This window comes from Amphibalanus amphitrite, unplaced genomic scaffold (assembly GCF_019059575.1).
Source record: "Amphibalanus amphitrite isolate SeventyFive unplaced genomic scaffold, NRLGWU_Aamphi_draft 000110F_arrow, whole genome shotgun sequence".
Classification (NCBI taxonomy): Eukaryota; Metazoa; Arthropoda; class Thecostraca; order Balanomorpha; family Balanidae; genus Amphibalanus; species Amphibalanus amphitrite.
Window position 1 is genome coordinate 355,705 of NW_024881605.1, and position 144,179 is coordinate 499,883.

Genomic DNA, 144,179 nt, shown 5'->3' on the forward strand with positions numbered 1-144,179 from the left:
CGGATGAACTTATAAGATTCCGAGACATACAAGTTGTAGCTACCAATGGCCTTATTACATCGTGCACTGCAACTTTCAAAGGACTCGGGCATCTACTGTAGCTCTGAAGCGGTGACAAAATTGCAAAAAATGTTTTATAAAGCATATTCTTCTGTGCCTTCTGATGCGATAGTTCGGCACTATACAGTGTAGCTCATGCTTATAGCTCATGCAATAACCCGAGTTTCGAGCATCTAGGATAGGTACCTACCTGAACTGGGTGACCTAAACTTCTGAGACCGGGGTTCCACAATTTCACACGCGATTAGAAATTGATGTATGATAAGCTATGCCAAGTTTCGCGGCGCTTTTACGGGCAAAAATTGCAAGTTTGGCCAAAAAACGTCCCACTTCCTTAAGCGAGGATTAATGAAGCTAACACTATGAATGTGACTGAAGCTGCTTTCTTGTACCTCATTCTGTTAGCCTTTACATTTTTTCCGGTCTTTTCCTATCCGTGTGTGTCGGCGCGGGTTCGGCCCAATGTGGTTCGACTGAAAGCATGACATCTGGTCCTTTCCGCCCGGCCTGACCGGCGCGGCGGACCCGTGCCAATCCTCCCGAACTCGCGGGGCGCGGATGGGGAGGGGCGGCCCGGCAGTCGAACCCCTCTGCGCTAACAGATGGATGGACAGGGGAAATGTGATACTTGTCCTATGACAACAAATCGGCGTTCAGCGCCAGGGCCATCTACTGGTCTAGAAACGTATCTCTATGTCGGCAAGATCCTCGCCAGGTGGTGTAAAGGTCGCGTGAAACGCACCCATAAGCATTGGTAAACCATCAGTTCAATCGTTTTGAGTTGACCTCGCGATTTAAGCATAAAGGCTAGCCATTAGTCTATCCCAGAAACAAATATACCCTTCGCATTAGTTCGCGGCATTCGTGATAACTGCGGTTCAAAAGCATGGGAACACAGCATAAACACAACCAGTCTTCCAATGGGTATTGTTGGGTCCAGATGGCAGAAAGATGGCAGAAAGTTTTTGAAGGTATAAAAGGAACACTCCCCCAAAAGCAACACCAAAATCCAAAATATTCTGTTTCCACTTTTTATCCTTTTTCAGCTCTTGAAAATACTTCACCTTTTATCTAACAGAAATTGATTGAGTGTCTTTCAAAGCCAGAAAATTGTAAAGGTTGTATAAATAAGGGCTTCGTGTGCTGCTTAGCCAAAAAAGTTTACAATTTGCCTGGAGACAGAGCCAGTATGCCAGCTTATACAGTTGGAGACAGCGTAGACATTTTTTTCACCTCTGCAGTGAGCGACAGTCAGAGAGTGGAAGTGAGGGAGGGAGGGAAAAAGGATGGAGGCAGGGAGGATCTCTCGACAAAACTGCTGGGTCACATCTATGATCTGAATGGATCTCTCGACAAAATTGAGGGTTTTGATCTATGATCCGAGTGGATATCAGATCTAGATCCATTGGATCAGATCTCAGATCCATTTTCCCGAATCCATGCACATATCTGACGAAGACAGAGGCAGAGCAAGCATTACAGGGTGTCCCAAAAATAATGCCACACCTTTCCAGCGTCAAATGCATGAAAATAATAAACATGAGAGTTGCACTTTTCTTACATTTGTATCTCACCTTCTCCCTGATACGGGTAAGCATACGGTCCGGGAAATCAGACATCAACATGTCCAGCTTCTGTAGACTGATCTTGGACCAGACAGATCCAACGTTCCTGGTCAGCGTGCTTTCAGATTATCATTGTGCCATTTTGTTTACCTCTTACCGGACGTTCGCCCTAAGATTTTCTATCGGCGATAGGTCGTGGCAACTCCCCGGCAATTTGTCCTTCTCTCAGAATGCCGGAAAGTTCGATCTGCACCAGTCCCAGGTCGTTTTAGCTCGATGAGCCGGGGCGCCGAGCTGTTGAAAGATGATCCTGGACATGTTCAGAAGAAGTTTTCAGCTGGAGACGTGGCTTGGTGGGCTTCAACTAGAAGACAACTTCGGTTACCGATGGATTGTCGACTTAAAGACTGGATGTTCGTTGGCAGTCAGCCTGCTTGCCAGTTCCCTTTTGGATTTGCCCGTCTTAAGCTCCACACTTCGCAATGACGATCTGCGCCACCCGACTAGCGGAAGTCTTCATACCGCGACCTAGCTTGTTCTGAAGCGTCTATCCGCTTCAGTAGCGTGACAACCAGCGCCAAATCGTGCGGGAAGTCATGCCCAGTGCCTCGGCGACCTGGCTGTTGGTCATGCCGCCGGCAACTATGCCGACTGCCCCGTTGCGGGACGATTTGCTGTGCAGTTTTGCCATCCCGGACACCTGGTCCGCTGGCGCTGGGTACTGCCCCGAAAATAACCCCTGTACTCCTCTTGACCGGTCGGTTCCATGACAACTGAACCAGTGACAACTGAACCAGTGACAACTGAACCAGGGACAACTGAACCAGTGACAGCTGAACCAGGGACAACTGAACCAGTGACAACTGAACCAGTGACAGCTGAACCAGGGACAACTGAACCAATGACAACTGAACCAGTGACAACTGAACCAGGGACAACTGAACCAGTGACAACTGAACCAGTGGACAACTGAACCAGTGGACAACTGAACCAGTAGACAACTGAACCAGTGACAACTGAACCAGTGACAACTGAACCAGTGACAACTGAACCAGTGACAACTGAACCAGTGACAACTGAACCAGTGACAACTGAACCAGTGACAACTGAACCAGTATGACAACTGAACCAGTGACAACTGAACCAGTATGACAACTGAACCAGTGTGACAACTGAACCAGTGACAACTGAACCAGTGGACAACTGAACCAGTGGACAACTGAACCAGTGACAACTGAACCAGCGACAACTGAACCAGTGACAACTGAACCAGTGACAACTGAACCAGTGACAACTGAACCAGTGACAACTGAACCAGTGACAACTGAACCACTAACCAGTAGCCCAGCAAACAATTTTACTCCGGGCCTAAGCAGGCTGAAGTGCGGCTTGCCCGATATTTTTAGTCGGGCTAAATCGTCGGCTAGCGCTTGGACTAAAGTCGGCAAGCGCTTGGGCTAAAGACTAAAGTCGGCGTATGACACAAAAACGCCGACTAAAGCCAATGCTCTGCCGGAGGTATATACACTCTCGGCGAGCTCAGGACAGCCGATGTTTAGCCCTAGTTGTGCGACGTTTGGCGTAAGCCCGATGTAAGCCCGAGCAGTGAATCCATTTATATACCGGAGATTCCTCTGGGCCCAGGCGGGCTGAACTCTGCCAAGCCCACGTTGCGTGCCCTGTCTGTCCCGAGTTAGGCCATCAAAGTGAATATTATTTATACGTTGCTAACTATTCGGGCGTCCCAAGTGGGCGTAACGGTTACCATACCAGTTCGCGACCACCAGGCTCTGTCAGCCCTGTCAGCCGTCGTACGGCTTTCGGACGGACACTCTAATAGATCGGACACAGATCAATTGGCAGACCGGCAGATTGGCACAGACCGTCCGTCCAGCCACGCGCTACCTTATACCTATACACTAGCGCAGGCCGCAGTAAGACATTAGTTGTTTCTGGTTCAGTTGTCCACTGGTTCAGTCGTCCACTAGTTCAGTTGCCATACTGGTTCAGTTGTCCACTGGTTCAGTTGTCCACTGGTTCAGTTGTCACTGGTTCAGTTGTCATACTGGTTCAGTTGTCATACTGGTTCAGTTGTCATACTGGTTCAGTTGTCATACTGGTTCAGTTGTCATACTGGTTCAGTTGTCACTGGTTCAGTTGTCACTGGTTCAGTTGTCACTGGTTCAGTTGTCACTGGTTCAGTTGTCTACTGGTTCAGTTGTCCACTGGTTCAGTTGTCCACTGGTTCAGTTGTCCCTGGTTCAGTTGTCCCTGGTTCAGTTGTCACTGGTTCAGTTGTCACTGGTTCAGTTGTCGCTGGTTCAGTTGTCACTGGTTCAGTTGTCGTTGGTTCAGTTGTCATTGGATCAGTTGTCACTGGTTCAGTTGTCCCTGGTTCAGTTTTACTGGTTCAGTTGTCCCTGGTTCAGTTGTCACTGGTTCAGTTGTCTGCCTACCGACCGGTCAGGGTCACAAAAATTCGAAGGTCACGTGACTAGAATTTAGCCAATATGGTCTCAAGGAGCAAGTAACGCCGAAATTATATTGATATTACACCGTAGATGGCAAAATGAGGGTTGTAGGAGGGTGTGATATTGATTTTGGGTCACCCAGTGTGACAGATGATTTGGGTCATCTTTAGCACTGAAAAATTACCGATCATAAGTGGCAGGGCGGAGAAGGAGGGTGTGTGTCAGGGGCGGATCTAGGATTTCGATAGGGTGGGGGCAGTCAAGCACAGGGGCGGCACATTTTCCGCCATACGGGGGCGGCATTCATAAGGTGTGTTCCAGTCCAGCGGAAAAAAACGAGCTTGACGGCCGTCACGAGACTGGTGACCTCTGGTCAGGTAACTTACCCTTAAGTCGGGTTTTTGTTTTGGCAAATAATTTTGCAAACAATTGGACACAGAGCAAAATTTAGGCATAATCGTATTCCTCTCAAGCTGCGTCGAATGTTGTGGGTACTTTTTGTTCGGTATAGGTCACAATCAAGATTGACACAAAGGTCGTCAGGTCAAGCCCCCTCAGGACACTGTTCGGACTAGGTCAGGTTGCATATCAATCGATTTGGAAGGTCATTGCAATCACAATGGTGCCTTTCCCGACTCTAGCTTAATTTGGTCGAAAGTTATTAACGAAAAACGATTATGACCCAAAAGGACGTCCTCTGTGACGTTCTCTGTGACGTCATAAAAGTAAAAAATGCCAAAGTAAGGCACGGAATCCTTTGACGAGCGTATGAAAACACATTTCTATGCGTCTTCGGGTGGATTATATAATACCTATATGTTGCAAAAAGAGCAAGTTCAGTATTACCGCCATAGGTTTATAATGGGGAGGTCACGTGACTGACCTGACCAGACATATGCATGGATCCGAGAAAATGGATCTGGGATCTGCTCCCACGGATCCTGATCTCGGATCCGACGGGATCATAGATCCAGCTCTTTAATTTATCGAGAGATCCGCAGGGATCACAGATCCGAGTCTCATTTTTTGCTTGAGATCCAGTGAGATCATAGATCCTCACTTATTTTTTTGTCAGCACATATATCCCAAAAAAGCACTTGTTTCAACTCACAAACGTTCTGTTTTAGTGATTTTATGTGATCGCAAGTCATAATCCATAGCTCTATGTCACTTATTGGCATAGAAACCCTTTAAAACATAGTTTCAAATGTGGTGCATGGTGGGATCCACTCAGATCATAGATACATGTTCTTAATTTATCGTCAGATCATATGAGATCATAGATCCAAGATGTATTTTTCACGCCGGATCCGGTGGGATCATAGATCCCAACCTGTACTTTGCTTCGAGATCCACTGAGATCATAGATCCATCACTCGGGCCCATGCAGATGTCTGGACCTGACCCAAGATGAATTGTACGAAAAACCCAAGATATACGAAGCATGAGTACCCGAGAGCTTGTTACTTTCTGAAAGTGTCATCATCCTCGCCGACACTTTGCCTGGCGTTGGCGGCGTTGCGAATTTGCGACATTTTTTGACAGTGCAGACTGCAGAGGTTTACTTATAACCTTTAGAGGTTTATGCATCGGTCAGTGACCTGACCATAGGTGGAGAATTGTGCTGAACTGTGGGTGCACGAGCTCTCCCAATTCCACGCCGGCTTGGCTTTGAAGCCGCAACAGACTGTGGAGGTCAAGGTCACCGCTAGGGCGGCGGCGGATTTGCTGCGCCCGAGCACCCACCGTCCAGCACAATTATCCACCTATGGACCTGAACTAACCTGAAAATGAATCAGGTGTCATAAGGTCTGGTTTGGATGGGGGCTCACGTAGGCCAAGTTTCAGCTCTCTATCAAAAACGGCGATCCGGAGCAGTCACGAAAAAAGTCGTAAGGGGTGTCCCCCCCTCCCTCGGCCCGCGAGGATTAAGAAGGGGTTAATCTGGCTTCAGGGACGTCGCTACGAGTTCAGAGGGAGCTACTTTCATTTCAGAGGGCGGCACTGTATTTCAGGGTCCTGGCTAATGAATTTCGACTGGGGGGCAAACCAGGCATCAGAAGCCAGAATGACACCACGTAACATACATATACCGTATACACTGCATGTAACATGCACAGGCTAGGATACAAAATTTCTGCCCAAACATAAGTATTCGTACACCTACTTCTACCGAGGGGTTAAGAGGCCAGCGTAAGGCGCTCGAAGGCCCAGGACGAGCCCTCGGGGCTCGGAGGCTAGCATGGGGCACTCAGAGGCCGCTTTGGGGACCCTAAAAGGCCAAATGTGGGGGGGGGGTGTGGGGTTAAAAAGCCCGCACGAAGACCTTGTACGACCAACGGGGTAGGGCCTTCTGAGGCCATATAGGGCCCTATGATGACAATTTGGGCCCTCTAAGGCCAGTGTGGGCCTGGTACCCTCTTTGGTCGGTGTGGGGGCCCTCTGCGGACAGCGTTGGACACTCTGAGGCCAGCGTGGGGCCCTTTGTCTTCTGAAAACTGATATTGGTGCTGACTGCTGAGTCCTCAGAAGCCAGCGCGGGGTCTTCATAGACTGGCGCTGGGCCATCAGAGGCCACATTGAAGGCCTCGACAGCCATAATTCAGCACTTATGCATGATTGGGCTTTAGAGGTCGGACTGAGGCCCCAGAGGGCGACATGGAGCCATCAGAGGAATTCATAGCCCGAGTTGGACCCTCCTAAAGCTTAGGGTATCAGCCCTCAACCAGCGCAAAACTCTAGGCAAATCGATATCTGTTCTTTGAAGCTGACGTGGGGCTCTCGGGGACCATCTTGAGCCCTCAAGGATCTAAGACCGGAGATAAGATCTACAGGGGCCGATGTGGAGCCTCCGAAGCCTGTGCAGGGTCCTCAGAGGTCGACGACATGGAGCTCTTAGAGACCGACCTATGACCAGCGTGACCTCTCAGTGACCAGCATGGCATCTACCGGTCTGTGCAGGAGCCTGTAGAAGTCACTAGAAAGGTCACCAAAGGCACCAAAAAATTCAACAATGGCTTTAAAAGAAGACATAGTAAAGTGATGAAAGAGTGTATTATGTAATGCCCTCAGCCCAACAACACAGATCAGTTTACGTACAGCATGACCTTTTTCGGTTAGAGCATGCGTCTGACTATAGGTCATAGGACTATAGGTCCTACTATAGATAATTTAACGCCTCTCGATACGAGAGACATAATTACGGTAAAAACTGTGCCTACCATACGTGGAGTGAGTAGATATGCGTAAAGAAATGGAACAAATGCTTCTGCAAGATCCGTCTATTTTGGCAGTTTTTGCTCTCAGTGTGGGCCAAATTGTTGAACTGAGCTCGAATCTAAGGACAAGGCAGAGGGAGCTTCCAAGGATCTATCAAATGCATTGTTCCGTGACGCTGTAACACTTACGGTTCACGAGCTATGCGCCCGGATGCGAGGGGAAAATTGGCAAAGTTGGCTAGTAACCGCACCCGGGCTCCGGTAAAGTAGGTTACCACTGGGGCCCCTAAAGTTAAGATAGGACCCCTTCTTAATTCCCATGTTTGGCCTCCTCCCCTTTCCAACATATTAATACGCCACTTGATGACCTGCCCTACTATATTGGACGAATGGCTATTGGCCGTGTAAACACTGGCGCCAAAATGAGAAAGTGAAACAGCAAATTCGTCTGACACCGGGTTCAACAACTAATTTTATGCTGGATAATATTTGAAGCGCCTTTTTTACTCCGACTGGGTGGGAAAAATCTCGTCACTTCGGGACAACCGGAGGGCGGCACTATGACTTCAGAGGCGGCACTATGACTTCAGAGGCGGCACTATGACTTCAGAGGGCGGCACTATGACTTCAGAGGGCGGCACTATGACTTCAGAGGGCGGCGTTATGACTTCAGAGGGTGGCGCAATGACTTCAAGGACCTTCACGAAGACTGGAGGGCGGCGCTATGACTTCAGAGGGCGGCACTATGACTTCCGAGAGCGGCGCTATGACTTTAGAGGGCGTCGCAATGACTTCAAGGAGCTTTACGAAGACTGCGGAGGGCGGCACTATGACTTCAGAGGGCGGCACTACGAGTACAGAGGGCGGCACTACGACTTCCGAGGGCAAAATTTCGACTTCCGAGACACTACTACTTCAAAGGGTAGCAATATGACTTTAGGTAGCGGTACTTCGAATTAAGGGGCGGCACTCTGACTTCAGGAAGAGAAGCGACATACTCTGAGGGTTAAATATAAATTCAGATAGTTACTATCAGAGATTATTATGAAATGAACTTCAAAGAAATGGTAATTTCCGTAAAATGCACTTCATCACGTATCGAAAAAAGCCGCCCTCCGCCGCCTTCGAAGGCGGGGGCGGCATTTTTCGATAGGCTAGGGGCATCGGCCCCAGCGGCCCCCCTGGATCCGCCCCTGGTGTGTGTGTGTATAGGGGGAGGGGGTTCGGGGCCGGGATAGGGGGTTGCGGGTAGAAAGGGGAGACTGAGGGAGGAGCGGAGCTTGACGAGGTAAGGCACTCAGATTTGAGATAGGTTGGTTAGAGAATTCCACAAAATATTGAAAAGTTATCGATCATGTCTGAGTATTAGTGTCGGAGGTGGGAGGGAAGCACCCAGTACTTACTGTTTAAGCTACCTACCGAGAGCGTGCCTATATAGCTTCAGTAAATGGGACTTAAAAACTGCGGATACATAATTTAAAATGTATCTGCGGCGCGGGCTAAGAAAAAGCCAGTACTTTTTCAAATACCAATATGAGATTGGAGGGGAGGGAAAGGAAGGGAGTATGTGGCAGGGGAGGGAGGGAGAGAGCGAAGACGTGGGATAAAGGAGACGGGGAGGGGAAGGAGAGAGACAGATGGGCAGAGGTAAGTGAGTATATGATTGGGTTAGTGCGCGAAAGTCAGAAGGTGGAAGTGACGGAAGGGGAGGGAAGATGGATGAAATCAGGGAGGGAGGGTTAGGGAGAAAGGGGAAGGGTAGGTTCGGAGCGGGGTGGGGCGGGTTGGGGAAGCATCTCTTATCTACTCACTTTTTAAACTACCTACCGAGAGCGTATCAGATACGTATCTGCGAGGCAGATATGCATCTACAGCGCGGGCAGAGAAGACTGCACTTTTTCAAGTACCAAGAGGGGATGTGAGGGGAGGGGAAGGGAGGAGAGGAGGGGATGAGGGGAGGGAGGGGATAGGAAGGGAGGGGAGGGGAGGGGAGGGGAGAAGAGGGAAGGAGAGGGAAGGAGAGGGGAGGGGGAGGGGAGGGGAGGGGAGGAAGGGAGCGAGCGATTAAGTGTGATAAAGAAGACGGGGAGGGGAGGAAGAGAGACAGATGGGGAGGGATAAATGAGTTTATCATTGAGTCGATGAGCGACAGTTAGAGAGTGGAAGTGAGGGAAGGGGAGGGAAGAGGCATGGAAGCAGGAGGAAGGGTTAGGGAGAAACGGGAAGGGTAGGGGCGGAGGAGGACGAAACGGGGCGGGGAAGCACCCATTACCTACTTACTTTTTAAACTACTTACCGAGAGCAAATCAGATATTTATCTGCACCGCAGATATGTATCTACGACGCGGGCGGAATAGCCCGTACATTTTCAATTACCAAGAGGGGATTGGAGGGGTGGAAAAGAGAGGGGGAGGGGATGTTAAGGGAGGGAAGGGGAGGGGAAGGAGGGAGCGAGTGAAGAAGTGTGATAAAAGAAACGGGGAGGGGAGGGAGAGGGACAGATGGGAGGGGTAAGTGAGTATATGATTGGGTCAGTGAGCGACAGTCAGAGAATGGAAGTGAGGGAGGGTGGGAAGAGGGATGGAGGCAGGGAGGATCTCTCGACAAAACTGATGGGTCAGATCTTTGATTTGAGTGGATCTCTCGACAAAATTGAGGGTTTGGATCTAAGATCCGAGTAGATCCCAAGATAGATGATCCCAGATCTAGATCTATGGTATCGGATCTCAGATCCATTTTCCCGGATCCATGCACATATCTGACGGATACAGAGGCAGAACGAGCCTTAGAGGGTGTCCTAAAAATAATTTCACACCTTCCAGCGTCAAATGCATGAAAATAATAATCATGAGAGTTGCACTTTTCTTACATTTCTATCCCACCTTCTCCCTGATACGGGTAAGTATACGGTCCGGGACATCAGAAATCAATATGTCCAGCTTCTGTAGACTGATTTTCGACCAGACAGATCCAACGGTCCTGGTCAGCGTGGTTTCAGGTTATCATTGACCCATTCTGTTAACCTCTTACCGGACGCTCGCCGCAAGATTTTCTATCGAGCTATTCCCTGGCAATTTGTCCTTCTCCCAGAATGCTGGGAAGTTCGATCAGCACCAGTCCTGCGTCGTTTTTGCACGATAAGCCGAGGCGCCGACCTGTTGAAAGATGGCCCTGGACATGTTCAGCAGAAGTTTTCAGCTGGAGACGTGGCTTGGTGGGCTTCAGCTTAAAGGGACCCTCCCTCCTTCAAAAAAGTTTATGAATTGGCATGAAAGTGATGTCGCTCGGTTCAGAAGGAGCGAAAACGAATATCTACCAAATTTCACCGAAAAGTATTCACCGGTTTTCAAGATATTAGACTTTTACTTTTGTTTACTTTTTGGGATCTCCGCTGTTCCTAGCGACTTTATTTGGAAGCAATAGTTTGGCAGCTGAAAGTGCGGCACTTGTTGCGCGCAAAGCAGCTTATACCACCGCGTGCTACAAAACGTTTTAGTCAAACATTTAAGAATCGTTAGATATCTGCGCTGACGTCACACATTCAGAGGGGTATTCCTATGCATTAGCCCCTCTGAATCAAAATGCTGCAATTTTGAAATTCAATATTTCCGATTTAAGGCATTTCTCGATGTTGTGAGTGCCGAAACTGGTAATTGTGAGCCAGGGACCCCATTTCGGCTATCTCAACTCAAATCTAATGTTAAGGTGGGAGGGTCCCTTTAAGAGACAACCTCGGGTATGGATGGCTTGTCGACTTGGAAACTGGTTGACCGTTAGCAATCAGCCTGCTTGCCAGTTTCCTTTGGGATTTGCCAGTATTAAGCTCCACACTTCGCGATAATGATCTGCGCTACCCGACTGGCGGAAGTCTTCCTGTCGCGACCTAGCTTGTTCTCAGGCGTCTATCCGCTTCTGTCACGTGACAACCAGCGCCAAATCGTGCGGTAACTCATGCCCAGTGCCTCGGCGACCTGGCTGTGGGCCATACCGCCGTCAGCTATGTTGACTGCCCCGTTGCAAGACGATTTGCTGTGCAATTTTGCCATCGCGGACACCTGGTCCGCTCGCCCCGGCTACTGTCCCGAAAATAGCCTCCGTTAACCACTTGACCAGTCAGGGCCACAAAAATTCGAAGGTCACGTGACTAGAATGCAGCCAATATGGTCTCTAGGAGCAAGTAACGCCGAAATTGTATTGAAATTACGCCGTATTAGGCAAAATAAAGGTTGTGGGAGGATGTGACATTGATTTTGGGTCACCGTGTATTATATCTTTAGCACTGAAAACATTACCGATCATGAGTGGCGGAGCGTAGGGGGATGGGGAGGAAGAGGCGAGGGGGAGGGGGTTCGGGGCCGGGATAGGGGGTTGCGGGGAGAAAGGGGAGTTGGAGAGGGGGCGGAGCTTGACGAGGTATGGCGCTCAGATTTGAGATAGGTTGGTTTCAGAATTCCACAAAATGCTGAAATATTATCGATCATGCCTAAGTCTAGTGTCGGAGGTGGATGGCAAGCACCCAGTACTTACTGTTTAACCCTATTCCTGGCGGGGGGGGGGGCCTCAGGAGCCCCTTCCTGAGAGTTTTTGGTTATTTCTCCCAAACGCTTTGAGCTAGGAAGCTCAAATTTTCTGACTTTTCCTAAAAGGCTTTTACGCAACATTTCTGAAAATTTTGAGTTGATCTGAACTCAGGTCAGGTCAGCGGTGTAACTTTCTATATGTATGGGGGTGCAGGTGCACCCCCATCCCCTGAAAGTGCACCCCCATCACGTCAAAGTGCACCCCCATAGGCTAAGCGGCGCCCCACACGCCGCCCGACACCGATAAGCTCTTCAGCAGATGGCGAGGGTAATTTCTCGGCTACATTCCGTCTCGTGACCGGCGTCGTGCTGCTTGCGGGCTTGGTAAGCGTCCAGTCGTATCGTCCCAAAAAAAATGGGTGAAAGGGGCACCCCGGCAAGAACGGGACTTTCTCAGCAAAAGTGGAGCGCCCGAGGCAAAAGTGGGGCACCTCCAACGTAGGTTGGGATCGTCAAGCAGAAGACTGGCGCCCCAGCGGAGGATAGGCGCCCCCAATAGGAATGAGGCACCTCAAGCAGAACTTGGGTTCGCCCAGTAGAAGAGCGCCCTCAGTAGAACACGGGCGACCCCAGCAGAAAGGGGCGCCTCACCAGAAGAAGGGCGCCCCAGCAGAAGAAGGGCACCCCAGCAGAAAGGGGGCGCCCCACCAGAAGAGAGATGCCTCCAGCAGAAAAGGAGCGCCCTCAGTACAAGAATGGCTCCCCAGCAGAAAGGGGGCGCCCCACCAGAAGAGGGATGTTTCCAGAAGAAGAGAGGCACTCCAATATAAATGGAGCACCTCAAGCAAAAGTTGGGCTCGTCCAGCAGTAGTGGGGCGCCCCCAGCATAAGAGGAGTACCCCGAGCATAAGGGAGCCCCAGTAGAAAGGGGCGCCACACCAGAAAGGGGCGCCACACCAGAAAGGGGCGCCACACCAGAAAGGGGCGCCCTACCAGGAGAGGGATGCCTAAAGAAGAGATGCGCCCCAATACAAAAGGGGCACCTGGAGCAAAAGTTGGGTTCGTCCAGCAGCAGTGGGGCCGGGGGCGCCCCCAGCAGAGGTGGGCGTCCCCAGCAGCTCCGGCGGAAGTGGGGCATCCCCAGCAGAACAGGGGCGCTCGCTCTCCAGCAAAAGCGCAAAGTCCCCAACAGGCATAACCGAGCACCTTCAGCAGAAGTTGAGCTGACTGAGCAGAAGAGGGCGCTCTAGCAGAAGAGTACGCACCCGCAGAAGAGGGGCGGTTCCACCAGAAGAGGGGCGCCGCCACCAGAAGACGGCGCCTCCAGCAGAAGTGGGACAGCCACGCAAAAGAGGGGCGCCGCCCGCAGAAGGGGGCGCATCCAATAACAATGGGACACGTCAAGCGGCAGTTGGGCTCGCCGAGCACAAGAAGGGCGCCGTCAGCAGAAAAGGTCGAGCGACTTAAGCAGAAGTTGGGCTCGCCCGGCAGAAGAGGGACGCCTCTAGCAAAAATAGGGCATAACCGGGAAGGAAATTGTCAGACTCCAGCACTTCCAGCAGAAAAGTGAGACCCTAGCAGAGGAGGAGCGCCCATCAGAAGTAAGTCCCGCCGAGCAGAAGAGGGGTGACCTCAGCAATAGGGTGTGTCGATAGTCGCAGATTCGCGTTAGACAAAGATATAAAGTGGCGCGAGCATGCCAAAACACTAGCCCTGCAGTTGGTTTTGCGTAAAAATGCGATTTGACGAGGCTCGGGCAGGTCGAAGTTACAGCGAAAAAGTCGCAGTCGACGGTGCTGCCACCTACATTGCCAATAACGGGCACTATCATATCGTTATAATTGGGGTAGTTTCAAATGAGAAATGACTTCTATTTTTGTTCAAACTGCTTAAGAAGAAATAAAACAATTCAGAAACATACATTTTTCCCAAATATCGCGTTCCATTTTTTCCTGTTGAGTTGTTAGGAAAGTGGTAAATTTCAAGGTTGACGGCTAAAAAACGAAACAGGAGGAACAGAGCAGGAATCACCAAGACGTGTGCCGCGCCGATACTGTAGCCTGCAGACAAGGGGTGAGCAACAGAACCAGCATACCTAACGATTTTGATTAGTGATAGATATTTTTCTCTAAATGAAAGACTATTAGTAACTCAGGCAAGCCTTCTAATATAGGTATCGACAGGGTTGCGGTAAAAGGTACAATCGATGGCACATTACAATTATTCGGAGTTAAAAAAAAAGAGGCCCATATCTCAGCAGCGGCTTGAGCGATTGTCTTGCGGTAATTTTTATAGGGTAGCTGCATCCCTTCTACCAAAGGTCGGATACCCTTGATCTATGTGAGTGACCCCCACTGCACAAGCAAAATACAAAAAGAAGAGGTGCCAAATTTGTTCCCATTTCAGTAACTCGGTAATTACAGGGGCGACTTCGCTGAAACTTGGCATACAGGTAGGCACCCACCAGGCAATGCATTCCCATGTGTTGCGGTTAGGGTGCTACTGCACGTGCGCACGTGCAGGGGGCGTTTCCAGATCCCGAGAACGGCTGGGCCGATTACGCTCAAATTTGGTACACGGTTGACGACCGGTTAGTAGGGTGCCGTGCAAAAGTCATTTTGGACCCCGTTTGCACGTGCGCACGTGCAGAATGCCGCTTCCAGATCTCAGGAACGGCTGGGCCGATTGCGTTCAAATTTGGCACACCGCTAGCGACCGGTTAGAAGGGTGCTTTGAACAAGCCCGTTGGAAGTTCCCTCTCGCCCTTCCGCACGTGCAGGGCTCACTATCTCGTTAATCGAATATTTTACGTGATTGTTTAGATGGTGATTACGAGCGAGCGAGCGCAGCGAGCGAAGCGAAGTCTTTTCAATATAACGGAAAAATCTCAGTATGAGCGGCCCGGCCTGTAACGCTTTTCAGAGGCTTATATCTCAGCAACCGCTGGACCGATTGGCCTGCGGTCTTTTTTGCTGGGTAGCCCCATCCCTTCTTCCCCGTAATTGACTACTTTTGATACATCTCAGTGACCGTCGTGGCACGTGCCACGTGAAAAGTCAAGGGTGTTCAAGCAGTTTTGCAAAAGTAATGATTTTGAGAGGCCCATATCTCAGCAGCGGCCTGAGGGATTGTCTTGCAGTACTTTTTATAGGGTAGCTGCATCCCTTCTTCCAAAGGTCGGATACTCTTGATCTATGTGAGTGACCCCCACTGCACGTGCAAAATACAAAAAGAAGAGGTGCCAAATTTGTTCCCATTTCAGTAACTCGGTAATTACTGGGGCGATTTCGCTGAAACTTGGCATACAGTTAGGCACCCACCAGGCAATGCATTCCCATGTGTTGCGGTTAGGGTGCTACTGCACGTGCGCACGTGCAGGGGGCGTTTCCAGGTCTCGAGAACGGCTGGGCCGATTGCGCTCAAATTTGGTACACGGTTGGGGACCGTTTAGTAGGGTGCCGTGCAAAAGTTATTTTGGACCCCGTTTGCACGTGCGCACGTGCAGAATGCCGCTTCCAGATCTCAGGAACGGCTGGGCCGATTGCGTTCAAATTTGGCACAGCGCTAGCGACCGGTTAGAAGGGTGCTTTGCACAAGCCCGTTGGAAGTACCCTCTCGCCCTTCCGCACGTGCAGGGCTCACTATCTCGCTCGCTCGTTCTTCGCCCAAAAGGCGTTTTACTGGCAATTACTCACTGAATCGTATGTGAATGAAACATGCTGCGTAAACAAAAATGGAACATTAAATGCTTTGAAAATTGAACGGGTACTGAAGTAATTGTTTTATCATGTATCGACAGAAGCTTAGTTTCAAGTCAACCGAAATATAATCGCGTTGGGGAACTTTTTCGGCTGGAGCCTGGGGCCGTTCGGCATTGAGGGCCCCAAGGGCATCTATAGAAGGTACAGTCACTCCCCCGCCGACCAATCAGAGACAGATCCTGAGTGACGTCACCCCTGATGCTCGCAAGGGGTACTCCATTCCTTTACAACGTAAAAATGACTAACTTCATTTGAAGATTGTTGGCGACACTCTACACATATCGTTCAACCGTTGATGTCAGTGGAAAGTCCAGCTAATTTTCTAGCGATAAAAAGAGCAACAATATGCTAAGAAATGGCCAGTTTTGAAGATATAGAGGATTTAAAAATCCTCTGCAGTTGCAGGAAAGCAACGTAAAAACGCATCGAGCTTATATTTTTACTATGAATAAATCATTTTTCAGTAAGTTTCTACACCTTTTTAGGCGCGATTTCAAAAAGTTGAAGACCAAATTCAAAAAGTTTACATTCAAAATGCACGTGAATGTTTTGAATTTGGTCTTTAACTTTTTGAAATTGCGCCTAAAATGCTGTAGATATGGTATCGATTTATACAACAACTTTATTACAATATTTTTATTGCTTGGAACTTTATTTCAAAATAATATTTTCAAAAAATGGCAACTGTTTGCAAGTAGCTTTGAAGCGATTATGGCGCACCGCGCCATTATTGTCCTGAGGCCCCCTTATGATGTCATCAAAAGTGGAGTGACATGGGCCTGGAGGGCCCCAGTTTGCAGGTCGTGCCCCCCCCCCCGTTCAAAAATCCTGTGTGCGCTCCTGTTGAGAGATATGCACCATCTATGCTCTTTGGAAGCGCCCCTACCCTCATTGAAGGTCGCCCCCATCACCAAGTGCACCCCCATCTCAATAGCAAAAGTTACACCCCTGGGTCAGGTCACCAGGTCAACCTAAATTTAGGTCATGAAAAAAGTTTGTTCCCTCACCACAGCAAGGGTTTTCGAGCAAATATGTTCAAACTTCAAGGTTCAAATAAGCTTACCGATATGTGCAACATATGTTTCGGTTTTTGTTATATCCTTGACAGATCATGACCTGAGGTCACCAATGCTAACCATTACGGTCAATGGGGAAACGATTCAAACTAACATGTTTGGGGTAAAATGAGAACTTATATGCATTGAACATTCATATCGTCTTCATATAATAAAGAGTACGTTATTGGAGGTGTCATGTCATATCAAGTCACACGAGGTCACTGAGGTCAAATACTATTTTTGCATATACCTTGTACAGAAAAGTATGTTCAAAGTGTTGTTTACCTTAGTTGTAAGTGCTATACTGCTTAGTGAAGCATCCAATATCAAGAAAGTCACCTACTATCCCTTTCTTGACCTAGCCTGACCTTGACCTGAGGTCATGCCAATTTCTCTAGCAAAGTATGTCTTGTTGCATATCAATCGAATCACGTAAGTGAGTACAATACTTTGGTATGACTATTTTGTCGTTCAATATTGGAAATGCGATATATACATACACACACAATATATATATATATATATATATATATATATATATATATATATATATATATATATATATATATATATATATATATATATATATATTATATATATATATATATATATATATATATATATATATATATATATATATATATATATATATATATATATATATATATATATATATGTGTATAAGCAGGCAATATATCTTCTTTGAGACAAGTTTGGTTGAATACGATCGCGTATTTGTTTTTTATCACTTTCTTTTGAAGCTTTTCTTTCTTTCTTATCACTTTCCGGTCAGTTTCTGGCAGCTGGTGTAAAGTATCTCCAATGTTCATACATGCATTATATTGATTTACGTTTTGCGACGCGTTCGTATACGCGATCGCGTTCGTATACGCGATCGTATTCAACCAAACTTGTCTCAAAGAAGAATATATATATATATATATATATATATATATATATATATATATATATATATATATATATATATATGTGTGTGTGTGTGTGTGTATGTATATATCGCATTTCCAATATTAAACGACAAAATAGTCATACCAAAGTATTGTACTCACTTACGTGATTCGATTGATATGCAACAAGACATACTTTGCTAGAGAAATTGGCATGACCTCAGGTCAAGGTCAGGCTAGGTCAAGAAAGGGATAGTAGGTGACTTTCTTGATATTGGATGCTTCACTAAGCAGTATAGCACTTACAACTAGGGTAAACAACACTTTGAACATACTTTTCTGTACAAGGTATATGCAAAAATAGTATTTGACCTCAGTGACCTCGTGTGACCTGATATGACATGACACCTCCAATAACGTACTCTTTATTATATGAAGACGATATGAATGTTCAATGCATATAAGTTCTCATTTTACCCCAAACATGTTAGTTTGAATCGTTTCCCCATTGACCGTAATGGTTAGCATTGGTGACCTCAGGTCATGATCTGTCAAGGATATAACAAAAACCGAAACATATGTTGCACATATCGGTAAGCTTATTTGAACAAACTTTTTTCAATATATATATATATATATATATATATATATATATATATATATATATATATATATATATATATATATATATATATATATATATATATATATATATATATATACAGGGTTACTTTTACAGGAAAAGTCGAGAGGGGGAATAAAGTTCGGGGCAAGGGCGGATCCAGGGGCATCTGAAAGGGGGGCCCAATGCCATTAGGTTTTTGTTAGGATGGCACCTGCAGAACCTTACCTACCCCCAAATCCTACTCTCTCCCCGGATTCTGGCCACTTTATATTGTTAGGCTGCAAAAAAAGCTAAAAAATATACGTAGGTACCTACCTTGGCGGTAAGGGGCGGGGGTGGTCCCAACTTGACTGCGCCCTTGCAAATGTCAATCAGTAGTATCAACCTATTACCCTGGCCAAACATCAAGTAGCGCCTTTCTAAATAGAGAGAGGTTAACACGTGACTATTTTTGCTAGGCCAACACCGATTGAAGGACCCTGGTTCGAAGGAAACCCCTTGGTTCGGAGAGGTCATGACCCCCGTCCCCCGCCGGTTTCTACGCCGACGCATGTAGCGGTGGGCGGAGTCTCGAGGGGCGGAGCTGGGGCCGTGCTGGTCTGGCCGGATGAAGAGGCCGAGGAGCTGCGGGCCCCGGCCGGACAGCTATGCTCCAGTTACCGCGCAGAGATGGTAGCGCTGGTGACCGGCATGGAAACCCTAACCCAAAAAGACAGAGACCAGGACCTGCCCATCGTGGTCTGCACGGATAGCCTCTCAGCGGTGGCGACCCTGCGCAACGGCCCGGCCGCCCAGACCTCCCCGCTGGAAGTAGCGGCTTGGAGAGCCATGTCCGCCCTCTCGAATGATGGCCGGACGATCCACGTCCAGTGGGTCCCCTCGCACTGTGGTGTGGAGGGTAATGAGCGAGCCGACAGGGTGGCCCGAGAGGCCGCGGATCTACCACAAGACAGCGTGCCTGCAGACATCAGGACAATCACCCGAGCGGTGGCTAGGGCCGCCCGCGACGACACGGTCCGGGCCTGGCCCCCCGGCTGGTTCCGGTCGCTGGTGGGGGGCCGATTCCCCCCACCGGTGGCGGGGCTGGACCGGGAGAGAGCGGTGGACGTCCACCAGCTGCGAGCCGGGCACTGGTCGGGCTCTAGGGCCTATCTACGCAGGATCGGTGCCGTTCACTCTGTGGGATGTGAGGGCTGCCGAGACGAGGGCTGTGTGGCGGCCCGCTGCCCCCTGTGTAATAAGGAGCCTGACACGCCGGCACACGTGCTGCTGAGATGTCCGGCGCTGATGCGACTGAGACATGCAACCCTGGGTCACATCCATCCCAGGCTGGAGGAGGTCCGGGAGACCTCAGTGGTGGCGGCCCTGGCGGCCGCCGCCAGACGCTTCCAGAGCCGCCTGGCTATGCCCCCATGAGGAGCAGAGGGAGAAACAACAACAACAACAACAACAACGCCTGTAGAGATATGTCAGTGATTGCGAAGAGACGGAAGAGACAAGACAAGAGACGGTCCCACCGACCATCCGATCGGTATCGGGTCAAATCTGGAGTTCCCGCTGCACTGAACGTAAAATGGTTGGATGGAACCTCAAATTGAAAATTATCTAAGCGCCAGCAACGTTGATTGATGACTACACGGAGAAAATTTAAAACACTGCTAACGGTGTAAGTGGTTAAACTGCATACCCACGGGTGTTTTTGAAAGGTGTCAGATAACACTTATATGAGCGTCAAGATACACCATTGTACTATCCCTAAGGGTGTCCAGTTTCTGTACTGTGGTGTCATACACCCCAGACAAGGGTGCGTTTCGACTCCCCTCAGACACCCTATTTACACTTATAATGGTGTCACCAAGATAACACCTGTAGGGATACTGGGGGGAATAATCGCTTGGGTGTGTGTTAAACTGCATACCCACGGGTGTAATTTAAAGGTGTCACAACGCTTATAACGGTGTCACCAAGTTGACACCCATAGGGATACTGGGGGGAATAATCGCCTGGGTGTGTGTTAAACTGCATACCCACGGGTGTAATTTAAAGGTGTCACAGCGCTGCTTACACTTATAACGGTGTCACCAAGTTGACACCCACAGGGAGCCCACAGGCTCCATATACTCCATGACACCCTGTGGGTGTCATGGAGTATATGGGCGGCTCCAGTGGCGCAGTTTGTACACGGAGAAAATTTAAAACAACGCAAATTCAAATTCAAAATTCAAAACAAGTCGCATGGAAACATGGTTTCATTAGGTTGCATGTGGTGGGATTCAATCGGATCTCAGATCCTGATTTTGGTTTGTTATAAGATGCAATGAGATCATAGATTCAGAGATTCAGGATACATTTTCTACGTGGGATGGATACAATGGGATTATAGATCCAAGCTTGTCGTTTGCTTTAAGATCCACTGAGATCATGGATCAATCACTCGGATCCATGCACATGTCTACTACATATCAGCCCCCCTCCTCCCTCTTAAGTCCGTATCAGTTCAGTGTTCACCGAGGTCGCCGTAGGACGCTAGCTCTCTCTAGCCCTATTCACACACTTATTTATTTATTTATTTATTTATTTATTTAGCAGATCTTTGTGGATTCCAATATACAATTGGCTGGTTATTATACAGCGTCATACAATGCAGGGCTGCCGTCAAATTACATGAAAACACAGTGCATATTATACAGTACAATACAGTCACTACTAACTTCGTCATACAACACTGGATCAAAGACATTCTAAAAAGACATTCTACTGTTTGCTGAGATAAAAACTCTTGACTCGTTTCTTAAAAGTACAGACGCTGCCGCAGTTGCGCATCCCTTTGTCAAGATCGTTCCATGCAGTCAGTGAGCGGACGGGCGTCGCCATACGCGTTCTTTCCAGTCGGGCGCGCGGCACATGGAGAAGATCGGCGGCGGTCGCCCTAGTGCTACGCTCTGACACGTCGGCTCGCATCGAGACTAGGCTTTTTAGGTGGACTGGCGCGTTTGCTTCATGTAGCATGGCGTGCACCAGAATACAGTCCCTGTAGTCAATCGTGCGCTCGAATGACAGCCAGCCGAGCTCACGTTTCGCCTGTGAGATATGGTCAAATTTACGCTTTCGGGTTACAACTCGAGCGGCGTGGTTGATCACTTTTTCCATGCGCAGACGTTTGCGTTTGGTAGGCGGTGCCCAGGCCGGTAAACAATATGTCACATGCGGGAAGACCAGTGAGCGCACGAGATGAAGTACAGTTGTTTTGGGAAGTGTGTCTCTGATCTTACTAATGGTGATCAAGCCACCGTAGCATCGCTGCACTACTCTGCTCGTCTGCTGATGCATGTTGAGCTCTCTGTCAAATATTACACCGAGGATTTTGACGCTTTGAGCAGGTGTGAGCTGTACGCCTTCAAAGTCGATAGAGAAGTCAGCGGTCTTTTTTAGAGCCGCTGTTGTTCCGAATAGAATGAGTTCCGTTTTGTTGGGGTTGATTTTGAGCCCGTTGGAGCAGAACCAAGCAGAGAGTGCAGCCAGGTCGGTTTCCGTTCTGAGACACAGCTCAGTGAGACCTGACAGAGTCGGCGGAGCGCTATGTACTATCTGCGAGTCGTCGGCGTAAGAAATGAATGCTGCGTGCTGGGACAGGTGACACGGTAGATCGTTTGTATAGAGATTGAACATGATTGCTCCGATCGTGCTACCCTGGACCACACCGAACGGTACTGGGAGGCTGAGGCCGCCGTCTATAGCCTGCGTGCGGTTGCTGAAGTAGTCAGCGAACCAGTGCGTCGAAATGCCATACCACTGGAGCTTTGTGAGCAGTGCCTCGCGGTTAACACAGTCAAAGGCCTTGGAGAGGTCGCATGATGACAGGCACGTCACCATGCCCTCGTCACTGTTCGCTGTGATTCGGCTGACGAGCTCGACAGTGGCGCTCTCGGTAGAATGGCGAGGCCTATACGCGTGTTGGGATGGTGACAAAACATGGTTCTCAGTCAGATAGGTCAGACTTCGCAGTTCATAATCGCCTGTCGTGCCTACCCCCCCCCCCCCCTCCCTCGCCACACACACCTTTTACAGCTCTGTTCACTTCAGCGCGGCCCGAAGCTTGATCTCTGAGCCCTTCTATCTCTTTGCCCTTTGCTTCAGCTCTTTGAAAACGGAGCGCACTTGAGTGGGTACATGACAACTGAGCTCCACTTCGAAGACCGTTTGCTCCATGAAAATGTTTATGTTCTTGGCTTTTGGAGGCATATTCTGGAGAAACACGAAAGGACGACACTTAGAAATAGAAACACGTACAGACTACAGAAACAAGTACAGGATGACTCCGCGGCGGGCTTGAGGTGTTTGAACATGAACACCACTCCCCCTCCTGCGGTATTTCGCAGATCTTAAAAAAACGGCGGCGCCCTGCCCACTTTTGTCCAAGATTTTTGCACATGTTAAAATTCATACCCAGGTCGCTCAAGGTCAGGTCACCAGGCCACATCAAGTGACCTCATCCCAGAAAATTAAGAGTTTGTTCGCCAATGCTACACTATCTGAGTGATCACTTTCAAATTTTAGGCGATTGATAAGATTAACAGCATGAATAAATACGTATCTCTGAAGCTTGATATCTGTAACCTGTAAGGTCAAGAATGCAAACATTATGCATAAGTCAACGGGAACAAATTGAAATGTGTTCTTTTGGACGAAATTCATACTTAACGCCCCCAAACATTGAATAACAGAGAAACATTACACACTGAATGGGAAAATTGCACCCGTGACTCTATTTATACCCAAGACGTGCTATCAGGTCATGACATGTATCCACTATCCACTATTCAGTTTTTTTTTACAGTAACTTTTTATAGAGCTAGAGCGATGAAAACACATAAGATGTGTTCAGCTCGACAATACTAATCGACTAATTTGTAACATGACCTTTCTGGTCGGGTCATCACCATAACCCTTGGTCAGATTTTCAAAATCACATTTGACGGTCATATTATTTTTTAATTAGACGCGTCTCAAATCGAGGAACACGATGCCGGAACATTAAATGTCGTGTCGGTTTTGAATCAAATGAATTGCTGCAGAAAACAATTTCTGTAAAACCGTTTATTTCATGGGTTTACTCCTCTGTAGGGCAATTAGTTAATCTTAGATCAAATCTGAGGACGCATTTCACACCCACAAAAAAAAAAACGTTGAAAGAGCTACTGGGTGTACTTTTCGGCGGCGCTGTAGCTCTATTGGTTCACAAGTTATTCGCCGATTCGTCAACAAGTGGCGTAAGAGGCAAAATTTGTCCTTCGATGAACTTTGGTGACCTGACCTTTGACCTAATCTAAGGCTCCCTTAATATCAGCTTCGGGTTACGTTGTTTTTAACGCCCTTTGGAATTTAAGCTCATCCTTCAGGCGTCCATTAAGGGTGTACTTCAACACTGTTAAGACACCCTAGTAACACTCGTAACGGTGTAAAATTGATAACAAACACTGACATTGCAGGGAATGACGCTCACATGTGTGATAAACTGAACACCCACTTTCATCATTGGTGTTATTCAACCTTGTTATTACCAACAATTCATTTAAACTACCAGTGATACATTTGTACCTGTCACCTGACACCCTGTACCCAATGGGGGAATCAATAAGTTGTATGCATACCTATATGATACAGCGTTATTAAATTACACACAGAATGTAGGTTGCAGGGAACAAATGCCACCACATTGCATCGCAAATCAGTCTAGCAGCACGGATACGCGGAGCATAATAGAAATAAGCAGAATCCAACCCCCTCCCCCTCTCCAGTGGGGTTACGAATTCGGATAAATACCCAAGCAGGGTGCGTGTTAAATTGCACACCAACACAAGAGAAAAAAATCTGAGGATATATTTTTTCGGATATTAAAGAACCCCTATCGGGAGTATGCCGCCATCCCCCCCCCCCCCCAGCGGCCAGTATAACCATGTCTTTCGGAATCCGCAGCAGTGCCATTGCTAGCCAAGAATAGCTCACCTTTGCTAAAACTGGAGCTCTTCGAGTACCAAGACACCACTCACGATCACTTCTAACTCACTTGCACACACTTATACTCCAAACACACCGTAATCCCACCAGCGCCTCCGCCCGCAGTCGCGCACGTTTCAAACTAGTATGGCGGCCGGCCGCATGGAAGCCAACGGTTGAACATGGGCTACTAGGGCTGCATTATGTTCCCAATATTTTCCCGACGCGTTTTCTTTGAAGTATTGTATATGAATTTATTTATTTATTATCGTGGATTTGTTTATTTGATGTAGTTGAAGCAAATCCATTAGAATATAAATGCAAACTCTGTACACCATACAGCACAGCAGCGCCATCTACCCAACTGCACCCATAGGGAATTTCAAGGGTGTCTGACACTGCAAAGACAGGCTGACGAAGAAAGACGAACGTCTTTCGAAAGCTCCCGTAACTAATAAACGAAGCTGGTAATTTGAATATTTTTATGCTAGAATGTCTCTGTCCCAGCTAAACAATAACATTTATAACTACATGAAGTACCAAGAGAATACGAACGGTGTTAGTCATCCCCGAAACACCATGCCACTATAAAAAATGGGTACATCCCAAGTCACCAAGTGTGCTTTTCAAGTGTCGTGTGACACCTTAAACGGTGTTTAAGGGATGACATGGCACACTCAGTACACCTAACGGGTGTTATGTTTTCTCTGTAACACCAAAAAAGGTGTTGGATGGGAGTTGAGACACCTCGATTACACCCCAAGTGTGTTATTTCAAGTGTCATGTGACACCTTAAACGGTGTTCAAGCAATGTCATTACACCAATAACGGTGTTCAACGGGGTAATGACACTGCTATGAGTGTTGAATGGGAGTTACGACACCTCGATTACATCCCAGGTGTGCTCTTTCAAGTGTCGTGTGACACCTTAAACGGTGTTTAAGTGATGACATGACACTTTCAATACACCCAGAGGGTGTTTTGTTTTCTCTTTGACACCAAAAGGAGTGTTGAATGGGAGCTACGACACTTCGAGTACATCCCAAGTGTGCTTTTCAAGTGTCGTGTGACACCTTAAACGGTGTTTAAGGGATGACATGGCACCCTCAGTACACCTAACGGGTGTTATGTTTTCTCTGTAACACCAAAAAAGGTGTTAGATGGGAGTTGAGACACCTCGATTACACCCCAAGTGTGTTATTTCAAGTGTCATGTGACACCTTAAACCGTGTTCAAGCAATGCCATTACGCCAATAACGGTGTTGAACGGGGTAATGACACTGCTATTAGTGTCATGATACACCATTAATGGTGCTTAACACCCATAATACACTAATAAAACACCCGACCAGTGTTTTATATTTTTTCAGTGTAGAGTCTGATCAACGATGATTATACAATCTGAGTAGCGAATTGATTGAAAATGGGCTCAAAAATAAATTTGAAAGGGGGAAATTCCCCCTTTCCCCCTTTAAAATTACCCTGTTCATCTATATATATAAATATATATATATATATATATATATATATATATATATATATATATATATATATATATATATATATATATATATATATATATATATATATGTAACAGGCATGTGCCGTTGACTAGAGGGAAGCACAGGCACTGTCGCCGCGGCCATTTATTTACTGGCCTCGTCTCCCGCCGAAGGCGTCCCGAGCTTGGCGCAGCCGCTACAAACGCTTGCGTGGCGTGTCCTGCGTGGTGAAACGACGCCATTCTGCCATGATAATGTGAACAAGGCGCCCACTATAATGTAAGGAATTGAAATTTGAATATTAATGCAATGTTACTGGACACATTATGCTTAAGTTATCGCCATATGTTGTCACAAACGATTGCTATTCTTATTTAGGGTTTTTGATTTCGCATATATGTTTTCAGAATTACGTATACAAATACAGCGCGGAAGAAAGACAAGTTTGAGTATTGATCTGTGCTGTAACAGTAATTATTATAGGGCACAGATATTGATCCAGGCAGTATATAGTTGTTTAAGTTTGTTACGGAGCGAGCGAAGCGAGCGTAGTCTTTCCTTAGATTAACGGAAATTTCTGAGTATGAGCGGCCGGCCGGCCGGCCGGCCGGCCGGCCGTGGTCACGCTTTTGCGAGGCTTATATCTCAGCAACCACTTGACCGATTTACACGCGGTAATTTTTGTAGGGTAGCTTCATTCCTTCTACCAAGTATTGGACTATTCCCGATGCATGTGGGTGACCCCTTATGCACGTGCCACGTGCAAAACGAAGAGGTGTCAGTTTTGTTATTGTTGCAATATCTCGGTAACTACTTGGCCGATTGCGCTGAAAGTTGGCATGTAGGTAGGCACCCACTAGGCACTGCATATACATGTGCCAGAGTTGGGGTGCTGCTGCACGTGCGCACGTGCAGGGGTCGTTTCCAGATCTCGGGAACGGCTGGACCGATTGCGCTCAAATTTGGTACACGGTTAGGGACCGGTTAGTAGGGTGCCGTGCACAAGTCAGTTGGGACCCATTTTGCACGTGCGCACGTGCAGGGTGCCGCTTTCAGATCTCGAGAACGGCTGGGCCGATTGTGCCCAAATTTGGCACATCGCTAGAGACCAGTTAGTAGGGTGCCGTGCACAAGTCAGTTGGAGGTACCCCCTCGCAATTTCGCACGTGCAAGGCCCACCCTCTCGCTCGCTCCGTTAGTCGCCCCAAAAGGCGTTATACTGGTAGGTAGTTAGCACCTATGGTATTTCCATATTGAGACCCTGCTCATTCCCGAACTGAAGGTTCGTGTGGTACCTAAATGAACTGTGTTTGATTTTATTTGTTTTATTTTTTTTGTAGTTATTTATCAAGTAGTTTGTGACTTTTATTAACATTTCCTCAAGTTATCCTACCATAAGTCCCACACACTAAAATTCAACCTCATTCCACAATGAGTGACGAGCACAAGATAATGTCCAGTGGGGGTCGAGAGCTCCGAGTCACTGAGAAGGGTAGAAGTTACCAAGCATCTCAGAAGGGAAAGCTGTATGTACAACTGTTGAAAAGGTTGAAGTCAACTGGAAGTCTCATTGTTGATTCAATTGAACAGGAGGACAGGAGCAGGGCGTTGAAAGATTTTGACAAATGGAAACACGACTATGTGGAGCTCATCCAAACGTATGATGTTTTGTGTTTGCTGTTGGAAGATGAGGAGAAGAGATCCATCATGGACAAGCACGTGCTCAACCTGTCTGAGGTGAACGAGCTGAAGAACAAGTTTGAGTCCCATCTGACTCAATCTGCGGAAGGCACTGACCTGGATGTTCAGCCTTCCAGATCTGCTGCAGGTGTGCCACGATCCAGCAAGGTGTCTGACACCAGCACTGAAGTGAAGGCACATCTGACTCTGATGCGGCTTGAAATGGAGCAGAAGAAAGCTGAATTGAAGGCAAAAGCTGCAATGAGCAAGAAGAAGCTTCTTCTGAAGGAAAAACAAGAGCAGCTCGATCTGGAACAAGAGCAGCTTGAAATAGAAACTGAACAGATGATCAATGAAGCAAAGCTGAAGGTGATTGACCGATTTGATCCAGATGCAGAGTCAGAGGCACCCAAGAGAGATGTGGATGATGCTGTGGGTGGAAAGGATGAGACAACCGAAGCTCATCGAGAGAACAAGGACGGACCAGAACTGGACACCACAACTGCTGCTTGTTACGAGGAAGCTCGAACTCGAGCCCACACCCAAGATGAAGACAGGTTCAACACTGAAACGCTGCTGCAGCGACTGACTGATGCGCTCACAGAGCGGAATGCTGTCAGCAAGCTCCCAACAATGGAACCTGATGTCTTCAAAGGAAATGTTGAAAAATTTCCAATGTGGCTCAAGTCGTTCGAGACCTACATTGAGCACCAAACAAGATCTCCCATTGAACGACTCCACTTCCTGGGTCGTTACACAGCTGGTGAAGCCAAAGCAGCCATTGTGGGTTGGCTTCACCTGAGAACTGAAGAAGCTTACAAACAAGCCAAGGAAAGACTTATTGACAGGTATGGCAATGACTTTGTGGTGTCTCATGCCTACCGTGTAAAGCTGAAAGAGTGGCCAGCAGTGAAGAGTGGAGATGGTCGAGCCCTGAGGGACTTCTCGGACTACTTGAAGCACTGCCAAGCTGCAGCAGCCGAGTCGTCACAGCATCTGAGAGTGCTGGACGACTATCTGGAAATGCAGACGCTGGTTCAGAAGCTGCCGAAGTACATGGTGGACAGGTGGAAGAGAACAGTCGACCAGTGGTTGTACGGTGAAGAGTCCACAGGGAGGCATCCACCCTTCTCCGAGTTTGTCCGCTTTGTAGCAGTCGAAGCGAGGATTGCCTGTGGACCAGTCGCTCTCCCCACTCAAGAAGAAAAGCAGGCTACTGCACACAAGATGCCACGTGGCAAAGCCAGGACATTCATGTCGTCAACTGAAGTGAGAAGGACCCACACTGGTCAAGGTGACAATTCAAGAGTCACAACATGTGTGCTGTGTCAAAAGCAGCATAGCATCAAGGACTGTGAGGTGTTCAAGAAGATGACTGTGGCCAACAGGAACAGCAAGGTCAACCAGGTGGGCCTTTGCAGAGGATGTCTGAGGAGAGGCCACAAGTGGAAGGAATGTCGCACCAGAGAAAAGTGTGGTGTCTGCAGCAGGTGGCACCCCACTCTTCTACATGACGAGTCTTTGTCCTCAGGTTCGGAGATGCAGGCAGAGACTGCAGTCAAGCAACGAGTGGACAGCGCACCACATGCTACATCGCTCCGTTCAGGCTCTGTGGGCGGTGCAGAGAGATCTGGTTGCTCGCACTCGCTCGTTCTGCCTGTACTGCTGAGTCACAGGAGTAACTCTGAACATCAGCTGCTGGTATATGCCCTGCTTGATTCTCAGTCAGATGCATGTTTTGTGTCTCAGTCTGTCTGTGAGACTCTGAACATTGAAGGAAGGAACACGAAGCTGGAGTTAAGCACCATGACTGGCAAGTCCATCATCGAGAGCACGGCAGTGGAAGGTCTGGTGATTCAACCGTTAAATGAAGAGGACGTCATCAAACTGCCTACAACGTACTCTCGACCGGAGATACCGTGCTCCGAGGAAAGCATCCCCAAGAAAGACACCGCTGTGAAGTGGAAGCACTTGGAAGCAATCGCCGACAAGATGCCAACGTTCTTTCAGGACGCTCCAGTGGCACTGTTACTGGGTACGGATTGTCCGCGTGTCATCAAGCCGCTTGAAGTTGTCTGTGGACAGGATGAAGCACCATGGGCCGTACGAACCCACCTCGGCTGGGGCATCGTCGGCTGTGTTGGCGACGTCGAGGATGCTGACAGTGAAGTCTGCCACCTGGTGGATACTGGAGCTGGGCAGAAGAAGAGATGCCACTTCGCTTTCAAGTCGCGTGTACGGGAGGTCAGTCCACTGGACGTGTTGAAGAGACTGGAGTCAGACTTCCAGGAAACGAGACAAGACAGCAAAACAGGACTGTCAGTCGATGACCAACAGTTCCTGAAGAAGATGTCGGCTGGCATCCGACAGCGAGAAGATGGTCATCTGGAAATGCCACTGCCTCTGAAGGACGAGAAGCTACGGCTACCAAACAACAGAACCGCGGCAATGCAACGACTGAAGGGACTAAAGGCCAAACTAGTGAGAAATGAGTCATATCGTCGAGACTACGTTGGATTCATGGAGGCAACGCTGGCAAAGGGATATGCCGAAGAAGTCCCCAACGAAGAGCTGAAGGTAAATGATGGTAGAGTGTGGTATATTCCTCACCACGGCATCTACCACCCACAGAAAGACAAGATAAGAGTCGTCTTCGACTGCAGTGCAGCTTACGAGGGTCATGCGCTGAACAGCTGTCTTCTACAGGGCCCAGACCTAACGAGGAGTCTCACCGGGATTCTGTGCCGCTTCCGCAAGCAGCCGGTGGCCGGTGGTTCGTCTTCGCTGATGCTCGACCTGACGGCCGTCGCCTCCGCCGCGGCTCCGCTGGGGGTGCGGGCTCGCCCGGTACAGCAACTTCATTCGGCCATCTTCGAGGTGTCAGCCGCCGTCCGGGCGCCGCCGCCGCCTGGGACCGCGGCCCGTGCAGGGACTTCCAGTACCTTAATCCAAGCCCACCGAGCCTCGACTAATCCCATCCAATCTGCGACATCTCCAAGCATACACTGTACCGGACATGACATACCCTTAAACCTGACTTTGACAAACTCTCAATGGACACGGCTTGGGCTCTACCTAAACATTCAAAAACTTTTGACAATGCACGGCATCGAAACGAACCCAGGGCCAACTGATAGGACAAATTTAAGAATTGTGCACATAAACATAAACAGCATTACTGTAGAAAATAAAAAAGAAGAATTGGAACAATTTATACAAACAAACAACGTGCATATCCTAGCGCTCACTGAAACGAAACTTGATAATACGATAGCAGACAGTCAATACATGTTGGAAGACTTCCACCCGCCTATAATAAAAAACAGAACGCGACATGGAGGGGGTGTGGCCCTCTATTGTCATAAATCACTACCAATTCAAAGACTTACACATATTGAAATTGGGAACCAAGAGTGGGTATGGGCAAAAATCAAGATCGCTAACTTCACACTTATCATTGGTTGTATTTACCTTCCACCCCACCTACCATCGGACCGACTGCACACATTTATCGACACGTTTACCGAAGCAGCCTGTTTAGCACAAACTCACTCACCGACAGCCGTTATAACACTGGGGGACTTTAACACGGGAAACATATACCTTGACAGGTCCTTTAATCAGCACAGTGGCATAACCTCATTTGACTACAAAATTAAGGAAACAGCTGACATGCTTAACTTTAACCAATTAATTGATGAGCCAACCAGAGTAACGTATGATATCGCAAATTTAAGAGACCTAATCTTCACAAGCAACACGGACATAATTCAAAACAGCGGCACACTGTCATCATTTGCAAACCTTGATCATTTCCCCATTTTCACCGAACTAGACACAACAATAATCGACAATGTCGAGAAACCACCAATTGTTATTTGGGAATATAGGAAAATAAACATTGACCTCTTGACCACGACACTTACCGATACTAACTGGAATGACATAATTGAACAAGACATTGACACAGCCACCTCACAATTCATTACCAAACTACAAGACGCGGCAACAGGATCAATACCAAAAATAGTCATCAGACAAAAGCGCAAAGACAAGCCATGGATAACAAGCAACTTAAAACGCAACATTAGAAAAAGGGACAGACTCTTCAAGCTTGCAAAACAAACACAAACTGACTTCAACTGGACGAGGTGGCGATATCAGCGCAATTTAGTCACTACAATGAGCAGACAACTTAAAAACGAATTTATTAAGAATCAAGTTGAAAAACTGATCGAGCAAAGACAAAACCCGTACAAGTATCATAAAACATTACGTACCGTCATAGGCAGATCTACTGACAAAGACATCCCACCACTGCTGACACAAACCGACAACGTGATTACTGACAACATGGAAAAAGCGACACTTTTCAACGACTACTTTGCTTCTCAATCAACTTTAGACGTATCTGACGCTCATCCACTTCCAGACACGAACAGGACAAATGCAAACATTCCACTACTACAGAACTTTACAACCAGTGAACAAGAAATACTTCAAATCCTAAATTCACTAGATGCAAATAAATCGACAGGCCCAGATGGATTACCGACCCGATTTCTTAAACTTACGGCAATTCTTATCGCGAAACCCCTATCACAGTTGTTCAATAAATCACTTTCTCTCGGAGTGTATCCAACTGAGTTTAAAACAGCACATATTAAACCAATATTTAAGAACAAAGGGTCACCATCAGACATTTCAAACTACCGACCAATCAGCATCCTTTCAGTCGTATCAAAAATATTCGAAAAAGTAGTCTTTAAAAATATATATAAACATTTAACTGATCACAATCTATTAACAGATAAACAAAGCGGCTACAGAGGAGGTCACAGCACCGAATTACAGCTTCAATATCTGACACAAAATCTCTATAAATCTTTAGACGATGGTGGAGATTTTACAGCGATATACTTGGACATCAGTAAATACTTTGATAAAATTTGGCACAAAGGGTTAATTTACAAATGTGAAAACGAATTTGGACTTTCAGGAACACTTCTCAATTGGCTAAAATCATATCTATCCGACAGAATACAGATAGTTAAAATTCAAAATTCGTTCTCAGCTCCCCGTAAGATAAACGCTGGCTGCCCACAGGGATCAGTTCTCGGCCCTTTACTTGCACTTTTATACCTCAACGACCTCTCAACTCGTACAAAAAATGACATTTTATTTTTCGCCGATGATACATCACTTTACGCTTCCCATACATGCAAAACATTGAATTCCATTCAAAATTCTTTGCAACTCGACCTTGACGAAATTAAAAAATACGGACAAGAATGGGCCATCAAATTCAACGATTCCAAAACAGTACAACAAACATTTTCCCACAAACCAAACAATACATCACCAAAACTCACTTTCGGAGGACTTCCAATACCCATAACAAAAACACACAGGCACCTTGGATTGACCTTTTCTAAAGACCTAAGATTCCACGAACACATAAACGTCATCCTTACAAAAGCTAACAAATCCCTCAGTCCATTATATCCCATAGCACGATTCCTTCCCCGAAACACTCTCGACGCAATCTACAAGACGTACATTCGACCACATCTAGACTACTGCGACACTATTTACGACGGACACATTACTATTCACGACACCATGAGACTAGAGACATTCCAAAACAGGGTAGCAAGACTAATAACAGGAGCACTTTTCAGGACCTCTTCTGACAAATTACGTTATGAATTAGGATGGGACAAACTAAAAACCAGACGACAACTTCACCGACTACTACTTTACCACAAACTATCAACACCCGGACGTCAAAATTTACCCTCTTATGTCACCTCTCTTCTACCAAATTCACGACATCAAGCCACACAAAGGACGCTAAGGAACGCCGCCCACCATTCCCAGCCACATGTACGCACAACCAAACACCAACGCACATTTATAACACTCACAGGAAAACAATGGAATCAACTACCAAACTCAATTAAGCATCTTCCCTACAAAGACTTCAGAAATGAGATCAAAGAGCTCATGTGCATGAACAAACCTCCTCTTTACTACTCATACGGCACCACGACACTTAACACAATGCATACAAGAATACGACTTAATATGACGATACTAAACGAACATAAGTACAAAATACAAAAGACAGATAATCCTAAATGTTCATGTGGCAATTCCCAAGAAAACGTAACACACTTTATATTTTCATGTCCAAACTACGACCAACAAAGAGACATACTCTACAACAACCTGCGTCGCATCCTTAACTTTGACCTTAAACAAAAACCCAAATCATACCAACTTGAAGTCCTCCTGCACGGCCGCGGACTCGGTGGCGGGGGCGGTCGGCTGGTGGCTTGGCACTTCCAAAAATTTTTGCAAGAGTCAGGTAGATTTACCGGTGGATACTAAATTACCTATTCTGTTCGCTGAGCCGGGTGGGCCCGCGCCCGTCGCTGGGCACGCGTGGGGGCGGCTGGCTGCGCGAGACAATCCGAGACACGGCGGCGGCGGTAGTGGTTGTGATACTGGGGATAGTGAAGAGGTCGAGATTTGGCGCCTCGAGATGAGCCCATGGCTTTTGCGCCAACTCTCCATGATACGTACTCGATGTACCTCATGTACTATGTCAATAAACTCCGTGTGTGTGTGTGTGTGTGTGATATCCTGCGATCTTGAAGGGATGTTCAACCAGGTGGGCGTTGTTGCTGAAGACCGGAACCTTCTCAGGTTTCTGTGGTGGAAGGACGGCAAGATGGAATGTGAACCTGGTGAGTTCAGAATGAAGACGCACCTGTTTGGTGCAACATCGTCGCCGGCGTGCGCAATGTTTGCGCTGAGAGCTGCAGCCGACGACCACCAAGCTGACGAAGAGAAGGCTGCAGAGTTCGTAAGAAACGACTTTTATATAGACGATGGACTCACCTCCGTCCAAGACGTTGAGTCGGGCATCGGCTTGATAGCTGCAACAAGAGCACTATGTGAGCGAAAAGGATTTAAGGTTCACAAGATCTTGTCAAACAGTATCGACGTGGTCAGATCTGTACCGATGGACAGTCGCTGTGTCGGCCTACAGAGCCTTGATGTAGGAACAGGCGACCTCCCGGTTCAACGGACGCTGGGAGTTCAATGGAATGTTGAAACCGACACGCTCTCCATCGAAGTGAGACCGCGTGACAAGCAGGTGAACAGGCGCGGCATCCTGTCGGTGGTCAGCTCAGTGTTTGACCCACTGGGCCTGGTCTCTCCGTTCGTTCTCAAGGGTAAACTACTACTGAGGGACCTGTGTCGGGGGAACTTCGGATGGGACGAACCTGTACCAGAAGTCATAGTCAAGGCTTGGAAGGAATGGATGAGAAGTATGCTGGCCTTGGAGAATGTTAGCGTGCCACGATGCTACGTTCATGAAGGTCTGAGGGACGACATGACAGTCGAATTGCATCATTTCTCAGATGCCAGCTCAGTAGGCTACGGACAGTGTAGCTATCTGAGAACAGTGGCCAGTGATGGAACAGTGAGCTGTTCTTTGATTGTCAGCAAGTCGCGTGTGGCACCGATCAAACCGATAACTGTGCCAAGATTGGAGCTCACAGCCGCCGTGCTGTCGGTGAGAATCAGTCGATTTCTTCAGGAGGAGCTGAAGCTGCAGAGTGTGAAGGAGGTCTTCTGGACTGACAGCATGGTAGTGCTCGGCTACATTGCAAACGAAGCAAGGCGGTTTCATGTCTACGTGGCAAACCGCGTGCAAGAAATTCGAAACCACACTGAACGAAGTCAGTGGAGGCACATTGCGACTGATGATAATCCTGCTGATCTCGCCTCTCGCGGAGTGGATGCTGAGGAGCTTGTAGGCAACGAACTCTGGTGGCAGGGCCCGAGGGCATTAGTCAGAGGAGCTCTCCCATCGTCCGAAGGCCAGTATGAGCTCCGAGACGACGACCCCGAGGTCAAACGATCAGTTGCGGTCTTCAGCAGCGCTGCAAGCACAGAGGTGAGCAGGGCAGATCTTCATGAGAGGCTGGAGTACTTCTCTGATTGGAGACGAGCGAAGCAAGCGGTGGCAAGGTGTATCTGGTACACGAAGAAGCTTCTCCATCGCGTGCTCGTGAAGAAAGGCATCGTGCAGCAAGATGACAGCTCAACTGGTGAGATCACAGTCGCCGATGTGACTGCAGCCGAGACCCTCATCCTGAGAGCGCTGCAGCAGAAGGAACTGGATGGCATGCCTGTCGAACCAGCAGGAACGGGAGGCAAGCTCAAGAAACTTTCCAGACTGGATCCAATCGTGAAGGACGGATTGGTCTGCGTGGGCGGAAGGCTCAGAAGAGGCAGCTTCCCAGAAAGAGAAGTACACCCTGTGATCCTGCCGAACAAGAGCCATGTGACGACACTCATCGTCAGAGACTGTCACGAAAAGGTTGGACATGCCGGACGCGGTCTGACGCTCGCCCGTGTGCGATCGTCTGGTTTCTGGGTCGTTGGTGGTAGGCGCGCAGTAGCACGCCTGATCCTCCAGTGCGTGACCTGCAAGAAGCTCCGGGGTAAAACCCAACAGCAGAAGATGGCTGATTTGCCCGCCGACCGTCTGGAAGCAGCACCACCGTTCACATTCTCAGGTGTGGATCTGTTCGGTCCGTTCTACGTACACGAGCGCAGAAGCCAGAGTAAGAGATGGGGAGTATTGTTTACGTGCTTGAATTGCAGAGCAGTACACATCGAGACGGCCTCCTCACTCTCGACTGACGCATTCCTCAATGCGTAACCCCGTTTCGTCTGCCGCAGAGGCCCTGTGAGAGTCCTGAGGTGTGACAGAGGTACCAACTTTGTCGGTGGCAAGAGAGCTCTGGAGGAAGCCCTGGAAGAGATGGACTCTGACAAAGTCCGCAGAGAACTGTTGAAAGAGGATTGTGACTGGGTGACCATGGAGATGAACTTCCCATTCTCGAGCCATATGGGAGGTGTATGGGAACGGATGATTCGTTCCGCCAGAAGTGTGCTGGACGGACTCCTCCGACAGAGTGACGCTCGGCTTGATGATGAGCTGCTTCGGACACTTCTGTGTGAAGTCGAAGCGATTGTGAACAGCAGGCCACTCACCTCCTTCGACATGAGTCCTGATGACCCTCAGCCACTCTCTCCCACTAACCTACTAACTCAGAAAAGTAGTGTAGTTTTGTCTCCGCCTGGCGTATTCCAGAGAGGCGATCTCTACTGCCGTCGCCGGTGGCGCCGGGTGCAGCGCCTTGCGAACGAGTTCTGGCGGCGCTGGCGGTCCGACTTCCTCCCCAATCTCCAAGAGAGGAAGAAGTGGACGACGAAACGCACGAACATCGAGGAAGATGACATCGTGCTCATCGTTGACGACGAGACGCCCCGCTGCCATTGGATGCTGGGGCGTGTCGCGCAGGTTCACCCAGCAAAGGACCAACTGGTGCGGCGAGTCACCGTACGTACGAAGAAAGGGTCGTACGACCGGCCAATCCATAGGCTGGTGCGACTCCTCCCGTAGAGGGACGCTTCAGCTGTATCGAGACTGGCGGTGCTAGTGCTACGAGGTGATGCGTGTCTACGAGGAGTGTTATTGGTAAATTGTACCAATTTAAGGGAGGCATGTAACAGGCATGTGCCGTTGACTAGAGGGAAGCACAGGCACTGTCGCCGCGGCCATTTATTTACTGGCCTCGTCTCCCGCCGAAGGCGTCCCGAGCTTGGCGCAGCCGCTACAAACGCTTGCGTGGCGTGTCCTGCGTGGCGAAACGACGCCATTCTGCCATGATAATGTGGACAAGGCGCCCACTATAATGTAAGGAATTGAAATTTGAATATTAATGCAATGTTACTGGACACATTATGCTTAAGTTATCGCCATATGTTGTCACAAACGATTGCTATTCTTATTTAGGGTTTTTGATTTCGCATATATGTTTTCAGAATTACGTATAGAAATACAGCGCTGAAGAAAGACAAGTTTGAGCATTGATCTGTGCTGTAACAATATATATATATATATATATATATATATATATATATATATATATATATATATATATATATATATATATATATATATATATATATATATATATATATATATATGTTACAGGCAAAGTGAAAACTCGGGCATTTTGCAAAATGCCCAGGCAATTTGCAAAATGCCTAGGCAGTTTGCAAACTGCCTGACCCATCAGGCATTTTGCAAATTGCCTAGGCAGTTTCCAAAATGCCTGGCGGGTCAGGCATTTTGCAAAACGCCCGAGTTTTGATTATTTTGTTTTACCGTTTTTGTTGACTGCAGGCGTTGACCACAAACGTTCCCATGTGCCTGAGCCCCAAACACATTCAGTATTTACGAATATACCCACGTCTTGCGCCACTTCCGTCGAGATGGAGTTAGTACCGAATGGACTGCGCAGATTGAGCCAACGTCTCCCTATCTTTCGTATACGGAGTTGTAGCCGTGTGTATGAATGCTGCGATGGGGCGCGGAACAGGGCACAGAGAAACATGGGCGCAGAAAAACGGCGACCGACCGAATATTGACCCGACATTCCTCGCTTCCCGTGCTGACATCACGGCAACGGAGGGCTGCAGCGACACGGGGTTGCCACCGATCGATAGAACAGAGATAAGCGTATCCAATAAGCATTTTTGTTAATCACGTGTCACGTGGAAAGAAATAGTCTCTATATCTTGAGAAATCGGCAATTTTTGGTACATTTCAGGAAAAGCATTGTCATTTAAAAACAATGCATTGTAATGTAATGAGATGAAATGCATTCCATGGACATTCCAAGAGCATGTGACTTTTCAAGAAATGAAGTTTTTGGTCGTCCACGATCCACGTGCACACCTTTATAATAAAAGACGCTTACATATTACAAGTTTTACATGCAATGGGCATGTCCATCATTACACGGTCATTATGCATTGATAATGCAGACGTGTGGCCCGCCAATCAATCTACCATGCATTGGAAGCACATTCTTTTTTATTAATATCAACCCAAAGTATTTTCAAAAAGTCATCAAGGCTCTTAGAAACATTGTACCGTGTTTAACGCGTGTTTCCCGATAAAACCGCGCCGGGCGCCCGGCAGCCGGCGCGGAGGCCGGGCCGCTGCCTGTTGCTCAGTGACCTTGAACTCGGCAGCGCTACCCGGAGAATGTCTCACTGTGTGTCCTCCCACTTGGTGTGCATCGCTTGTGATTAACCTCTGTAGGCGGCACTTACAATATGCTTACGCATCGTCGCTGGTGAGTTCGATGTCAGGCATTTTGCAAACTGCCTGGGAAAATAATTTCAGGCAGTTTGCAAAATGCCTGGTGGGCCAGGCACTTTGCAAACTGCCCAGGCATTTTGCAAATGCCTGGCGAGTCAGTCATTTTGCAAATTGCCCAGGCATTTTGCAAAATGCCTGGTTTTTCACTTTGCCTGTAACATATACATATATATATATATAACGTATCACTTTAGGCCATTTAAATAACATTTAACTCAGACGTTTCACCTTTATTGTCAAGGTTTCATCAGTGTGATATGGCCAACGCTTTCGCCGCAAAAGCCACAAATGCAAGACAAAAATAACTATCATGTCGGACCGCACGTGATTATAATAGGCACTAATTGCCTCTAATTAAATCTCAAAACAAAGACATGCGTGACATCACAGACACCATAGCGCCGAATCATAAAGAGGGTGAGAGGATCTCATACTCCATTCATTTATTCATTCATGGATTCATTCACTCTCACCCTCTTTCCGCCCTTTAGGTCGAACGCACGTTTAGTCCCCCGTCTCTGTCGGTACCTAGCAGCCCCATCCAGCGGTTCTCCCTCGACCTCCTGTAATCCACATTCCTCCTCCACACTCGTTCGAGTCCGACCACTTTTAGGTGGTCCAAGGAGTGGCCTGTCGCTCTAAAATGCCTACTAACAGGTAGGTCGATCGCCGGGTTCTCCACGCGGATAGACGAGAGGTGGTTCTGCACGCGTGTGTAGACGCTATCCCCGGTCTCACCGACATACACAACCCTTTTGCACGCGTCACACCAGATCCCATAGACGACATTTTGCGATCTGCATCCTATTGTCCTATCATAAAAGCACTCTTTGGGGTTGCCCTTTACTCTACCATTGCCAGAATACATCCGTTTACACATGAAACAATCTTTCTCACAGCTTTCCTGACCGCGCAGTTTCTCCCCATAAACAGCCCGCTTGGTTTTCCTGTGAACCAGATCGTCTCTGAGATTTCGACCCCGCCGAAAAGCCACTAGAGGGTCCTTGGTGAATATGTTCCTAAGATTTTCAGAGTTCTGTAATATGTGTCTCTTTCTCTGTAGAATTTTGCGCACATCCGGGAGATGACTAGAGTACGTTAGCACCAGAGGGACTCTGTTATCTTTTCCCTTGTCTGAGCTCTCCTTCCCTCTCCCCTTGGCCCCATCCCTATCCTGATTTTCCAGCTTGCCTAGTTCTCTATCTATCAAATGTCCCGGATACCCCCTATCTACCAACCTAGCCCTGAGCTCTTTCTTGTGCCTAGCATAGTCTCCTCCCCTGGAACAAATTCTTTTTAGCCGCATTCCTAGACCAAAGGGGATCGCCGTTTTGGTGTGATGAGGGTGGTCCGAGTCAAAGCGTAGATATGATTTTGAGTCGGTAGGCTTAGTGAAAAGGTCAGTTTCAAGTTTCCCGTCTTTCACGTGCACTGTCACGTCTAAAAAATCAATGGAAACGGGAGACATGCGGAGATCCACCTGGATTTGATGGTGGATAGCGTTTGCTTTTGCGTGAAATTCTCAAAGTGCGTTTTCTCCGTCTACCCATATGCCAAAAATGTCGTCTATGTATCTGAGATACAAATGCGGTTTCTTATCAGATGATTTGATGAGTTCTTTCTCCCATTCCCCCAGATATGGCGTAATTGCATCCCAGACGTGACCCGATAGCCGTGCCTTCTAACTGGACGAACTGCCTATCCGCATCTAGGTTGAAGTTATTGCCTTCTAACACCAGCTCAATCATTTTCAGGACCTCATCGGTGGGAACTGACCTGCTCGACCGACCGTCAAGAGCTGCCCTGCACGCCTCCATCCCTTCCCTTCTCGGTACACTGGGGTACAGTTTCCGTACATCCATGCAAAAAAGCAGGGGTTGTGTCCCTCCCCGTCCCCTCACTAGTCACTGGTTGTGGCAGTTGCTTCAGCTTCTGCAGGAAGTCACCGGTGTCTCTGACGTAAGAGTCTAGACCCTCCACGTGCTGTTGCAGCTCCTGCTCTGCCATCTCTGCGAGCCGCTCCGTAGCATGGTTCCTGCCGTCCACGATGAGTCGCAGAGGGTTCCCTTCCTTATGCACTTTAGGGTTCCCCTGCATCTGACCAGGTCTCGGGCGGTCCGGTATCAGGTACTTCAGCTGGTTCTTGCCTATGTAGCCCTTCCGATACATTCTGTTGGTGATGTCCTTGACCTGCCTGTTTATATGACCTGTCATGTCTTTTTTCACAGGCTTGTAGGTGGAGGTGTCCGTCAGCTCCTTCCCCAGCCTTTCGAAGTAGTCAGATTTGTCCATGAGGACAATGCCTGACCCCTTGTCAGCCGGCCGTATAACCACTTCTTCATCCTTCATCAGCGTTTGCAGGGCCTCCTCTTCCTCCTTGGTCATGTTAGTGGTTCCCGTCCTCCTGATGGATGTGATGATGTCCCTGGTGACCTCTTCAATGTACAGGTCTAAGCAGGGATCCCGACCTCGTGGCGGGGTCCACTTGGACGTCTTATACCGCAGGTCTGGGTCTTCAGTAGTCTCTGAGGATGAGACGTTCGATGCCCAGTACTCCTGCAGCCGCATCAGGCGCTCCCACTCTTTGAGCTCCGATATCACCAGAGCCAGAGGTTGCTTCCGTGATGGGACAAAATTAAGCCCCTTCTTCAGCACAGACTCCTCGGCAGCCGTCAACTCTCTGCTCGATAAGTTGAAGATCCCAGATGACTTGCCTCGTGTGTTGGCGTGGGTCTCTGGCACGTTCTCTTCCGCTTCGACACTGGGGTGTGCTGTCGCTTCTTCTCGTGATGGCCTCTTATCTTGCAGACGTCGAAGCTTCTTCTCTTTGACCGTTGACATCTTGCGTGCTGTTTCTGTCCGATCTTTCTCCATGACGGATCGGAGCGCTGGTCTGCTGTCTTCTGGCAGCTTGCTCTGCACCAACTCCTGTAGGTGATCGATCTCGACCTGGAGGGCAGCCACTTTCTCCGTCGCCAGATCAGCTTCCATCTTGACCAGTTCTGTCGAGGCGTTTTGGAGGATCTCCTCTATCTTGGGGCTCTCACCAAAGTGGCAGGTCCACTTCAGTTGGAAGCCGTTGGGGATTAGGCTTTCTTCAATGCATGTTCTCAGGAAAGAAGCATGCGATTTGTATCGCTCTGCCTTTACCGCAAGTCTCCTTAAGCGGCTAGTGGGAACCTTCTCTGTGTCGCCGTTCCCAGAACCTGATGTGTGCTCGGTTTGCCCACCTAGAGGCCCGTCTGCCTGTCGATTCGGGTGGCTGGTGGTTGACGGCAGCTGCACCTTGTCGGTGGGCGTGGGCTTGGGCCGGTCCGCCGGGCTGTCGTTGGGCCCAGAGGGCATCAGGGTGGCTGCGTCTGTGACTTGACGCAAGTCAACCACGGTCGTTTTTGTTTGCACGTACTCTATTCCGAGTGCTTGGGTAAACAGCCGTCGTTTTGAGGCGTGCTCGTGGAAGCCCCTGAAAGTGCAACCTTCGACCAGCTTCATACCTTCAGGGGTCAGTCGGAGCCACTTGTTCACCCCGTAGAGTGGGGCACAGACAACCGCTACCGCCTCTGGTAGAAGCATCTGGTAGCTAAGCTGCGTGTGGAGATCCACACTGCTGAGGAAGGCGGTTTGAGTCGGGTGCGTATGGATCCACCCGAGAACCTTCAGCCCACCCTCAATCAAAAACGTATCGTGGCTGGCGTCACTTGTCATCTCTACCGTGTTGTGCGTGCCTGTTTGTTTTGGAACAACCAGATGGGTCACAGTTACCAGTTCACTGTTGACGTCCCCACATAACAAGGCACAGGTTTCAATGCCTTGTTCGGTGTTCACAGCTGCTGCCTCCAGAAACCGTTCTTCTAGGTCTCCAGGAGTCAGCAATCTCCTTAGTTCACGAGTATCATTTATGTCTTGCATTGTGAACTTAAATTCGGCATAAATCAAATAAATAACGTATCACTTTAGGCCATTTAAATAACATTTAACTCAGACGTTTCACCTTTATTGTCAAGGTTTCATCAGTGTGATATGGCCAACGCTTTCGCCGCAAAAGCCACAAATGCAAGACAAAAATAACAATCATGTCGGACCGCACGTGATTATAATAGGCACTAATTGCCTCTAATTAAATCTCAAAACAAAGACATGCGTGACATCACAGACACCATAGCGCCGAATCATAAAGAGGGTGAGAGGATCTCATACTCCATTCATTTATTCATTCATGGATTCATTCACTCTCACCCTCTTTCCGCCCTTTAGGTCGAACGCACGTTTAGTCCCCCGTCTCTGTCGGTACCTAGCAGCCCCATCCAGCGTTTCTCCCTCGACCTCCTGTAATCCACATTATATATATATATATATATATATATATATATATATATATATATATATATATATATATATATATATATATATATACATAGATAACATGAATCTGGATTGGACACGAAATCCGATAAATGCAGAATGGGGCCGAAAATTTATCAGTAGGATCCTTTGTTTGTTGTCCGCGCGATCGATCTGCTAAAATTTACCATAACTTGCATTGGATGGATGATGCATTATTTAAACATTTCAAACTGTATTATTTCGCAAAGTATTAAATCAGGGCACAAGTATTTGTGCTTTACTTTTACTTTGTGATCATAATCGATTCAACATATTTTCCAATTAATTCAAGTGATTGATACTTAGGCATATGCGCTTCGTTTACAATTTCACGCTTTTTAGCTTATGGCTTACATTACAAAAGGAAACACGGTAAAGGAATGGTGACTGGAGAGCCTTTCAAACAGCAAAGCAAGGAATAAGAAGCGCTACTGCGGAGAAGACGAACAACAAGCGACAAGCGCGTTTTTTTCTGACAAAAAAAGACTCCATTCCGATGAAAACCCTACCACACAGGATCGAGACCTCAACCAGGAGCGTTCCGGGGCAGCCAAGTTGCATAGACGGACTTAAAATGTTTTTTGCCCTCTTCTCGTTCAAGAGAGGAGCTGCAGTGCCCTTGGCCTTGTAATGCTGAAAATCTCGTCTCTTCGGAAAGGCCACAGTCACACAAAAATGCATAATGCTCACATAATCGTAGCCAAGCGTCCACTCCATGGTGCCCAGCTGAGGCCGTCAATTTGAGGAAGACTTACTTTGGTACCTAGTAACTATGCTTTGAAACGAAAGTTAACAATTTCAAGAAAACTGATGAAATTTTGGCGCCGTAAATTGGATACAGTACTAATCAGCGAGCCGAGGCACCATGGGTCGTCAGCACTGCAAGTTCACCGATACAGCTACAGGGTTCCTGGAACCATAGTAACACCAAGACGCCCTTTGGGGCAACAAACGAGCGAGCGCCAGAGTGAGCCATGCACAGAGTTAGGCTTTTTCGCTTTGCGGTCGGCGAGATACAGACTCAGGCGCACGCTCATAGGCACTGGTATAAACGGCTCTACAGAAGACCCGTTGCTAAAATGGCTCACGCCGGGTGAACTTCTTGCCCTCTACGCCAGAAGAACGTCGGAGCTGCTAGACTTTCCAACGGCTACTGGACGCTGCTAGGAGCTTACAATCACTGCATCGAGCTGTAGGAAGACGACGCGTGCCCAGAGTGCGAGGACTCGGACGAGGGAAGACCGTCACCCACTACTGGCTGGTCGGCTGCTCAGTTGCCCGCCCACTGCCCAGTGGTATCGAGAAAGAGGATTGTTTATACGACTGACTAGATTCAACGGTAGAGGTGATTTCAGAGGACCCGAAGCGAACAGCTTCGTGGAGTGGCTAGGGCGGCTGGGACGCCTGTATGGTGGTAAGGTGGGAAGCCCAAGGACGAAAAACAGACTATCCTGTTCATTGCTCCTTCGACATGTAGCATGAACCAAAGACAACTGTTCTCTAAACAGCCTTCTGCCTAAACGACTCCCAATCCGCCTTCGCCGCCTCTCCGCTACAGATCAGCCGTCCAGAGCCCCCTGCTGAGCTGAAGGATTCTCCGAGGACTGTCAGCCGGCCACCTCAGCATGGGTGTCCTCGCGCTGCGGCCTGGAGTGCGATGTGAGAGTCGATGTCATTGCCAGGAAAACGAGCGATGTCGACCAGAATCGAGTCCCGGTGGACCTCTAGACGGCCCACGGAGACGCAGCCGCACACGAGGGCCCGCACCATCCAGGCATGGCTGGTCGGAAGGCACAGACAGCTGATGGGATCACTGCTATCACCAGCTATCACTGACAGCGACAGGACGGTTCCTGCGGTTGACGTCCACCAGCTCCGAACCGGTCAATGGTGGAGTGCGAGCAGTGCAACGACCGCCACTGCAGAGCAGCGCCCGGCCCCGTCTGTCGGGAGGATTCAAGCCCACTTGCGTTGCTCGGCGCTGCTATGCACGTACTCGACGTGTCACAGTTTGGAGGGGGTGGAAAACGGCGAGCGTACCCTTTCAGGCGTGAGGCGAACATGCTCATTTGTCATTAATGTTTTGTGTTGTCTGCGTATTTCGCCCTATCTCCACTCGTTGTGGCGTCTTGTAACCACTGCATAGCTAATGAACCACTTGTCAATGTTGCAATATACGGTTCTAATAAAACTCGTTTTTATTTATTTCTAAAGAAATATGAGCGAAAAAACATCAAAACGTCGGAGCAAAGGTATTGCCATTCAAGCGGCAGCCCAAACGGCACTTGAACTTGTTTTGTTTGACTTGTTTTGACAGAAAAATAGTCGATTCCCCATTCCGAAAATTTCGGCCCCATTCTGCATCAGACTGATTTCGTGTCCAATCCAGATTCATGTTATCTATGATATATATATATATATATATATATATATATATATATATATATATATATATATATATATATATATATATATATATATATATATATGTTACAGGCAAAGTAAAAACTCGGGCATTTTGCAAAATGCCTGACCGGCCAGGCATTTTGCAAAATGCCCAGGCAGTTTGCAAACTGCCTGACCCACCAGGCATTTTGCAAAATGCCTGACATCAAACTCGCACTAGCGACGATGTATGGGTAAGCATCATTTGTAACTGCCGCTTACAAAAGTTAATCGCTGTCAATGCGCACCTAGCGAGGGGCCACTGCGTTCTCCGGGTAGCGCCGCCGAGTTCAGGTCACTGAGCCCCAGCGGCCGTCGGGTGCCGAGCACCGGGCGTGGTTTCGTGGGTAAACATGCGCTCGGTAAGTACAATGATTATACTGTTTCTAAGAGCTCTTGGTGGCTTTTTGAAAATACTATGGGTGGATATTGATCAGAAAAGATTACTCTTCCAATTTACGAAAATTTGATTGTAACACGTTTAGGTGCATTATCAATCGTCTCTGCCGGAACAGTTGCCCACCAGGGCAGAAGACTGGACATGGCAGCTTTTATACACACGGCTACAACTCCGTATATACGAAGGGTACGGAGACGGTGGCTCAAGTCCATTCAGCGTTGGCTCCATCTCGACAGAATTGACGCAAGACGTTGGTATACAGAGTGTCACGATCTTGATACGCGGTTGGCGCGGTCTTGTCCCTCCGTGCCCCTCCTGAGTGCTGAATGGATGTAATTTGAACGGGTCCGGCAACAGGGCATCTGGACCAGGGCACTTGGCACCTAAATCGGCCATCCCCCGGTATCTGAAGATTTTACCCTGAAGCTGAAGCCGCTCAACCCCAGGCTGCAACCCTGACTTACCGTCATCCATAACACTGAACAACAAAATTTGACTTTTGTCATAGTACAGAAAGCAGAATACCCATTCCTGTGGTAATTTGAGACGCTGAACACGAATCTGGCATCAGAAATGGCGTATCAGGCTAGGTTTTTGAGATCCAGTATGTCTGTGTATCTGCTCTGAATGGCTATTTTCAACATTTCAGTCTTCCTTTATATGACATTGCCGGTGACTCCGAAGGAAAAAGCTCTGTGTCTAGGGTAATTTAGGGTGCAAAATACGAATCTGGCACTAGAAATGGGGTATCGTGTTAGGTTTTGGCATTACAGTATGTTTGCGTCCTTTTCTTAGGTGCATGTACTCAGCTTGTTATTCTGTCTTTATACTACATGGCTAGTGATCCAATTTACTTTCGGAAAATCTTGATGATGTCAGTGACGAGCATGGGGAGAGGTTCCATCAGGACATCGCCGTGATGGAGAGCAGATATCAGGGCAAGTCTGGTCCCAATATGATGAGTGATAACTGCTGGACACTGCAGAGAGAGGAACGTCAGCAGGGGAGGAGACAAAGCAAGAATCAGAAGCGATTCTAACAAGAAGAGTTGCTGAGCGAAAGGAAGATGCCAAAGTGTTTGAAATGACCAAAAATCTTGCCTGTGTGGTCGAGAGGTAGCACAGATGGATGACCATACCGTTGGTTGATTGCACTTTGCCGTGATTGTACAATATGTGATTACCTACATTGCGCTGTGATGTGTGATATACATTTCTGTTCCAACAAATTCAATAGTTGCGTGCTCTTTTGTGTTGCCTGGCTGTGGTAAATATGGATTAAAAAGATATATGATCTAGATCCAAGGATATCTACAATAGGCCAACAACAATGCATAAAAAGTGAGAATTTAGGGCATCAGTAGCCGTTTTCACGACGGAACTTTCGCAGAGGAACCTATTTGATACCTGAAAAGTACCTACTCTTTGAGGCCTTAACATCCCTCAAACTGAAATTTTTTATGTTCAAAATAATTTTAGAAGTTTAAATCCGGACATTCTTTGCCCTCAAATCACTTATTTATTTACAAACACAGCAATTTTCGGTTCTAGTAGCCCACCTTTCGACTATGAGGTATCAAATCAGCGTGGCAACTTGCCCCCTCTTTGCTCCCTCGGGTATCTAATTCCGGAATTCTTAAAAACAAGGAAAGTATATATCGAGTTCTCTTTTATACCTAATCAGTTATGTTTTAATGGTGATTAAAATATGGAAAATTTTTTAATTACATTTCATATAAGAAAAACACGCAAAACAATGAAACAAAAATAACTACGGCGGATAATTACCTTCAGGTACCTAATTCCGACCAATCAGCACCTCAGTAGGATATGACGTCATACAAGAATGGTGTTGAAGGCCGTTTGCAGTCCCGGCCGGTAGGTCACGTGACAGCCGGGGGCCTCGGGTCACGCGGCGGTCGGGAGTCGGACGCGGGACGTGGTCGCGGGCGGACGCGCGGGGCATCATGCTTTGCTTTGCTTGCTTTGTCAACTTAATATAACTTACGATCGCATACGTGTGAAACCCAAACACTGCTCAGTGTCCTTAGAAATTGAGTTTTGGAAAGCTCAAGTCTCTATAGCTCCTCAGGTCGGCAACAGTGAAGCCTCATCAGTCATCTGAACCCATGTGAAAAAAGCGAGGGTAAGGAACCTTGTGTTGCTTTTTCTTTTACCGTCATAATTATCTCAAACCATCACAATTTTGAGTTGCCACATTGTCTGGTTCACTACATTCGTGTAAAACTTGGGTGAAGGCTGATGGCTCAAAGAAAGGTGAAGATATTTCTTTAAGTGCCTAATCCGTGAAATATCCCGGCTTTACAAATCTACACTTTTTATTTTATCCACGATACATTTGTTAAAATTGTTAAAATTTAATCTACATTTGTTAAAATCGGGGCTTTGGTTTTGTGTAAACTAGATCATAAAGTTTACTATAGTTTTGTGTAAAACCTGGTGGCTGAAGAAAATAGTAATTTTGCTAAAATGATGTGCGGAAATTTGTTGCTTTCCAAATCAAATTACTTATACCTATATTTCATTCAAAATTAGGAGGCAATATGTCTATGTCTATGTCTGTCAATATTACTGTTTTTTCTTGTAACATGAACTGAGTTTGGGTACAGTGCTCCGGAAACGTTTTGGAACGCTAGCTAGAGCAGTTTCCATAAAAATTGTTTAGATAGTTGACATGGCTTGTTGACAACTGTTTTGCTGTTTCTAAAAAAGTGAAAAAATATTTTCCTGCATTAAGCAGACAAGGCAAGTTATTCTCATAAGCTATCGAATGTGTGTGCGTGTGTGTATTTTTAAGCTGTCAATTGTAACTTCAGTTACTTCACTTTAGAACATATTGCCCAGAATGCGTCACTGATCATGAGCTGGTATATCATATCATATGTAGCAAATACATAAATGAGAATAGTGTGTCATGAATTTTTGTGCATGCTTCTGGATCATCTGTAATTACATCAAAGGCTCGGCTCAAGAGTGTCCTGCCGACCAGCTTATGCCCAACCCTTTCTGTCCGCAGAACGTCTTCCGTCGCCTGCGACTCCCGCACGCCGTTTGCGCCCCGGCCGTCCGTACCGGTCTTCGCGCTGCGGGCCGCGCTGCTGGAGTTCGCGGCGGCGTCGTGGAGCTCCCATCGGGACGGCGTGTGATGCCCGCGTCGAGCTTATAAGCCGTGAGCTTCGATTGGCGGCTCACGCGGTCACCAGCTGTATGTACAGCCTCGGCCCCGACGACCCCGCTAATGGCCGAGACCGGCATACCCCCGGCATGGGTCCGCTGTACGGCGCAGCGCTGGCCGCCCGCATGTTACGTTTGGCTGTATCGCTGCCCAGCGGGAGCGCGCTCCACGCTGCGGTAGAGGTACACGTTGCGACCCGACTGAGGACCGCAACCGGATGGTGAGACGTCGGCCTCTGCGCCCTGGCTGGGGCAGGCGTGACCGACGTCACAGTGGAGGAACGCCCAAACAAGACCAGCCCACCGTCGGAGCAGCATGGAAATATCATGTTCTGCCTGGACGTCGGACCCGGCGGCCGCAGAGCACCTGCACACGTGCGGAGAGGGGCGCTGGAGGCTACTCTGGAGCTTCTGCCATCCCGCGGCGCGGCTGCTGGCAACACCTGACAACGGCGGCAATGGAGGCGGTTGGGAACAGCTGCAGCAATGGTGATGGTGGTGATGGCGACATGGTGGTTTGGACTTCATCTCAGCGCGGCCGCCGCCCAGGCGCCACTGCGCCCGGCTGCTCAGCCACCTACCGGATGGCGGGGTGGCCCTCACGGCCCTCACGCCCGTTCGGTCTGCGGCTCCGTTCTGGGGTGGCGGTCGCGGGGTTAGCGGCGTTGGACTTCGTCCTTTATCCAGACTGCACAGTACCATCTGAACGGATGGATCTGCCAAGAAAGATGACATCCAAGGCGGCTATGAGGCGATCACAAAGCTTCAACAAGAGCTTCTCCTTCATGGGGCCGGCCGGCCGGTAAGTCGCAACACCGGCTGCCGAGTGCCAACAGCTGCGTGCGCTGGCGCCGACGCGTTGTGGGCCGCGCTGCTGACGCCCAAGCAGCCAGTCGTCAAAAAATAGCGCAATGCGCCTGCAATTGACATGCTGGTGTTGCCAAATTGAAGTTTTCCCTTCATCGGGAGTTGATTTGAAGCGCATATGTCCAGTGCGCCCAAATCCGCCAGCCAGTCGTCAAAAAATAGCGCAATGCGCCTGCAGTTCACATGCTGGTGTTCTGCCTTGGCGCAAAGATTGAATATTGCGCTCGTCGTTGACTTGTGGAATATTCAAAATCAAAGATATTGGCGAAAATATCGAACGGCCAAATATAAAAATACCATAATCGTGATCCTTGCACTGCAATTAACAAGTTCCAACACTTCGATTTTTGTTAGGATCAGTTTTTAAGAAATTGAAAAGTCGTGATTTCGTGATGAATACCTAGGTACTTACCATAGATCTCACTTGACCGTGAAGGCCAAGTCGTTCCTCGGAATTTATTCTTGCAAATAATGAGTTTTACATAATACCAATTGGTTATAAACGCACATCACATCAAAGAAGGCAAAAAACTGTACATTTCTGTTTTTAACATTCCTTTATCCGTTCATTTTTAAAGAAATACAAGTCAAATGAAATTTTTCACGACCACTAAGCACTGATTCGAAAGGGTCGGATCTTGGCGCAAAATTACATGCAAAAGTCGAGTTGTGGAGCAATTCAGCAGTCATTTACAAAACAGCGCATTTTGCAGAAAGCTTACTTAATTGTTGAATCAAAGTCATGCATAATGAATCAGCCTACCTCATTTACCCGTTTTATGCCATTTTCACGTATACTTTGGCATCGGTTTCCGATAAAATCACGTTTTTATCAAATGTCCAGAAACAGCGCAATCTCCATGTGCAATTTTGCCCCGACAGTCGATTCAAAGCGCTGTCGGATTTGAGCGCATCGTGTTGCATAAGGGCGCAAAAATGTCGGATTTGAGAGTAATCGTGTTCCCCCTGGCGACTCTGTAGGGTGTCTGACCAGACCAATGTCTCCCCCTGATTCCTAGCATTCGTCCGGCTCTGAAATGGTCTTGTCAGACTGAAAGGGCCTAACCCAACAAAACAAAAACAAACAAACAGCGTGCGCCAGTCGCAGCTGGGCTGGCTGCCAGCAGCGCCGGCTCTCGATGACACATCTAATGTCTATGGCGGAGTGGGAATGGGCTTGAATTGGTGCGTGTGCCTGTACTTTAGCATAAGTGACCAGCAGTGAGCTGTTTCTACTTTGATATATTGAGCCTGACTCTGGAATAGCCACACTTGAGTGGCACGGATCTAATTGGGACGTGAACTGAATAAATGTATGACTAAAGAAAGCGGCGGTACATGCATGGATAGATCACTGAGCAGTTTAACATAAAAAAGTATTTATGGTGTGCATATGATCTATAAACTTTTTGCCAGCGTGCGAGGCCCTACAACCATAGTTCGTTTTTTTCAAAAGGACGCTGGCTCCAAGTTCCTTATCGAAGCTCTCACGTGAGTTTTGGCAGCTTCAGCGTCTGGCCAAGAATTTCTTACCGAAAAAAAATGTTCGATTTCAAAATGTGCACGGTAAGTATCCGGAAATTATGTCTTGAAAATTTGCATACTATGATGACGTCACTGGTGGCAGCAGGCACCCAATGTCCGTACGATGGGACAAAGTTTCGACGAATTTGGGGGAAACTTCGTTCTTCACTGTTGCCGAGGTTATAATCGAGTAAGCGGCTTCGTCCATGATAGTTATACAGGGTGACACAAAAAAAACGGTCATCACCAAATTTCGAATAACTTCGGAAGTTTTATTCAGATCATCACCAAACTTCGGCCACTTAAGGTCACACCTATGTAGCATACATCCACCAAGTTTCAAGTCTTCACTACGAATACTTTTAGTACAGTGTGTGTTTTACTGACGCTCCACAATGTGCTCCAGGTGAGCGCCACGGCGCTGCAGGGCGTAGGCACACTTGCATCCGGCGGGCAAAGTTGTCGATAACCCGATGGCTGTGCACTTTACAGAGTGCAATGGCCTCTGGAGACAGTGCTCAGGGGGTGTGCTACCCCTGAAACGTTATTCTTATCGGGTTATCGGCAACTTTGCCCGCGGGATGCAGGTGTGCCTACGCCCTGCAGCGCCGGGGCGCTCACCTGGAGCACATTGTGGAGCGTCCGTAAAACACACACTGTACTAAAAGTATTCGTAGTGAAGACTTAAAACTTGGTGGATGTCTGCTACATAGGTGTGACCTAAAGTGGCCGAAGTTTGGTGATGATCTGAATAAAACTTCCGAAGTTATTCGAATTTTGGTGATGACCGCTTTTTTTGTGTCACCCTGTACGTTACATTGCAATACAAGTTCGACAGCATGACGTCACCACTGTTCTCATATCTGGTTCCAAAATGCACGTATGGAAGTTATTGGGAATACTTCACATGTTAAAATAAGGCGAAGTTCGAGTTTCCCAGGTTCAGTTTTTGCTCGTTTTGCTCGCTAAAACGCGTGCTTTTACGAAAAACGTACCTGGAGCCAGAGTCCTTTTGTAAAAAAGCGAACTATAGCCGCCTTTGTTTTAGCATCACGGACGGCACGTATGCCACCCACATGCTGCACACTTGTTTTTATTTGGCCCAATCGCTCTGGAATTTCTCAAACTCCCTGACCGGTCAGAGAGTTTGCAAACTCCCTAGTGAATTTGTAAACTCCCTACTCCCTAGTGAGTTTGCAAACTCACTAGGGAGTTTGCAAACTCACGGATTTCTCAAACTCCCTGTAACATATATATATATATATATATATATATATATATATATATATATATATATATATATATATATATATATATATATATATATATATATATATATATATATAAACACTTCTTTATATAACAACATGTTTCCCTAGTCATGAAGTATCGAATGATATGTTACTCGCCTATACTTGCTCAGGTCATGTCAACCGTGACCTGAGGTCAAAATTGAGAGTGACCTTAGTAGGTCAAAATACAAACCATTTGTTTCGCAGTTATTAGAGAACTGCAACGGCGTTTACCGTTTCAGGCTATCACTAACGGTTCAGAAGTTATTGACGCAAATGTGATGTTACTAAAAAATACGCTTTTAGATTTTTGACTCCTAGCGCCTCAAATATCAAAAACAGCTGAAATCTGTTGGCAGATAGTCGAAAGGAAATTTCCTCAGCTATCAGCTGCTTTTTTCCGTTTTGCTCTGACTTTCCTAGATACTGAGCTAGACCTCATTCTTTGAAAACTCTGCCAAATCGGAAAATTTTGGCTTTTTGGGGGTCTCAGGTTTTTTTTTTTCGTTTTTGATGTTAAAAAATGTCCAAAATGTATTTCACGTTGAGAGCAATCCAATGCCGCTTACCGGATCAAAATCCGTCCATTAGTTTCCGAGATCTCAGGGGGGGGGGGGGCCGAATCGGCCCCCCGCCAGTTTCTTGTCCCGGCGGAGCCCGCCGGAGACGTGGCTTGGTGGGCTTCAGCTTAAGAGACAACCTCGGGTACCGATGGCTTGTCGACTTTGAAGCTGGATGACCGTTAGCAGTCAGCTTGCTTGCCAGTTTCCTTTTGGATTTGCCCGTCTTAAGCTCCACACTTCGCGATAATGATCTGCGCTACCCGACTGGCGGAAGTCTTCCTGTCGCGACCTAGCTTGTTCTCAGGCGTCTATCTGCTTCTGTCACGTGACAACCAGCGGCAAATCGTGCGGTAACCCATGCCCAGTGCCTCGGCGACCTGGCTGTGGGCCATGCCGCCGGCAGCTATGCGGACTGCCCAGTTGCAAGACGATTTGCTGTGCAGTTTTGCCATCCCGGACACCTGGTCCGCTCGCCCTGGCTACTGCCCCGAAAATAGCCTCCGTTAATCACTTGACCAGTCAGGGCCACAAAAATTCGAAGGTCACGTGACTAGAATACAGCCAATATGGTCTCTAGGAGCAAGTAACGCCGAAATTATATTGAAATTACGCCGTATTAGGCAAAATAAAGGTTGTGGGAGGATGTGACATTGATTTTGGGCCACCGTGTAAAACATTACCGACCATGAGTGGCGGAGCGTAGGGGGATGGGGCGGGGGAGGCGAGGGGGGGGGGGGGGTTCGGGGCCGGGATAGGAGGTTGCGGGGAGAAAGGGCAGTTGGGGAGGGGGCGGAGCTTGACGAGGTATGGCGCTTAGATTTGAGATAGGTTGGTTACAGAATTCCACAAAATAGGTACTGAAATATTATCGATCATGTCTAAGTACTAGTGTCGGAGGTGGGTGGCAAGCACCCAGTACTTGCTGTTTAAACTACCTGCCGAGAGCGTACCTTAATATATAGCTTCGGTAACTAGGATATAAAAACGTATATGTATCTGCCGTGCGGGCGAAGAAGAAGCCAGTACTTTTTCAAATACAAAGATGGGATTGGAGAGGAGGGAAAGGATGGGAGCAGTTGGGAGGGAAGCGGAGAGGAGGGGTGGAGGGAGCGAAGAGGTGTGCTATAGGAGACTGCGAGGGGAGGGTGAAAGACATATGGGTAGGGATAAATGAGTTTATCATTGAGCCAGTGAGCGACCGTCAGAGAGTGGAAGTGAGGGAAGGGGAGGGAAGAGGGATGGAAGCAGGCAGGGAGGGTTGGGGAGAAACGGGAAGGGTAGGGGCGGAGCGGGGCGGAGCGGGGCGGGAAAGCATCCATTATCTACTTACTTTTTAAACTACCAACAGAAAGCGAATCAGATACGTATCTGAGACGCAGATATGCATCTACGGCGCGGGCAGAGAAGTCCGCTTTTCAACTACCAAGAGGGGATGAGAGGGGAGGAGAAGGGAGGAGCGGGAGGGGATGAGGGGAGGGAGGGGATGGGAAGGGTGGGTAGAGGAGGGAAGAGGGATGGAAGCAGGGAGGGAGGGTTATGGAAAAACGGGAAGGGTAGGTGCAGAGCGGGGCGGAGCGGGGCCGAGCGGGGCGAAGCGGGGCGGGGAAGCATCCATTATCCACTTGCTTTTTATACTACCTACCGAGAGCGAATCAGATACGTATCTGCGACGCAGATATGCATCTACGGCGCGGGACGAGAAGTCCGTACTTTTCAAGTACCAAGAGGGGATATGAGGGGAGGGGAAGGGGGAGAGGGAGGGGATAAGTGGAGGGAGGGGATTAGAAGGGAGGGCAGGGAAAGGGAGGGGGGAGCGAGCGATGAAATGTGATAAAGGAGACGGGGAGGGGAGGGAGAGAGACAGATGGGGAGGTTTAAAGGATTATATGATTGGGTCAGCGGGGAGGGGAGGGAGACAGACAGATGGGGAGGGGTAAGTGAGCATATGATGGGGTCAGTGAGCGACAATCAGAGAGTGGAAGTGAGGGAGGGAGGTAAAAAGGATGGAGGCAGGGAGGATCTCTCGACAAAACTGCTGGGTCACATCTATGATCTGAATGGATCTCTCGACAAAATTGAGGGTTTTGATCTATGATCCGAGTAAATATCAGATCTAGATCCATTGGATCGGATCTCAGATCCATTTTCCCAAATCCATGCACATATCTGACGGAGACAGAGGCAGAGCAAGCATTACAGGTGTCCCAAAAATAATGTCACACTTTTCCAGCGTCAAATGCATGAAAATAATAAACATGAGAGTTGCACTTTTCTTACATTTGTATCCCACCTTCTCCTTGATACGGGTAAGCATACGGTCCGGGAAATCAGACATCAACATGTCCAGCTTCTGTAGACTGATCTTGGACCAGACAGATCCAACGTTCCTGGTCAGCGTGCTTTCAGGTTATCATTGTGTCATTTTGTTTACCTCTTACCGGACGTTCGCCCTAAGATTTTCTATCGGCGATAGGTCGTGGAAACTTCCCGGCAATTTGTCCTTCTCTCAGAATGCCGGGAAGTTCGATCTGCACCAGTCCTACACACACAGAAATATTGAGCGATGTCAAGTTCAATATAATCGTAAATAGTTCAAATAGCTTCAAAGTTCTGCTTCACTTAGTAAAATATCTTTAGTTTAAGTATTTTCGTGATAAATAAGCAAGGTATCCGTCGCACAACGCCATAATAAGTAAAGGCATCAAGATTTAGTTTGTTTTTATACGACGTTTATTGGTTAACTAATAAACATCGGCAGTTTTATTACACCACACAAGCATCTTTACGCAAAACAGGATAATGTAACAGCATAACAGATGTTCAAATACCTAAATGATATGTTTCCATGCAAAGCAAGTGTATCCATACGCGAGTGAGTGTTGTGTCGCACTGGTAATTGCGGTACACACACAGAGCACCGTTCGTTTACGTCAACCAGTGTAAATTTAGCGAAATTTTGAGCTATATGCTGACGGCGGCGGCGCCATTTTCGCAATCTGTCAGTTGTGCGCCGGGGACCGCGGGGGGCGGCGGGGGAGTGTTGTGGCTGCAGTGCGCAGAGTGGGTTTGCCCATTCTTGTGCGATCAGTGAGATAAAACAGTGCTGTGGTGTTTATCTAGTTCGATAATAAGCTGAGTATTGAGTTAATAAGTGAATAACAAGTGAAATACTGCATTGTGGTCATCGTCTGATAACTGCAATCAAGACCGAGTCTGAAATCTGAAGCGGAGCGACATTGGAGGAGCTGCTGGAAATTACCCAGCTTTGTCGGAGTGCTAAGGTGGGCTTGTAATTTTTCAACTGAACTGCTGTCGTGTTATGAAAATAATGGATGCACTTTCATGCTTTTCTAGGGTTAATTAGGTATAGGTATGTTAATATTTTGCCAGATAGGCAACAGATAGCCGATGGCTAATTAAATGAACGATAATTTTGGCACAGTGAAGTAGTGCGTACAGATGACATATTTTTTTATTTATTAATTACGGGCAGTTGACGGGAGACGGGCGGTGGCTGCGACCTGTAGCGGCGCCCATGCGTTGTGAAATATCAGCTTATATACATGATAAGGTATAAACGCTAATCTAACTTTTATTTCCGTCAGATGTGATGTCGATTCTTAACAATAAACGACAAACAAACAAACGTGTTTGCAGCATGGGGTAGGCATTGAGCATCACAATGTTTCGTTGCATTTAGCTAGGCTCGCAGCTGGCGACAACGTCCCGCCGCGTGTGACTTGCGTTACAAATTTTGCGGGCCCAACATTAGCTTTACCAGAAAAAATCGTTATAATAACCGTCATATTTGTGTAAATTTACCGCCATGAATTTGTGTACGATTACCACGCGAGTGTTCCTTTTGGTACTTTTTACCAAAAACACATATTTGTGCGTAAATGTAACGCGAGATCCGCGGTAAAGTTACACTGAAAGCGGTTCTCCTACACAATAGTGAAGCACTCCGAAGCTAGCAAAACACACATATAAGTGTTCTTTTACCCAGAAAACAGAGTAATTTTACACCAAAAAAATGTTCCTTTTGGTACTTTCAATTACACCGTTTTTCCGCTCAATATTTCTGTGTGTGTAGGTCGTTTTAGCTCGATGAGCCGGGGCGCCGAGCTGTTGAAAGATGATCCTGGACATGTTCAAAAGAAGTTTTCAGCTGGAGACGTGGCTTGGTGGGCTTCAACTAGAAGACAACTTCGGTTATCGATGGATTGTCGACTTAAAGACTGGATGTTCGTTGGCAGTCAGCCTCCTTGCCAGTTCCCTTTTGGATTTGCCCGTCTTAAGCTCCACACTTCGCAATGACGATCTGCGCCACCCGACTAGCGGAAGTCTTCATACCGCGACCTAGCTTGTTCTGAAGAGTCTGTCCGCTTCTGTAGCGTGACAACCAGCGCCAAATCGTGCGGAAAGTCATGCCCAGTGCCTCGGCGACCTGGCTGTGGGTCATGCCGCCGGCAACTATGCCGACTGCCCCGTTGCGGGACGATTTGCTGTGCAGTTTTGCCATCCCGGACACCTGGTCCGCTCGCGCTGGGTACTGCCCTGAAAATAACCTCTGTACACCCCTTGACCGGTCAGGGTAAAAAAAATTCGAAGGTCAAGTGACTTTAGCCAATATGGTCTCAAGGAGCAAGTAACGCCGAAATTATATTGATATTACGCCGTAGATGGCACAATGAGGGTTGTAGGAGGGTGTGATATTGATTTTGAGTCACCCTGTGTGACAAATGATTTCGGTCAGCTTTAGCACTGAAAAAATTACCGATCATAAGTGGCGGGGCGGAGAAGGAGGGTGTGTGTGTGGGGGGGGGGGGGGGGTCGGGGCAGGGATAGGGGTTTGCGGGTAGAAAGGGGAGACTGAGAGAGGAGCGGAGCTTGTCAAGGTAAGGCACTCAGATTTAAGATAGGTTGGTAAGAGAATTCCACAAAATATTGAAAAAATTATCGATCATGTCTGAGTATTAGTGTCGGAGGTGGGCGGGAAGCACACAGTACTTACTGTTTAAGCTACCTACCGAGAGCGTGCCTTAACCCGCGCATGACTGGGGTATTTTCCATAACGCGAGTGACTGGGGGGGGGGGCTCTCCAGAGCCCCCCCCCTCCTATCTCCGAAACTACTGGGCCGATCGTCAAAATTCAAACGGCGTCTGATAGCTGGAAAAAATATCGAGCGAAACCTATTTTCATTGACCTCGAGGTCACCGATGACGTCACAGGTCAGGTCAAAGTAAAAGTTATCGACATTTTTGTTAGTTCACAATTTAGGCTCTGACCGCCGGACCGCCGGTCCGATCAGGCTCATTTTTGGTTTACGCACTCCTTGACGGATGCCTTAGATACCCTGAGGGTACCGAACTTTTACTTCGAATTTTTAAGGTCAAGGCCAGGTCATCCTAGGTCACGAAAATTGTATATCATGTATCGGTCACGTGACGCATGTTTTATGGTCCATTTTACTCGTAGATTTCGAAAATAGTGTCGTCCGTGTCATTTGAGGTCATTGTCAGCTGAATTTACCGGAGGTCAGGTCACTTTCAGGTCAGAAAAGGTCAAATTTTGAAAATGAAATTTTCAACAAAAAAGGTGCCTATCAGATGCAGTTTGAGCTCAGGAACACGATGGTGCCATTTATATTGCTGTACGACGTCAAAAACGTACTGAAAAATGGATTTGAAAAAAAAAACATAAAATTGTAAAATTTTGACAATAATGCGAATAACTTGGCTATTTTTGAAGATATTGGGCTAAAACTTGCAAATGTAGTTCATTAGTGTGTGTTCTATCACATATATTCCGGTTTTTCGAAACGTCAAAAAATTTTTTGAAAAAAATCAAAAAATATATTTTTGTAATTGTAAATTAATATTTTTCAAAATTTTCAAAATTTCGAAAATTCGAGATAGCAGTTCGATAGCTACGTGTATTTGTAGTCCACTCATGCAAAGAAAATGGATCTAGCTTTAAAACTGAGCTCTTGAGAGCGTTTGCGGTATTTCAGTATTTTGCATGAAAATCGGCCGACATGACGTCACTCTGACGTCATTTCCGGCTAAACTATGGTAGGTAGAAGGTTGAAATTTTTAATACAAGGTGTCAAATTGATGCCTCTGAAGGTACCGCAAGTTTCGTGTTGATCCGTCAAACAGTTTAGAAGATATTGCTGAAAAACATGAGGGGGGCTCTGTAGAGCCCCCCCAGTCATGCGCGGGTTAATATATAGCTTCAGTAACTGGGACTTAAAAACGTATATGTATCTGCGGCGCGGGCTAAGAAGAAGCCAGTACTTTTTCAAATACCAATATGAGATTAGAAGGGAGGGAAAGGAAGGAAGTATGTGGCAGAAGAGGGAGGAAGAGAGCGAAGAAGTGTGATAAAAGAGACCGGGAGGGGAAGGAGAGAGACAGATGGGCAGAGGCAAGTGAGTATATGATTGGGTTAGTGAGCGAGAGTCAGAAGGTGGAAGTGACGGAAGGGGAGGGAAGATGGATGAAATCAGGGAGGGAGGGTTAGGGAGAAAGGGGAAGGGTAGGTTCGGAGCGGGGTGGAGCGGGGTGGGGAAGCATCTTTTATCTACTTACTTTTTAAACTACCTACCGAGAGCGTATCAGCTACGCATCTTTTTTTTTTTTTTTTTTTTTTTTTTTTTTTTTTTTTTTTTTTTTTTGCTCCGCCAGCCTAAAGCCAGTCTGGAGCCGGGGGTCATTACATCTGGCAATTTTGGCCAGGAACAAAGTTTTACGTTAAGCCGGTTTATGTGAACCCGGAAGCAATAGCAACGTGGGAGCCTATCCTTAGTGTGTGTGAGCAAATCTAATGGGGGAACTTACTTTTGCCGAAGTGCCGAAAAAGCCGGAACAAAACACAGATGAAGAAACGGTAACATTTATTTACATCACATATTCATACACTTGTGTAAGGTGTCAGTGTACTGGTGTGGGGTGTATTGGTCAGGGAAAAAGTCCTAAATAACAAAAAAAAACCTGACGCCTATTGCAAAGGGGAAAACCCCGCGCTGAAGCCAAAGAGCGCGGGGAAAAAACCCCTACAGTTGTTTAATCTAATGTGTAGGAGGTAAAAGGGAAGGGATAATGACGGCCCCGTGCTGGGGAGGGGCGCCCGGCGACCACAGGCGTAAACACCTTGGCTGCCAGTCGGCGTTGGCTCTCAACGACTCCGCCTTAGCGGGTCGGAGAGCGCAATAGGGGGCCGCCAGTTACACATGCCAGTTACACAGTGCAAGAAACATCAATGGCTAGAGCGCAAGCACACGATGCAATCAAAAGGAGAATGTAAATAAACGACCGGGATTTAGGTTGTACGAGTAAGGAACTGGGCGCCGCGTTACTATCGTCGCATCTGCGAGGCAGATATGCACCTACAGCGCGGGCAGAGAAGACTGCACTTTTTCAAGGCTCAGGCCCGGGTGACCTACGCCCGGGTGGCCTACGCCCGGGTGACCTACGCCCGAATTGCCGACTCCATCGAATGTCTACGCCCGGGTGACCTACGCCCGGCTGACCTACGCCCGAATCGCCTACTCCATCGAATGTCTACGCCCGGCTGACCTACGCCCGAATCGCCTACTCCATCGAATGTCTACGCCCGGCTGACCTACGCCCGGCTAACCTACGCCCGAATCGCCTACTCCATCGAATGTCTACGCCCGGCTGACCTACGCCCGAATCGCCTACTCCATCGAATGTCTACGCCCGGCTGACCTACGCTCGGGTGACCTACGCCCGAATCGCCTACTACATCGAATGTCTACGCCCGGCTGACCTACGCCCGAATCGCCTACTCCATCGAATGTCTACGCCCGGCTGACCTACGCCCGAATCGCCTACTCCACCGAATGTCTACTGCTCCCCTCCTGTCCGATTAACGAGTGAAGATTTCGCATACCAAAGTGACCCTTCCAGGGGACCGGCACCCACAGTCAGGTAACAATGGGAAGGGTCGGAGGGACCGACCGCCGCGCCGCATGGTGACAGGTGATTCCCGGGACGCCCAAGCGTCGCCTTTCAGACGCATCGCCTGCCTCCCCTCCCGCCGAGCCGTGCCGCGCCGCACAAAGCAGACGGACGCTGTCGCGGAGCGAACTACCCGACCAGGCTGTCATCATCGGCGGAGAGCCTGAACTGCTTGTTCTTTTTGAATCGTTGAGCTGATCAAGCTTGAGTAGCCATGCTTGCGTATTTCACGCTTCAGCCCTGCTGTGAGCCATGTTTTGATTTATCATTTCAGATCTTAACAATGATCTTAGGTAGGAAGAACCGTGCGAAACGCCCCTCCCCTTAACCGTCGCCGGTATAGGAGGGGGGGGGGGGGTCGAACAGCCCCTCACGGTTTTTCGCAAATAACTCGCGTAAAAAGCCGCTGATCCCGACGAAACTTTCATTACCCTCGCGTTTATCAATTTTACACCTACCCTGACAATTGCATGACCCTGAAACAAATGACCTTTGACCTGTGACCTACTTTTCGAGACCATGTATGGCCGGAATCGCGATTCGGCGTATATCGTCTCCTAATAGCCGCGCGTTTGCACTCTTTTCGTGGTTTCAAGCGTTCAAACATGTGATATGATATTGCTCCTATGCAGTAGGGTGGGTGTCAAGTTCACTTGAAGCTCAGGTCAGGTCACTGACCTTTAATGACCTCGGTTAACTTTAACATGTTTCTAGGCTAGTTTTTTAGCTGAATCCGAATTTAGCAACCATATGAACATTTACGAAGTAGTTTTGGTGCCTTCGTGACATGTTACGAAGCTGTCAGAGGCTGAACATGTACAGCTCGAAAAAGTGAGCCGAGGTCACCAAAGGTCAATGACCTGACCTGACCTTCAGGTGACCTTGACATCCATCCAAATGCATGGGAGCAACATCAAATCTCATGTTTGAGCGTTTGAAACCACGAGAGCCTTGCAAACGCGCGGCTAATGCGAGCCGACATACGCCCAATCGCGATTCCGGCCAAACATGGCCTCGAGAAATAGATCACAGGTCAAAGGTCACTTGGGTTAGGGTCATAAAATTTTCAGAGTAGGTGTAAAATTGATCAACTCGAAGGTACTGAAAGTTTCGTCGCGATCGGCCGCATTTTGCGCGAGTTATTCGCGAAAAACCATGGGGGGGGGGTCCATCCGAGCCCCCACCCCTACACATGCGAGGGTCAAAACCTACCACGTGGAGGCTTGAGATCGTAAATAAATAAATATAAATAAACACCTAAAAGTATATGGTCAAATAACTAGTCTAGCGGTGACGCACTACCCCTGAGATCATAAATAAATAAATATAAATAAATACCTAATAGAATATGGTCAAATAACTAGTCTAGTGGTGACACACTCCCTTTCGCCCGTATTGATGTTTTGACAGCCGCGAACGTATAAGGGGGGGGGGGGAGTCCGTTGGACCCCCTTGCCGTTTCACCCCTGATCGAGCTAGAGCTTCGCGAAAAAAAAAAAAACGAGCGTGTTGCCCGTGACAAGAGGAAGCCGATGATACCCAATTTAAAGGTCCTAGGTCATTGATTGACCTTCCAGGCCAGGTCAATGGTCCAAAAGTCGGTAAAATCGGGACCAGTTAGAGGGTCGTAAAGTCTGGCTGTTACGGGGCTATTCGGGGTGCTAATCACGAATATTATGTTAGTTTTTGTCGCAGATGATGTCTTCATGCATTTAGGCCAGGTCGGGTCAGCTAAGTTCAGGTCAACCAGCAGCGGTTTTGCCGGGTATTCGTAGTAGGTGTCAACACGATCTGCACCAGTCCTAGGTCGTTTTAGCTCCATGATCCGGGGCGCCGAGCTGTTGAAAGATGACCCTGGACATGTTCAGAAGAAGTTTTCAGCTGGAGACGTGGCTTGGTGGGCTTCAACTAGAAGACAACTTCGGTTACCGATGGATTGTCGACTTAAGGACGTTCGTTGGCGGTCAGCCTCCTTGCCAGTTCCCTTTTGGATTTGCCCGTCTTAAGCTCCACACTTCGCAATGACGATCTGCGCTACCCGACCAGCGGAAGTCTTCATACCGCGACCTAGCTTGTTCTGAAGCGTCTATCCGCTCTGACACCTGGTCCGCTCGCGCTGGGTACTGCCCCGAAGATAGCCTCTGTACACCTCTTGACCGGTCAGGGTCACAAAAATTCGAAGGTCACGTGACTAGAATTCAGCCAATATGTTCTCAAGGAGCAAGTAACGCCGAAATAATATTGATATTACGCCGTAGAAGGCAAAATGAAGGTTGTAGGAGGGTGTGATATTGATTTTGGGTCACCCTATCTTTAGCACTGAAAACATTACCGATCATAAGTGGCGGAGCGGAGAAGGAGGGTGTGTGTGTGGGGGGGGGGGTTGTTGTTGTTGGCGTTCCGGCCGTCGGGTCCGGTGGGCCCACATGGGGGGCCCGGGAGGGCCCCAGCCCCCCTCGGGGGGCGACACTTGCGACGTCCGCGCAGGGAGGGCAGCAGGCCCCCAGACGGGTTCCGGCGGGCTCAGACGCCGGGGTAGGGCCGGAGAAACCAGCACCCCGCCAGAGTGTCTAGCGCCGTGGGCGCTCTATAGTCGGCCCAGGCGCCGCAGGAACTCGATAACCCGGCACGGGTCAGCGAAGACCTCCCGCAGCGTCGGGTCCTCTCTCCCAAAAACGTCGTGTCGGACGCGGGCCGTCGCGGGGCACGACGTCAGGAAGTGTTCCGCGTCCTCCCTGACTCCGCCGTCGCAGGTCGGGCATCCGTCGTCCTCCTCCATCCCGATGAAGTGACGGTACGCTTGCAGGGCAGGAGAGTGGCCGGTCCGGAGGCGCACCAAAGCGGTGCCCTCTCTCCTGGACAGGCCGAGCCTGTCTGCCAGCCTGACCCTGCCCGGGCCGACGACATCGTGGTAGTCGTGGCTTAGGTGCGGGCGGGTCGCGGGCGCAGGTCGGGAGTGGCGCGTGCTCTCCACCCACTCTCTGCTTACGTGGCGCTTCAGCAGGCTCTTGGCCGCCGCGAAGGTGATAGGTGTCCCGTACTGCGGCAGCTCAGCGGCCTCCCTGGCCACGGCATCGGCGATCTCGTTGCCGGCGACTCCCGCGTGACCGGGAACCCACTGAAGGTCCACGCGGTGGCGTCGTCCTAGTCGCCGGAGGGATAGCCAGACTTGGTCAGCGACCCGTTCAGTCTGGTTGGCCGGGCCCTCCCTCAGGCGCATGAGGGATGATAGGGAGTCGGTGCACAGCTGGATACTGAGTGCAGGTTCTTGATCGGTGAGGATGGACTCGATGTATTTGAGTGTTTCACGTAGAGCGAGGAGCTCCGCTGTGTAGCTCGACGTGAAGCGCCCCGCTGGCGCTCGGATCCTCTTCACTTCCCTGCCGCTCCTGTAGACGACTGCCCCTGCTCCGCCTCGTTCTGTGCCGGCTGAGGCCGAGCCGTCCGTGAAAGCCTGGACGTCCGGGTTCGGCAGTCCGGCTATTGTCTCCTCGGCGGCAGTCCGTCGCTGTTCGGCGGGGGCGTTGTGCGGCACCGGCCTCGCGAGTCCAGTGTGGAAGAAAACCGTTGGTGGTGGTGGGTGACTCCCAGGGAGGGGTGTTGGCAACCACCAGAAACGGTTCGCGTGGGAAGTCGTCTAGGCCGGCGTCTTTGGATAGCTCTTGGCCCGTCCGTGCCCATCCTCTATCATAGCGCAGACGTTGCCGGGGCCGGTTCTCAGGAAGGAGGATCCGCTGCACAGGGTCGTCTGGTAGGTCCCGGGAGTGGCGCTCCATCGCCACAGCCGCCAACTGCCTCCGCCGCGCCGAGAAAGGCAGGAGATCCGCCTCTCTGGCCAGGGCGTCCACTGGTATGGATCTGACACAGCCGGTGATCGTCCTACACGCCTGTCTCTGCACCATTTCCAGCTCCCTCAGGCCAGACTCGCTGAGGCCGGGCATCCAAGCACCGGCGGCGTAGTCGGCGCAGGCACGGGAGAAGGCGAGGTAGGTGCTGCGCAGATCAGACGGTGAGCAGCCCCACGTCGTGCCGCTGATAGCCCGGAGGACGTTGTTCCTTTGGAGCATCTTGGCGTTGATCGTCTTCACATGTCCCATGAAGGTGAGGCTCCTGTCGAGGGTGATGCCCAGGAACGTCGTGGTGGGGGAGAACTTCACTGGTTGGCCCTGGAAATGGAGTGCCGCTTCTCGCCGTGCCTCAGCTGGGTCGAGGGTGAAGATAGTGGAGGTAGTCTTCTCCAGGCTGACCACCATTTTCCAGCGTCGGGCCCACTCCTCCAGGCTGTCCAGGGCACGCTACACCTTGGTCTCGGCGGCAGAGACGTCACGGTCGCTGCACCTGATGGCTAGGTCGTCGGCGTACAGCGATGCCGACACGCCCGGTGGGAAGTCGTCGGTGATGTCGTTGATGAAGATGTTGAAGAGCGCCGGGGATGTCACCGCGCCCTGGGGAGTGCCGTCGCGGAGGACCCGGAACTTGCTCCTTGTGTTGTTGATTCTCACGCATGCTTGACGGTCCCGGAGGAAGGCCCGGAACCATGCTATGTAGCAACGGGGGAGCCCGAGGCGGGACATCTTCCAGAGGAGGCCCGTGCGCCATGCCTTGTCATAGGCTGTGGAGAAGTCCACCGTCACCAGTAGGGTCCGCTTCCTTTCTTCAAGGCCGTCCGCCGTCGCCTGTACCAGCCTCAGGATCTGGTCCTCCGTCGACCTGTGTTTCCGGAAACCGGCCTGGTTGGGGTTCAGGAGTTGACGTTGTTCCAGCAGATACATCAGGCGGCGGTTGATGAGGCGTTCCAGCAGCTTCGACGTCGAGCTCAGCAGACTGATGGGACGGTAGGACTTGACCTGGTCGGGTGGTCGGGGCAGGGATAGGGGTTTACGTGTAGAAAGGGGAGACTGAGAGAGGAGCGGAGCTTGACGAGGTAAGGCACTCAGATTTGAGATAGGTTGGTTAGAGAATTCCACAAAATATTCAAAAATTATCGATCATGTCTGAGTATTAGTGTCGGAGGTGGGCGGGAAGCACCCAGTACTTGCTGTTTAAGCTACCTACCGAGAGTGTACAGGGACCCGCAGTTGCTACTGTACACATATATTACCAATTTAGAATTGCGCTATTATTTGCTAAGTGCTGGCCATTGGAGAAAGGAAATGTAGCGCAAAGTATGGAGGAATAACACATGTTTGCTCCTAGGACGTATGTTTTGTATAATTCCTCTTACCGCAACAGATATTCTTCCAAAACTACAATCGTGCTATTTTTCCGCGCCGGTTGCCTCCCCAGAGCCCGTCCTTGGTATCGCCACTAGCTTCCGTTCCCGCTACGTGAATGAAAGTCACGTGACTACTACAGGTTTGCGCTCAGTACTAACACACCTAGCCCGAGGGCCGGTCCGTAGCGGGGAGGGGTAGAACGCCAGAGCTCCAGCGCATTGGAGGTGGTGGTGGCCCGTATCATAAAGAGGCAACCGTAAGCAGAACTACAATTGCCGCAGTATAAGATTATTATCAAGTTTTCCTTAATGTATTGATTGACGAGAAAGTGCAATGCTTATCCGATATAATAAAACGGTGTCCAAGGCCTTGGAAGAACTATAAAACATATTCAGCAACGTATAAATTTCTGATACAGGCCATGACCTTTCACCTTGCCTCTGGGGAGGACCGCTCAGGAAGCCACATATCGAACGAATCGAGGCCTCGCAGCGCGGCGGCAGAGGAGGTGGATAAACCATCGCCAGACTATCTTTCGGTTTCTTATGTTTCCAGAAGAAGGAGGGGGGGGGGGGGGTGGAGGGCGAGGGCTGTTTTCAACCCACTCACCAATCATTTCCTTATTAACCCGGCAGTTGCTGGGGTATTTCGCCACCCACCGTTTGCTGGGGGGGGGGGGGCGTTAAACGCCCCCAGCCGATAACTCGAGAACCAATAGGCGCAGCGAAACGCACGAGGCGGCAAACGAAAGAACGCGACGAGACGCTTCAGATGAGTACTTTAAAGTTGAATTTTGAGGTCACAGGTCGGGTCAAGGTCAGGTCAAACACCTGAAATCGGGCTTTCAGTAGCATGGACTTCAGGACTTCGCAATGGGCGCCTCTCGTCATAAACTCTGTCAAAACGGTGCACAATCCATCATATAAGGCCTACAAGAGTGTCAGCTCCATGTATGGGTCAGTCAAGCATAGGTCAGGGTCAAGGTCAGGTCAACCGGGTAGGCACATATCCCCGAAAATCAAAACTGATATTCGCAGCCTGTGACACATGTTTTATGGGTAATTTGGGGCGTAGAACACGATGGTGACATTCATTTTATCATATGTGTACGTGTTTGGCTCAAAAAGTTAAATTTAAGAAATGCATGTATCATGGTCGTAAAGTAGTCACGAGAAATTGCCGAGATTCAGTTCAAGATTTTGGAAAATGCGGAACGATAATCAATAATCGAAGATAGCCATTTGGTTGTTCATGGTATTGGCAGTCTAATGGCGTTTACGGCATGTCTGTATGTCTTTTCTGTGATTTTATATGATTTTTTGAACATATGCCGTTTTTGGCTGAAAACTCAGAAATCATGACGTCACTAAAACCTCGATATCTAAAAAATTATCTGATCGATTTTTTTGAAACTTTGTCACAATAAACTTCAATCAATTCCCTACAGGTATTTAAAATTTGGCGCGTCTGCGGCGCGCCGTTTTAATGCTATGGCCCGGCGAAAAAAGTGGGGGCGTTTAACGCCCCCCCCCCAGCAACTCGCGGGTTAACTTATAGCTTACCGAAAAAATGCAACACAATGGTGGCCGTCACGAGATGTAGCGAAGAGTGCCTCAGCCACATCGGTTTTGAGTAAACTTTAAGCATTGGAATTCAGGCCAGTGATCCTGAAGCATTATTTTATTTTTGTCGTGCATAAGCTGGGATGACGTGGTCCAAGTTAATTGCTAAGAAACGGTTTTAGTTTCAGAACATTTATGAGGCTAGTCGCGCCAAATAGTATACGTTTGTTGCAAAATGTCAAGCAAAATGTCAAATAGAATGTTGACGTGCTATCCAGATGATGGAATTTATTTGACACAAGAAGTCAAAAAGTGGCATCGTTAGTCATCTTGCATACCTATAAATCGATTCGTCACCTTGGTTCGAGCTCAATAGTTCTTTTCGCGGATGATCGGTTTCGTTTTCTTTTCTTTTTTTGGGAAGGGGACAGTTAATGAGCCAGTAACCACCCTCCCCAGTCCCCCAAACAACAGGGGAAAGTTGAGCATGGATAGAAAAAGCGAACCTCTTCTTTTCCCGGGCGCGGCGAAGAGTGAGCTCTTTTATTTACTCCATGGCATGCATACTTATGGCAAAGTTTTTTCCTCCATCAAAAAGTGACTGTTTTAACCCTATTCCTGGCGGGCTCCGCCGGGACAAGAAACTGGCGGGGGGGGGCCGATTCGGCCCCCCCCCTGAGATCTCGAGAACGAAGCAAGATAGCGACAAGCGGTAAACGGCATCGGATACGCACGGCCAAGATCTACAATTTTTACAAAGGTCATTTTCAGGTCAGGTCAAAGATGACGTCACAGGGGTCGAAAAAGTCAAAATGGCGGCACTAGATATGGAGAGAGTTTTTCTCGAATAACTTTCGAATTAGTCAAGATAGGAACAAACTAAGGGCATCATCGTGATCCTCTCGTCAATCCGCATCGAATGAAATATATGTTGACCTCGAAAGGTCAAGGTCAAAGGTTGACCTCAGGTCACGTGACCTCGAGGTCATCATGTATATCATTCGATGCGTCTTGACGAGCTGAACATAATGAGACCATCCACGCGTCTGTATCTTGTTCCTGTACGGAGTTATTGGCCAAAAACCTTTGGTGACCTTTGATGACGTCACATGACCTCACAGCTGCCCAACAGCAAAACAGACCTCAAGGTAGTGAAGGTTGATCGTATATGAAGTCATGTATGGTATATGGGGCCATTCCGACCCGTTTTAGTGGTAAAAACAGGGAGTTGATTTTTCCCCCATTGACTTATAATGGGGAGGTCGCGAAATTGACCTGACCTTAGGTCACCGATATCAAAATTCCGAGATATACAAATTGCACATACTGGTACCCTAACTAAACCCTGAAGAGAAGAAATTGATCGGTCAAAAACTCTAGCTCTGGCGTGATTGCAAACTTTTCTGAGGTAGCGTCACCAAACCGCCTCTGGTGACCTGACCTGAGGTCAGATCAACTCAAAATTTTCAGACATGTTGCGTAGAAGCCTTTTAGGAAAAGTCAGAAAATTTGAGCTTCCTAGCTCAACGCGTTTGGGAGATATAACCAAAAAACCTCAGGGGGGGGCTCCTGAGGCCCCCCCCCGCCAGGAATAGGGTTAAGCATTCCAATAACTCAAGTTTTCTATCACGGAAGAAATCATTTTATCCTTCAGATAATCTGCAAATCACTTAGAACTTGTGTAATCAACAAAGAAAAACAATTTCCTACCATTTTTATTCAGCAGAAACAAGCGCAGCTCAGTTTGGTTTTCGACAGCGGAGACAACAATGGCTTATCCGGCTCATTTTCCCCCAGGTGAAAATGGCTCGTCTTGCCCCGCCCGTGGCCATTTTCGATTAATGACACCCGCTAAGGAAAATAACCATGCACCGCAGATAACAACCATCTCATTTTAAAGGCAAAACATGTCTTAGTTATCAGGGGCGATACCACATGTTACCGGGTGCTGAGCGTGAGAACGTTGCCGTCTCACGTGAAAGACTGCAGCCTCGTAAGCGAACGGCACATGGAAGCTCAAGTCAATTAGCGCCATAGGAGCTGAGAAACATGGGGTGGCTAAACTTGCCCCTTGGCTCATCTTACCTCACTCTCTCCTATTTGGGGCTCTCAACCTTGATTTGTTTAAGTTATTTGTCTGTTCATTATAAAAGCTGTCAAATTTGCCGTATCATTTAACTTTTATTGAGTATCATTTAAACTTTTATATTTCACACTTATATCTAAAATGAACAATTTTGTCACTGGCTTCTTTTATGAATGGAATTGGATGGTCGCATGGTTGAACGAATGAATGGCTCCATTTGAGCATCAGCTGAAATCAATCTGAAATTTTCACAACATGTGCGGAAAAGATGCACGAACAGGTGTGCCAAAAACGCCGCCGTTTTTGAGATATCTGCGAAAAACCGCAGGGGGGGGTGTTCAAACACCCCCCCCCCCGGCCCGGCGCGGGTTAATGTAACACAATTCACTGTGTATACGAAACCTATAAGTCCCTAAAAATAATCCTATTTACAACTTTTAAAAAGATACAGCTTATACAGCTTGGGCATACAATTTTTTTCTGCATTAAGATAATATTCATTTATCTCCACAGAATATGGTAAATTAGTGCTGCTGAAGTTCGCTTTCGAAGCGTCTCCTCCAGGCATTCCACAGCTCTCGTGCCATTTTGAATCACGGAACATGGCTGGGCGCAGGGCAGGTCGTCTGCGAGCTTGGACGGACCACGTGACCACCTCCTCCCCTCCCCCTCACTCCCGTCCCCTTCCCCAGCAGGGCGTCCGATCTAACCGCGCCCCAGGCAGTCGGCTCGGTCCGACCCTCAGAGCCACGGCCCGGTGCCGCCTGAGTTTGTGCCGGGTGCAAAACTGGAGCATTAACTAGCGCCGGAACTAGTAGTCAGCACGACCATCGTCAGATGGCAGGAGTAAATGGAATAAGCGGTTCCAGGTTTCAGAAGGAATGGGGCAGGAAAAAGCGCTGAAAACAATGTTTTGCTGATATAGCCATAAAAAGTTCACTGAATTAGAAGAGCAGCACATCAGTTTAAAGCCCTTCAGATGGTGGTTTTAATAAGCACGCAATCATTTCCCAATTCGCCTCCAACGGTGTCACAGGCAAAGAATACGCTGAAATACTAGTGTGTACAGAAGCAACTGCGGGTCCCTGTACCTTAACCCGCGCCCTGCTGGAGGGGGGGTGTCTGAACACCCCCTTGTGGTTTTTCGCGAATATCTCAAAAACGGCGGCGCGGAGCGCCGCCGTTTTTGGTACCGTAAGGTGGGGCTATTTGAGACAGTGGGGCTATTTGAGACAGTATTTAAAATTGTTATAAAATAAAAACCGTTTGAAATTTATGCTTAATTTTTGCTGAGGCGATTTACTGCTCGATTCCACACCTTCCTGAGCAAAAATATCACATAAAAATTAAACGATCTTCATTTTACAGCGATTTTATATACTGTCTCAAATAGCCCCACTGTCTCAAATAGCCCCACTTTACGGTACACCTTATCATACATCAATTCCACACATGTTGTGAAAATTTCAGACCAAGGTCATTCAAGGTCAGGTCACCAGGTCACTTGAAGTGACCTCACCTCATAAAAAGTTTCAATGTCTGTCATAGCTACACCGAGTGACCGATCGCTTTGAAACTTTCAGCGATTGCTAATGGCCCTTTCACACGTAGCAACTTTTCAGTCGCCGGCGACAGCAACAGTCGCCGGCGACCGCCAGCCAACGATCATGTGTGACGTAGGTACAGGTCTCGCGGGTTTTAGCGGTAGGTCGCTCGGCGAGCGGGAGGGCAACCAGTTCCGCCTCTGTATCCGTGACCATTTGCTCCGCCCAGTAACTCGCGAGCGCGTACTACGGCACATAGTAAAGTGGGGAGGGAAGGGTTAGAGTGGCAGCCTGCGTAGAGGCTAAAACCGGTTTTATCGCCTGGGCCGGCGACACGGCATGCGGTCAGGGGACGGGGAAAGGTCAGAGGTCACTCACAATCAGTACCGCGTCCCGTCCTCTCTACCACCTGCTGACCAGCGCACGACCTCGGCCGTTGGCCAATCGGCATTGAATGGTCAAGGCCACCAGTAGCCAGCGGGCGGGGTGAGCCGGCAGCGTGCCGATTCATAGGTAGTCGTCCAACGTTTTAGCCGAGGCCGGGAGACGACTGTAATGCTATTTCTTGGGAACAGTTCTGTCCCGCGCCCCCTTAGGGTCTCCCGAGCATCGGTCCCCGGGGGAGCATTTTGCCCCCCCCCCCCTAAGATATCGAGAACCACGCAAAATAACGACAAGCAGCAAACGGTGTTGGATGGCCCCAACGAGGAAATACCTTTTGGCCCAATTTCATTGACCTCGGTCAAACCGATGACGTCACAGTTCAGGTCGAATGACGAATTTTCACCGATTACAGGCATTTCAAGAAATGTGTTGTAAAATCGAGTAAAATGCATGTCATTCATCGATAAGGAATCGATGAATAACAATTATTTTCGATGGGGAATTGTTCGTCAGACACATATTTTGCTATTTGGCGTCATTGATACGTCAGGTCACAGAGGTCAGGTCACTGAGGGCCACAATATGAAGATAACTATTATGTGATGCATGTTTTCTGGTCCATTTTACATGACAAATGCGATCAGGTGGGTCAGGCAACCCTTGGGGGCCAGTTTGGGTTATGTTCTGGTGAAGGTCAGGTAAAGGTCGGGTCAAATTAGATCAAATTTCTGCGCCGTTTTTTCTCTACACGACCAGATATAGAGCTTTGAAATTGCTTGTTAACTGTAGCTTTTGTGAGCGTTTCAAGATTCAATGTTTTTTGCTCATTTTTGCTCGAACATGACTTCAGTTTGACCTCAATAACTCCTGACCTAGGGTAACCTAAGACTTGAAGTTTTGTGTAAAGGTGTTAAATTGATGCCCGGGTAGCTATTGAAAATTTGGCGGGGCTGCGAGCCGCCGTTTTCTTGCTATTCAGGAAAATACACAGGGGGCTTTATTGCCCACCGCCCAACGGGGCGAGGGTTAACACCTGCTGAGGCTGGAGGTCGTTTCACAACAAAGTTTTGCTTTCTGCCGCACTATGTTTCCAAAACTTTGTCACAAAACTGACCAAGAAATATGTTGCATGAATGCAATTGCAGCATTAAAAAAAGGAAACTAGGCGTTAAAGTTTAAGTAACATCACTGTATGCTGATTTTTGCGTTATTTTTAGAACAAAATCGATGTAAACCACTAAAAAAGCAAAACATACAGGGCCTCGGCTAACATGTTAACTGGTGGGCCAAATGGCCCACCAGTGACCCGAAATGGCCCACCAGCCTCAAAGATTTGGCCCACCAGTAATTTTCCGAAAAATTTAAGTTTCCACATTTTTCACATTTCAAATTGAATTAGCAGATCTTATCGTACATTTTCAGGCTGTAAAGTATCCATCGGTGAAACATATTCTTGTGAAAAAATTCAACCTATTGTTTGCAATATCCTCTTGGGGTAAAAAGTGAACTATAGTGGACTAAGTGGACTAAGCCTCGGTCACACTTCACCGGATTGGACCAATGGACGAGAAACGGACGGCGTCCGGTGATTCCGGGGGATGTCCGTTCGTTTCCGTTGGACGTCCGTTTCTCATCCGTTCATATCCGTTCCATGTCCGGTGGTGTCCTGTGTGCTCAACCGGACACCACCGGACATGGAACGGATATTAACGGATGACAAACGGACGTCCAACGGAAACAAGCGGACATCACCGGACGCTGACAGTTCTCGTCCGTTTCTCGTCCGTTGGTCCAATCCGGTGAAGTGTGACAGAGGCTTTAAATTTTATGCAATAATCGCGAAAGACGTCTGCCTCTGTCAATTACAGATAGTGTCGGCGGCTTCCAGCCGATCGAGGTCTGCGAGAGTTCTTGCAAGCTTTCCGATCGATCGAGTGGTTGCAGTCACATAAGCATCTGCCGCAGACCAGTCGGTTACAAGAAAAACTACGAATAAAGAACAGACCAGTTCAGACGGTCGGGGATAAGCCTGCGAGCGATCTCAGACGGCTCGCCGATAGACACGATATAAGCCAGAGTCAAACTAGAGGTAGTGTCGGCGACTTCCAGCCGATTGAAGTCTGCAAGCGATATTATGCGTCTTCACCAAGGGCGCACACAAGGGGGGGGGGGCACACGGGCCCGTGCCCCCTCCCATTCGAGCTGGGGGGCCCAGCTCGAAGGAATAGGGGCCCATTTGAGGCGGCCGAAGGCCGCCTCAAATGGGCCTCTAACTAATCCTTAGACCACCGAAGACCGTGTACAAAGGGCCCTCAAATGGCCTTAAAGGGCCCTCAGATGGTCCCAAAGGCCCTAAGATGGCCTAGAAGGGCCCTCAGATGACCTCAAAGGGCCTCAGTTAGCGTCATAGAGCCCTCATCTGGTGTCAAAGGACCCTTAGATGGTGTCAAAGGGCCCTCAGATGGCCTCGAAGGGCCCCAGATGGCCTTAAGAGGCCCTCAGATGACCTCAAAGGGCTCTCAGATGGCCTTAAAGGGCCCTCAGGTGGCCTCAAAGGGCCCTCAGCTAACGTCAAACGGACGTCAGAAGCCCTTAAAGGGTGTCAAAGGTCCCTGAGCTGGCGTCAGAGGGCCATGCCCTTGCGTCAAACAGCTCTCCGAAGGCCCTAAAGGGTCCTTAGCTGGTGTCATAGGGCCCCCAGCTGGTGCCAGATGGCCCTCAGCTGGCGCCAAATGGCCATCAGAAGGCCTCAAACGGTCCTCAGCTGGAGTCCAACTGTCCTCAGCTGGCGTCAAGCGGCCCTGAAAAAGCCTCAAGGGGCCTTAGAAAGCCTCAAGGGGCCCTTAGAAGACCTCAAGGGGCCCTCAGAAGGCCTTAAAGAGCGTCAAAGGGCCTTGAGCTAGCGTCAGAGTGCCCCCAGCTGATGTCAGAGGGCCCTGAGCTAGCGTCAAACTTAAAGGGCCCTTAGCTGGTGTCAGAGTGCCCCAGTTGGTGTCAGAGGGTCATCCACTGGCGTCTAATAGCCATCAGAAGGCCCAAAAACGGTCCTCAGCTGGCGTCCAACGGTCCTCAGCTGACGTCAAGAGGCCCTCAAAAGGCCTCAAAGGCCCCTCGACTGCTCAAAGGGCCCCTAGAAAGCCTCAATGGGAACTCAAGAGACGTTAAACGGCCCTCAAAGGCTTGAAAGGGCCCTCTGCTGATGGCAAAGGGCTCGCACCTGAGTCGATAAGAGCCTTGTCAAAAACGGACCTGAGAAACCTTGCCGCCCCTGGTTATCTGCGGGACTTCTACAGTTACCTGAGTGGCCCCGTTTACTGAGGGGCCCTGGTTATTGATGGGGTCCCTGGTTACTTGAGGGGCGCCTGGTTACCAGAGGGGCCCATGGTCACCTGGTGGGCCCCTGATCAATTGAAAACCCCTGGTAATCTGAAACGCCCCTGATTACCTAAAGGGTCCCTGATCACTTGGATTCAGTGACATAGCAAGGGAACGAGAAGGTACGTGCCCTTTCTCGGGTTTAGGGTTCCTTCGAAACCGAGGGGCCCTGCGGCGCCAGTTGGTAGCAGAGGGTTCGCGCTGGCCGCACTTCAACTCGGAAGGACACCACAGGGCTTGTGGGGGGAAGTTATTGGCTCCATATGTAGCCACAGTTATCTTCATAAAGGCCCAATGCCGGTTTCTGAGAGACCTCGCCGGCCGCTCAGGGCCCTAGTAACGGCCAACGAGGGATTGGCTGCTATGGCTTTACATCCGTCTGTGATAGACACACGGCCCACACCAGTGTTTCAAAAGGCACCCACAACGGCAACTGCGAGGCCCCTCGCGCCACCTCCAAGGGACCCCCACCAGCGCATCTTAAGGGCCTACATCGGCGGCTCTGAGAGTCCCCACACCGGCGCCTCTGCGGGCCACGTACTAGTGACTCTGAGGGCCTCTTACCAGCCTCTGAGTGTCCTTGCCAGCCTATGAAGGGCCACTTTCCACTTGCGGCCATTTTGCAGGGCCACACACATGCCAATGATGGCCCCACCAGTGTCTCTAAACCCTAAGACCCCGCAACGGCGCCTGTGAGGACCCAACACCAGCGCATCTGACGCCCTTTCACTGGCACCTCTGAGCGCGCCACACACCGGTGACTCTGAGGAGCTCGCTCGCTTCGCTCGCTCGTAAAATACCTACCATGTACATAAGGCATTAGTGTACATTAGGCACACTCCTCGGGCATAAATGATACTTTTACTTGCCAATTTTCCACATTTTCTCATGCAAAGACCGTTTTAAAGAGACCCGTCTGCCAGTGAGACTGGACCCACCGTGCCTCCCTCCTCCCATCGAAAGGTCCTGGATACATCCTTGCCTGAGCTGACCCCGGGCCCCCGGGTGACTCGCTGGCCCGGGGTCAGGTGACCAGCACTGCCGTCCAAAGGCAAAAACGCATATGTCGGGTCATGACCTGACCCGACATATGCGGTTTTGCCTTTGGACGGCAGAGCAGGTGACCCCCTCTTGGGCGAAATTCTGGGTACGTGTCCGACATGCATCGTACGTAGTCCTGTTGATTTGATTCATCGGTTAAACATGAAATATAAGTTATAAGCTGGATCTCTAGTCTGTGATCCCGCATCGTATCAGATATAATGACATTTCATGTCGATGTGACTAAATAAATATGCGAATATCCGTGAAAAAGGAGTGCTGCTCCCGCTCCTACACATCCGGGCCAAACAGTGCAGTGACCGGCCCCTGCTTCTAGCCACCCGGGGCCGGTCGGCCGGCCCCGGCCGGCAGTCAGTCGCTGCCCGGGGCTGATTTCTGAGGGACTTGCAAAAATGTTTATTAATGAAATATTTCACGTAATAAATTAGATGATTAGGTATATGTACCGGCTCTGAGTCGCATTTGAGAGAAAAAACATGCTAGCGTAAAACTATAAATGTTTTTAAAATTAAGCTGGTACCGAAATAATTGTTTTACCATGCATTGACAAACCAATTGCTCAAGCTTCAAACCAACCGAAATATAACCCCGTGGGCCGTATTTTTTTTTGGGGGGGGGGCCCTTCGGCATGGGGGGCCCAGTTCGGAGGTCGTGCCCCCCCCATTCAAAAATCCTGTGTGCGCGCCTGGTCTTCACGACCGGTATGATGCTTGCAGTCACACATCTGACCAATTGGACGAATTTCGAACCGTTCACAGTCAGCGTTCCAAAAATTTCTCATTTGGGCTGAAGATGACACCCAAGAATAAGAATGGATAATTTTCCACTCTCACATTTTGGGTGGCTCGAATTTTCCACTCAGACACCCAAGAGAAATCTGAAGTTTGGGACACTGTTCACCAGAAGTGAACGTGTACATAACTTAGTTTTTTTTTTAAAGAAAATATCAGGGTTGCGCAGTGCGCTTGGGCTTTTGAGTCAATTATTTTCCATGCGACACCAATAGGCTTAATGATCATTTTCAGAGATGTTGGGGTTGCTGCTACAACCCCCTTTTGGGGTTCCTGCTACAACCCACTTTATATACCAGTAAAACGCCTTTTGGGCGAAGAACGAGCGAGCGAGATAGTGAGCCCTGCACGTGTGGAAAAGCGAGAGGGTACTTCCAACGGGCTTGTGCAAAGCACCCTTCTAACCGGTCGCTAGCGGTGTGCCAAATTTGAACGCAATCGGCCCAGCCGTTCCTGAGATCTGGAAGCGGCATTCTGCACGTGCGCACGTGCAAACGGGGTCCAAAATGACTTTTGCACGGCACCCTTCTAACTGGTCCCCAACTGTGTACCAAATTTGAGCGCAATCGGTCCAGCCGTTCTCGAGATCTGGAAACGCCCCCTGCACGTGCGCACGTGCAGTAGAACCCTAACCGCAACACATGGGAATGCATTGCCTGGTGGGTGCCTACCTGTATGCCAAGTTTCAGCGAAATCGCCCCAGTAATTACCGAGTTACTGAAATGGGAACAATTTGGCACCTCTTCTTTTTGTATTTTGCACGTGCAGTGGGGGTCACTCACATAGATCAAGAGTATCCCACCTTTGGTAGAAGGGATGCAGCTACCCTATAAAAATTACCGCAAGACAATCGCTCAAGCCGCTGCTGAGATAAGGGCCTCTCAAAATCATTACTTTTGCAAAACTGCTTGAACGCCCTTGACTTTTCACGTGGCACGTGCCACGACGGTCACTGAGATGTATCAAAAGTAGTCAGTTACGGGGTAGAAGGGATGGGGCTACCCAGCAAAAAAGACCGCAGGTCAATCGGTCCAGCGGTTGCTGAGACATAAGCCTCTCAAAAGCGTTATAGGCCGGGCCGGGCCGGGCCGCTCATACTGAGATTTTTTCCGTTATATTGAAAAGACTCGCTTCGCTCGCTGCGCTCGCTCGCTCGTAATAAAGTTGGACTGGTGCTGTTCACAATTCCTCCCGATCCACCCAACAACGCCCGATCCCGTCCGACCGCTTCCGAATCTCCGACTAGTCGGCGAGCGATCCACTCACGGCCGTAAGTTATCGTCCAAAGTTTTATAATCTGCGTCAATATTGTGTGCATACTTGTGCCACGGAATATATAGTCTACGACATGTCGATATGTCGATATGTACTGCGATATGTCGTAGACTATATATTCCGTGCTTGTGCGATTTTATGTGCACCGCGGGAGTATCACCACTGAGAGGGTTGTGGGTCCCTACTCTCTCCTCTCTCTCTGAAGAGTCGGGGGGGGGGGTCGAGCCCCGTTTTTTTATACATTTTTTGAATGCCATCCTGACGTTTTTTGCAGAATAAAGTGGTCGAAATCTGGGGAGAAATCGAAAATTGGGGGGGGGGCTATGGCTACGAAGGTCAGTCCATCTCGCTGCCCAAGTGGCCCACCAGTCAAAATTCCTTAGCCGAGGCCCTGAAAACATAACATTGTTTTTATAGGAATATGCCATAACTCGCACCCATATCGGCGTTTTCGCAGGCGCTAACGTTTGGGCGGGCATGGATCAGACTCCACAGTTGATCGGCTTTTGATCAAACTAGAGCTTCTTGAAAAGAAGGAGCATGTTGCCCGTGACGAGAGGAAGCCGATGATGCCCAATTTATATATCATAGGCCAATCGTTGATCATAAGTCATACGTTGACCTTCCAAGTCAGTTTAATGACCCAATAGTCAGAAGGGTCTAGACCTGCCTAGAAGCTTTTGTCGTGAGCGAGAGAGAGAGAGAGAGAGAGAGAGAGAGAGAGAGAGAGAGAGAGAGAGAGAGAGAGAGAGAGAGAGAGAGAGAGAGAGAGAGAGAGAGGAGAGAGAGAGGAGAGAGAGAGGAGAGAGAGAGAGAGAGAGAGAGAGAGAGAGAGAGAGAGAGAGAGAGAGAAAAAAAAATTGGCCTTTTTAGAAAACGGTCGGTATGGGTGTTAACCCGGCAGTTGCTGGGGTATTTCGCCACCCACCGTTTGCTGGGGGGGGGCGTTAAACGCCCCCAGCCGATAACTCGAGAACCAATAGGCGCAGCGAAACGCACGAGGCGGCAAACGAAAGAGCGCGACGAGACGCTTCAGATGAGTACTTTAAAGTTGAATTTTGAGGTCACAGGTCGGGTCAAGGTCAGGTCAAACACCTGAAATCGGGCTTTCAGTAGCATGGACTTCAGGGCTTCGCAATGGGCGCCTCTCATCATAAACGTTGTCAAAACGGTGCACAATCCATCATATAAGGCCTACAAGAGTGTCAGCTCCATGTAGGGGTCAGTCAAACATAGGTCAGGGTCAAGGTCAGGTCAACCGGGTAGGCACATATCCCCGAAAATCAAAACTGAAATTCGCAGCCTACGACACATGTTTTATGGGTAATTTGGGGCGTAGAACACGATGGTGACATTCATTTTATCATATGTGTACGTGTTTGGCTCAAAAAGTTCAATTTAAGAAATGTATGTATCATGGTCGTGAAGTAGTCGCGAGAAATTGCCAAGATTCAGTTCAAGATTTTGGCAAATGCAGAACGATAATCAATAATCGAAGATAGCCATTTGATTGTCCATGGTATTGGCAGTCTAATGGCGTTTACGGCATGTCTGTATGTCTATTCTGTGATTTTATATGATTTTTTGAACATATGCCGTTTTTGGTCGAAAACTCAGAAATCATGACGTCACTAAAACCTCGATATCTCAAAAATTTTCGGACCGATTTTTTTGAAACTTTGTCACAATAAACTTCAATCAATTCCCTACAGGTACCCAAATTTTGGCGCGCCTGCGGCGCGCCGTTTTTATGCTATGGCCCGGCGAAAAAAGTGGGGGCGTTTAACGCCCCCCCCCAGCAACTCGCGGGTTAAGCGACAGCACGGATTTAAAATGAACGTTAATCCTTCTCACAGCTAGCCTGTCCAACGTGTTTCCATTTCCATCGCCAGTGACCTCGCCTTTAGGCCATGTGACTGGAAACCGGCAGCTAAACAGCAGATATTCTAGGGGCGCAGATACCTTGAAGATTGGCTGTTCCGCAATGTCATTCCTAGTGGTTTTGATACTTTTGAATCTGGCTAGATTGGCTCCATGCGCTCCGCAGATCGGCAAATTTGTAGTTAAGCAGCCCTGAAGGCACCGGCCAAGTTCCTCCGCTGGTCTCGGCCAAATAAGACACAAGGGACCAAGCACAATTTCACATGTTGGAACGTTTCTAATCTTAAGTCTAGAAACGAACGGTTAATGAGACCTGACACGCCGAATTCTGGCCAATAATGGGCTCTAGAAACTGGTCACAGACCAGACGTCATTTTGGTCAGGGTCATGAAATTTTCAGGGAAGGTGCAAACTTTCAATTCCAGATGGCCTGAACTTATCCTGACTCCTGACCACATGGGCATTTATTTACTTATGGTGAGAAAAATAACTTACGGCACTGAAAGCTTCGCTGCTATCCGCCACTATTTACGCGAGTTATTCAGGAAAAACCAAGGAGAGAGGTTTATTTTATCACCCCTAAATTAAACGGTAACACATCGATAAATAACATCTGTATATTTCTCAATTTAATATGGTGAGATCATTCGTAATGTTAATAAATGCTTATTAGGTAAATAATATTGTAAGTTGACCATGGCGCGACTTTTCTATTCTATTTTATCCCATTCGTTCTAGCCCCTCTCGCCTGCCGCCTCCCCCCCCCCCCCCCACCACCACCACTACCACCAAACCGGCTGAGTTGGCTGAGGCGAGGCTGGCTAAGGCGAGCGCCTCCCCTCCCTTCATGCCAAACAGCGCCTGGCTGTCGTGACCTCTGGCCTCACCGCCCGAAGGCTCGCCCGCTGTCCAAGGACGCCCTGCGCGGGCCGCAGTGATAGCCTCTGCCGAGTCCCGCCTCTATCCACCGTTCACCACGCGCTGGATTCATTCATGCCTCTGTGTTTCAGCGTCCTACCCGTTGGGTGGCACCACTGTAGTCATAGGCGACTGCAGGGAAGCCGCGGTCAGAATGCCCCAAACGGCGAATTTTGAGATTTTTTTTTAATTTCTCCGAAACTAGCCGGCATACCATCAAACCTTTTTCCGTGATCATGGGAGGGAGCTATACGAATAAATCGGTCACATCTTCAGGCCTACAAAGCTATAGACGAGAAAGATATAGCCGGAAAGGCAGAACCTACGCTTAAAACCCGCGGGACCTGTTAGGTATGACGTAAGCAAGTCGCTGGCGATCGCCGGGCAGTCGCCAGCAACTGCTTACGTCAGATCCGCGTCACAGGTCAGTCGCCGGCGACTCTTCTCGAGCAACGGGCGACGCCATGACAGTTTTGTCCTTGGTGAGTGGTTTAGGTGATTTGTGATGCATTTTTTTTCTTAAATTGGTTGGTGTGGCTACCTTAAATTTGTTGCACAGTAGCATAGGGATTATTATCTTGTAGTTTTCCTGTGGTGAAGCTGTTGTGACTTGAAATTAAGCTTGATTCGACAATATTGGAGGGCTTATGTCATTTGTGGCGCACTTGCCCATGATCACCCATGATTTTTATTTGTGATGAATATGTATTTTTTCATCAAAAGTGAATATTTTAATGACATTGAAATTGAAACTAGTTTCATAAGGTAATGAAAACTTGTTTGTTATGTCACAAGAACATTGTTTACATTCAGTATCAGTGCCCTTGAGGGCAAAGTAGGTACCCATCAGTCTCAGCTATTTACCTACCTATGTTGTCCGACATAAGGAAATATTTGATAGCAACTAAATATTGCTGCTCATTAATTAGCATGATCAAAATCAAACAGGTAGCTTTGCAATTTTTGTTATTGTTTCTGTTGGAGTATTCCTTGGAACCACGGATAAACAACCCAGGCCAAAATAAATCCGCCTTGGCTTCATAATTGTGTGCGTGCTGGTATGGCAAATGATATGGCTTATTAGTACTTAAATAAATGCACAGAAGGTGGTATGTCATGTATTTTGGCAAGGTAGTGTGGTATGTATTTTGACACTGGAGCTGTTTCCTATTCATTGCAGCAATGCTGCCAGCATGGTTTATTATGTGTACCATGCGCACACGAGCTCCACCAACGTAAAAATGTCATTCTCACACAAAACTCATAGTTGGATGAAGGTAGAGCAGACAGAATGAGTGGGCATTTGCTGCAGTGAGGATGAAGTCACTAGAGGCTTGAGACTTTTTTACATGCAGCAGCCTGGGGATGTCCACAGAGGCATGCCTGGGGATGTCCACAGAGGCGGATCCAGGCAATCGTTTTTACCATCTTCTCCCCATGTGCCCACTGTGTGTTGTGCTGACTGCTGGTCCCCCTTCTGGCTGTGCCTAGACTCGCCTCTGCGTATCTCCCCAGGCTGCTCCATAATGTCTAAAAAAGTCTCAAGCCTCTAGTGACTTTATTCACTCCAGTCTCCACAGCATATGCCCACTCATGCTACAGCTGCCGTAACAATACCAAAATTAGTAACAATGGTCTCATAATCATATTCAGTAAGAAATGAATTACCTAGAAAATTATAAAAAATCCACTTGCTTTCAAAAAGAATGAGCACTGCCTTAAAGGTAGTGTGCCAGCTTTCCTGGACCGTATGGAGCTAATGGCCCAGATAAGGAGAACCGGATTTTTAGAACTTATCCATACCTTCAAAACTCATGGAAACGTCTTAAATTCTTCAAATTTTGAGTACCCCAGTGCGAAATTCGCCACGACGGGTTGTCGGTCGTACCCCAACCACATTTCACACCACTATGAACAATAAATGCACACACTGAAATCGCTATTACCGATAGGCTCATCCAATCAAGTTTCGATAAACCCGTTCATCATCATCTCCTGCGGTTTCGAACACGCCTGTTAGGTGGTGCGGTAGACCGCGCCCAAAGCCAGGGCCCCGGTAACGTGAGGTAGCCGAGTCGGGGCAGCGTGCGCTGACCCAAGCCGGGGCCGCGCGTCCTCCCGGTGTCATGTGATAGCCCGGGGCTGCCCGGGGATGCGGTAGACCGCGCCCAATGCCGCGGCCCCGGCTTGGGTCAGCGCACGCTGCCCCGACTCGGCTACCTCACGTTACCGGGGCCCTGGCTTTGGGCGCGGTCTACCGCAGGTGGCTTCTGCTCATACTTTGTGGTGCGGTGGTGGTGCGTCGGGCCGCGCGCTCTGACTTCGGCCAAGAAAAATGCGTCAGCTGATCATTGTCATTTCTGCCACTTTCATGTGGTGAGATGGGGTCATAACTTTAGAGACGGCTGTTTCATGTCAATTATTTTACATAAAATAATATTTCAAACCATAAATTAATGTTCGACAGCCAAATTAAAGAAACAATACCAATACAGGCTTACAGTTTAAATTCGACATTGTGTTGTCTACGATTAGACAGCTGATAACTCATTCCCGTACGTCGTAACTCTATAATGACCTTTGCTTATTGTCACATGTGCGCCGCATTCGCGATTGTTGCCGACGCCTGTTTGCAGGTCAGCCCACTACATTTGTTATACAATCGAAAAACCGATAAACTTTTAGGCGAAAAAAGCACTATTTTAGGCCCATTTTTGATTTTTTTGCGATATTAGGTAAAAACAGAAGCTTCTTATCCTAGGAAAAATAAAATGGGAAATCTTTGGAAGGTGGCACACTACCTTTAAAATGCTAGGTGTGAAAAATGCAAGTTTTTGAACCACAGATTCCAATTCTGTGCCACCGAATACTGAAACTGACTGCCAATTGTGCAAGACAAAAAGCATCAACAATGCTACATCAAGGAGAATGATGTTAAGATAATTCTCATTTTAGCCTGAAGTGTAAAAACCTACCCTTAAATAAAACAGCGAACAAACCTAACCTGATTGGGTATTTGGGTAGTTTTATGATGCTAAGCAATAGCCTATTCCAGGTTTCCTAATTTGCAGAGTTTTGGTTAAAATTGATTAGTAAAAATGTCTTTGAAGTATGTTCTGACATGTCCGCCCTATGTGCCTGACAGACAAGTCACAGCGTTACCTGATGAGTCAAGAGGCAAAGCAGGCAAAGTTGTCTGCGGCTTATACCTTGACCTCCGAAAAGCATTTGACACTGTGAACCAAACCATTTTACTTAAGAAACTGTATGCTTACGGTATACGTGACAATGCACTTATGATGCTGAAATCATATTTAGAAGGCCGCACACAGTGTGTTGAGGTAGAGCATGTTCGCTCCAGCCTTGCTTCGGTTGATATCGGTGTTCCCCAGGGCTCCATCCTTGGGCCACTTCTGTTTTTAATTTACATCAATGACTTTCCCTCCATTTCTGATGATATAACTGCATATCTGTATGCAGATGACACAGCCATTTTCATTGAAGGCAATGATGAAGCCCATTTGCAAAGAGTCATCGACGCCACAATGCCCAAGATAGCTGTTTGGTTTCAAGCAAACCAATTATCTTTAAATACAGACAAAACTTTTTGTCAGCTCTACAATAATTCTAAACGCGCTGTCAATGTGTCTGTTTTGCTCTCTGGTGCACACATTAAATTTGTTAAAACAGTTAAGTACTTGGGCATGTACGTAGATGACGATCTGAAATGGAAATCACACATTTCACACCTTTCTACAACGCTGACTCGTAACGTTGGACTCATAAGCAGAGCTAGGTATATATTGGTACCTAAACAGCTGCTTCTTTTATATAACGCACTTTTCCTTCCGTATATCAACTACTGCTGTATGCTTTACAGCAACACTTATATTACAAACGTAGATAAGCTCGAGAAATTACAAAAGCGTGTGGTCAGAATGATTGATGGCGAACATAGACTCGCACACACAGCACCAATTTTTAAGAAACTGAAAATACTTAAGTTGAGAGACATTGGTAAGCAGCAGATGCTTCTGCTAATGCATAGAAAGTTGAAAGGAACTTTGCCTTCATCTATTGACAGACTTTTTACGATACTCGAACCGCTTCGAGATACTCGCTCAACCCATCATTTCCACGAGTTCTTCTCAGAAAAAAATTATCGCAGCTACACTACTAGGTGGTCTGCACCTAGAATTTGGAACTCAATAATTGGTCCAAAGTTCACAGATATGGAAGCAGTTCCACTAACAAAGAGAGAAATCAAGGATTTCTCAAAGCAGTTTTTTATCGATCAATACTGATACCATTGCCAACACTGACATTATTGTTCTTGTGTTCCACCTGCGTTCGTAAACATACGAATACCTGCCAATGAAATGATCCCCCATTTTATTAATTGTGGGTATGTACGTACATTTACCTGATATTGTATTTTTTACCCGCTCTCTCACAGGTACATACTTGCACAGTACATAGTTATATGTACACAATTACAGAATTTGTCTATAACAAATGCATATCACTTATGCATACCTAATTTTGGAACATTGTACATCTCTGTAACTGGGTAGGTATGTACTAACTGGGTACCTAGATCGCCACAAGAGGTGGTGGTATTTAGTGGTCTTATGTCTTTTCCCTGTTTGTCTTTTACTTCTTCTCGAACTTTTATCCCACATTTTTGTTTTGCCCTTTTCTTTTGTTAAGCTTTGCTTTTTCTCCCTATAAACACCATACAGTACGTACAGTACTAACTGTATGTCTTTGAATCATCGCCATCGCTCAATGACCTAGCTTTCTTGCTATTTACATTACTTGCTATTTGTATACCGGTCGTCTCGTCTTGGTTTGTGTACTTACAAATCACACTTAAGTTCTCCTGGATACGTAACAATACGTAAATCAGCCCTACGATACTTCCCACCGACCTGGGTTTACCGAGCAACAAGCTTGCTTAGCTCGGTATCCCTTTTCGGTGAGGATCTGACTCCTCCGGGTGTGACTAGGCTCTGTCCCTCTTCTATAATGCAAGCTTTGCATGCGCTTATTACCACTAACCCCTGGATCACTCTCTCCTTCTCACTATCTTCTTTGGGAATGGTGTAGCGGCCAGTCAAGCTACATTTAGTCTTGACTTCTTTGCCTCTTCTTTTGACATTTTACTAACTTTCTAAGTATTGTATTTAGCTTTGTTTTTGTTTGCTTTCCTTTTTCTTAGCAGGGAGTGTCGCGACTTTCTTCATATTTTTGTCTTGGGAGGTGTTAACGTAAGGTGCTGTTGTCGCGTGCATGGGTGTAGAAACGTTTTCAAGGTTGGTGTGGAGTAGGGTCGCACTCGTATCCATATGCCACGACCCGGATTGGTTCATGCTTTGTTATATGTGCCTAGTCATCGGTGAAAATGTGCACGATTGTATTCTGCTTTTTCTACTGGATTCACATATGTGCATCTTGCCTTTTTCTATAATTAAGGCAATTGTAACAATAAATAATGTACCGATCAGCTTATGTAAATATGAAAAGGCATGAACGTTCAACTCTGTGACCTTTTTTACATTTATTTATTACACATATCGTGCTTCGAACTATCACAGTCAAACATGTCGGCCCATCAGGGCATCGGGCGGGAATAGTCATCCGCCTCACGCCTGGCGCCAGTCCATCTATAGACTACAGTCTACACCATGAAACGCTGGCCCCGGATTGGTTTCTGGCTGATGAAACCAGACAGGTTCCTGGCCAGCTGTGCGACATAGGCCGACTCAACCTCACCGGGATAGGCCGCAGAGCGCACAGACTAGTCTACACCATGAAACGCTGGCCCCGGACTGGTTTCTGGCTGATGAACACCCTGGCCAGCTGTGCGACATCGGCCGACTCAACCTCATCGGGATAGGCCGCACAGACAGCCGTGGCGTTTAGACGCCGCTGGCTCATGGTCGTTCGGAGCCACGTTTTGATCCTGCGCAGGAGTGAGAAACTGCGCTCTGCGCTGCACGAGGTAGCCGGCGCAGTGAGCAGCATCTTTACCAGTTGAACCACTTCTGTCATGATCGTCCTAGCACTTACGTCCGAAATCAGGAGTTCCCTCACGTCCTGTAGGCAGCTCAGTTCGATGCCGCGCGTATGGGCATAGTCCTGAAGAGTTTCCACATGGGTTCGAAGTCGCGCCGGATTTAAGTCAAAGAATGTCGCAGTGTCGTTGATGAACTCTCCATCTTCAGGTGCCACCAGGCATCGCTCTGCGTTTGCTAAGGTAGCCGCATCAGTGCTGATCTTGAAACGCTCGTTAAGCGACGTGCGGACTGCATCTACGCCCTGGTAAAAAACCTGCCGATAGAGGTCCTTGGCGGTTTGATGTCTGTGTGGCGTGCTCCCCTCGTCCAGCCTCTTTGGAGGTCTCGTGGCTCGGGGTAGGACTGGCTCCTCCACACCTGCTTCTGTGGCAGCATCAGTGACCTGGCACCAGAACCGATCGAAGTTGTCACGTTGCGCCTCCAACGTTGTCTCCAGAGTGCCGACCATAGACAGTGTCTGCTGCAGGCTGAGTTTCGGCCCCTGTACGGCTCTGGTCACTGGAGTGACTAGGTCCAGGAGCTTCAGCGCGAGTGAAGCCGCGAAGTAGAAGCGAAAGCATGACATGCTTCTCGCAAAACCGCTCGCCGTGCTCCGAGCCTCTGGCCGGGATTCGCGGTCACTGGCTAGTTCGATTAGGAACTCCATGATCGTGACATAGTTGTTCAGAACTGATCGCACACACGCGTCACGGCAAGTCCATCGCGTCGGGCACAACGGCCGCAGAGCCGTCGCGCCGTCCTTTGCCGAGAAGGCCGCCAGCCGCTTGGGTGAGTCGCGCAGGTATTCGACCATCCGACCCAGCTCGTGCAGACCGTCACGAAGTTCACTCACTTCGGCAAACGAGTCCTGAACCACAAGATTCATGCGGTGGGCTGCACAGTGAACGAAGAGCGCCTTTGGTTGATCAGCTTTAATGAGGGCCTGGAGACCACTGAAAGCGCCGGACATGTTTGCCGCTCCATCATAGCACTGTGCCCGCAACTTGTCCATATCCAGCTGACAGCGCGTCACTACGTCACAGACGACTTTATGAAGCGTAGCCGCTTTCGTGTCGGGCAGTTCATAGAGGCCAAGGAAATCTTCGAACACCTCCAGGTCGGGTGTCACGTACCTGACGCAAATCGATGCCTGTTCGCGCCGACTCAGGTCTGCTGTCTCGTCCATTATGATGCCGTATGCTTGGCAGCTCCGCACTCTTTTTAGAATCGTTTCCTGTATGTTGTTGGCATACAGCTGCAATATTTCGTTTTGAATGTCAGGCGACAGGTATTTGACCCCCGTTCGGTTCATCCAGGTCTTCAGTCCCGGCACGTAGCTTTCCATTCGTCGGAGCATTCGACGGAGGTTGCCGGTATGCTCTTCACGGCGACGAAACGCGATGCCTTGCCCTGCTAGAAAGCCAATGGCGTCGATGATGCAGGTCAGTCCCACTCCAGCCTCTTTCAAGCTCTTCGCTGTCGCGCTGCTCACCATCTGCATCAGGTTTGATTCTCCTTGCCCTTTCTCCACTGTGACGAGGCTCTTCATGGCAGAGACATGCGTCGTTGTGGTTTCGTGTTTTTTAAGGCGCAGCGGTCCGTTTTTCCATGTCGCAAAACCTTCCGTGATGAAGTTCGCCTCGCGACGGCGCTCAGAAAACAGAAGGTTTTTGGCCTCGGCTTCACGGCAGATACTGCAGAATATCTTATCTGCTACGGCATCATACACAATCCAACCAAATTCGCGCTTCCACTTCGCACATAGCTGATAGTGTTTGGAGCTCGGACCACGGGCTACGGCTGACTGATTCTCTCCTATGGCTGCTGAAGTTGGTGTCTGTTCCACTAAGGAGCTGGTAGTGGCAGCTGACCCCGCTGAGGCGATAGAGATCGGCACATGCTCTCCAGGGGATGAGGAGTTGGAGCCGGACTGCCGAGAAGGAACAGGCTGACCATCAGGCTCGCTGATCGATGAATGGCCCTCTGAACAGGATGGCTCCTCTGAGATGGTGTCACAAGCCATAGAGTGGTCGGATCTGGTGGGATTGGGCTGCTCCTGGCTCAGGTTGACAGGATTCCTAAAACAACAGAGCATTGTGTGAAGAAAGGATCTTTTAGCATCTGAGAGGACATCATGAGGTTGAGCATGTAAGTCGTAACTTTTATATGATGGTATCAACTATATTTGCATTTCTTGTTTTTCTATACTTCTCTTATGCATGTAAGCCTTATGTAAGCATTCTGCATTAAATAAATATGTTTTATGGAAGGAAATCCTGATCAATTTAGTAGAATACTTTCACACAATAAATAACAACCAATCTTCTTCAATTTGGAACATGGTGTTAAACAGTGGACTGATAAATGATTATTCATTATACAAGAAATATTGCCAAAATCTGCTAAAGATTTTGAGTGATGGCCAAAAAACCAGGCCATGTAAAGGACATATACACAAATGATGATACCAGGAACATAATAAAAGAGGAAAAATTTAATATAATATAGCAGATAAACCAGCAATGAAGTTGAAGGGATGATTTTCAAAGCATTTAAAGTTTATAATATCTGCAATTGACTGCGAAACAATGTCAAAAACTTGGTCAACCAAATGCACAGTGCATATGGTTGACCAATGACAACGCTCAAGATAGGTACTTGATGTGAAAGTGATGGTTTATTTCACTGTCAAGTACCAAGCGACAAAGGCAGGCATCACTAACACAACATGACATTGTGAAGTCTCAAAACATTAATGGAAATACACAATGTGTAGGCTGTAGCTCATAAAGTTTAAAACTATCAGTTCTATGAAATTTCAGGCCAATCAGTTGGATATCAATGTAATAAAGCCTTCTCCCCACTACAGCAGGCGCAAGCATATTGTTCATCATGTGCATACCTCCTACAGGAAGACTTTCTGCTGATTGAGTGAGTACAAATATAAAAACCAGACCAAGAGTATTGTAGATTAAAAATATGTTAGCCATTCAAGAAGATACTCCATGGACTCCATGGACTGCGCAAAAACTGCCTTATATAAAGCTGATAGAATGGGGGCAGCCAGAGCTGAGGTCTAGGGTCATTCATCTTATAAATCATACTATTATAGGTACCCATTTAGCATGTTGTTTAAGATGTTAGGAGTGCATAATTCCACTTTTCTGTTGCATTTATGATGCAGAGGGTGAACCGTGAAGTTTAAATGAAATATATATGAATGATGAAACAGCAATTAAAAAACACACCAGTTTCCAAATCACTGCTGGTTATCCTCCCTGATGTAAATGTGAGTTATGAAATATTTAAGAACATAAGACTGCAATGAAACATAACACCATGATTCAAGAATAACCTTGAAAATATTATTTCATTAGCTCAGATACAAGGAATCAGCAAGGTACCTACCTAATAACTCTGATGCAAGGACAGCAGTAGCCATTAAAAATTGATAAAAATGATGTTTGCATTACCTATATATAACATTTCATCATGCAGTTGCGCTAGGGTCATGGCAAGTTCAAAAGCCATGGCAAGTTCAATTATTTGAAAAAAAAATTGTTTATCAAGTACATACAAGCAGCCTTGTGCCTACCTAGCCATAGCCATACTGATACAAGCCATAGTTTTTCTCCTGTGTCGGTATACCAAATAACCTCAGTCCCACTTTATGTTGGCTCAGGTCTCAGCATTCACAAATAACTAAGCTCTAGGTTTACACTTATCAGCTAAGTTGTGGATATGTATATGGAGTTATGGAGGATAATGACTAATGAGCTAGGTTAGACGAACCCGTTAAGGAGGCCATGTGGTCCAGGTATTTGATGCTTATATGCCAGGCAACATGGTAACGGGCTGGATGACATCTATCTATCTAGCCCAGTGATGCATGACATAGGTACATGGCGTGGCAGGGACGCGGGAAGTGCACAAAAGTTGGGGGGGGGGGGGGGGCAGAACAGATTCAGCGAAACTTTCGTCTTACTTTGTGGGGAACCCATCCCCCCTCCCGGCAACTCTCTATGCATTTTTGAACTCCTCTCGACCTGAGAATCGATTGCTGTATTTAGTTTCATCTTTAGAGAAGAAATGTACATTTTAGGAAAATTTTCGGCCAAAAGTTGGGGGGCCCAATGCCCCCTCTGCCCCCCCGGTTCCCGCGTCCTTGTGGCGTGGCGCGATATATTGATATAGGTACTTACTCTGCTGGTACTGGTTGGGTTTCGCGGCTCCCAAATCGCTTCTTGAAAAAGGAATCCAGTGTTCCCTGTCGCCTACGCTTCATGATACCCGACTTTTACGCCCACGTGTGCCGCTGGCCGCGTGCCAACACGTGCCCTATATATGGCCTTGAACACGTGCCAACAACAGTCTTGCCAACAGCAAGCATTTTTTGGCGCGGTGTCAGGTGAATCGCTACCAAATTTACCAAATATTTCTCAGATCGACTGTCCTATGCTGGCTTACACGATGAAATATATTGTAAAAAATAATTATTTTCAACTGAAATTTCATTTTCTTCAGCGACGGGCAATGCCCTTAATAAGATATTTGCGATGTCGTTCAAGTTGTTTACTAGCTTTCCATCAGCCATAAATTTTTCCAATCTGGCAGCGTAAAGCTTCGCCTTTTCTGGCGTTTTTGAGACGATTGCATAGCCATATCTGGCCATATCATTTTCAATATTGAGACAAAGGGTCAGGTCAAAAAGCAAGACCCTATATGTCAAAAAGGGTGCTTCTACATTGTGCTTGATTGTGTTTAGTTTTGCGGTGTGTTAAGCACATAAGCCTTTGACTTTTGTAAGAAGGAGGTTGATTTCAGGCTGGTATTTCAGGCTAAAGCACCGTGGCTGGCATGGCATATTGTATAAAGGGAAGGCATCTATTTCTGAGACTGAGAGTAAGCTAAAAGGTAAGAGGCTGAAAACTCTAACTGACTGGTACAGCCGAGTTTCTTAATTTTCATACTTTTCAATTTGGGCAGAAATTATATTGCATGTTAATTTTTTAACATCAATTGAAATGCTTTCATTATTATATTTGTCAAATGCCAGTACTGTAAGCTGGAAAGAAATGATGATTTCAATGTGATAGTGGCAATATCTTGCTTGTTCAAGCTTGCGCCATTGACCAATGACCATTGTATTTATTTAGGTTGTGATGGCCCCGGGTAGCAAGGGGGACATAAGATAAATAATGAGAAATATTTTAAGCATGGAAACTTCAAGTCTTATATATGAATTCTACTTTATCTGTCTGCATGCTAGATTGTTCAATTTAAATATTAAAAGTAATTGCTCTTTCTTGTTTCTTCATTTTGGGTCCAAATAAGCTGTTGATGGTGAGTAAAAGAACAACCTAAAGTTGGTGTGGAAATTCCACACCAACTTCAAAGTTGGTGTGGAGCACTCCACACCAAGTGAATACAAAGTTACGCCCATGGTCGCGTGGGTCAGTGGGTGGACACTCCTGGTCGTCTGATCATGGGCGGCGGCTTAGAAAAAAAAGAGGCATTATTCTGGAACACCACCTGATGGCCAACTCGACGGCATTCCTGACCCAAAAAGGAGCCTAGATCAAATTCAGCTGAATCTTCAACTTCTGCCACTGCACTGTTGACTCTGCGTAGGGACAGCATTTGCACCACGGCCCAAAGATGATCTTCCGTGGGACGGTGTGCTGCGCACCAGTCACCACACTGACGGCGGTCACCTGTGTGCTGCACAACTTTCTGTGAGGTCAGGAGATCGACACTGACGGCCCCGGACGGTGTGCTCTGATTGCGCCGAGTGTGCTCCCGCGTGTCCGGGTCTTGATGCCAATACCGCACGCGAGGCGGCGCGCGTCCGCCAAGCCCTCACATACTGCGTCCAAGGTGCAGGTGGTGTTCGGTGACAGTGTGCAGCTTCTGCCGGCCCCGTGGACGGCACCGCGTGTGACCATGGCATGTGCATTCGATTTTCTGCCATAAGTGCAGTGAATTCATTTGTCATTTTGCTTCTGAATGCTGTCGCCGCTCGGTAGGGTCGATTCTGCCAGAGTAAAGAGGTCGCCACGATCGGCGCCGGTGCGGCAAGGAGCAAGGGGCTCAGCAATCGGCTGCCGGGAGGTGGCGGCGGCTGACGACTCGGGCCTCGAAAATCCTGTCGTGTGCGTTGCTGGCTATTATGCGTTGTTGGTGTGCGCTGTTTTGCAAGGCCTTTGGAGCGGCATGTCGAGTTTTGAGTTTTTGACGAAGGAGCCTTGGTGTTTTGTTGGTCTATTTTCGATAAAAACGGTCATGAAGAGTGAGCTGTGTCCAGGCTGATTTTAACCCGCGCACCGACGGGGGTCTGCGCCAACTTAGTACCGACGGGGGGGGGGCGGATGACCGCCCCCCCCTGAGATCTCGAGAACGAAGCAAGATAGCGACAAGCGGTAAACGGCATCGGATACGCACGGTCAAGATCTACAATTTTTACTAAGGTCATTTTCAGGTCAGATCAAAGATGACGTCACAGGGGTCGAAAAAGTCAAAATGGCGGCGCTAAATATGGAGAGAGTTTTTCTCGAATAACTTTCGAATTAGTCAAGATAGGAACAAACTAAGGGCATCATCGTGATCCTCTCGTCAATCCGCATCGAATGATATATATGTTGACCTCGAAAGGTCAAGGTCAAAGGTTGACCTCAGGTCACGTGACCTCGAGGTCATCATGTATATCATTCGATGCGTCTTGACGAGCTGAACACAATGAGACCATCCACGCGTCTGTATCTTGTTCCTGTACGGAGTTATTGGCCAAAAACCTTTGGTGACCTTTGATGACGTCACATGACCTCACAGCTGCCCAACAGCAAAACAGACCTCAAGGTAGTGAAGGTTGATCGTATATGAAGTCATGTATGGTATATGGGGCCATTCCGACCCGTTTTAGTGGTAAAAACAGGGAGTTGATTTTTCCCCCATTGACTTATAATGGGGAGGTCGCGAAATTGACCTGACCTTAGGTCACCGATATCAAAATTCCGAGATAAACAAATTGTAGCTACTAATGACCTAATAACATCCTGCGACTTTCAAAGGCCTCCGACATCTACTGTAGCTCTGGCACGGTGACAAAGTTGCAAAAAAGTGACTTGAGGTTGGGTCATTCAAAGTGACCTGGTGACCTGACCTTGAAAGGTAGGAGGTTTAAACTTGCACACCATGTGTAAAATTGATAAGGGAATAGTCATACCAAATTTCGCGGCGCGTAGCGCCGCGGTTTTCCCGCTATTCGCGAAAAACCTCAGGGGGGGGGGGCGGATATCCGCCCCCCCCCGTCGGTGCGCGGGTTAAGATTTCTGTCACAGTATTGTCACCTTTGACTTAGGCTTGTGTCTTCTTGGGTATCGGCATATTGTGCCACCGTCCTTGCCCCGTGTCCGCGCGTGCTGCATTTTTATGTGGTCGCGCGTATGGTGTCATATACTGTCACCTCGCCATGTTTAGTGATATCCACTGTGTGGAAAAATGCACTTTGTTAGTTTCTTTTTTTGGGGGGGCCTACACTTGTGTTCCCCAATCCAGCGCTTTAGATAATACAGCATCTGTTTTTGACATAATGAAAGCCTGTGTTTTATGTGGGTGGTAGGCTTCGCCGTGCCTCAGGTCCGTTTCTGGCATTTGAATTTCTGCTACATTTCTAGAATGCCTTTTTTCTGTTTTTCACATACAAAGCACGGTTCAAATGTGTGACCACAAATCACTGTGATTGTCCCATGCTTACCACCAACCATTCCTTCAATGCTAATGTCGTTACAGCGAAGTTATTCATTTATTGAGAACAGGGTTGTAGTTGAATAAACAAGACAGGTGAGCAAAATCTGCAGCACTCGTAGTCTTGGCTGATGCGTTAGGAAAAATGGAGGAACTGCAAGTACACACCACTTTTCAGTTTTATGCTTGAGTGCATTGAATTCCACTGTAGAAGAATCGCAGTTTGATTGCATTTTCATTGATATTATGTATTGTTTCAATAATAGATCTAATAAATATTATTCCAATATTACCTAGACGGTAGTTATCATCCTGCAAATATCCAAATAAATATCCAAATAAATATCCAAATATTTAGTACCTTGAATAATGCAGTAAAATAAGCTGCGCCGCTACATGTATCAGCAGCGCAATATCTGGTGCCAACTCAAGGTCAAGCGGGTCACGTGACAGTTGAGCGGCGGCTGGCTAGAACAGTCGCCGGCGACTCCAAAATGTTGGAAAAATTGAACTTTCTCGGCAACGCCGACAACTCTTCAATGATTGGCTGACACGACTGCTACGTCACACCCCGGCGACTGGTCAGCTGATATCGACAACTGCGGAGTTGCCGGCGACTGACCCCGGTCGCTGGCGATCGCCGGCGACCGGAAAAGTTGCTACGTGTGAAAGGGTTTTAAGAGCAATAGCATGTACAAAATGTATCTCTCAGAATTTTGATATCGATGATCTAAGGTCAGGTCAATTTTGCGACCTCCCCATTATAAGTCAATGGGAGAAATAAATATGCAAAAATGATCAATAACATGGCAGAAATGTAAAACTTTTATTGTAAAATAGGCCAAATATGAGAATGAGCTTGCGCTTTACAGCATCATCAGATTTTACAATAAAAATTTTACATTTCTGCCATGTTATTGATCATTTTTGCATATTTATATCTATTCATCATGGCAAAAAGCACCATCTCACATATTAAAAGTTTACCTATCAATGGGAGAAAATTGAAATGCGCCTCTTTTGGACGAAAGACATTATAAACACTCCCAAACACCGAATTACAAGTGGTTTAGACACACTGAACATGAAAATGGTGTCCGTGACCCTTGTTTATCCCCTGAGGTCATCTTAGGTCACGAATGGCATCTAACAGCTTTTCGCAAATAACTTTTGATAGGGGCATATTAGAGCGATGAAAACGCCTTAGATGTGTTCAGCTCGACGATACGGATCGAATGATATGCAACATGACCTTTTCCGGTCAGGTCATGATCTTGACCTGAGGTCAAATTTTCAAGTTGACCTTTCAAGGTCAAGTTATAGTTCATTCGATGCGTCTTGAAGAGAGGAACACGATGCCGGTGAAAGTAAGCTCGTACAAGGCTTGGGTCAAAAGTTATTGCAGAAAAACTGTTTCCGAAAAAAATCGGTTATTTTTGCAGTTTTTGCCCGTGCAGGCAAAACCGTTGACGTTAGGTCAAATCTGAGAGAATTGCTCAGAAAGGGCGTTAATAGGGCTATCGAATGCGCTTTTCCGCGGCGCTGTAGCTCCATTGGTCCCCGAGTTATGCGTTGGCTTCTTGGAAATTTTCGACATTCGACCTGGAAATCGGCGAAATTTTGCTTTCAATGACCTCTGGTGACCTGCCCTTTCACTTGACCAAAAAATTGACCGAAGTGATTTCGTCATTATTTTTGACGCTCATTCGAACGTCGCCTTCCGCGTATCACTACGTGGCCCAGAAGCCGAGTTACAAGGGGGGGGGGGTGTTCAAACACCCCCCCCCCAGCAGGGCGTGGAAATCCAGGACCCCCAGCCGGGCGCGGGTTAATATATCGCTTCGGTAACTGGGATATAAAAACTAGAGGTGTCAATCGGAACTTAAATCTTCGGAATTCCGATTTTGTCCAATGTCCAATTCGGAATTCGGTTGGACAATGACAGCAGGCTTTGGACAACTTTGGACAATCGCTTGCTACACCTCAACATTTTTATAAAGTAATCGTGTTTAACATTGATTGCCTATTAGAAAGCTCAGCTTTCGATATGATTAACATTTTGAGCTGGTAACGATACTTTAAAAGCAAATTAAATAACGGTGTTGAGTGTAAACTATTGCGTAGATGTCGGACATCTTTGGACAAATGGCTAGCTTGGACATTTTTGGACGGACAGTCGACGTAAGTATTGGACATTGGACGGACATTGGACATATATTTTCTGAAATTGACACCACTAATAAAAACGTATGTGTATCTGCGGCGCGGGCTAAGAAGAAGCCAGTACTTTTTCAAATACCAAGATGAGATTGGAGGGGAGGGAAAGGAAGGGAGTAGGTGGCAGGGGAGGGAGGGAGAGAGCGAAGACGTGGGATAAAGGAGACCGGTAGGGGAAGGAGAGAGACAGATGGGCAGAGGTAAGTGAGTATATGATTGGGTCAGTGAGCGACAGTCAGAAAGTGGAGGTGAGGGAAGGGGAGGGAAGAGGATGGAAGCAGGAGTCAGGGTTAGGGAGAAACGGGAAGGGTAGGGGCGGAGCAGGACGGAGCGGGGCGGAGAAGCATCCATTATCTACTTACTTTTTAAACTACCTACAGAGAGCGAATCAGATACGTATCTGAGACGCAGATATGCATCTACGGTGCGGTCAGAGAAGTCCGTACTTTTCAAGTACCAAGAGGGGATATGAGGGGAGGGGAAGGAGGGAGAGGGAGGGGATAAGTGGAGGGAGGGGATTAGAAGGGAGGGGACGGAAAGGTAGGGAGGGGAGTGAAAGGGAGGGAGGGAGCGAGCGATGAAATGTGATAAAGGAGACGGGGAGGGGAGGGAGAGGGACAGATGGGGAGGGGTAAGTGAGCATATGATTGGTTCAGTGAGCGACAGTCAGAGAGTGGAAGTGAGGGAGGAAGGAAAAAAGGATGGAGGCAGGGAGGATCTCTCGACAAAACTGTTGGGTCACATCTATCATCTGAATGAATCTCTCGACAAAATTGAGGGTTTTGATCTATGTTCCGAGTGGATACCAGATCTAGATCCATTGGATCGGATCTCATATCCATTTTCCCGGATCCATGCACATATCTGACGGAGACAGAGATAGAACGAGCCTTAGAGGGTGTCCTAAAAATAATTTCACACCGTTCCAGCGTCAAATGCATGAAAATAATAATCATGAGAGTTGCACTTTTCTTACAATTCTATCCCACCTTCTCCCTGATACGGGTAAGCATACGGTCCGGGAAATCAGAAATCAATATGTCCAGCTTCTGTAGACTGATCTTGGACCAGACAGATCCAAAGTTCCTGGTCAGCGTGCTTCCAGGTTATCATTGACCCATTTTGTTAACCTCTTACCGGACGCTCGCCCTAAGATTTTCTATCGAGCTATTCCCCGGCAATTTGTCCTTCTCCTAGAATGCTGGGAAGTTCGACCAGAGGCCAGTTTTACCAACAGAAAAATAGCAGCCCGGCGCAATTTTTCTGTCAAAAACCCGCCGACGAGTTTCACCAACCAGGCGAAAAAATATCCGCCGGCGTGAAAAAATATCAGCCAGAAAAATAGCCAACGAGTTTCACCAACGGCAAATGCGGCATTCATGGAGTGTTTATCTGCGCCATTATATGTAGAAAAACAGCCCCAAAAAATAGACAGGCGACCCCGTCTATTTTTTTGATGTCGTGTTGGAATAATTGGCCCCATTTGTTACTAATTATCGTGATTTGCGCTTCTCAGTTGATATAATAATTTAGTATCATTCATGGCCAATTTGTAAAGCATCTGGGCTTCAAGATTAGAAGAGGAATACTGATGATATTGCGTAAAGAAAGAGCCTTTGTCACCAGGCAGGACCAAAAGGAACCAACAAGACGGGTGTTTGGTGTTGTGGTGTTAGTTTTTTCGTTTTATATTATTTTTTTTTTGCTACAAGCACCCAACAGCAAGATGATAGCGCATTAACTAGTGGTCAGCTTACAAGTTCATTGCTCGCACGGAAGTGGAAAATAATGATGGAAGGTCATTTTCGAAAATCGAAGGTGCTTGAAGATATCAATATGCTGGAAGGAGAGGCAGAGAGGGTAGGCTCATTGGACTCAAGATTTTAAATAAATATGTCCCTGTTTTCACATATTCAGCTACATTTGACATTGCAAGGCGCCAGCTACTAATGGCACTACACTACTACTTTTGGGTGGAACTTCTTGAGCTGTGCGGAATAGGGAAGGTGCATTGACATTGCTAAGACCAAAATGGCAAGATTTTCAAGAGAAATGACAATAAATTTAAAAAAGAAATTGAATAGCATGAAAGAAATGTATAAAGGCTTCTTTTTTAAGCAAAACGTGCAAAGTTTGCATGGTTGCGAATCCGAACAAACTTGCTGAATGCTGTCATAAGATTGTGCCACTGAACTCAGCAAGTCATGCTGCCAATATTGAAGGAAAAGAAAATAATAGTATTGTTGTAAAATGTAAATGAATCCATAACTGTTGTGTGTGCACTGTGCTGATATTGAATGCATGTGTATGTTGCATGCATGAGTCATGCAGGGGTCATGTTAAAACTGGCTGTAAGTATTGTGAGTTAGTTTTGCTAAATTGTGGAGGCACCAGGCAAATTGCGGCCAAAATGTTAGTTGTTCACCTCAGCGCTGAAATTACTGCTCACAGAGTTTTCAGATCATGCGCCGAAATGTTCATGCAGCCCGTCCATTACACTGGTCATGTTGACAGTGACGAGGATTTTTTCCCAGTCTCATGTTGAAATACAATAATAATTCACTTAGCTTGATTTTTGCTTATGTTTTCATGCCAGTTCCTAGAATAAAGCAGCCAATATTTTCTGTCATGTGAGAAATATAATGAAAATATGCACAATTGCAGGCTGTGGCATGTTGTGAAGTTTTTCCTTGTTTATTGCTGAGGTTTTTCCAGTCTCTGCTGCAAAAACGGTGGTGAATCCACCGTCGTCCGACGGTTTCGATGACGCCAATCATCGGCGAGTGCTGCTATGATGGCCGACCTGACTGAGCGCACAGCGGCAGCCGCCGTCGCCAATAACGACAGTGAGGACACCTCCGAGTCGGACGGAGACGCCGCCGCGGACGACTTCACCGTGCTGGACGAGGTGGAGCGCTCGAGCCGACAGGCCGTGCACCGCGTGAGCTGCCCGACTGGCTGGCGCACCCGCAGCCGATTGGCGACCGGCGGCCGGCGCCGGCCAATCTGCCGTTCCTGGTGCAGGTGACGGTGCTGCCCGAGCTGCTGGCGGCCGCAGAGTCGCCGCTGCCACCGGCCGACCTCTGCGTCTCGGCGCCGGCCGGCCGCGGTAAGACGCTGGCGCTCGCGCTGCTGCTGGTGCAGGCGCGGCGCCGCGGTGCGCCGGCCGCCGGGTGCGCGCGCTAGCTGTGCTACCCACACAGGCGCTGCCCGCTCAGGTGCCCGCCGTGTTCCGCCAGTACGACGCCGACACGCCGCTCTGCGTCCGGCTGCTGGGTGGAGACACAGTGGCACGAGGGGGGCACCAACTGGTGGCGGTGGGGCCGCGCGGCCCGGTCTCCCCGGCTGATCGTGGTGAGCACTCCCGGCTGGCTGATGGATCACATAACCAGCGCCGAGGGCTTCTCGCTAGCGCACCTGCGCTACCTGGTGATCGACGAAGCCGACCGGGTGATCGAGATGGCCGAGACGGGCTGGCTGAAAGCGGTGGAGCGGGTGGCGGCGGCCACGGCCCGCCGCCCTGCATCGCCGGCCGGCTGACGGCCGCCGCCGTCTGCGCGCCTCACCTGCCGCTGCAGAAGCTGCCGTTCTTGGCCACCCTGTCACAGAACCCGGAGGCCGGAGAAGCTGGAGCGAATGTCGCTGTTCCAGCCGCGACTGCTGGGCGGCCGCCGCCGTCGCACTGCCCGGTCAGTTCGTCGGCAGGTTCACCACGCCGGCCGAGCTGAGCGAGTCGTTCAACGTGGTGGCGCCGCAGCCGCAGAAGCCGCTGCTGATGCACAGTTTGCTCCGACAGCCCGACTGGCGGCGCTCGCTCGTGTTGGTCAACTGGAACGAGGCGGCGCACCAGCTGGAGCTACCGCTGTCGGTGCTGGGCGCGCGCGAGGCCGAGTTCCCTGGGGCAGTGCCGGCGGGCCAGCGGCGGCGCGCGCTAGCTGAGATGGCCGCGCTGGTGTGCTCGAGGCTATGGCGCGCGGTATTGACGTGGACGCCGTGGACGCGGTCGTGTCGTACGACATCCCGGCGCTGTTGAAGGCACACTGCGTGCGTCGGACGGCGCGCGTCAGCCGGGCCGGCCGGGCGGTCACGCTAATGTTTGAGCGGCAGCGCAGCCATTTCCAGCGGCTGATGGCGCAGGCGGGCAAGGCGGACGGCCGGGTGCGGGAGACGCCGGTGCCGCTGTACGAGCTGCGCCAGCACGAGGCGACCTACGTCAGTGGATTTCCACATTAGCTTCTAGTTGATCGCTTTTTTCACCTTTTTACGCTCATCGCTCATGATTTATTTACATTTTAGAAATATTACAATGAATAGGTGTTTACCTTGTCATCAGCCTAGAAAAGTTAAAGTAAGTAAGGCGTTTTTAGTTGCATAATGTATATTTGTTCATGAACACGGATTTAACGTGTCCTAACTCCCAAATACTTCGATATTAGACCCGAGTTTTGCAAACCAGTCGAAAGGCTTAGAACGATCATTTGGTTGGGGCGTAGCCAGACGGCTCGACTGGGCGTGGAAGCCGGCGAAAAGGTGGTCACCACGCGATCATCATGTAAAGCGGTCTCCGTCGGACGATTGTGTCCGAGCGCAACGAATGATCTCGGCACACGTGGATGAGTTCGGCAGGACTCTCCACTGAGCGGTACTGGGCGCAGTCGAACGACGGTCGACGAAGCTAGCGCAGGTATTGTTACGAGCCGGACCAGTGTAGCGGGGCCGGAGCTTATATTGTTTGCTGTGTGGCGTTCCTTCGTCTTGACCGGGCCCGGCAAACGGGGCCTGCATATCGGCTGAAACCACCTAGCCGGGCAGCATGACCTCCACCTCGCCGAAGTGGGGCGAACGACCGCCCTCAGCCCTGCAATGACCGCGGTGCAGTTAATCTGGGTAGGTATCTTCCTGAGGTATGACACTCGCCTTGGCACAAGGCTTTATATAGGCCTTGGCGAATCCTTAGTCCTCTTGGTCCTAGAAGTAGGTGTAATGCAGTGCGCGCGAAGCCGCCTCGCAGCACCGCAGTTCACTCGCTCGGCAGCGGAACTGTCCGTCCAGCTTCAGGTGGCGCCTCTGGGAACAATGTTTGCCGCTTCTTCCCCACTCTTTTGACATCTAGGAAAGAGATGCGACTCCCGGATCCGTCGGGAGCGGGTCCCATCTATTATATAGTCCCCACCTCATAAAAGGTGGGAGCGGGGGTCCATACATTGCGTGCACGTTCGACACGATTATTTTCTACAAGGTGCGACTAAAAGCAGACAAAAAGGTTAATTGCAAGTTAAAGGTATTGTAAAAATGAAATATAATAGGCTGACAGGAAAAAAAGATCCACTAAAACGCACGCTTCCTATCGTGACCGTCATAAATGACGTAGATTTACAATTTGGTGGTCTTGTATTGGCAAGTTTATTATGGTCTATTTTGTGGTTACAACTCTTAAAAATATATGTTATGTATTCCAATAATAATATTTCTAAATCTTTGTTGTATTTGCATTAAAAAACACGCTTAACTTTAATTGAAACATGTTTTAAATAATTTATCAGTCTCCTTGACCATTATCGATATTAAAATATCAGCTGACTGCCGGCGACAAATATTTCCGGCCGATATTGGCTGGAATTTTTTTGTTGGTGAAACTCGTGGCTGTGTGGCGTCTATTTTTTCGGCTGGATATTTTATTTCGGCGGCCGGCTGGTATTTTTTGGTAAAACTGGCCTCAGCACCAGTCCTGCGTCGTTTTTGCTCGATAAGCCGAGGTGCCGACCTGTTGAAAGATGGCCCTGGACATGTTCAGCAGAAGTTTTCAGCTGGAGACGTGTGTGACGAGCGGGTTGGCCTGCGCCGTGTCGGCGTGTCGGTGGTCGGGTAGCGGCGTGTTAGTGGCGACATCTGGTGCGCCTGACGCGTCAAGTGATTTGGTGCGCCTGACGTGTGCTGCCATCTGCGCGGTTTTGTCGGTAGATATTTTTGTGGTACCTTCGTGTTGCAGCTCTGAAAATTGGCAGCGCCAGCTTTTGGAGACTAAGCTGGCGCATGGTGGCAATCGATGTGCGGCGTGTCCTTCAGCCGCGTGGCTTTCTTTCATTGCTATATGTGTCGTGGAGGCGAATGCGGGCAGTGCCGGCGGATTGCATTTCTGAGAGGGTGGGCAAGATATCGTGGGGGCCTCCTGGCGAAAAAGGGCCTTTTGTGTATAGGGGCCTCCTAGATCTGAGGGCTGAGGCCAGTTTCACCAACAACAAAAAAATAGACGGCTGCGATTATTTTTTGACAAAATGATAGTCTCAAAATGTCATTTTCTGCTGAAAATACTAATCGCTGACTTAACCCGCGCATGACTGGGGGGGGCTCTACAGAGCCCCCCTCCCGTTTTTCAGCAATATCTTCTAAACCATTTGACGGATCAACACGAAACTTGCGGCACCCTCAGAGGCATCAATTTGACACCTTGTGTTAAAATTTCAACTTTCTAGCTACCATAGTTTGGCCGTAAATGACGTCAGAGTGACGTCATGTCGGCCGATTTTCATGCAAAATACTGAATTACGGCAAACGCTCTCAAGAGCTCAGTTTTAAAGCTAGATCCATTTTCTTTGCATTAGCGGACTACAAATACACCTAGCTATCAAACTGCTATCTCGAATTTTCGAAATTTTGAAAATTTTGAAAAATATGTGTTAACAATTACAAAAAAAATATTTTTTGATTTTTTCAAAAAGTTTTTGACTTTTCGCAAAAACTGGAATATATGTGATAGAACACACACTGGTGAACTACATTTGCAAGTTTTAGCCCAATATCTTCAAAAATAGCCAAGTTATTCGCATTATTGTCAAAATTTTACAATTTTGTTTTTTCAAACCCATTTTTCAGTACGTTTTTGACGTCGTACAGCAATATAAATGGCACCATCGTGTTCCTGAGCTCAAACTGCATCTGATAGGCACCTTTTTTGTTGAAAAATTTCATTTTCAAAATTTGACCTTTTCTGACCTGAAAGTGGCCTAACCTCCGGTAAATTCAGCTGACAATGACTCAAATGACACAGACGACACTATTTTCGAAATCTACGAGTAAAATGGACCATAAAACATGCGCCACGTGACCGATACATGATATACAATTTTCGTGACCTAGGATGACCTGGCCTTGACCTTAAAAATTCGAAGTAAAAGTTCGGTACCCTCAGGGTATCTAAGGCATCCGTCAAGGAGTGCGTAAACCAAAAATGAGCCTGATCGGACCGGCGGTCCGGCGGTCAGAGCCTAAATTGTGAACTAGCAAAAATGTCGATAATTTTTACTTTGACCTGACCTGTGACGTCATCGGTGATCTCGAGGTCAATGAAAATAGGTTTCGCTCGACAGTTTTTCCAGGGCTATCAGATGCCGTTTGAATTTTGACGATCGGCCCAGTAGTTTCGGAGATAGGAGGGGGGCTCTGGAGAGCCCCCCCCCCCCCCCAGTCACTCGCGTTATGGAAAATACCCCAGTCATGCGCGGGTTAAAAAATGTAGCAACTTCGCCTTCAAGTGCTATATTATTTGGTCAGCAATTACTTTTTTCACCTGTAAATAGGATTTATAGACTATCGTTTTGTCAAAAAATAATCGCAACCGTCTATTTTTTGTTGGTGAAACTGGCCTCTGGTGAGTGAACGAAAGGAGGGGTAAACGTATATCACCCAAGTGACCCAACTTAGAATAATCTACTCTGCAAGCATACTTTTTCCGCCTGCCAATTCAACGAAAACAAAATTCAAAACTGTAGTCAGCGGCGTATTTAGAATATCGCGAAGGGAGGGGGGCAATTGGGTTAGGAGGGCGCCACCTCACCCAAGGAGGGCGCCGTACGGTGGCGAGATAAAAAAAAAATCCTTAACGATCGCTCAGGAGGGGGAGGGGCGTTTTTTACCACGCCACCAGCTTTTTTGCGTATGTAAGGAAGGCGGCGACGCGCAGTGCTGCGAAACTTGGTATCGGGTTAATATCACACGCGACAAAAAGGTTGCAAGTGATTGGCATAGGTACCAAATTTCTTTCGACCAAACGCTCTTTAAATGCCGCGCCGAAGTCGCGCAGAATTTTCAAAAAACAACCTTTTTTCTGCTTTTAGGCACACCTGTTATGTATTCACCGTTCAAAGCTTTTCGTGTCCCTTTAGCAAAGTTGGTGGGACAAAAATAAGGGTTGGTGGAGACGTTCTGCCCATTGGGTGACGGTGTAGAAAAAGTTTATTGGTGACGGCATCCACACCAAATCACCGTATCGCATCGACACCGGAGCACGAGATGCGAAAGCACAAGCTCAGAGCGAGAATGCAGCAGCGTAGCAGCAACAATCTTCCGAAATACCAGTCATGATTGTAAAATCAATCAGTTAAGACCAAGACGGGTTTCATCCACGTTAGAGCGTAAATAGCTTTGGTAGGTATACTTCATTCATTGTGCTGAATGCACGTTCCTTTGTGTCAGTTTTCACAGGCAATGCATCACATTGTGCAAGAGAACGGCTATGCTGGGACTGGGAAACATGCTTAAGCTTAACGAGTAGATAAATGATAGGAGGGCAGCGCTGCCGTGCAAAGGCAAAAACCATTATGTCGGGTCAGAGGCCATTGCCTCAGGTCAGAGGTCACCCGAACATAATGGGTTTTGCCTTTATACGGCAGAGCGATCAACGGAGGTCGCCAATAGGTAGAAGGGCTGTGATCGACAGGAGAGTGCCAATGTTTGAGAGGGCGGAGATCATCAGTAGAGCGCTAAATAGGTAGTAGGGCCCCCGATCAACATTTAACAGGAGGTTGCCAAAAGGTAGGAGAGCCCCGATCGACATTCGACAGGAAGGCACCAATAGGTAGGCTTGGGTAGCGAGCATCGTGAGGGCGCCAGTGGGTAGAAGGGCGGCGAATGACAGGAAAACAAAAACACCAATAGTTAGAGGGCGTTTTTCCCAAGACGGTGATATTGAATAGAAGGACGTCTGTGAGGAGGGAGGACGCCGATCAACAGGAGGGCGCTTGTGATCAGAAGGGCGGTGATCAACAAGACGGCGCCAGTAGGTAGGAGGATGGCTATCAAGAAAAGGTCGCCAATGGGTGGAAGGGCGGCAATCAACATGAAGGCGCCAGAGGGTAGGAGATCTTAACTGATCAACATTCGCCAGGATGGCACTACTAGGCAGGAGGGTGGCGAGCAGCAGGAGGGCGCCAATAGGTAGGATGGCCACGTCATCAACATTCAACAGGAGGGCGCCAGTATGTGGAAGGGCCCCGAACAACGTGAGGGCGTCAATGATCAGAAGGGCGATGACCAGCAAGAGGGCGCCAAATGCCAATAGATACGAGGATGGCAGAAGGTCGGGACACCGATACCAAACCAAATACCAACAATGATCATGTGAAAATACCGAAACCGAACCGACTTGGGAATATGAGGAAAATACCAACTTTTTACCAAATTCACAACCTCTTTTACATTACACTATGCAACAGTCATTTTGTTCCTGAGTAACGACCGATTTTTTTGGACTCATTGGGTCCCATTATAACCGAAATGGGCATTTGTTTTGATCTGAAAATGCTTTTCCGGTTTTCAGAGACGATTTTCGATTTTTGGCCCCGAAATTCGGTTTTTGGCCCACTGTGTCCGGTGTAATTGAGTAATCGACTCGCGGTAACTTTCATCGCCCTTCCTATGCCACAAGCTTTCGAATGATATCCGGTTTTGCATATTTGCGTGTAAAAATAACGTCATAAATCTATGTTAAAGTAAGAAAATATTGAAATTTTGTAAAAATCTGACATTTTTTTCGATTTCATTTCAAAATAGAGAAAAAACTAAAGGCCCTATTCAAATTCTGAGCCCAGTTCCTTGAAGAGCATTCAATTTCCGTTCGGAAGGTACTATTTTAGTGCATTTTATCGGTTTACTGTGGCGTCCAGATTGAGTCACTTGAAAAACGGGCCCCCAACAGATCAAGATTCTGAGCGACAGGACTGCTCAAAAGTAAGTTCCTGCGTGTGGCCCGAGGTCACAAGGGGTCAACAAAATGACCTCAGTTGACCCCTCGTTGATCCTATGGCGTTAACATACGTTATCAGGTTAATGCTATGTGATATGACTTAGGATATGTGTTTAGGTTAACTCAATCTGGACGCCACAGGAATCCGATAAAATGCACTAAAAAGGTACCTTCCGAACGGAAATTGAATGCTCTTCAAGGAACTGGGCTCAGAATTTGGATGGGGCCTTTAGTTTTTCTTCTATTTTGAAATGAAATCGAAAAAAATGTCAAATTTTTACGAAATTTCAACATTTTCTTACTTTAACATAGATTTATGACGTTATTTTTGCACGCAAATATGCAAAACCAGATATCATTCGAAAGCTTGTGGCATAGGAAAGGCGATGAAAGTTACCGCGAGTCGATTACTCAATTACATCGGACACGGTGGGCCAAAAACCGAATTTCGGGGCCAAAAATCGAAAATCGTCTCTGAAAACCGGAAAAGCATTTTCAGATCAAAACTAATGCCCATTTCGGTTATAATAGGACCCAATGAATAAGAAAAATTCGGTCGCTTTCCAGGAACAGAAAATTTTTCATTTTTTGTTGCATAGTGAATTATTGAGGATTCATAGTGCCAACAAAATACCAAATAAATTAGCCTTGAAATACCAAATACCAAGTTGGTATCGGTTTGATATCGGTATACCAAAAAGTTGGTATCCGATTGACATATCTAACATGGAAGGCCTCCCATGTGCACGGCGGCCTCCTGCATACGTTTAGTTCCTCATCCGTTCAGGGGACCTCCTCTGTACTCGGAAGGGCCTCCTCTGTACACTACGCGCCTCCTCTGTACAGGTCTCGCGAGATTAAGCGGTAGGTTTTGCACTTTTACATTTCCGGTTATATCTCAGAAACTAATCGATCCACGATGAACCCATTTTACACGATCATGGCCGGCTTGTTACCCAACAAGTCGATCGCATCTTCAACACTTAAAAGCTTAAGACGACGAAGATATAGCCTGAAGTACACTAAATTTTCTAGGTGCAAAACCTACCGCTAAAACCCGCGAGACCTGTACATGGAGGGCCTCCTATGTGCAAGGGGGCCTCCTTTGTATCCGTCACGCATCCGCTTTAGATGGAGGGCCTCCCTGTGCAAGGGGGCCTCCTGCGTACCTACGTTTCGTTTCTTCTCCGTTCAAGGGGCCTCCTCTGTACTCGGAAGGGCCTCCTCTGTATACTACGCGTTTTCTATGTGCATGGAGGGTCTCCCATGTGCACGGGGGCCTCCTGCGTATGTTTCGTTTCTCCTCCGTTCAGGGGCCTCCTCTATACTCGGAAGGGCCTCCTCTATATACTACGCGCCTTGAAGCCTTCTCTGTACATGGAGGGCCTCCCATGTGGACGTGAACCTCTTCTGTATCCGACACACTTCCGCTTTAGATAGAGGGCCTCGCATGTGCACGGGGGCCTCCTGCGTACGTTTAGTTCCTCATCCGTTCAGGGGGACTCCTCTGTACTCGGGAGGGCCTCCTCTGTATACTACGCGCCTGCTCTGTACATGGAGGGCCTCCCATGTGCAAGGGGGCCTCCTTTGTATCCGACACTCCTCCGCTTTAGATGGAGGGCCTCCCTGTGCAAGGGGGCCTCCTGCGTACCTACGTTTCGTTTCTCCTCCGTTCAGGGGGCCTCCTCTGTACTCGGAAGGGCCTCCTCTGTATACTACGCATTTTCTATGTGCATGGAGGGCCTCCCATGTGCACGGGGCCTCCTGCGTACGTTTAGTTCCTCATCCGTTCAGGGGGCCTCCTCTGTGCTCGGAAGGGCCTCCTCTGTACATACACGGATGGCCTCCCATTTGCACAGGGGCCTCCTGCGTACACATAGTTCCTCCTCCGTTTCTGGGAGGGCCTCTCTTTGCAGGGACTGGGAGGGTCTTCTGGCACAGCAGAGCCTCATCTTAACATTGTAGAGTGACCCTCAGGAAACCTTCTTTTGCATAAAAGTGCCATCTTTTGCACGGAAGCCATTAGCCTCTTTCAAGCATGGCTGGTCCTAAAAAAAAAACGGAATAGAGGGCCTGCGGCCCTCTATTCCGAGCAAAGGGCCTCCACCCAGAAAAGGGTGGGCAAAAAGATAGTTTTGCCCACCCCGAGATTTTTCAGGGTGGGCAGCTGCCCACCCTGCCCCCCGGAATCCGCCGCCCCTGAATGCGGGAAAGTTCGGTGAGAAATTATATAGATGACACAATGATCACATTATCGTGAAATGTTACTGTGATTTGGTACTAAATGGATCTTTCGTTACGGATCTAAATTATTCTAATAGTTTAATGGATTATAGTGGACCCATGAATTGTATTGGATAAATCTGATGGATCTAAATCGTTCCTTTATTTAGTCCTTTATTTCATAAAGCTGTTATATTGTCATGTTTGCACACCGACTGGCAATTGATGATGGGTTGTTCTGTGTTTTGCAGAAACCACACATACATAAGTGCGTGAGAGATTTCGTTTTTTCGCCCGACACATCACAGTTTCGAACTCCCTCTGTCTTGCCATGAATAATGATGGTCCTCATTTGAACCCAGCTCTGGCCCTGGAATGTTGACCTGGAGTGTTGACCTTGACCTGATGAGTCCCAGGGTTAACCCATGCTTATTGTCCTGTATTGATTGACCTGTTTGCCTTACCTGATTGTGTTTTAACCCGCGCCCCGCTGGGGGGGGGCAGAATCTGCCCCCCCTCCCGTTTTTCGCCAATAACTTCTAAACGCGTTACGCCAGCGACGCCAAACTTTCAGTACCTTATCATACATCAATTTGACACGTTCCCTGAAAATTTGAGCGAAATCCGTCGGAAAATTTTTGAGAAATCGACGTTTTAGTGACGTCATGTTCGCCATTTTCGCCTAAAAAACGGCAAAATTTCAAACGCCGCTAACATCTTCATTTTTAAAGGAATCAAGACGTAACAAAAAAGGTTATACGTGATTCTACTTTGTCTATCAAATGGCTATCTCGGTTTTTTGAAAATTTTGGATTTTGGCCAAAATTTTTCCAAAAAACTGACTTTTTTGGGAAAATAGTTATAAAATCCAAAATATTGAGTTTATCGAAAAAACCGGAATATATGTCAAAGAAGTGGTCTATGTGCACCTACATACCAATTTTTAGAAGAATCGGTTCAAAAATGTGGGAGTTATTCAAAATTTTATGACGTCACGACACACAAAAATTTTGAAAAATGATTTTTTTGGAAGTTCTAGACCTCGTACGGAAACAAAAATAGCACCATTCGATTCGCCGTGAAAAACTGCATCGGATAGACACCTTTTTAGGCCTTAACAACCAACTTCAAAATTTGACCTTACTTGACCTGACCTTGACCTGACCTCGACCTGAAATTCACCCAGAGGTGGTCCATATCACTTATTGAGTGTGCCTATTGAATTCCATAAGTAAAATGACCCATAAAACATGTGTCGCACATGCCCTTTTCTATATTTTGTTTTTGGTGACCTGACCTGACCTGACCTGACCTTGACCTTGACCTTTGAATGACATTGTGTGCAACGAATATTGTCTTGGTAGTCTAAGAACACGTTTTGGGCAATCAGTCTCAGTCCATTCTTCGGCAACTACGGTGCAAGGCCGATACTGTAGAAACTTGCATTTTGTACCCTTGACCTGACCTTGACCTGACCTCTGACCTACTTAAGCAAAAAAATTTGGGCTCTTAAGATCCGCCTTGTTGAGAGCTTTCGATTGCCGTTTTCCCCGTCTTTCTACGACCATCGGTTCGGAAGTTAGACAGGGGGGGCAGAATCTGCCCCCCCCCAGCAGGGCGCGTATGGCTGAATAGCCCAGCGGGGCGCGGGTTAACCTTGCCTTGTACATTTTAACCTTGTCTGCCATTGCTCCTGTTAAGCCACACCGCACCATGTCAGCGCAGGATACTAAACAGAGGCGTGCTAGGCTTCTTGGAAACCTGACTCGGTTGCGGAGGCAAGCTCACGTTGTTGTTGAAAGCGGCGGCAGTCGTACAAGGTTGTTCACTCTGATCACGGAACTCAATGGTGCTCTTGGGGCCCTCCAAGAAGTAAACGACATGTTCATCTGCTTCCTGACTGAAGAAGAAGAGAGGAAAGAAGCAGAGAAATACTTTGAAAAGGCAGAGGCACAATACGAAGAAGTGATGAGCCGCATAGAAGGCTACCTGAAAGCAATAAAGGATGACCCACCATCAGTTGTTTCGGAAGTGAGATCTCAGAGCCAAGCATCTGTGAAGTCAGACACATCACGGAAAGCAGAGATCACTCGAAGGGTCAAGGCGCTCGAAGTAGCTCAGCTAGAGCACCGACAGAAACTGGAGAGGGAGGAGCAAGAAATCAAACAGAAACGGGAACTCCAAGAAGCTCTGGATGCAGCTGCGGCTGCAGAGCTAGAAGAGAAGCTCACGAAGGCAGCAGAGGATGACCTGGGCTGGGACCGCAGAGATGATTTTCAGGATGGAGCTGCATTCTGTGGGCCTAAGCTGACTCGTCCTGACTTCCATGCAGTCCAGCAAAATCCCCCAGCTGTCGCTCCCACTGTTGGTGTGACTGGCCCAGGTCCAATTAACCATTCCCTGTTTCAGAGCAGCCTCCCTAAGCTAACACTGCCCAGATTCGATGGAAACCCCAAGGAGTGGGTGAGGTTGTTTTTGTCTCTTTGAGGCTCTCGTCCACAACAAAGAGTCACTGTCGTCGGCAGAGAAGATGGCCCATCTGCAAGGATCAGTGCAAGGGCTGGCACAGCAGTGCATTCAAGGAATGCTGTACAGGGGAGACTTGTATGAGAAGAGAATGCCCTGATGCTCCTAAAGGACAGATTTGGGAGAGAAGAAGATATTGTAAGTGCCAATCTCAGAGAAGTCTTTGCCTGCCCATCACCATCATATCTTGACCCAGCCAGTCTGGAGCGTTTCCAAGCCTCTCTGCACTGTGCCATCTCTGTCTTCAAGACTATGGGCTATGACGGAGACCTGTGCAGTTTTGAAAACCTGAGAAGGGTCGTCCAGAAGCTGCCTCCTGAAATGAAGAGAGACTGGAGTGAGCACATACTTGCTCTTGAGCCCCAGAAGCCGACACTTGTGGAGTTGGACGCCTGGCTGAACAAGCAAATCAGAGTGGCATTGAACTTTGCATCGGTGTCCCCAGTGGCGCCACCAAGAAAAAGACAGAAGCCTACCAGTCAAGGCCAGAGAGACAGCCAGGTGAAGTCGGCGGTCCAGAGAGCGTCTCTGACTACTGTAACAAGTACGGAGTCGGGCTGTATCTGCTGTTCTCAGCCACATGGCGTCACTAGCTGTCCAGACTTGGGGGTCAATGAGAGGGCACATGTCATCAGCGGTTCTGGATGCTGTTTCTACTGCTTGAAGAGGGGCCACCGAGTGAGGAACTGTCGTCAGGCCAGAACATGTGGAGTTGATGGCTGCAGGCTCCGACATCACCAGCTGTTGCACGGCAGCCAAAGGATCACCAGCAGCCGAGCAGTGCACCCAACTGCGGAACCACCACAGGGAGCCAGTCGGGTGGTAGCTGCAGCTTCAGCAGGAGGAGGGGTGACTCTGCTACAGGTTGTTCCTGTGACCATCATTGGTAACCGGGGGAAGAGCAAGGAGGTATACGCTCTCCTGGATCCGGGATCCCAGACTTCGCTGCTGTCAGAGGAGGTGATGAAGCAACTTGACCTTGATGGGGAAGAACATGAACTGCACCTGAGAAATGTGGAGACCTGTGGTCGTCCTCAGTCGTCGAAGAGACTCCCGCTGGACCTGTTTGCATCAAGGGGCAGCTGTACCAGGATTGCAGTACCAGAGGCCTTCTCAGTGAAGAACCTCAACATCAGAACCCCGCAAGTCCAGTTGAGACCTGAATGGCAACATGTTAAGGGACTGGATATACCCGACTGTAGTGGTAAGAATGTGGACCCGCTGCTTGGTGCCAATGTTTTGGAGGCAGTCCTGCAGCTGGAGGTACGGACTGGTCATCCGGGGCAGCCAGTGGCCATCAGGACGATGTTTGGCTGGACACTCACCGGTTCAGTTGCTGACCTGGTACCAGATTCCCACAGAAGTGTGATGTTCATTCGCAAAGTGACTAATGAACATTCTCTGTGCGCTGACCTGCAGGAATGGTGGTCAACTGAGTCCTTCGGATGCATGTTCAAAGGAAGGGCAGCCCGCTCTCAGGAAGACCTTCAAGCTCAGACGATCCTGGATGAAACGACAAGAACAGAAGATGGTCGGTATGAAGTCGGCCTGCTTTGGAAAGACAGGGACCTGGAACTTCCAGACAACAGGAAGATGGCTGAAAGACGCCTCCTCTCTCTGGAGAAGTCACTCTCTCGGAACCCTGCCAAAGCTGAGGCGTACGAGGAAGCTCTGATGAGCTACGTGGCGAAGGGCCACGCAAGAAAAGTGTCGCCTGAAGAACTGTGCAAGCCCACTCCGAAGAGGTGGATGCTACCACACCACGCGGTTGTCAACGCCAACAAATCCAAGATCCGAGTGGTGTTCGACGCGGCTGCGCGATTCGATGGAATGTCGCTGAACGATGCTCTCCTCACCGGTCCAGACTTGCTTCTAAGCCTGGTGGGAGTTCTGATCCGTTTCAGAGAAGAGCGGGTAGCTCTCGTCGCGGATGTGGAGCAGATGTTCCACCAGGTGAGGGTGAATGAACTTGACCAACCAGCGCTAAGCTTCCTGTGGCGCAACATGAACCGAGGTAGGCCGCCAGATGTCTACCAGATGATGGTAGTGATTTTTGGGGCTAAGTGTAGTCCAACCCTCGCCAACTATGCACTTGGCAGGACCGCTGACGACAATCAGGAGTACACAGAGCTCTCGAGAGCTGCCGCTACTATTGTGCACAGAAACTTCTATATGGATGACATCAGGGGCGTAACTTTTTGGTTTTCGTTGGGGGCGGGGGGCAACGCTGTCAGGGGCGCCTTTTTAAGGGCATGGGGGCGCCTCCCCGTGACTGTCTAGAAATAAGTCTTATTTCAGTTTACGGCCACATTTTTACCATAGCACGTTGTTTTTTGTGCCGTCGTGTTTTGGCACGTTGTGTTGCAGCTTTTTTTCTGAAATAGCGCGCCAAAAACGCGGAATTATTCATTTTGAAACCAAGTACATTTTGAAAGCAATTTGGGGACTAGAGACCGCGGGGGCAGGTTGTGGAATTGGGGACCAGGGTAGTGACGCCTTATTACACACCGCATATGGTAGTTCTTCTAAAGAAATGAGACGAACTGATGAAATGACAAAAAAACTAATGAAAAAGCGAGATGAAAGATGCAAATCTGTAGAACTTTACCCCACGCAGAAGCAAGGGACGTTTTTACGCCTCCCCTTTTAAGTTAAGAACACACTTCATGCTGCATCTTTTCCGCACGTGTTCTGGAAGCAAGCCAGTGGCAAAAATTTGCCCTCATCGACAAAATAAAAAATTTCCCCCCCCCCCGGGGCCCGCGCCGGGCCCGGGGGTGTTTGAACACCTCTCATACGGTTTTTCGCAGATATCTCAAAAACGGCGGCGTGGAGCGCCGCTGTTTTTGGCACACCTGTTCATGCATCTTTTTTACACATGTTGTGCAAATTTTGGACCCAGGGCTCTCAAGGTCAGGTCACCAGGTCACGTCAAAAGACCTCACCTCAGAAAAAAAGTTGCAATCCTCGTCATAGCTACACCGACTAAACGATCGCCTTGAAACTTTCAGTGATTGATAAGAGTAGCAGTATGTACAAAACATATATCTCGGAATTTTGATATCGGTGACCTAAGGTCAGGTCAATTTTGCGACCACTCCATTATAAGTCAATGGGAGAAAATTGAAATGCGCCTTTTTTGGACGAATGGTATTCAGAACCCTCTCAAACATCGGTACATAGGTAAAAATGACACACTGAATCGGAAAATGCATCTGTGACCCCTCTGTATGCCCCTGAGGTCATCTCAGGTCATGAACGGTCACCACCAGTTTTTTGGCTATAACTTTTGATAAAGACGTGCTAGAGCGATGAAAACATGTCAGATGTATTCAGCTCGACGATACGGATCGACTGATATGCAACATGACCCTTTTCGGTCAGGTTATGACCTTGACCTGAGGTCAATTTTTCAAAATGACCTTTCAAGGTCAACAAATAGTTCATTCGACGCGTCTCGACGAGAGGAACACGATGCTGCCAAGAGTAATGTCACATAAATGTCATTACGTTCTAAAGATGGGCGTCAAAAGAGTCTGAAGGGGCGTCTTCAAGAACCAATGGGAAAGCTCTCCTTCTTGAATAAGGGTCTCTGTTCTAGCAACAAGTCAACAATGACATAAGGTGTGAACCACGGGACGCCTCAACTGGCACCAGGGGCAAGTTGATTAACTGTTGAGGCTTGAGGCACTGCCCTTTCGGTCGAAGCCCCGGCCCCATATAGACAGGCTGGTGGCGGAGAATGACTGCAGTACTGTGCATTACTTGTAGTGCGGTAGTGCGACGATTCGTCCATCCGTAGCGACCAAGATTCTCGGTGTGGTAGTCGACTCCGGACTGACTTTTGAATCGCATGTGACCGCGGTTATCCGCCGATGCTATGCCACACTAGGGGGACTGTCCAGATCCGCTCGCGGCCTGCCGCGAAACGTGAAGCAGATGATCGTGGAGATGTTAATTTTTCCCCACATCCGATACTGTATGTCTGTGTGGTCGGGATGTGGCGTCGTGCAGCGACACCGTATTCAGAAGGTGATAAACCACTGTGCACAGGTCGTCATGGGAGTCCGACGCTCGGCTCATGTGACGCCTCTGTTGGCAGAGCTATGCTGGCCCCATATAGACAGGCTGGTGGCGGAGAATGACTGCGGTACTGTGCATTACTTGTTGAATAATGTTCACGCACCGAAGTGCCTCTCTGAGCGGTTTGTACAACGCAGCGACGTGTCGAGCAGACAGACTCGAGCCACTGAGAATATGCAGCTCGAACTGCCGAGGGTCCGCACCGAACATGCTCGCAAGTTCTTTTATTACCGCGCCTGTGACGTTTGGAACTCGCTGCCAGCAGACATTCGGTCGTCACGCACGTCGGCCACTTGTCGCAGGCGTTGTCGACGATTACTCAATGGTGACTAGTCACTGTGCGCGTAACGGGTGAGCACTTACTTTCTGCACAATTGTAATTCGCTTGCAGTCTCACCAATTTAAATGAGATTTGCATGAAATTTTCCACAATGAAAGACCAATAGGAATATAACATACACGCGGATTTTGAAATTTCTGAAATATGAAATCATTAAGCATGGAGGGCTTAACCAAGTCAGGTGTCCGTAGTATTGTGGCAGAATTTGTCAAAAACCACCCCAATTTTCGAAAATGTGACATTGTGAGCCATTTTCTAAAAATGGGTGTGGCGAAGAGGACAACCTACAATATCATAAGAAACTTGGAGGCAAGAGGAGATGTTACGCATGCCAGCACGGGAAAAAGTTGCCGACCTGTGGTCAAGATGCTCCGGCAGAAGAGACGTGCTCTAGTCCTCGCGGCCCGCCATCGCGTGGGGGTGTCAACGCGCCTTCTTGCCCGCCGCTTCGGTATCTCCCAAAGTTATGTCCGAAAAATCCTAGCAGAGGAAGGACTGAAATACCGGACAAGGACCAAGGCCCCAAGTACTACACCGGAGCAGCGAAAGTCCCAAAAGATCCGGATACGACGGTTGGCGAGTGAAGTGCTCAACACGGACGCGGATCTCGAGGTGGTGATGGACGATGAGAGTTATTTCACCTATCAGGGCAGTGAGATGCCAGCCAACAAGGGTTACTACGCTGGCCCTGGTGGAGACGCGCCAGAAGATGTGAAACATCGACCCACAGGCAAGTTCCCGCGGAAACTTCTAGTGTGGGTGGCCATATCCCCTCGGGGGATCTCCCGGCCGGTAATCACCCCCAGTCGCGCAAATGTTAACGGTGCTGTGTACCGGGAGAAGTGCATCAAGGGCGAACTTTTGCCTTTTCTGGCACAACATTACCCCCATGGAGGGTATGTGTTCTGGCCGGATCTGGCAGCCTCGCACTACGCACGTGAGACCCTGGAACTCCTGGACCGGTCGCACGTGCGGTATGTACCCCGCGAGAAGAATCCCCCCAACGTCCCCCAACTGCGGCCAATCGAGGACTTTTGGGGTCTCATGAAGCAGAGGGTATACAAAGGTGGCTGGTCAGCAAAGAGTGACGAGGGTTTGAAGAGGCGGATACGTCAAGCTCTGCAAGAGATTGACTTGGAGGTGGTGCACGGCATGATGAGGGCGGTCCCGAAGCGCGTGCGGGCTGCAAAGCGCAACGGTGTCACAACGGCCCTGCACTAGTGATGGCAGGTACATAGCGATGCTGCCATCCTGTGCTGAAAGTTTGGTAATGTTATCTCAAAATACACCGGAGATATGCAAACTAATTTTTTGTGCAAAAAGTAAGTGCTCACCCGTTAGCTTTCGGTCATTTGTACCGATATGCATTTTACTTTTTAAGTCCCATGCTTTTCATGGTTTTACTTTTAGCTTTAGTGTTTATTTTAGCTTTATATATGTGCCTACCTATTTACTGTATGACACTTGGACTGAAAAGCCGTGAGTGCATGGAGCTTCCAAACGAAATAAATGATGATGATGATGATGATGAATTAGCAAAATATTAGCAATGGTACGTAATTAGCTATGGCCGTAATTAGCTATGGCACGTATCGCTACCAAATTTCAGATACAACTTCGGGGATCTATTTGTCACTTGACCTGGAACTTTTAGCTTCCAGTGACCTAAGGTCATGTCACAAGGTCACAAAACCGATACATTGTCAAAATAGCACTAAAATGCACTATTTTGTTCATAAAAACTAGAGTCCTACATCGATTTGTTGAAACTTGATACACTGCCCTTTCGGTCGAAGGGAGCCGTAATTAGCAAAAGAGATGACGTAGGATACCAGTATAGTCAGAGGAGCGCTAACATTGGCTCGATTGGTGCTTTTTTGAACCGTTGGGACGCTACGCCAAGCAAGAGTGGCGCTTTAACAGCAGGGATACCATAACACACAAGGCCCTGTGGGACGATTACATGGACTCAAGGGGCGCCCTTTAGAATCGGTGCGACACCGTGCAGAGGCCGCCATTTTTAACCACATCAATTTTAATACTCACTGCAGATGGGCCTCCAAACTGTCTCGAGGGGTGCCTTCAGGAACCGATGGAACAGCCACCGAAATAGGGGCGCCGCTCTAGCTGCAGTGATGACATAAGGTATTGACCGCATTGACCAGAGGAGCGCTTCATGTGGCTAAAGGGGCGCGTTGATAAAATGGTGGGGCGCCAGCTCAGCGAGGGGCGTCGTACTTAGCAAGGAAATTATGTAAGTCAGAGGAGCGCTAATTTCGGCTTGAGGGGCGCTTGTATGAACCGTTGAGGCGCTAACCTAGCTAAGTGTGCCGTTTTAGCAGCAGGGATGCCATAGCACTACTAGCGTGCTATGGCATCTAGGCCCTCTAGCCCCCCCCCCCCCCCGAGGAGCGTGATAACTCAAGGAGCGCCCTTAAGAATTGGTAGGCCACATACATTTCATTACTCAGTGCAGAGGGGCGCCAAAACTGGCACCTTCAGGAGCCAATTGCAATGGGGCAGTCTACGGACTAGGGGCGCTGTTCTAGCAACAATGATGACAAGGTATTGGCCAGAGGGGCGCTTCATCCACCTGAAGGGTCACATTAATAAACGGATGGGGCGCCGCTCTGCGTGCGGGGGCATTAGTTATTAGCAAAACAGATGACGTAAGACGTGCGTGTTGTCAGAGGGGCACCACTTTGGCTCGAGGGGCGCTTTTTGACCAATGGGGCACGCTATTTAGCTAAGTATTTACTTGCCGCAAGCGGCGCACCATCCCTGAGGAACGTTACACAAACGACTCTCTCGATATGGGCATCAGAGGCGCCCCTATAGACCTCACAGGCGTCCCTTATTCCCATTGAGGCGCCCCTTTGGGCTTCAAAGGAGCTCCTCTTTCTATGGGCCTCGGAGGCGCCCCCATTTGGCATGCGGTCTCCCCTCTTTCGTATTGGGGCGCCATTATGGCCTTAATGGGCGCCCCTTTTGCATGTGGGCGCCCCTAAACTATAGACCTCAGAGGCACCCCGAAGGGCCTCAGAGGCCAATAAGGTGCCCCTCTTTCGCATGCAGGCGCCCCTGTGGCCATCTCAGGCGCCCGTGTTTTGCATTGAGGCGCCCCTGAGGACTTCATGGGCGCCCCTCTTTCGCATGCAGGCGCCCCACGGTCTCAGAGGTTCCCCTCTCACGCATCCCATTTTCATAGGCGATGGCGCCCCCTTGAAAGATGGCGCCCGCGCTCCTATGACGCCGCTGGCCCGTGAGGGCGCCTTTCAGGCCAAGGGGCGCCCACCAAGGTTGGGGGGGGGGGCAAACGGAATGTTGGGGTGGCAGAATTTCAAGTTGGGGGGCACCTGCCTCCCCAAAAGTATACAAAGTTACGCCCCTGGATGACATGTTGGTTTCAGTGCCAGATGTGAAGCGGGCCAGACAGATCAAAGAGGAGGTGACGCGACTGGTGGCCAAAGGAGGCTTCAACCTGACGAAGTGGGCGAGTAACCGACCAGAAGCGGTAGAAGATGCCTTCAAGCAGGCGTATGAGGACGGGTTGGACTTTGCTCGCCTTGGCCAGGGTACCCAGCGGGCCTTGGGCTGTGTCTGGAAGCCTGAAGAGGATGTTCTGGGCGTGAAACTAACCAACATGAGCCAACCAGCCACCAAGCGAGGAGTCCTGAGCAGACTGTCGATGGTGTTCCACCCCATGGGACTAGTCTCTCCTTTCGTGCTGCGCGCCAAAGCTCTTGTTCAGCGCTTGTGGGCAACGAAGTACGCCTGGGACGAGCCGCTGGCTGACCAAGAGCTGGTGGAGTGGGACAGGTGGTTGTCTGACCTGCCTTGTCTGGAGTGGGTCAAGATCCCTCGATGCTACAAGACGGATGCCAACGAAGCTGGAACAGAGCGCCGTTGCCAGCTACACGTCTTTTGTGACGCGTCTGAGACGGCATTTGGAGCGGTTGCGTACTTCAGATTCTCGTCTTCAGGTGGACACATGACCTGTTTCGTCATGTCGCGTACGAGACTCGCTCCGCTGAAACAACTGACGATTGTGAGGCTTGAATTGCAGGCAGCTGTCTTGGGAGTACGACTGGCAGACCTCATCAAACGCGAGACTACTTACCACATCGATGAGACGTTGTTTTGGACAGACAGCGCAGTGGTGCTACGATTCCTGCAGAACGAGAGCAGGCGATTTCACACTTTCATCTCGAACCGAATCGCTGAAGTTCAACACTCGTCAGAACCGGACCAGTGGCACCATGTGCCCAGTCAGTGTAACCCTGCTGACTTCTGTTCCCGCGGCCTCTCAGGATGCGACCTCCTGCAGTGCGACCTTTGGTGGGAAGGCCCAGGCTTCGTGGCACGTGACCGCGAGGAATGGCCTGAAGAAGAGGTTGAGAGTGCGGTCCAGGACGCAGAACTACCTGAACTAAAGACCCGTACGGCGGTCTTCACGATGTGTGTCTTCGGTGGCGCGCTGCCAGACCCAGCGCGCTACTCGTCATGGCAGCGGTACAAGCGTGTGGTGGCGTGGGCCCTCCGGTTCGTGAAGAACACCCGATGCAAGGCCGGCACGGGAACACGCATGGCGGGCCCCCTCACAGCTCCCGAACTCAGGGACGCCGAAGAGATGATCCTCAAAGAGTCACAGCGTGCTGTATACGGCAAGGAGCTGGCGGCTATTTCCTCTGATGGTTGACTGCCTGCGGGGAGCTCTCTGCAACAGCTCTCCCCTTTCATCGACGAGCGAGGACTCCTCCGTGCTAGGGGGCGTCTCCTCAACTCGCCCCTGCCTGAGTCCTCCAGATATCCTCTCATCGTCGGTGAGGATGACATCATTAGACTAATACTCACTGATGTTCACAAGCGCGTTCTCCATTCAGGGATAGAACACACTCTGAGCGAAGTCCGTCTCAGCTATTGGATCCCAAAGGCGAGATCAGCAGTGAGGAAACTCGTCTACAGGTGTGCTTTTTGCAGGAATAGGCGAGCCCAACCGCAAGCACCGATCATGGCTGATCTCTCTTCGAGCAGGTTTGACATGTCGAGACCCTTCGCCTGTGTGGGAATTGACTACTTTGGTCCTCTTACGATCAAGAAGTTCCGCAAAACCGAGAAAAGATATGTGCTACTTATCACCTGTCTGTCCATTCGTGCCTTGCATTTGGAGCTCGCTGCCTCGCTGGAAACGGACAGTTTTCTCATGGCTTTCAGAAGGTTTGTGGCTCGACGAGGACGACCAAGGATGGTTCTATCGGACAACGGGACGAACCTGGTGGCGGGTGAGAAGGAGATGAGAACCTGTCTCGAAGAGTGGAATCAAGCCCAAATTACTGATGAACTTGCACAGAAAAACATAGAGTGGCGGTTCAATCCCCCCACCGCCAGCCACATGGGGGGAGTCTGGGAGCGTTTAGTGGCTTCGGTGAAAAGGACGTTACGAGTTGTACTGGGCAACCAGTGCGTACCGGAGGACGTGCTGCACACCGCCCTGTTAGAGGTAGAGTTTCTCCTGAACAGTCGGCCTCTGACCTACGCCAGCGCTGAGATCGACGACGCAGAACCTCTGACGCCCAATCATTTCATTTTAGGCTATCCCGAAGCCGTCCTACCGCCAGGCAGATTTTCCGACAACGACAGATGTGGGCGTGGAAAATGGCGGCAGTCACAGGCCCTAGCCAATCAGCTGTGGCGAAGATGGCAAAAAGAGTACTTGCCTCTGCTTATCGGCAGAAAGAAGTGGACGCGACCAACACCCAACTTCAAAACAGGGGACCTCGTATTGATGGTAGAGCAGAGTTCGCCACGCGGTTACTGGCCACTGGCAAGAGTGGTGGAAGTTGTGCCCAGCGCTGATGGGACTGTTCGCGCCGTAAAGGTCCAGACGGCGTCAGGAGCGACGTACTTGAGGCCCTCTAACAAGATCTGCTTCCTCGAGGGGGTAGACTGAGCTGACTGAGGGCGCTGGAAGGACTTGTGTGTGCGTGTGGCTGTCCTGTGTCTGTGTCCTCAGTCCTTTTGCAATGTCCTCATGGAATCCTCGTCTTCTCCCTGCAGCTTCCTTGACCGTTCCTGCTGCGGCGACGACGAGGAGCTGTCCGGACGATGAGCTGCAGCGGCGAGGAGCAGCTGCCGCGGCGAGGAGCGGATGCCGTAGCGGGGAGCAGCTGCCGCGGCGGGGAGCTGCCGTGGTGATGAGCAGCTGCCGCGGCGGGGAGCTGCCGCAGCGAGGAGCAGCTGCAGTGATGACCTGCCGCGACGAGCAGTTGTCGCGGCGCGGGGCAGCTGCGGCCTGCGACGACGGAAAGTGAACACTGAACATGGGCCTTGGTACCTGACTAGACCAGGCTGCAGTGGTTAGTGGCTCCGCACAGCGGCGTGTGCGTGTGAGCGTATCAGTGGCGATGGCACGCCGCCTTAACCTGCGTTCTGCTCGTCTCAGTGTTTGGTGTTCGCGGCCGAACACCGGGGGGATGATGTGACGAGCGGGTTGGCCTGCGCCGTGTCGGCGTGTCGGTGGTCGGGTAGCGGCGTGTTAGTGGCGACATCTGGTGCGCCTGACGCGTCAAGTGATTAGGTGCGCCTGACGTGTGCTGCCATCTGCGCAGTTTTGTCGGTAGATATTTTTGTGGTACCTTCGTGTTGCAGCTCTGAAAATTGGCAGCTTTTGGAGACTAAGCTGACGCATGGTGGCAATCGATGTGCGGCGTGTCCTTCAGCCGCGTGGCTTTCTTTCACTGCTATATGTGTCGTGGAGGCAAATGCGGGAAAGTTCGATGAGAAATTATATAGATGACACAATGATCACATTATCGTGAAATGTTACTGTGATTTGGTACTAAATGGATCTTTCGTTACGGATCTAAATTATTCTAATAGTTTAATGGATTATAGTGGACCCATGAATTGTATTGGATAAATCTGATGGATCTAAATCGTTTCTTTATTTAGTCCTTTATTTCATAAAGCTGTTATATTGTCATGTTTGCACACCGACTGGCAATTGATGATGGGTTGTTCTGTGTTTTGCAGAAACCACACATACATAAGTGCGTGAGAGATTTCGTTTTTTCGCCCGACACATCACAGCGTGGCTTGGTGGGCTTCAGCTTAAGAGACAACCTCAGGTACCGATGGCTTGTCGACTTGGAAACTGGATGACCGTTAGCAGTCAGCCTGCTTGCCAGTTTCCTTTTGGATTTGCCCGTCTTAAGCTCCACACTTAGCGATAATGATCTGCGCTACCCGACAGGCGGAAATCTTCCTGTCGCGACCTAGCTTGTTCTCAGGCGTCTATCCGCTTCTGTCACGTGACAACCAGCGCCAAATCGTGCGGTAACTCATACCCAGTGCCTCGGCGACCTGGCTGTGGGCCATGCCGCCGGCAACTATGCCGACTGCCCCGTTGCAAGACAATCTGCTGTGCAGTTTTGCCATCCCGGACACCTGGTCCGCTCGCCCTGGCTACTGCCCCGAAAATAGCCTCCGTTAACCACTTGACCAGTCAGGGCCACAAAAATTCGAAGGTCACGTGACTAGAATGCAGCCAATATGATCTCTAGGAGCAAGTAACGCCGAAATTATATTAAAATTACGCCGTACTAGGCAAAATAAAGGTTGTGGAAGGATGTGACGTTGATTTTGGGTCACCGCAGTGTCCCAAAATTTGTAGATGTGGGTGGGAAACGACATCAAAATGCAAATCATTTTCCACTCTCACCTCCAGTTTTCAAGCCCAATTTTCCACTCCCAATCCCACCGAGAAGGAGCAATTGCGGGAATGGTTGTTTTACATCTGTCACAATTGTACAGGGTGGGCCAAAATGAAGTACCTTCAGTTTTCTTTCGATAACATGTATATTTACAATGGTACAATGGTAAACCAGGTATATTTCGAATTACAATGAAATGGCAAAACTCACTGCGCACTATTGTCCGCATCTGTCAGCCGCTCACACCTCACAGGATGTGCTCCAGGTGGGCACCGCGGCGCTGCTTCACCAGCGGCAGACGAACTTCCTTGAGATGGATGATGGCCTTGTCGACCATGTCAGCGGGGATACGGTCCACCTCCTGGACTATGGCGGTCTTGAGCTCGTGAGTGGTTGCCGGTCTTCCCGCATATACCCGGTCCTTAAGATATCCCCACATGAAAAAGTCCAGGGGACTCAGGTCAGGAGAGTGAGGGGCCCATGGAACGGCCGACTTCAGGCTGATGTGTCGATCCGGGAAGTGACTTCGAACCCAATCCATCGATGCGCAAGCAGTGTGGGGTGTGGCACCATCCTGCTGGAACCACTCTTGGTTACGCCTGAGTGGCCTCTCCCCGAGTTCTCTCCAGAACGGCTCCAGCGCTGTGCTGACATAGCGAGCAGAGTTGATCGTTGTCGCCACTTCGTTTTCATTTTCAAAGAAGAAGGGACCGATAGTTCCCCCGCCGTGCCGCATCGCCAACCACGCCGTAACCTTCTCGCAGTGAAGAGGCCTGCAGAGGACCTCATCTGGTGGTTCCTTGCCCCAGTGCACAGCATTGTGGGTGTTGACATATCCGTTCAGCCAGAAGTGAGCCTCGTCACTGAACCACAGCTTGCTGAACACACGTGGGTTGTGTTCGAACCACTCGGCCATGGCGACCCGACGCTCCCTGTCGCATGATGGTAGCTTCTGATGTATTGAAAGCCGGTACGGGTACAGTCCAAGATCTTCTTTCATGATTCTCCGCAGAGTTGTCCTGCTGATATTCAGTGCCTGAGAGCGACGCCGAGTGGATCTTTTTGGGCTCTGAAGGGTAGAGGCGGATACCCGTTGAATGTTGGCCTCAGATCTGACCGTGCGACCTCTCCCGGGCGGCTTGGTTTTTACCACCGTTCCGAAATTTCGAAACTTAGCTACCCACTTCTGGATAGACTTGTTTCCCGGTGCAAGGTCGAGCCTCCGATGGTCCAGACCGAACTTCTTTAGATACTGCCGCCTGGTCTCATCAAGAGAGTTCGTCAAGACATAAGTCTCAACGCAAAACGATTTTTGTGTGTCGGACCACATTTTTCAAGTGAAGTTTTCTGATAATCTATCTTGCCATATGGTTTGCAGTCGGCATGCGAAAAATCACAAATGCAGCACGTGCGCTTGAAAAGCACGAGACAAAAATTTCAAGGTACTTTATTTCGGCCCACCCTGTAGATAGATTAATGTTTTTGATCATTTTCCCACTCTTTTTGGGCCTTACCTGACCGACAATTTTCACTCATCCTTTTTTTGGTCAGCAATTTTCCCCTCTGACACCCAAGCAAAAATATGATTTTGGTACACTGGGTCACCGTGTATTATATCTTTAGCACTGAAAAACTTACCGATCACGAGTGCCCGTGCGTAGGAGGATGGGGCGGGGGAGGAGAGGGGGGGGGGGTTCAGGGCCAAGATATGGGGTTGCGGGGAGAAAGGGGAGTTGGAGAGGGCGGCGGAGCTTGACGAGGTATGGCGCTCAGATTTGAGATAGGTTGTTTACAGAATTCCACAAAATAGGTACTGAAATATTATCGATCATGTCTAAGTACTAGTGTCTGAGCTGGGCAGGAAGCACCCAGTACTTACTGTTTAAACTACCTGCCGAGAGCGTACCTTACTATATAGCTTCGGTAACTGGGATATAAAAACGTATATGTATCTGCGGTGCGGGCGGAAAAGAAGCCAGTACTTTTTCAAATGCAAAGATGGGATTGGAGAAGAGGGAAAGGATGGGAGTAGTTGGGAGAGGAGGGAGGGAGGGAGCAAAGAAGTGTGATAAAGGAGACTTGGAGGGGAGGGTGAGAGACGTTTGGGGAGGAATAAATGAGTTTATCATTGAGTCAGTGAGCGACAGTCAGGGAATGGAAGTGAGGGAAGGGGAGAGAAGAGAGATGGAAGCAGGCAGGGAGGGTCAGGGAGAAACGGGAAGGGTAGGGGCAGAGCGGGGCGGAGCGGGGCGGGGAAGCATCCATTATCTACTTACTTTTTATACTACCTACCGAGAGCGAATCAGATACGTATCTGCGACGCAGATATGCATCTACGGCGCGGACAGGGAAGTCCGTACTTTTCAAGTACCAAGAGGGGATATGAGGGGAGGGGAAGGGGGAGAGGGAGGGGATAAGTGGAGGGAGGGGATTAGAAGGGAGGGGAGGGAAAGGGAGGGAGGGACCGAGCGATGAAATGTGATAAAGGAGACGGGGAGGGGAGGGAGAGAGACAGATGGGGAGGTTTAAAGCATTATTTGATTGGGTTAGCGGGAAGGGGAGGGAGACAGACAGATGGGGAGGGGTAAGTGGGCATATGATTGGGTCAGTGAGCGACAGTCAGATAGTGGAAGTGAGGGAGGGAGGGAAAAAGGATGGAGGCAGGGAGGATCTCTCGACAAAACTGCTGGGTCACATCTATGATCTGAATGGTTCCTCTCGACAAAATTGAGGGTTTTGATCTATGATCCAAATGTTTGTATGCTTGTGGAATTGTGTATTGAGGGTTTTGATCTATGTTCCGAGTGGATACCAGATCTAGATCCATTGGATCGGATCTCAGATCCATTTTCCCGAATCCATGCACATATCTGACAGAGACAGAGGCAGAGCAAGCATTACAGGGTGTTCCAAAGATAATGTCACACCTTTCCAGCGTCAAATGCATGAAAATAATAAACATGAACGAGCCTTAGAGGGTGTCCTAAAAATATTGTGAACGTTCGCCCTAAGATTTTCTATCGAGCTATTCCCCGGCAGTTTGTCCTTCTCCCAGAATGCTGGGAAGTTCGATCAGCACCAGTCCTGCGTCGTTTTTGCTCGATAAGCCGAGGCGCCGACCTGTTGAAAGATGGCCCTGGACATGTTCAGCAGAAGTTTTCAGTTGGAGACGTGGCTTGGTGGGCTTCAGCTTAAGAGACAACCTCGGGTACCGATGGCTTGTGGACTTGGAAACTGGATGACCGTTAGCAGTCAGCCTGTTTGCCAGTTTCCTTTTGGATTTGTCCGTCTTAAGCTCCACACTTCGCGATGATGATCTGCGCTACCCGACTGGCGGAAGTCTTCCTGTCGCGACCTAGCTTGTTCTCAGGCGTCTGTCCGCTACTGTCACGTGACAACCAGCGCCAAATCGTGCGGTAACTCATGCCCAGTGCCTCGGCGACCTGGCTGTGGGCCATGCCGCCCATGACAACTATGCCGACTGCCCCGTTGCAGGGCTATTTGCTGTGCAGGTCTTCTGAATGCTTGAGACGAGGTGTTATTATCACTGATGTTAGTTGACGGACTTTCGTCCCCGTCTTGAGATGTTAGTTTCACAACGTTTCGGCCAGTTACGTCTTCGGCCGTCGTCAGGTGTTCTTTGGCCCTTAGAAGGACCTGGATGTTGGTGGCGTTGCGCCGTACGTGGCATACCGTTCGAAAGCTCCTGTAGTCAGCGGGAATCGAACTCGGGTTTCCCCGGTGACAGTCCACGGTTCTAACCATTCCACTATCGAGGTAGACATCGTTATGGAGCTGGAGACTTGGTGTCATTTATTCCCCAGATGTTTTTGTGATTTCCTTAGTAATGGGAGCCATATTGGGCTGATGTCAACGCTTGGCTTACTGATGGGGTTGCTGGCCAGCGCCATGTGTGCGGCTTCCTCGATCTTTCTGATTTTCCAGTATGGCTCCTTGTCGATGATGGTGGTATCATCCCAAGCAGGTCTGTGATCTCCTTCAGACCATGCATGCTCCGCCACACCGGATTTCAGTGTTTCGCCTCGGATGGTGGCCTTCCTGTGTTCTTCGAGCCTAACCGCCAGTGGGCGGCCAGTCTCGCCCTTGTATGACCTGCCGCAGCTGCACGGGATGTCGTATATGCAGTTCTTTGTTTGCTCCTTGGTGGTTGGCGGTTTGACCTTTGTGAGTGACTTGCGGAGGGTGGTGGTACTTCTGAACACCGTCCTGATGTTGTATGTTCCGCAAATTCGCCTTAGCTTCTCTGACAGTCCTCTGTTGTATGGGAGGGATACTGTCGTGATGGGCTTATCCCTTGGTTGTTGTTGGGATGCTTCCTTGGGTTTGTGTTTCATGAAGCTCGTTGGGTATCCGTTTCTCCTGAAGGTGCTGGTAAGGCGTGACATTTCCATCTTTCTGGCTGCTTCGTCTCCACAGATGTTGGTGGCTCGGGTCTGCAGGCATCTGACGATACCTTTCTTGACTGTGTCTGGGTGGCGTGACTTGAAGTTGAGGTAGCGGTCGATTGCTGTTGGTTTGCGGTAGACCGATGTTCTGAATGCTTCCTCAGATTTCTCCACTTGGACGTCAAGGAATGGTAGTTTGTTGTCGACTTCTGTTTCCTTTGTGAATTGGATGGAGGGTCGGAGGCTGTTGAGGAGGTCTAGGAATGGTGTTATGTCCTCGCGATGGTCCCACAGGACGAATGTGTCGTCGACATATCGCAGCCACAGGGATGGTTTCAGTGGTGCTGTTTGTAAGGCCAGCTCTTCGAAGTTTTCCATGTAGATGTTGGCGATCACCGGTGACAGGGGTGATCCCATGGTCATTCCTTCAGTTTGTTGGTAGTAGTCATCGCCCAGTTGGAAGGCGGTGGTGGTGACACAGAATATCAGTAGTTCCATGATGTCATCAGTCGGGATTGTCGTTCTTTCGGGCAGTGTATCGTCGCTCTCCAGTCTTGTCCTCACTATGCTCAGAGCTTCGGTAGTGGGCACATTGGTGAAGACTCACCACATCGAAGTTTATCGTTTGCATGTTTGGCGAAGGTCGCATGGCCTGAACCAGTGAGACGAAGTGGGCTGAGTTCTTGACATATGTAGGTGTTTTGCCACTCAGTGGGTGGATGATCTTGACGAGGAACTGGCTCAGAGGATGGCAGGCTGAGCCACGGCAGCTTACTATTGGTCTTAGCGGCACATTGGTCTTGTGTACGTTTGGCAGTCCGTACATGTGTGGAAGTTTGCTGTGATGTTGGCTCAGCTTTCTGTACTGGGCGTCCGTGAGTTGTCCCTTGTCCTTGTTCTTCTTAAGGAGCTTTGTTAGTTTGCGTTCACAGGCCGGGGTTGGGTCTTTCTTCAGTTTGGTGTACGACCCATCTGTCACAATGCTGTTCATCTTGTGGTCGTATTCCTTCTTGTCCATGACAACGGTGGTGTTTCCTTTGTCTGCTGGAAGTATGATGATGCTGCCGTCTTGTTTGAGGTTGTTGATTGTTGCCAGTTCCTCTTTGGTGGTATTGGCCTTTGGCGGTTTGGCCCTTTCCAATGCATGCCTGACTTTCCAGCGTAGTTCTTCTGCATGTTCTCTGTTAATGTGGGATGTTGCTTCCTCGATTGGGGCCACGATGTCTATGTTGTTTATCCGCTTGGTGGATGTTGCGAAGTTGAGTCCCTTGTTGAGTATGGTCTCTTCAGATGCCGACAGTTGTCGCTTGCAGAGGTTCACTACAGCTCTTATGGGCTGTAACGGAGTCCTGGTATGTGCGATCTTCTTCAGTCTTTCTAGTTTAAGTAGCATGCTCCGACGACTTCAACCGCATCAAATCATCAGTCATCAGGTCACATACCATCGTGGACCATGCCACAAAGAAGCAGCATATGACAATAATTTATAAAAATTTCAATATTTGTAAAATCCGAGATAGCAATAGCACAGTCTACTCTAAGTCCTCTCATGCAAAGAAATAAGATCTAGCTTAAAAACTGAGCTCTTGGGAGCGATTGCCGTGGTTCATATTTTGCGTCGAAATCGGTTGAACATGACGTCACTCTGACGTCATTTCCGGCCGACCTATGGTAGCTACAAAGCTCATATTTCGACAAAGCGTCTCAAATTGATGGAGCCAAATGGGCTGTACGTTTAGCGTCGATACGTCAAGCGGTTTGGATGTTATTGCAGACAAACGGGAGGGTGGGGGGGGGGCTATGAATGCCCCCCCCCAGTGGGCCGCGGGTTAAAACGTCGCAACTTTGCAACACCCTCTCTCCCGGAGGAGCTTTCACAGAGATATAAAAATTGCAGGATGTAGTATAAATTAGGAGTCTTACAACTTGTATCACTCGGATTTTTCCTTAAGGTCAAATAAGGTCAGCTTTTTTCGTGACCTCACAATTATAAGGCAATGGGAAAAATGAAAACTGCTATTCTGGTGCCGGGAAGGACCTCCAACTATCTAAACCACACAGAATCGTGATTTCATGCACTCGTTGTAAGGTTCGATGCGTCACTTTTGGAATGTTGAACTTGCCTGACGTCATTTATGACGTCATTAGGCTAATATTGATTTTTCGTAAATGACTCCCGATGAAATTGATCCAGCGATTTAGGAAATCCACCAATGGACTCAGGGAGACTTGCGAATCGAAGGAGATGAGTCATGACCTCCTTCGACAAACTTCGTGACGTGTGGGCGCTAAGCTGACCGTGACCCGAGGTCAACACACTAAGGTGACGTCACCCAAAAAAGTATATAATTCGACGCGCCTGAGCGAGGCAAGCACGATGCTGCCAAAATCGCGGCTCGGCGGCCGTTTTTTGCGAAGTTATTCACCAAAAACGGAACCGTACCTTGGGGCACTTGACCTGGGCCTCGTTTCATAACAGGAATTACTTACGGCGTTCCGTCAATTATGCCAGATTTGGCGTATTTGATGCCAATTCGGTTTCATAAAGCCGGAGACCGGAGTAATTCACGCCATCGAAATTACGGAGCTTCATTTACGGCGAATGCTCGATTCCGGACCAATTGATGCCATTTGGGTTTCATAAAACGACGCGATTAACAACAAATATTTTATCATGTTCATGATATCAAAGGTGTAAACTACGCACAAAAATGTTGCGTGAATTTGAATTAATGAGAAGATTCGAAGCTAATTTTTAATATATTTTATAATGTTGAGCCCGGCGAGGAAGAAAGAACAGCCAAAATGAGAAAAGAAACTGCAAATCCTCTGTACCAGTCGCTTTTTGTGGCCACTATCGGAATTTTGTTTATTCGCCGCGCCGCGCCACTTTCGTAGTTAGGCACTTCTGCTTAGCTGGCTTTCTGCTGTTTTCAATATATTGATTTAATAAAGGATGGTCATCAATATCAATTTTGTTTTTTCATAAATAATTTTTAAGATTTAAATTCAACATAATTGTTTACGAGCGAGCGAGCGCAGCGAGCGAAGCGAGTCTTTTCAATATAACGGAAAAATCTCAGTATGAGCGGCCCGGCCCGGCCCGGCCTGTAACGCTTTTGAGAGGCTTATATCTCAGCAATCGCTGGACCGATTGGCCTGCGGTCTTTTTTGCTAGGTAGCCCCATCCCTTCTACCCCGTAATTGACTACTTTTGATACATCTCAGTGACCGTCGTGGCACGTGCCACGTGAAAAGTCAAGGGTGTTCAAGCTGTTTTGCAAAAGTAGTGATTTTGATAGGCCCATATCTCAGCAGCCGCTTGGGCGATTGTCTTGCGGTAATTTTTGCAGGGTAGCTGCATCCCTTCTACCAAAGGTCGGATACTCTTAATCTATGTGAGTGACCCCCAGTGCACGTGCAAAATACAACAATAAGAGGTGCCAAATTTGTTCCCATTGCAATAACTCGGTAATTACTGGGGCGATTTCGCTGAAACTTGGCATACAGGTAGGCACCCACCAGGCAATGCATTCCCATGTGTTGCGGTTAGGGTGCTACTGCACGTGCGCACGTGCAGGGGGCGCTCCCAGATCTCGAGAACGGCTGGGCCGATTGCGCTCAAATTTGGTACACGGTTGGGGACCAGTTAGTAGGGTGCCGTGCAAAAGTCAGTTTGGACAACGTTTGCACGTGCGCACGTGCAGAATGCAGCTTCCAGATATCAGGAACGGCTGGGCCGATTGCGTTCAAATTTGGCACACCGCTAGCGACCGGTTAGAAGGGTGCTTTGCACAAGCCCGTTGGATGTACCCTCTCGCCTTTCCGCACGTGCAGGGCTCACTATCTCGCTCGCTCGTTCTTCGCCCAAAAGGCGTTTTACTGGTTTATAATTTCTCGTAAAAAATAAGTGTTGACATGAACTTGTAATTTGTAGGACGCTTGATAAATTACGGCAACTACGCAAATGTGCTTAGTTACGGAGGTGTAAACAATTCTAGTAGTGGCTTTGTGAAACGGCTTTATTTGCGCTCCGTAGTTTGAAAGGGTGTGAATTACGGAAAGGTGTAAGTTACGGCAGAGCTTTATGAAACGAGGCCCTGATCTCAGAGGTCACCGGTTGACCGAGGACCTTAAAATTGGGTAGAAATCTCTTCGTCTCGTAACGGCGCACACGCTCGTTTTTTTTCTGCGACGCACTAGCTCCACCAGGGGCGAAACAGCGAAGGGGGTTCGTACCTGCCACCCCCTCCCCCTCGGCCGACGCGTATGGAGAAAGCCAATAGGTCCGGCGAGGGTGAAGGGAGAGGACATACCACTGCCTTTTGGCAACATAGCGATATCTCGGCCCCATGAAGCAAATTCGTTGAACGTCTTTCGATGGTTACAGTCCCGTTTCGAATGACATGTAGCTAGAACCAGTATGTAAAAAGAAGCTTATCGAATCATAATAAATAGAAGACGTGTACAGTGTGCAGATCACGGGCCATGTCGCAAGAGCATTAACAGTGAAAGGATAAATAGCAATCAGTGGCCACCATTGAAGAAGTGAAAATGACAACGAAACCCGGTGTTCCCAGGCGGTCACCCATCCAAACACTAACCGGGCCCGATGCTCCTTGACTTCAGTGATCGGACGGGAACTGATATTTTCAGCATGGTATGGTCGTTGCCGACGAGAGCCGTCCATCTTCAACTCCTTTATCTGTAACATAAAAGATGACGTCACAACTCTGGCACTGATAAGCCTCAAACACCACAGTAATTGCCTTTGGCCAAGCGGATGGCTTGAGTGATGGCGCTGCTCAGTCTCATTGCTTATGTGACCACCAAAAACACTGCCAAGTACCGATAGGCTACAACAAGCAAATGGCTCGCAAGCAATATGTAAAGGACGATGACACCAAACACATGAGTGAGAAGGGCAGCTGAAAATCGGCACAACTGAGAAATGACCCCCGTCAAATCTCGAGAGAAAAGCGGCACTTACACCCACGCCGGCCGGGGGGGGGGGGTGCCGCCCCCTATAATTTTTTTTTCGCGATAGCTCCGAACGCCACGGCGATACAGAGATGAAGCTTGGCATACCTGAATTTCGATTCAAGCCGGATCTTTTGACACCAACCGCAATTTTCAGGTCATGTCAGGTCACCGACCTATGACCACTGGCGGATCCAGGGCTTCAGCGCGGGGGGGCATTCCAGGTCACGGAGCCAAACCTAGGTACCCCCAAATCCTGTTTTCTCATCGGATTTAGGCCACTTATTTTTCGTCATAGTCGTCCTAACACGAGTTTTTTTCTAAAAAAAAAAAAACAGAAATGGTAGGACAACTGACCCCCATTTGCAGATCCAGGAGGAGGAGGAGGCTTTTGGGACAAATACCGGGCAGCGCCAGAAATCGACGAAAATTGGTGGGGCCGTTGGGGCCCTCAGAATGACTGGTGTATAGAGCCGACCCAGGGCCGCCGGTGTGGAACCTAGCGTGGGACCATCAAAGGTATCGGTGTGGGTTTCCCAGAGGCAGTGGTGTGGGGCCCTCAGAGGCACTGGTGCAGGAACCACAAAGGATCCGCTGTGGGCCCTCTAAGGTGCTGGTGTGAGGCCCTCACATGGACGCCGTTGTGGTGCCTCAGACACTGGTGTGGCGCTAAGCCCATACCATTCACAGATGGCTGTGTATGGGGCCCTTGGAGTTGTTGGTGCGAAATGCGAATGCTTAATAACCCAGTAGGACCTCTCAGAGACCGACAAAGGGCCCTCAGAGGCCGGTAACGGGCCGTATGATGCCAAAAATTAGCCTTCACAGGCCGGCAAGTGAAGGCCGGCAGTATCTTCAGGAGCCCTGTGGAGTTCTTAGAGATCGGCATGGTACTCTCAGACGCCGGTGGGGCCCTCAGAGTCACCGGTGTAGGACCTACAGAGTTACCGGTGGCTGGCTGCCAGAGGCACTGGTGTCGGGCCCCAGAGACGCCGGTGTGGAACCCTCAGAGTCGCCGATGTGGGGCCTCAGGAGACACTGGTGTCTCAGAGGTGGCGGTGTAGGGCCCTCAGACGTGTCTGTGTGGTGCCCTCACAGTCGCCGGTGAAGACTTTCAAAGGCATCGTTGTGGGAGTCCTCACTCCTCAGAGACACATGCATGGGGGCAAGGGGTCTTCAAGAGACCATCAAGGGCCAGCAGAGGCCTTCAGGAGCCCTGTGGGATCCTGGAGACTTGGCGTGGTACTCTCAGGCGTCACTGGGAGCCCTCAGAGTCACCAGTGCGGGGCCCACAGAGTTGCAGGTAGGTAGCCGTCAGATGCGCCTGCTTAAGACCTTCAGAGGCGCCAGTGTGGGGTCCTCAGAGCCGCCGCCGATGTAGGGCCTTAAGAAATATTGGTGTTAATCCCTCAGATTGGCGGTGTTGGGCCCTCAAAAGCGCCGGTGTGTGACCCTCACAGGCGCCGTTATGGGCCCTCAGAGACACTGGTGTGGAGCCGTTCCATGCGGTTATGGGCCAGGACCCTAATTAGAGCTGACGCTTAATAGGTCAGCAAGGTCACTCAGAGGCCAGCACAGGGCTCTCAGAGGCCGGAGTGGGGCCCTTATGGAGATGTATGATGTGTGGGGACTCAGGAGCCCGTGACTCCGTGAGGTGCTCTCACGAGTCCTGCGGGTCTTATCTCTGTCGAAATAAGGCACGCTTGGACCCTGAGCGGCCAATTTGCACTGCAGGACCTCTCGGGCCCATAGGGCATCATGCATCTAATGAGGCGGCACGCGGCCCTTGTGCCCCCCTCCCCCCCCCCCCGGTTACGCTGCACTAGCTGCGGCCATACAGGTAAATCATATTCTAACCGTCCCCGTCCCTATTCCCAAGCATAGGCGGCGGCCGATTCCTGGTTTGCGCAATATGAGTGCCATCGTTAGACAATACGGTCAAAAGGGTTGAAGCGGCATTACTCCCCTGTGGTAAGAACTAAGAAGCAACATATTTTTAGACAAAATAAAGCAATGATAACTAAATTGAGGTTACTAAAACGACTCTGATCACAAAAGTAGTTACTAGGAAGGCTTTCTAATCCATTTTTATTTAGTTCCTCGTTATAGGCGTAAGAAGTGTAAGTCTGAAAGGGGGGGGCATACTTGTTTTGAATGCCCTCCCCAGGCTCTTGACGGGGGGGGGCATATGCCCCTAATGCCCCCCTGGATCCGCCAGTGCCTATGACATCATAAGTGAACCTCTGCATGGTCTTAACCCTTGCCCCACTGGGGTCTGCGTATAACGCGCCCTACTGGTGGGGGGGGGGGGCTCTTCCATTCCATTCCAGAATGTTTATTGCACATCGACAACCTAGTAAAACGATCGGAAAAGAAAGATGAATAACAGAGATAAAGCAAAATACCTCTTGTAACATAATCAGATAGTCACCATAAACATTTATGTTTTATGTTTATTGTTATAAACATTTATGTGTTTGCTTACATTTATGTAAGCAACAAGAACATAGCCTTCAGATCAACGTCGAATATAACATAAACATACAACGTAATGACGGTAACGTAGCGTAGTGAAACAAAACTACCACTGCCGCCGCCACGACAGGCCACTGACCCAACCTATGCCGTCACTCAGCCCACCGGGGGCGCCGCCCACAAAACAGAATAAGGTAGGTAAATTAAAAGCTGTGCGAACGGAGCAAGAAATTTTGGAAATGCTGAGCCACCGCACGACAGTCCCCGTCGCCAAGATCGTCGCCATGCAAAAGAACACGTAATAACCATGAAGTTGACATTTGACCAAAATTTTCGGCAAAAATTTCCAACATGTCCCGATAAAGTTCCTCTCTCTCTGCAAATTATAGTTGGGATACGCGAGAATGAAATGATGAATATTTTCTGTTTCTAAGCCAAAAACACATTCAGGTGTATAGTGCCTTTGTATTTGAAATAAATGTGAATTTAGTTGTGACATTTGCATTCATAGCCTGGAATGGAAAATATTGCCCATTTTAGTGCCAATTTTTGCAATACGGAGTAGGCCCAGGCACCCTCAGTCGCCTCGAGAACTCTCGTTGAAAGGAACGAGGAGGAAGGGATCGGATGGTTTCGGAGAGCTGGTTCCAGGATTTGCCTGTTGAGAGGAAAAAGGACTTCTGGAAGGATGTGGTCCGGTTGGGAGACATGGTGTAAGTGTTGGAGTTGCGTAGTGTTCTGCCGGTGTTTTCTGCACGTGTTTCTGGCATTATCATCGTGACATAATATGGCGTTTGGTGTCTTGGATTAGTGAATCTATGATATAAAGTGAGTTTGTGTATTTGTCGTCTTACAGTCAGTTTCTCCCAGCCCAAGTCTTGTAGAAGTTTCTCGGTTGACGTCCTGAACATAGCCCCCGTCACAAGTCACCCTGTTCTGTTTTGTAGCGTGTCAAGTTCGGCAGCGTCTTGTATTTTTATGTGTCCGTCATATATTGCGTTACAGCAGTCAAAGTAAGGTCTTATATACGTCTTGTAAATTTGGTCCAGAATGGGCCTTGGTATAGTATGTAACGTGCAATGGAGTAGAGTGGACTGAGTGATTTGTGTAACTTGTTGCATATTGCATTGACGTGTTGGTGGAAGCGTAGGTCCTTAGAAATTGTTAAGCCAAGGGGAGTATGAGTTTCATGAATGGGTACGTTTTCGCCCTCGAAAGTGAGCTTTGGTGGTGTGTACTGATGTCTGTGTGAAAATGTTTGTTGGATGGTCTTCGTAGCGTTGAATGTAATTGCCCATTCTCGACGATATGTATTTGTGGATTTCGTTGAGGTCTTGTTGTAGTGATAGCTGTACGGCGTCAATGTCTGCTGTCGTGTGCGAGGCGTAGATAGATATGTCGTCAGCTAAAAGAGAATGTCATTCTTTATTCTGTAACGCAGATGCGCTACATTTTTATCATCCTTGATGCTGAATTGCAAGCTGTGCCACAAGCTAAGACACCGGCCACCCGCTCTCACCACAGCAGTCACCAGGAACTACAGCGACAATAGCAACGGCAGAAGCAGACTCCCGCCTGTCTAGTCGCGGGGCGCGACTATAAAAAAAGAGATCTGAAAATGTAACGCAGATGCGCCACATTTTTCTTTCTTCAATTTGAACAAGCAAGCTGTGCAACAAGCAAAAGTACAATCATTGACCAGATCGCAGGAAGGCCGACCGCGTGCCGGGGTTAACCGGGCGCCGGCGCACTCAGGCCTGCCCAAAAACAGCAGCTGCACCCGACTCGGATGAAAACAGGCCGAGGCTGGGACCGGGAACGCGGATGCCGATCTGCCATGTCGTTCGATGAATGGATAGCCGGGCTGTGCACGCAAACAAAGTCATTTGACCCCCTGACCGTCGACCCCAAGACCATCTGCGCGCACCGCACAGACACGGTCAGTCGGCTAAGTCGGCGGCGATACCCGTCTGCGTCGCAGACCGGCGTACACAAGGGGTGCAGCCGGCTTTGACAACAAGGCTCCGCTATGGACTACCACCCCCAATTCGTGAGAACCCGGATCCGAAGTCGACAAATAGCATGCCGGAAAGCACCACCTGCCAGTGGCGAGTCATTTATCAGTTGAACCTTTGGAAAACAGGACTTGGTCCCACGCTCGGCACCCCGATGGGGACATTTATCAAGCGGACAATTACTGACAGTAACCAAACGTACCAACGTTTTTTTTTTTTTGTATTGTCCTGTGTCGATTATTTCAATGGTTTCATTCAATTTCTATTTCTTTGCGTGCATTTCTGGTGAGGTAGGTGGAATTTAACGAGATATTGTGTGATATTGTTATTTTCGAAATGTAAGAATGGCCTGAAATACTGTGCAATGGCACAAAAACTCGCAATGCTTATGTCCCAATCATCCAAGCTCGTCCTACCATCCTCCCCAACCGAACACTCCTGTTGAAATAGCCACCAATCCTTAAGAAGACGGCCACCAGCTCTCGTCATAGAAGTCACCAATTGAAACACGACGAAACGGCACCAAATAGCACGGCAGAAGCGGGCCCTCAAACGCTTAGTCGCGGGGCGCGACTATAAAAAGAGGTCTGAAAATGTAACGCAGATGCGCTACATTTTTATCATCCTTGATGCTGAATTGCAAGCTGTGCCACAAGCTGAAACACGGCCATCTGCGAGCGCCGCACAGACACGGTCAGCCGGCTAAATCGGCTGTGATACCCTCTCTCTGTCCCAGCTGGCGTCCACACAAACGGCGCAGCCCGCTTTGACAAACAGGGGTCCCCTATAGATGACCACCCCACTTCATGAGAAACCGGACCTGAAGTCAACAGATAGCATACCGAAACGCGCCATTCTGCCGGTCTTGAACCATTAATCAGTTTAACCTTTGGAAAACAAGACAATGTCCCACGCTCGGCACCCCGCCAGAAGAGAAGAACAAGGAGAGGGGAGTGCAGACCGGCCCTGATTTGAACCAAAACAAGAAAGGGGAGCGGGGACCGACCCGGTTTGTACGAAAACAGGATGAAATGGAACTCGGTCGCCAACGACAAAATATAGGACATCTGGCCGGAGCTGACTTCAAAACAAGGGGAGCGGAGGGCCAGGCCCGCCACCTGGCGCCTCAGGCGCCGTGAGCGCCGGCGGCGAATTCCACCCGATCGCTGCGTGAAAGTGTGCGACTGCCATGGCCGGAGGGGATGCCGAATTTTGTCAGCAAATCACGAATGTTTGAGGGCGGAGCCGAGTGCAGCTTTTGAGAATGGAGGACGAAGATTGGACAAGGAGATGCTGCCCGGCCCTCCGAAGTATGACGTCATCAGAAGTATAAGTTGATGAAACGGAACTGAAAGCGCTCTCTCTGGCTCTCTCTCGGACGACGCATTCCGCGCCTCTCGCACTCTCTCGGTCCACGTCTCTCGTCTGACATCGCGGACAGCCCACGAGACACCAGCGGCTGGCATCACGGCGCCGGCGGCGGCTCTGGCCGCCGGGCCGGGCGCTGGACGGACACGACCATCATGTCAGCGACTCCATCTCAAGTAAGGTCACGCGGTGAACACGGGTGCGCACCTAGTCCCTAAATCCTTCAAGTACCCCCCCCCCCTCGTTACTGCTATGTGAGCCACATTATATTCCCCTTTTTAGGTGTCGTCCGCAATATTTTAGGCCATTCAGTTTAGGTAGTCCAATTTATTCTTGGGACTTTCAATCTAGGTAGCTTAACCCGCGCACCGACGGGGGGGCGGATATCCGCCCCCCCCCCCTGAGATTTTTCGCGAATAGCGGGAAAACCGCGGCGTGTAGCGCCGCGAAATTTGGTACGACTATTCCCTCATCAATTTTACACATGGTGTGCAAGTTTGAACCTCCTACCTTTTAAGGTCAGGTCACCAGGTCACTTTGAATGACCCAACCTCAAGTCACTTTTTTGCAACTTTGTCACCGTGCCAGAGCTACAGTAGATGTTGGAGGCCTTTGAAAGTCGCAGGATGTTATAAGGTCATTAGTAGCTACAATTTGTATATCTCGGAATTTTGATATCGGTGACCTAAGGTCAGGTCAATTTCGCGACCTCCCCATTATAAGTCAATGGGGGAAAACTCAACTCCCTATTTTTACCACTAAAACGGGTCGGAATGGCCCCATATACCATACATGACTTCATATACGATCAACCTTCACTACCTTGAGGTCTGTTTTGCTGTTGGGCAGCTGTGAGGTCATGTGACGTCATCAAAGGTCACAAAAGGTTTTTGGCCAATAACTCCGTACAGGAACAAGATACAGCCGCGTGGATGGTCTCATTGTGTTCAGCTCGTCAAGACGCATCGAATGATATACATGATGACCTCGAGGTCACGTGACCTGAGGTCAACCTTTGACCTTGACCTTTCGAGGTCAACATATATATCATTCGATGCGGATTGACGAGAGGATCACGATGATGCCCTTAGTTTGCTCCTATCTTGACTAATTCGAAAGTTATTCGAGAAAAACTCTCCACATCTAGCGCCGCCATTTTGAATTTTTCGACCCCTGTGACGTCATCTTTGACCTGACCTGAAAATGACCTTTGTAAAAATTGTAGATCTTGACCGTGCGTATCCGATGCCGTTTACCGCTTGTCGCTATCTTGCTTCGTTCTCGAGATCTCAGGGGGGGCGGTCATCCGCCCCCCCCCCGTCGGTGCGAAGTTGGCGCAGACCCCCGTCGGTGCGCGGGTTAAGTTCACTATTCGATTTCGGTCAATTATGTAACTGTGGGCGTGGTGCGAGACGCGTGCCGACGTGGACCCTCGTCCGGCGCCCCATGGTGATAAAGGCGGACGGAGGGGATTATACACCGTGGGGAGTCTGGAAAGGGACGGGCGACTGTGCACCGCACCGCGCGGCTTGTGGGGCTCAGTTGATGGGCGGCCTGGGCCCAGAATGTTTCCTTTAAATTTGACGTGTAAGGGAATTTAAGGTGTTGCGTCGGAGTATGTAAATAAATGGGACTTGTGTAAATATTGAAATACGAGTGTGAGTATAGTGCTGAAGGGCAGGGATCGGAGGATGGAGCGTAAAAGGCCATATGCCAACCCACAGTCGGGAAAGAGGTCATTTCCAAGGTGTCTGGCCAGAGTAATTTACAACAATCAGTTCTCTCTATCTGTTTGATTTTACACAGTGCACAAAGGGATTATACAGGGAGCACACACAGAACTCTCAGGACCTCCCTACCTGACCCTATGCTGGGGAGTGCTCTGGCTGTTATTATCCTATTCCTACCGTACCACTGTCCTGTTTCCATAAATATTACGCGTCAGCGGAATTCCTGGCGCTCCAATTTATCCGACGGTCCGACTACAAGCAGCACGCACAGAACACGCAAGACCTCCTCAACTTACCTATGCTGGAGAGTGCTCTGGCTGTTATTATCCTATTCCTACCGTACCACTGTCATGTTTCCATAAATATTACGCGTCAGCAGAATTCCTGGCGCTCCACTTTATCCGATGGTCCGATTTCAAGCAGCACGTACAGAACACGCAGGACCTCCTTACCTTACCCTTTGCTGGAGAGTGCTCTGGCTGATATTATCCTATTCCTACCGTACCACTGTCCTGTTTCCATAAATATTACGCGTCAGCGGAATTCCTGGCGCTCCACTTTATCCGATGGTCCGACTACAAGTAGCACGCACAGAACACGCAGGACCTCCTTACCTTACCCTATGCTGGAGAGTGCTCTGGCTGTTATTATCCTATTCCTACCGTACCACTGTCCTGTTTCCATACATATTACGCGTCAGCGGAATTCCTGGCGCTCCACTTTATCCGATGGTCCGACTACAAGCAGCACGCACAGAACACGCAGGACCTCCTTACCTTACCCTATGCTGGAGACTGCTCTGGCTGTTATTATCCTATTCCTACCGTACCACCGTCCGGTTTCCATCAATATATAATGCGTCAGCGGAACTCCTGGCGCCCCACTCTATCCAACGGTCCGAATACAAGGAGCATACATAGACTTTGCCGCACACGAAATATATGTAACTGTACCCCACATGGACACTGCAAGGGACGGAGCCGGGGAGATAGATGATGCACGTTACGCCCCTGTGCGTGGAGAATCCACCGACGCGGCCACGGGTTAGGAGGGAGATGAGAAGCGAGTGAAATGGAAGAAGACTGTTGTACACGTAGAGGAATCGGATTTCCTGAATGAAGCCCAGTTCGGATAGACCCCACTTGATAGTAGGCCTCGCTTGAGTAAGCCCTGGATACGTGCAATAAGTCGCGAAATTAAGCGTAAGAATGAAGGCGAATCGGACGCTGACCGTCGAGGGTGGAGTCAAGGCATGCTACCCGATCAGCATCGAGTCCTAGCTTGGAAGGGGACCACGGGCTGTAGTCTGCCTAACCTTCGGCTAGCGGGACGCGGGACCAGTGCACAGTGGGGATTTTTCCGATCTAGCGCCTATTAATTCAAAAAATCTTTTTTGGGTTTTTTGTTTATTTTATGTGTCAGTGGGGCTAAGAAATGTCTGAATTTTTCATATATGGCATTGTTTTATCTGTATGTCCACAGCAAGACTAGGAAAAATGCGCCCAAAGTTCACACTCATGCGTGATTACTCAATGGGCTCAGTAAGGACCTAAAGTATGGCTCAATTTCATTGTCCTGTCCTGTTGGTTTTATTCTTGCGAGTTCTTAAAGTTGCATATCTTCTGAAAGGCACCTATATTAGGAATGGAATGGCAAACAGAAAGTATGCCACAACCTTACTAAGGTCACAAAAATGCCATTTACAAAAAAAAACCCTTACAGACACCATATTGAAGGAATGGTATTCTAGATAAATGTAGGAAATCAACAATGTTTTCCACACTTTTCCACTCCGAAACATATCCTATCGAATTCGCCACTTTCTCCTGCACAAGACAACGCCTAGTTTGGCTGCCGGAACTTGCCTGAACACGGAATATTCGCATTAGAGTATCTTAATACCCCACTCTAGGAGCGCTAGGGCAAACAGCACGATATAGGTATATTCCAGACATGGGCGAATAATTTTACTTCCTGACTTATATGATGCATATTTTCTGAGACACATTCATGAGTAATAGGATGACAGGCGTAAATTATACATACCGCAACCTTATTAACCCTAGCACTAGTGGGGAGGGGGAGGGGGAAGGGGTCGGATAAACCCCATGGTTTTCCGCAAATCACTCGCGCAAAAAGCAGCCGATCGCGGCGAAACTTTCGTTGACCTCGAGATCATCAATTTTACATCTAACCTAAAAATTTCATGACTCTGACCCAACTGACCTTTGACCTGTGGCATATTTCTCGAGACCATGTTTGGCCGGAATCGCGATTCGGCGTATGCCAGCTCACATTATCCGCGGTTTCCAGTCTTTTTGTGGTTTTAAACGTTCAAATATGTGAAATGATGCTGGTGCCATGCATTATGGTGGGTGTCAAGGTCACGTGAAGGTCAGGTCAAGGTCATTGACCTTTGATGACCTTGGTTCACTTTTTCGAGTTTTACTTGCTTCTAGGGTAGTTTTTGGTGTTGATTTCGAATTTAGCAACCATTTGAATATTTACGAAGTAGTTCTGGTGCCTTCGTACCATGTTACGAAGCTGTCAGTAGTAGGTGACACCTATTATGGATGGCCGGCAGGACGTCTACTGGCTGACCTGACCTGACCCGACCTGGCTTAAATGCATGAAGACATCGTCTGTGATCAAAACTAACATGAAATTCGTGATCAACACCCCAAAATACCCCGTAACATCCTAACTTTACGAAGTTCCAAGAGGTCTCGATTTTCCATCTTTAGTTGGGTCATTGACTTGACTTGGAAAGTCAACTAATGACCTTGGACTTTGAAATTGGATATATTCGGCCTCATCTCGTCATAGACAGCACGCTTGATTTTTCCGCGAAGCTCTAGCTTGATCAGGGGCCAAACGGCTGAGCCGGGGGTCCAATTGACCCCCCTAT

The 144,179-nt window shown here is 48.7% G+C and overlaps 5 protein-coding genes and 1 pseudogene across 5 annotated transcripts; 3 read left to right on the top strand and 3 right to left on the bottom strand.

Annotated features, from left to right (window-relative positions):
* The first annotated feature begins 18,855 nt into the window (after nucleotides 1-18,855).
* On the top strand, nucleotides 18,856-19,602 carry LOC122380947. Its single transcript, XM_043364596.1, has one exon. The coding sequence runs from the start codon at nucleotides 18,856-18,858 to the stop codon at nucleotides 19,600-19,602; it is 747 nt and encodes a 248-aa protein (XP_043220531.1).
* A 7,315-nt stretch (nucleotides 19,603-26,917) lies between these two features.
* Nucleotides 26,918-39,194, top strand: LOC122380948. The gene is made up of 4 exons (XM_043364597.1): nucleotides 26,918-30,244; nucleotides 34,077-35,988; nucleotides 36,544-36,792; nucleotides 39,117-39,194. The coding sequence occupies exons 1-4, from the start codon at nucleotides 27,117-27,119 to the stop codon at nucleotides 39,192-39,194; spliced, it is 5,367 nt and encodes a 1,788-aa protein (XP_043220532.1). The 5' UTR covers nucleotides 26,918-27,116.
* Nucleotides 39,195-63,866: 24,672 nt separating this feature from the next.
* On the bottom strand, nucleotides 63,867-65,532 carry LOC122380949. The gene is made up of 2 exons (XM_043364599.1): nucleotides 64,957-65,532; nucleotides 63,867-64,787 (listed from the first exon to the last, which is right to left on the bottom strand). Exons 1-2 carry the CDS (start codon nucleotides 65,530-65,532, stop codon nucleotides 63,867-63,869), a joined length of 1,497 nt encoding a protein of 498 aa, XP_043220534.1.
* A 21,646-nt stretch (nucleotides 65,533-87,178) lies between these two features.
* Nucleotides 87,179-88,618, bottom strand: LOC122380950 (zinc finger MYM-type protein 1-like). The gene has a single exon (XM_043364600.1). The coding sequence runs from the start codon at nucleotides 88,616-88,618 to the stop codon at nucleotides 87,179-87,181; it is 1,440 nt and encodes a 479-aa protein (XP_043220535.1).
* Nucleotides 88,619-119,982: 31,364 nt separating this feature from the next.
* Nucleotides 119,983-121,284, top strand: LOC122380951. The gene has a single exon (XM_043364601.1). It carries the CDS (start codon nucleotides 119,983-119,985, stop codon nucleotides 121,282-121,284), a length of 1,302 nt encoding a protein of 433 aa, XP_043220536.1.
* Nucleotides 121,285-133,258: 11,974 nt separating this feature from the next.
* Nucleotides 133,259-133,377, bottom strand: LOC122380972 (annotated as a pseudogene).
* Between the last annotated feature and the right edge of the window lie 10,802 nt (nucleotides 133,378-144,179).

Excerpts from the sequence above, each read along its gene's own strand:
- LOC122380947 (XM_043364596.1), top strand. The coding sequence starts at position 18,856 with ATGGTAGCGCTGGTGACCGGCATGGAAACCCTAACCCAAAAAGACAGA.
- LOC122380951 (XM_043364601.1), top strand. The coding sequence starts at position 119,983 with ATGTTGGTTTCAGTGCCAGATGTGAAGCGGGCCAGACAGATCAAAGAG.
- LOC122380950 (XM_043364600.1), bottom strand. The coding sequence starts at position 88,618 with ATGGACGAGACAGCAGACCTGAGTCGGCGCGAACAGGCATCGATTTGC.
- LOC122380948 (XM_043364597.1), top strand. The coding sequence starts at position 27,117 with ATGAGTGACGAGCACAAGATAATGTCCAGTGGGGGTCGAGAGCTCCGA. Across the intron at positions 30,245-34,076 it reads CATTCGGCCATCTTCGAGGT|GTTTCTGTGGTGGAAGGACG; the intron begins GTCAGCCGCCGT and ends GAACCTTCTCAG. Across the intron at positions 36,793-39,116 it reads AACTGGTGCGGCGAGTCACC|GTCGAACGCACGTTTAGTCC; the intron begins GTACGTACGAAG and ends TCCGCCCTTTAG.
- LOC122380949 (XM_043364599.1), bottom strand. The coding sequence starts at position 65,532 with ATGGTGGTCAGCCTGGAGAAGACTACCTCCACTATCTTCACCCTCGAC. Across the intron at positions 64,788-64,956 it reads TGCGCTATGATAGAGGATGG|CGACGGACTGCCGCCGAGGA; the intron begins GCACGGACGGGC and ends CCCGCCGAACAG.